The 144,179-nt window shown below is 43.6% G+C and overlaps 2 protein-coding genes across 4 annotated transcripts in view; one reads left to right on the top strand and one right to left on the bottom strand.

Annotated features, from left to right (window-relative positions):
• The window catches only part of ECRG4 (ECRG4 augurin precursor), a 15,830-nt gene extending 10,528 nt beyond the window's left edge, over positions 1–5,302 (top strand). The window contains exons 3-4 of the mRNA XM_056125541.1: positions 1,148–1,305; positions 4,993–5,302. Of these exons, the coding sequence (XP_055981516.1) occupies positions 1,148–1,305; positions 4,993–5,151 (317 nt within the window). The 3' untranslated portion in view covers positions 5,152–5,302. The remainder of the gene's footprint in view (positions 1–1,147; positions 1,306–4,992) is intronic.
• A 17,915-nt stretch (positions 5,303–23,217) lies between these two features.
• On the bottom strand, positions 23,218–119,535 carry UXS1 (UDP-glucuronate decarboxylase 1). 3 transcript variants are annotated; one of them, XM_056123071.1, is made up of 15 exons: positions 119,335–119,535; positions 95,538–95,565; positions 93,843–93,906; positions 92,420–92,463; positions 84,945–85,005; positions 76,464–76,644; positions 50,549–50,653; positions 47,539–47,598; positions 44,070–44,191; positions 38,363–38,482; positions 35,200–35,243; positions 30,916–30,976; positions 28,168–28,225; positions 26,990–27,093; positions 23,218–23,439 (listed from the first exon to the last, which is right to left on the bottom strand). In XM_056123071.1, the coding sequence occupies exons 1-15, from the start codon at positions 119,426–119,428 to the stop codon at positions 23,308–23,310; spliced, it is 1,278 nt and encodes a 425-aa protein (XP_055979046.1). In that variant the 5' UTR covers positions 119,429–119,535; the 3' UTR covers positions 23,218–23,307. The 3 variants fall into 3 exon arrangements, with proteins under 3 accessions (XP_055979046.1, XP_055979056.1, XP_055979064.1); XM_056123081.1 differs by having other exon boundaries at positions 93,843–93,891; XM_056123089.1 differs by lacking the exons at positions 76,464–76,644; positions 93,843–93,906; positions 95,538–95,565; positions 119,335–119,535 and having other exon boundaries at positions 92,420–92,447.
• Between the last annotated feature and the right edge of the window lie 24,644 nt (positions 119,536–144,179).

Raw genomic sequence — 144,179 nt, 5'->3', positions numbered from 1 at the left:
ACTTGGGGCAGCTACCCCCAGCACACTGCTCTGAAGAATCCCGGGTTTCTGCTGTGCTCCAGCCCTTTTGTGCTGGATCCCAGCCTTTTTTGTGGTTGTGGCCCCGGCTGTTTTTTTTTTTTCCTATTGATTTTGCAGAACGATCCCTCTTGGAGAGCCTGGCAAGCTACTGAGGGTATCCCACCGTCACGGCAGAGGCTGGCAAGCTCCCCATGGTGTATTTGATATGCCAAAAGTAGTAACAAGTCTTACAATGGAGACGTTATTGGTGCCCACTCGAGCAAATCAATAAACAACGGGATGACAGTGCTATAGTGCTACCCCAACAGGAGCACTTACTTGCCAAGGGACATGATGAGGATGATGATAAACAGCCCATGTGAGAATGAAGTCAAGGCTAAAAATTTCATTTATGCGTGGGGGTGGCTGGAGGGCAGGAGATAGAAGAGTGACTCCCCCAAAGAGGAGAGAGAACATTCCTTGTACTTCGATATTAGCACAAAGGTAGATTTATTCCTCAGCTTGAGAAATTTGTGAAAGATCTGCAGATAAAACTCAGAAGCTTAAGAAGTTAAAGTACATCATCCAGTTCAAGTAGACAGGTCTGGGTGTAGCCCCAGTTTCCAGGCCCCCTTTTGTCCCCATATACAATGTCACTCATCCTGTCCCTTGATGCCTGGTCCAGAGTATGATATTCTAAGTCCTGTCCCTGTGCCTTCTGCCTCCCTGCTGTGTAAAGGCCTGGGTCTTGCCTCTATGTCTTCTCTATCCAGTGTACTCATTCTGGAGAATGTCTGAGATCTGAACCCTATCACCTGTGACTCTGGCTTGCTTTTCTGTAACCTTTCACTGTAACCAGTTCCCTGTCCGTCCCCTAGGCTTCCCTTAGTCTCTGGGCTCAGTCGTGTGGGTGAGATCTCAGCTCTCCTGTCGTCTGTCTGTGCGTAAGTGAGGGTGCAAAAAGTGTTGCCTGGCTTAGGGCTACCTTTTATCTGCTGCTTTCAGCCCTCACCCCCCAGACATTACATGATCTCTTTTGACTGGAGACCTTTTTAGATGGGCGAGGTTTCGAGGGATCTATTACATTAACTAGTTCACCTGGTGTTTCACTGCCTCATTTTGGGGGGTGTGCAATTTATCCTTTCAGTTCCTGCACCAACTGCAGCTCAAGTGGCTGTGGAGGAGAACAAAGCCAAAGATTTCCTCGGCAGCCTGACCCGCCAGAAGCGGCAGCTGTGGGACCGGACCCGGCCCGAAGTCCAGCAGTGGTACCAGCAATTCCTGTACATGGGCTTCGATGAAGCGGTAGGTGTGCACTCCTGCCGGAGCCTGGCATAGCAGCTCCCTGGGGAAAATGGATGCAGGGCTCAGCTTCTGCGTTCACTCCTGCAGGAGGAATCACAGGATCAGATTCCTTGTCAGCCCATTTTACAGTCCCTTGTCTGTAAAATGACTCACTACCTTCCCCATGTGTTTTATATTTTATGTCCTCAAAATTTCTGAACCAAGAGCACTGCAAAGATCCCTAAGGAATATGGCAAGAGATGGGATGTGACTTTTAGACAGAGGTATTTTGTAAATGTTGGAGAAAGCAAGAGGTGGCCAGTGTGTTTTGCACAGAAAGCGGATTCAGTTCTCGTGTCTAGGTAGTTGGACTGAATTAATTAAGGGAACAGAAAGCTCATGATCACAGACACCTGAGTGGGGGCCAGGCACAGGTTGGACACAGCAAAGGGGACTGGCTTCTACAGTAGGATTCAGCATGCACATGGGCACAAGCTGTGCGTAGGGCTCCGTGAGACATGGCAGAAACATAGCCAGCCCAACCCAGGATTTGGGTAAAGGAAAACATCTCTAATTGGGGCAGCTGAGAGTGTTTTTCCAAATGGTCCTATGACTCACATTACCAAGAGTATGTATTTAAATTGCAATGAAAAAGCTTCTTTAAAAACATGTTAAAGTAGTGCTCAAGGCCTACTCCCGGTTCTGTGTTCAAGATTCACTCCTGGAGGAGCTCAGGGACCATATCTTATGCCAAGGATCACCCCCCACTCAACCTCATGCAAGGCAAATCACCTTACCCACAGTTCTACCTTAAAAATGTTTTTAATAGCCACATGAAAAGCAATCAGTTACCTGTATCATCATTTCCTTCTAGCAGTGATTAGAAATATTGGTCATCCCCTAATATATCTTTTTGGTGTTTTAAAAATAGTTAACGAAACTCTGTGCCCGGCATGATTCTTGAATTTACTTAATATGTGAATTAATTTATTTAATATTCACAACCAATGACTTTTTTTCTTTTTGGGTCACACCTGGCAGTGCTCAGGAATTACTCCTGGCTCTATACTCAGGAATTACTCCTGGTGGTGCTCAGGGGACCATATGGGATGCTGGGAATAGAACCCAGGTCAGCCACTTGCAAGGCAAATGTCCTACCAAATGTGCTATAGCTCCAGCCCCCACAAGCAATGACTTTTAATATTCACAACCAATTCATCTTTGTGTATACTTGGTTCCTTTGTATTATACTCTGTCCAAAGGATTTCCTGGGACAAAAAGCAGAATCATATTGAACAATCTTTAAATGTTGTCAAATTCCATAATCCTTGAGTCATGTATGAGAGAACCATTTTTTCAAATGTTCATATCAGCAGCACCTACCATTCCCATTGATACTTAAAATAAAAGATGAAAATGTTCTCTTATCCTTTAGTAATCTGCATTTATTTTATTGCCAGTAATTAGAGTTCATGAAAATGGGTATAAAGTATTAATTATGAAAAATGGCTGCAATGATGCCTGGTGTTAAAAATAGAATAATGGAATAATGCATCCAATAAGACTGTAAAAAATATTCATCGAAAATCCTAGAAGGAAGTACATCAAAACATAAGTAGTATTTCTCTTTGGCATAGAATAATGACCTACTTTTCTTTGTACCTGTCACACATTTGTTTTTTTAAGTTAAGAATCTGCATTATTTCCCTCTCTCTCTCTCTTTCTTTCTCTCTTTCTTTCTTTCTTTCTTTCTTTCTTTCTTTCTTTCTTTCTTTCTTTCTTTCCTTCTTTCTTTCTTGGTTTTTGGTCCACACCCAGTGACACTCAGTTCTGCACTTAGGGATCATTCCAGGCAGGCTTGGGGGACCATATGGAGTGCTGGGTGTTGAACCCCAGTCAGCCGCATGCAAGACAAGCTCCCTACTAGCTATCCCATCTCTCCAACCTTAATCTGCATTATTTCTGCTGTCATAAATCTTTAAAATTTAAATAAACATATATTTTAGGCCCAAATTTCAAACAAGATTATAGACAATATTATAAAATGAGGAAACTAAGGAAGAAAATTATTGCACTCTGGAAAAAAATGCAGTAATTTGAGAAAATTCAAGACAGAGACCTTAGGAGGACACAGAAAATGACCAATCCCCAGGATAAGCAAACTGGGTCAGTAAGCGAAGCTCCTCTTCTCTGCAGCAGGGCCAGACCTATCCTTTGTCCACCCAAAGTGACAGAAACATTACTGGGTGAGACTAGCTTTGTAGTTCTCAGATATTAGCGTGCACTGGCATCCTTCTGACAATAAAAAATACAGTTACTGAGACTCAGGACATTTCTCTAGGAGGTGTGGAGTAGTGCCCAGAATCTGCTTTTCAGAGCCTCTAGTGATTTCTGTGGCAGGGCTTGGTAGGGGCTGGCGAGGTATTCTGGCCATATTTTGAGAAAACCAATTCTGAAACTCAAGCTTTGGGACATGCTCCAAGCTTTGCAGGCATCTTTCTCTGCTCCCTGCCCCCTTTTCATTCTTACATTAAATCACACACCGAATGATTGACCTGCATGCATTGACCAGCATGAGTCCTGATCCAACTATTCCTGTACCTTCACCCAACGAGAAAAAATGAGGTTCTCCATTACAAGTAGTTTCTGTCACATGTGGCAAAGCAGAGGCACAGAGACAGAGGCAGTCCCTTCAGAAAGTGTAGGTTTGTACATACTGCCTCATCTAGGTGTGTGAAAATACACACTTTGATGTTCACACAATGATGAGTGTGTCACATAGTGACACATTTCTCAGCACTTTCTCCATCACTAAGTGATGCATGACTGACTGTAACAGACCAACTGCTAGAGATGTAAACCTAAATAAACTTTGGTCATTCTCTACTCATTTTTCACCTTCAGACTTTCTCCTCTTTCCCTTTAGTAGCAGTGACTATCTGATATCATCGTGTCTTTTGGAAACTCTAGGCTTCTCAAGGCAAGGGATTTGATGTGTTTGCTGAGTGCCCCCAGTGCCCAGTAGCGGGCCTGGCTCTGCTGAGTGCAACTGAGTGTTTGTGGAATGGCTGATTCCCTTTTGCACGTTCTAACCAACAACACAAAAGTCTCCACAGCCTCAATAAGCCCTTTCAATGGTTGATTTAATTTGTGTGATCTTTATTTAGCATCTACTCTTATGTATGCACTGGAGTGGACCCCATACAGAACAAGACAAGAAGTTTAAGCTGAGGCTCTATTTAGAAATCATGTGAAAGAACTTTTCCAGTCATAGAGTGTATTGTACTCCTTCTGGAGAATATAGCTTTGATTTTTATTGTTTAACTGGCCCGGCTGATTTCTGAGTACAGCAATGCTGTAGTAAGAAGTTATTCTCACCCTGTTATTCGTCGATTGCCTCGAGCAGGCCCCAGTAACGTCTCTTTCATCCTAGCCCTGAGATTATATTCAAGGCTATTTAGGAGAATGAGACCCATCATTGTTACTGGTATTTGGCATATTTGGTACGCCACGGGGAGTTTGCCAGACTCTGCCCTGTGGGCAGGCTACATTCGATAGCCTGCAAGTTTGTAAGTTTTTCTCACCCTAGATTGCTAATTTTTGAAGACAATTCACAGAAACAAGTAATAGGTAAGGTGTGAGGTAGGGGAGTGGGGAGAGTGTATTGTGTCCATCAAAGACAAATTCTCTGTCATGTTTCTCCGGTAGAGATTTGAAGAAGACGTTGCCTATTGGCAGCACCGTGGCCATAATGGACGTGACTATTATGATCACTACCAGCGTCACTATGATGAGGATGCTGCCATTGGCCCCCGGAACCCCCACAGCTTTAGGCATGGAGCCAGCGTCAACTATGATGACTACTAGCCATCAACTACCACAGTGTCTATGAGAACCATGGAAATCCTCTGCTTTAAGCCTTGTACCAAGTGGTTTCTATTCTGTTTCATTCCAGCAACTCTTTTCTACCTACTTTCTGTGACCAGAAAGGGAGAGTTAAAAATATAAGTACCTTTGGATATCCTACACAGGAACCCAACAATGCATGCCATTTAAAAATAGCAATAAAAGCATTTTGTTAAAAAGAAAGGTCTCAAAATTTATTTGGATGCATTTAAACTGCTGTACTTTTGCTCCCTGGACACTTCTGAAATTGGAGCATCATCTGAGAAACCTCTTCCCACTGTCACCCAAATAGCTTGACCATCTAGTCCAGGAAAGTGCTAGAACTGAATGGGACGTTTTGGGATGTGAAAAGTCAGTCCACACTAAATGCAAAAATAGAAAACCCATAAGGAAAGTGAGTCTTGCTATCTCTTATTTATGTTTCTCTGTTTCATAAATTTTTATTCATTTCTTTCTATGACTGAGGGCCATTGATTTGTATTAGATCTTAGCTATATTTTGAACCTTATTTTTAATTTTTTATGGGGGATCACACCCTCAACACTCAGGGGTTACACCTGGTTCTGCATTTAGAAATTACTCCTGGAAGTGCTCAGGGACCATATAGGATGCTGAGGATAGAACTTGGGTTGACTGCATGCAAAATTAAAATCTCACAATATGAAGCATAGAAAATGAAAATGGTTACAGAATATTAGCACTCTCTGGGTAATGCATGCCAGGCAGGAAACTTCCCTTGCACCCTCTAACTGCACCTGGATGGGTGTGAAGGCAGACTCCTGAACCCTCACCTGTGTCAGGCAGAGGGTAGGAAAACAGCAGTTCTTGTCCATACATGTGGTAGGAGAATAAAAGTGAGTCAAAGGGATGAAAAACAAACAACTGACAACAGGCCTGGACAGGCAGTTCTGAGTTCCCAGTGGCAGATTACAAGACCTTAGACCTCACACCAGTACATCAAAGGACAATGCACCCAGATGCTAGGGGACAGACCGAATGAGAGAAAAGTGACATAAGAACCAGTGAGGGGTTAGTGTAGGCCAAGGATGGTCACCTGAGACCCAGTAAGACACCAGTGTGAGGCCTGGAGGACATCAGGGGACTTAGAACTACCTTATGTAGCTGTTACATAAATAGCTAAAACTTCATAAACACATGAGTTTTGTACGCTAATTTTATAAATAATAACTCAAGGACCCATTCAGGAGTTAACTAGTTTCAAGGCAACAATAGTAAGATATTGACAACAGTAATAATAGGTAGCATATTGATTGTGACAATATACAGCATTGAAGTTATATGAACCTGGTCTTTATTTCAAAATATATTACTGTATAGTATGCTTTCAGATCATTGTCTGTAGGTAACTGAAACCACAGAAAGCAAAACACAGATAAAAGGTGACTTCTACTTGGTATAAATATTCATATCATGATGGGAGAACTTAGTTCAGTGACATTTACTGGGATTAGTAATCTGGTTTTCGTTCTGACATCACATTTTGAGCCTGAATTTCTCCTATTTTCCCTGTTCCCACTCTCCACCTCCTTTCTTTTCTTCGTATTTTACTAGGGTAATTTTATTTATTTAACTCATTAATTCTTTTTGCATTACTTCCCTTGAAGGTATATGTTGAGTCTATGCTATCAGTGTTTCTGTATTTAATACATAGGCAACTGTAGTTATAGATTATTAACAGCCATATTTCTCTTGTGAACAATACAAAGATCTAGCAATACATTAGTCTTTAATCTCCCCTCCCAATTTATGAGCTGGTATTTCAGATTTAGCCTAAAGATCTCTGTTTCATAGTCATTAGCTTGCTTAAATTGCTACCAGTATGTATTGCTACTTTTTTCTCACTCATACCAGGCATCTGAGGGCATTTTCCTTGTAGAACTGTTTAGTGCAGGACACTTGGTGACTAACTTTTAAGTTATGTCCATCCCCTTATTTTGCCTGGCATAGAATTTTGGGTTGCATTATTTAATCAACACCTTGAAAAAAATCACATACTGTCTTATGGTTCCAATTAGGAATGCTCCAATGTTAAGAATTCACTACTCATTTGTCATTCCTTTCTGAGATTCATGGCCTTTTCTAGCTGTCTGTACAATCCACTCATCTTTGTTATCTCTACACCATATTTTTTCACATAATCATCATAGGGTTTTTTTTTCTTTCTTTCTTTTTTTTTTGCCACTTTGGGAATGCAATATGTGAGGTGTAACCATTATGTAAAGTTCTATAAAACTGTGTCTATATGATGGGAAAAATGAAACACAGAGGCAATGATCATGTAGATCTATGACAGTCTATGCCAATATATATTCATACAGTTGGACTTCCTAATCTGACGGCTGGCATCTTTGACCACATGTGGAAAATTCTAAACATTATTATTATCATTATTATTATTATTTGGCTTTTTGAGTCACACCCAGCGATGCTCAGGGGTTACTCCTGGCTTTGCACTCAGGAATATCTCCTGGCAGTGCTCAGGGGACCATATGGGCTGCCAGCAATCAAACCCAGGTCAGCTGCGTGCAAGGCAAACACCCTATATGCTGTTCTATGGCTCCAGTCCTAACCATTATTCTTTGAATGAAGCTTCTTATTCATTCTATTTCTGGAATTCAAGTACATACATTTCAACTTATTTCCTCTTTCTTTTCCAAATGTGCTTAAATTGTTCCCTGCTGTTCAAATAATCAAGTTTCTCTTTAATTTCTTTATTCTTTTTAATTAAAAAAATTTATTTGTCTCCTCCAAGAAATGTGTTAAGGAGTCCTGTGAGCCATTCCAAAGGTCCTACTTAGTGATACTCAACCAACAGGGCCAGCAGTTTGAAGCTACAGCCAGCAATGCATCTTGTTAACAACGCTGGGAACCGCCAAGGCCACACCTGGCAGTGCAGGTTCTCCTACAGTCTGTGACCTAGCCCCTTCCTGAAAGAAATTACCACGTGCTGGGAACCCTGTTTAAGTAGACCCCTCCCATGATCCCATGATCTGGGCACTTTCTTATCTTTCTTCCCTGAATTCAATTCTTTTAGGTATTTTCTGAATTCAAAAGAGAGAGAGAGAGAGAGAGAGAGAGAGAGAGAGAGAGAGAGAGAGAGAAAATTATCATGTGAATGGTTATTCAATGACCACTTTCTTTTGGTCCAAGTGTACTCCCCACAATAAGGATCACAACTGTTTCCTGCACAATGAAAATCTCAGAGCCAAGCACAGGCCTTGTCAGAGGTGGAGCTTTGTCATCCATTCTGGATGAAGCCTGACCACATCAGAAAGAGAAAACTGAATTTTGTTTCATTTTTCCATGGGTAGAAAGTGGCTGGAGGAACTGGATGACATACCTTCTGGGATACAAAATGCATGAGAACGGAGTAGAAATTACAAGTCAGGTTTATTTTTAATTTTTTAATCATTTATTTATTTGGAGATGGGGTTTGGGACTAACTCAGAACTGACTCCTGGGTCTTGTCTCAGTGATCTTGTGGGTGCTTGGGGAACCAGATGTGGTGTTGAAGATAAAGCCACGTCAGGCTGCATGCAAGGCAAACATACTTGTACTTGCATACACTGTACTAACTCTCCAGTGACTGTGGGACATTATCCAGCTTCCTGGGACAAGCATGGCTCTGTCTCAGTTCCTGCATGCTCTCCATCAACCCCATAACAGAGCCCTCACCTCTCTCCAAAACCTGTTTCTTAGGCCAATGGTTTCCTCCAACTGTGCTTAGCCTGGACACAGTACAGCCAGATTTTCTCCCAGAGACAATAGTTGGTGCTAGCTGCCTTTTAAGCAGTAATCCATCTCGACCCAGGGTGGGAATTCCAGGACAGGCCCACATGGGAATCTATGCCAAGCTTGGTTAGTGACCTGTGGAAAAGCACTTTCCAAACTAGACCACCTAATCTACTGCTCTGTGTGTTCCCTTTTTTCCCCACCAAGAAACACTGCAAACCACTGTGAATAAGAATTACTCTCCATGGCTTTCATGCACTGCCACTGTAACACTGTTGTCCCATTGTTAATCGATTTGCTCAAGTGGGCACCAGTAATGTTTCCATTGTGAGACTTGTTACTGTTTTTTGGCATATCGAATACGCCACGGGGAGCTTGCCAGGCTCCGCCATGCAGGCAAGATACTCTCGGTAGATTGCTGGGCTCTCCGAGAGGGACGGAGGAATTGAACCCAGGTCAGCTGCATGCAAGGCAAACACCCTACCCGCTGAGCTATTGCTCCAGCCCATGGCTTTCATAAACCACCATTTTCCTATAAAGCTGATTCTTTAACAAAGGACAAAAAGTCCTACTGTGAAAAGAGACTTTCCAAGAGCTGAAAGTGGGAACTGGGAAGTAGCCTGCACCCAGGCATTGCTATCCCACCCACAAGCCCAATCTCTTAGAAGATCAATGGATGCCATCTGGGGGAGACCAGTCAGGTCACCGGGTGAGCTGATGCTGGGGATGTTAGTGCTGAGTGATCCACGTGCTCCTTTTCAAACACTGAAAGGTCTGTGGGGAGAAAGAAGTCTTCATTTGGTTCTTGGAGAATCTACACGGGATCACATGGCACCCAATGGTGTTGCTCACAACACAGCCCACTCTCCAACCCTGATGAGCTTCTGTGAAGACACCAAGCACAATGAATTTTGTGAAGTCCTCTGAAACTCTAAACTTTCTCTCCAACAAAATGTGTAGAGTGCATAAGGAGGGCAGGTAAGACTAGACACTAGAAGCATTTGGAATATATGAGGGATTTGCTGTCCCACCTTGGGCTACAGTCCAGCAAATGAAAGATCAAACAGTCTGGCTTACAATCTTAATATGTTGGCTGAATGATTGAACCGGTGTCTGTTCTACAGCAATGAGAAAAAGACATTAAGTTTTCCTGGGAACTGGATTTAAAGTCTCTGTCTCTTGTGAATATTGAACATGCCTAATACAAGATAGTTTCTGAAGAGGGCAGAGCAGACATCATGTGATGCTGCTGTCACCACCAGGATTAAATTAAGAGCAAGTAGCAGCCTGCGTCAGACAGGCAGGCATTATAACAAAGTGTGAAACAGATTGTGGCAGATGCATAGTTTGCATCTAATTCAGGGGATCAGTGGCGTTTTGGGGTGAAGGATTTGGGCCACATTTGGTGATGCTCAGGGGTCACTTCTGGATTCAGGGATTACTTCTGGTGATGCTAGGAGGACCGAATGGGGTACCATGGATTGAACCCAGGTTGGCCAGTGCAAGACAAGTACCCTAAACATTGTATTATTGCTCTGGCCCTGGGGACCAGGGGGGCTTTTTAATTGAACTCCATTCTCTTATTTCATTCTTTCTCATTGTCTTTTTAAAAAGCTCCATTCTCTTATTTCATTCTTTCTCATTGTCTTTTAAAAAGCTCCTTGTCTTTTTACTTCACTGTGAAACACATTTCATGAAAATAATCCTCACAATGTGAAGGGAACGTGGTAAGAATTTGATTCACTGTTTGTCCATGACATTTCCAGTAGACCAACTGAACCTGACAGTCTGTTCTGAAAAGTAATAACACATTATCATCAATTTTTCATCATTTGTATATTAAAATAACTGTAATCTCCAAAGTGGAAATATTAGATGTTATCACCTTTGCCCAACCTTTATTATATTTTCAGTCACAATATTCATTAATATTTAATAAAATTCATTTTTAGTTATTATTCCTACAAAGTCTTGAAATGCCTGTTAATTTTTTCTCAATTTAGAAACAATCTTTCAGAGGTTAAAGAGATTAAGATTTAATCTCTTAAACTTAATCTTAAGGATTAAGATTAAGTTCAGGAGTTAAGACACTTGCTTGTTTGCTTGAACACAACTGGTATTCTATTCCCAGTGCCACACATGACTCCCTGATCACTGCCAGGAGAGATCATCAATACAGAGTCAGGTGGAAGTCCTGAGCACCTCCAGGTATGGCTCCACATTCCCTGCCCACCCTCCCCCTCCAAAAAATAATATTTCAGGACTGGAGAGATAGTATAGTCTTTGCTTGCACAAGGCACCCTGGTTGATCCCTTTCACCACATGTAGTCCCCTAAGCACCATCAGAAATGATTCATGAGGGGCTGGATTGATAGAACAGCAGGTGGGGTGTTTGCCTTGCACGCGGCCAACCTGGGTTCAATTCCTAGCATCCCATATGGTCCCTTGAGCACCTCCGGGAATAATTCCTGAGTGCAGATCCAGGAGTAACCCCTGAGCATCACCAGGTGTGACCCCAAAAAACAGCAAGAAAGAAAGAAAGAAAGAAAGAAAGAAAGAAAGAAAGAATTCATGAGCACTAAAAGTAATCCTTGAGCATTGTTTTGGACCTCCCCCCTCAAAAAGAGAGAGAATAGAAAAAGAAAATGTCTTTTAAATTAAAGGTTTCTGGAGGGCCAGAATGATAGTACAGCAAGTAAAGTGCTTGCATGCAGCCAAACCAAGTTTGACCCCCAACACTCTATATGGTCCCCCAAGCCTACCAAGAGTAATCCTCAGCACAGAACCAGGGATAATCCCTGAGCATCACTGCGTATAACCTCCCTCCCCACAAAAACAAACAAAAAAAAATCAAATTCAAGTTTTGTGAGAAAGATATAGAGGGCATAAAGTATAGTTAATATGCTTTAGCTAGAAAATTTAGATTGATTTAATTTTTTAAAATTTAATATTTATTCTCCTCCTGGCTCATACCCAGTTATTGATCAAGATTTTAAAATATTGAATCAGCCTTGTAACTCTGGGATGAACTCTTCTTGGTCGGGATACAGTTTTTTTCATACATTATTGAATTCCATTTGGTACAATTTCATTTGAAATGTTTATACCTATTTCATAAGGTCTATATTTCCTTTTTGTACCATCTTTGGTTTGGATGAGATATACAATTTTCATAAATTGGAAAATATTCCTCTTAGTTTCTCTAAGAGATTTGTAGAATTTACCTGAATTTTTCTGCTGGTGGAATTCTCTAGTAACATTTAAACTTTGAGATTCTTTTGTTTGTTTGTTTGTTTGTTTAAAAGCCACATTTGGTGGTGGTCAGGGTTTACTTCTGGATTTTACCTCAAAGAGCACTCTTGATGGGCTCTGGGGATCATCTGGAGTGTTAAGAATGGAACCCAGGTTGGCTACATGCAAGGCAGCACTCTACCTGTCATCGCCACGTGTGACCCCAAAAGGCAAAACCCCCCCCAAAAAAACAAAATAAAAACAACCAAACAAACAAAAAAGCCCAAAAAACCCCCAAAAGCTCTGCCAAAATTCTAGTTGGTTTCGCCAAATCATTTACACTTAATTATTTTTATGTTAAAACTTAAAACTGTCATTTTCACTTTTGTTTTATATTTGCTTTGCCTTTTTTATACCTTCTAGTGAGCTGTTACACTTTTTTACATTTGTGTATTTGAGTCTATTACATACAGTTTTTCAAATGATTGTTCTTGGAATTACATGATATCAACACATTACATCAAAATCTACTGGTGGTCAACCTTACTAGTTTGAGTCAATTATAGAAATTTTGCTTTTTTACATATATATAGAAAACCTAGATTTATTTGTTAGACTCTTACAAAGACTAAATAGGTATTGCCTGAAGCACCTGGAGAACTTCACCCACCTTCACTGTCTTCTTCTATATACTCAGCTGAGGAAAACTCAATCTCTTTTAATTATAACATTTACACTGCCTTATTTCTGTACAGACATTGAAAAACAATGTCATAATTTTTGCTTTAACTATCACATATAATTTAGAAAGCACGAGAGAAAAAGCTTAAATCTATCCCTACTTTTGCTCTTTCTATGTTCTTTCTTTCTTCCCACTATCCCACGGCACCATCTTTTGTCAGTTCCGGGGTTTTAAAAAATTTAGCCCATAAGGATATCTCTACTGTTGGAAACTTGAGTTTCCCTTTCTATGAGGAAAAGTTGGTTTTTGCTGCACTTCTGAAAGATATTTTCACTGAATACATAAATTCTGGGTTTTCTTTCAGCACTTGGAAAGTGTGCTACTTATTTCTGGTTTCTAATAGGAAATTTGCTACTACTATTCCTTTCTTCTTTCTGAGAGAGGGGGTGCTGCCCAAGTAGAGCTCAGGAGGTGTGGGAACATTCCAGAGATACTTAGCCTCACTGTGTGGGCTGGTAAGTTGAACACTGGGGCCCAGTGGAACATTCATACTAGTGCCCATCAAGGAACCATGCAATGCTGGGGAGTTAACCTGGGGCCCCACATGCCTGGATTGTGCTCCAGCCCTTTCAGTTCTCTCCCTGGCGCTAGTTGCTATTATTCTAATCATATTGCCCCGAGAGGCAATTTGTCATTTACCTCTGATTGCTTTTCATAGTATTCCCTCTGATTTTAGTTTCCAATCTTGTATGCATCTTGGCATGGATTTCTTTGGGCTTATCTTCTAGGGGATTCACTCAGTATTTTTAATCTGAATCGAGTTTGAGTCTGAATCGACTAGTTTATGATGTTTTGTCAAATTTTGGAAAGTGTTCATCCTTTTTCTTGGAATAATTTTTTCTAATTCTATCCACTTTCTGTCCTAGAGCTCCAATAACATGATTTTTAAGGTTTCTCTCCCCTTCCCTTAATAGGGTCATTCTCAGAAATGTTGAATTTATCCAAAGAGCTTTTCAACCTTAAACATTTCGCTTAGTATTTTGTATCTTATTTTTGCTGGGATTTTCTAGTTTTTTTTTTTCCTGTTTTCATGCATGTTTGCATTTGCTCACTGAAGCATTTTACTGTTTGTGTCACACCTGGCAGTGCTCAGGGATTACTCCTGGCAGAGGTCCAGGAACCAGATGTGGTGTCCAGGATTCAAGCTGGGTCAGCCATGAACAAATCAAATATTTTATCCCTATCTCTCAGACTCCTCGCTGAAGCATTTTTATGGTTTTAAAGTAATTATTAAGTAATTCTAATATCTATGCCACTCAGCATCAACATAGTGGCCTTTCTCATCTGAGGGTTTTTTAAAATTTTTTAAAAATTGAATCACTGTGAGATAGCTCATTACAAAGCTGTTCATGATTAGGTTTCAATCACAGTGTTCCAACACCTATCCCTCCACCAGTGTACATTTCCCAGCACCCATTTCCCCTCTATCACCCCCACCCCCCACTTCTCTCACACCGTCCTTTTTGACATTGTGGTTAGCAATACAGATACTGAAAGTTTCTTGTCCAGCGTGATCATTTCCAACTATTAGTGTCACACTGGTCCCTTCTCTATTGTACCTACCAACATTTGAGTTTTTCTTGGAGCTTGGTTTTGGAAATCAGTGAGTGAGGTTTTGGAAATCTGTTACTTTGAGCATTCTGGTAAACACTGGTATTAGTTTATTTTGAGTTACTGCAGGTCTTTCCTGATACCATTCCAAGGAGTTAGAGTCGAAGACTCTCCTCAGATGACCAGTGCCCGCATGGCTTCCAGTGAGGTGGCTGACTCATGCTACCAGGAAGAGCCAAAAGATCTACCCTCCTGTAGGCCTACTCTCATCTGCCCCATGGGGGCAAAACCCTCACCTACAGTATTGCCGGTGGGAATGGCAATCCGGCTCCCCCAGGTAGAATTCCTTGAATCCTGGAGTTGGAGGTGGAATCCTGTGTCAACTTGTGGCCCATGTTGGTGCAAAGGGAGCAGCTTTTTTTTCCCTTATGTGTAAGAAGCTGGAGTAGAACCATTATTGTTCTACACTGGTCTCCCCACCTGCCTTTTCCCTGGTAAGTGGGTTAGAATGAACAGGCTTTTTTCTCTTTTTTTAAAGAGGGTCAAAACATGGAATCCTTTATTTATAAAACAGATGACATGAATGCTTTGATCAGAAATCATGTCATTTCGCCATGAAAAATTATGACCATTCATGTATTGAGGTCACACTAGTTGACAACATGTCAATATTCAGGTGGTGAACAGTATTTTACTGGGGTTCCTTCAGGCAATGCCCATTGGCATTTCTGAATTGCAACGTCTCTAGCTACAAGTCTGGGGTATGAAAAGGAAATGCAAGGAACTTAGTTTCTATCTTTGTTTGTTGGACTGCCCTAACCAAAAAAAAAAAAAATGGGTACCTGTGTGGCTGAAGCACAGAAATCTCCTCTTTCCCATTCAGAAAGTCCAAACCTGTTGCCATGGCAACCTCCTTGGGACTCAATGCTTGGTACACGTAGGGCTGGTTTCTCCTGATGGTGTCTGCGCTTCCCACTATGCTCTCTCCTCTGCACTAGTGTACATATGCTGCCCAAACTTTCTCCCTACAAGATACGGACGGATTGAGTCAGGGCTAATGCCAGAGACCTCATTTTGAACAGAGTCAGCCTTTTCCTAACCACTTTCAAACTGTTTACACATAATGTTGAAGATTTTTAATTTTATTTACCTGGGAATAGGAAAAGTATGTCTATTCCATCTTCTTCAAAATGAAAGTAACTTACTTTTTTTCTGCCACATCCTGAGATGATCAAGGGCTTACAGAGCCTTACCAGAATTTTGTACACAAGTATCACCTTGGTGGGGTTCAGGAGAACATACAGTTTAGTGGTGTATAAGGCAAGCACCTTACCTATCATCCTATGTCTCCAGTTCAAAAGTAGTAACTTTCTTATCTTTCTTTCAAAATGAGCCTCCCATAGCTGGTAAATAGTGGAGCCACATGTTTAACTCCTGCATGCTGGGTCTGTATTCTACAGTTCTTTAGTTTTACTTTAAATAAAATGAGCACATTTAAAAACAAAACAACATGTAAGGACTTAAGTCTTCCCTCCATTGCAATTGCAAAAAAATAGAACAAACTTAGAAATTAAAATTCTTAGATCCATTTGAGAAGTGAGTGCATGGTTCCTGATTCAGGAAAAACAAACCTGTCACCATGGCAACCTCCTTAGGACCCAATACTTGGAAATCAAAACTGTGAGTGGTGAATTGTTGTAGGTGTGGTGGGAATGAGTCTGAATGAAAGAAATCCAGGGCCAGTGAGTCACTGTGAGACCTCACAATTTTAAACTGTCTCAGAAACTCAAGCTGCATGCATCCCACACTTGAGACCAGAGAACCTCTCCGGATGCTGCAGGCACTGAAGCAGGAACAGGAAGCACGGCAAATCCCTCAGAGCACTGTTCTTCTGAACCAGGTGCAGTTAGTTAACGTGGACTGAACTGACTTGCAGGAAGCGGTAACAAAGAATTTCACATCTTGTCCCTGCTGAGGGGAGAAGTGAACAATTTATTCTAATCCTAAAATCCAACTTTCCTCTTTTCCATAGCACAGCTGTACTTGAGAACAAACCTTATTTATTTATTTATTTAAATTTTTAGAAGGTGGGCTGGAGTGATAGCACAGTGGGTAGGGCATTTGCCTTGCATGCAGCTAACCCAGGTTCAATTCCTCCATCCCTCTCAGAGAGCCCAGCAAGCTACTGAGAGTATCCCGCCCGCATGGCAGAGCCTGGCAAGCTCCCTGTGGCGTGTTCGATATGCCAAAAAACAGTAACGAGTCTCACAATGGAGACATTACTGGTGCCCACTCGAGCAAATCGATGAACAATGGGAGGACAGTGCTGCTGTGCTACCATATTTTTATAAGATAGTTCAAGATATTTAATTACATTTAATATTCAAACACCAATCTCACCACTGTAGACCTTCCCACCACCCTATTTCAGGTGTTTCCATCCTGTATCCCGATCCCTGCCCCAAAGCAGAACCGAAATAATATTATATTATTAAAATAATATAATAATAACTCTAAGGTTGACTGCCTTGTACTATGAATCCCATCAAATGTGGTGTGATACTCTTGAAATATGGGTAGGGTGTGTCCCATGAAGTGAAGCAAATGCGGCTGTGCGGTCCAGGAAAATGTTCACTCATGGGTAAGTCTCAATATGAGCATGTGAAGAGTGGCTATGAGCATGGTGGTGGTTGAGTTCTGGAGGTTTTCAGCTGCCAGGTCTGAAAGGAAAAAAACCTTTCAGCTGAGGTTTTCCCTTGGGGAGGGGATGGTTCTCACCCACCTCCCTCTGGAGCGCCCCGAGTGAAACAGCCTGGCACGGGGTTTGGTGACATGGTTATGGTGAGCCTCCTGTTATGCTCCCTTCTGGGAAAGAAAGACTTTCGATCTGGATGGTGGCCGATGATGAGATTATCTGGCGCCAGCCAGACGTGGCTTATGGGCGTGACTGCTGAGTCACTGGAGATGGGGGTGGGGGGGTGCTGTGTATGGGCGGAGGATCTCCATTCCTAGTCCCATTGAACCCAGAGTTCTCAGTCACAAAGTTCTGCATACCTGGGTTTTCTAGGGCTTCACTCATGGGTAAGGCTCAGCCTGAGCATGTGGAGAGCGGCCATGAGCATGGTGTGGTTGATTTCTGGAGGGTTTCAGCTGCCAGCACTGGGTTCCTTAGGGTGGGGAGGGGGTCTCACCTGCCCCCTGTGAAGAATGACCCTCATTTAGACAGGGCAAAATCAAAAATTCTTAATGCATAGGAAACAAGGGTGTTCATCTTCAGAGGACCACACAGCTCTTATCACTGATACCCTAATGCCATGTGCCCTCCCCACCTCTGAATACAGTGGTGGCGAATTGGCAGTGCAATATTTTCCATTTCTGTTCTGTAGGAAGATGTGTTGGGGCCAGGGATACACGCAACAATTCTCAAGGGCCTATATGGTGCCAGGGATCAAACCCAGGAATGAAGTTTTACCACTTGAGCCTCATCTCTGATGCTTAGCGACTTTTTTTTTTGTTTGTTTTTCAATTCTGTATTTAAGAGGAAGAATTACTCAGGTATATACAGAATACAAGTAACTAACTAGCAAGCATTAAGACTCAGGAGACTATGAATGATTCCCAGCTTCCCCTGTCTCAGGAGAACCTAGTGTACCTGTCACAGTGAGATCAGTATTCACGGAAAATACTCAGGGTTGAGAAGGTCTGGCTCACACATAAACAGCAACCACTAATTAAAACTGCTGCTCATGTAACAGCAGGTGAAGACTCTAGCAGGGCCCAGAGTGGGTTAGGCTGAAAAATGCATGCACTTGGGAAGGGTGTGTGAAATTCAATTTCACTGTGCCTGAGACAACTGTGCTTGGTCTTTTCATTCATTGCATGCAACAGACACAAGCCCTGGATCAGAAGCCAATACAAACGCAAGGACACCAGCGTCTGCTCACTACCCCATCCCTCTCTAGGCTCTTTCCCCAAGAGCTTCAATCAAAAGGGTTTTTTTTTTTCCCCAGGATGCATCACCCCTTTCTTGTTTGAGGAATGGAAGGCTAAGGGGATACTTGACCAGCCAGCTGAATGGGTCAATGCTAGGGCTGGAGGATGTGGTGATCAGGGCTCCCCAGGGACACCCCACCAGCGCACAGGATTGCATGTGGAACCAGGGTAAGTGGAAATACCTGTGCCACCTCCCCAGATCCGGATTACTTTTTCATTTCATTTCATCATCCTGCTATTTGTCGATTGCCTCGAGCAGGCCCCAGTAACGTCTCTTTCATCCTAGCCCTGAGATTATATTCAAGGCTCTTTAGGAGAATGAGACCCATCATTGTTACTGGTATTTGGCATATTTGGTACGCCACGGGGAGTTTGCCAGACTCTGCCCTGTGGGCAGGCTACATTTGATAAGCCGGATTACCTTATTCAGAATAAATTAGATACTCGATCGTCTATTGTTTCCTGAAAATATTTTATGAATATTCTGGGTCTTGAGGCTTTTGGGTGTTCTGGAACTGCACTGTTTCACTAAACTTCCTGTGTCAAGTTTCTTTCCTTGGAATCAGAGATTGCCTTTTACAGTTCCCAACAACATCTCACATCAGTTCCTCCCCTCTTAGTAAACTGCTAGTCACTTAGTTCTGGCCAAAAGAATGGCAATAAAAGAGAAGAATCCATCTTTGAGAACTATGTACCACAGTTGGCCTGACTACTCACATTAGCTAAAATTTGGAATCAGCCTAAATGCTGACCAGCAAATGACTGTATTAAGAAGGTGTGGTTTGCCAAAAGGAGAGAACAGAGGGGAATGCCCTCCCACAGAGGCACGGTGGGATGGGGGGCCTAGGGGGGATGGGTGGTGGGAGGGATACTGGGATCCGTGGTGGTGAGAAATGGGCACTGGTGAGGGATGGGTATTCAAAATAAATAAATAAAGAGTTGAAAAAAAAAGGAAGGTGTGGTTTGCATAGTCAATGGAGCTTTCCTCAGGTACTTAAAATAATAAAATGCATGACATTCATGACAATATGGATGGAATGTGAGGTGATTAAATATATTAAGTGAAGTAAGTCAGGAAGCAGATGGTTGCAATCTGAGGTAGAATATTTGTGGTTTTTGCCAATGAACTGCAAAACAAAAACAAAAGAAAATCTTAGGCTGAACAAAATGGTGGGTGGGAAGAATGGAGACAGAAGGCACTTTGATAGCTCATCAGCACTGGATCTTGGTGGGGGGTACCCAGAGTGAAGCTAATCACCTGAAATTTCATAGCATTATAAACAAAATGTTAATCAATAAAATGTAACTTCAAAAGCAGAACTCACATTCCTTCTCTTTTGGTGGAGGTGAAATGATTTGACATAGCAATTAAAGAGCTGCATGGTCCTTAGGGGGAAAACATATATATATATATATATATGTATATATATATGTATACATATATATATATATATATATATATATAGTGCTGGGAACCAGGGTCAGCATCATGCAACACAAATGCCTTGCACTCTATACTATCTCTCTGGCCTTCTTCACATTTCTTTTTAAAAATCCCTTAGTATTCTCTCTCATGTATTGTGTCCAATCTAGCACTACCAACCCATAGGCACTGTTGCCCTGATTTTAGAGTCTTTTGGGTAATTCAGCATAAAAAACAAAACAAACAAAAACTACAAAAAAAAAAAGAAAGAAAAACCAAAAACAAAGCCATGGCATTCTTCTTGGTTCAGAGATTCAGACTGGAAAAAATGTCCAGTTGGGGAAAAACACCCAAACAAGACCATAGTGAATTTGAAAGACAGACAAATATACCTGACCTTGATTGCTGAAACAAATATTGTCCAATGGATGCTTTAACCCTTGATGTTTCTTCAAGGTCATATAAAACCAGTTTCCTTGGAAAATGTGTTGCTTTAGCTATGTTGTTCTTTCATTTGTCATGAAGGAGGGGGAAACAAAATCTTCACACTAAATCATTCTTATTTTATTTTTTTGCCTTTTGGGTCACATCCAGTGATAGTCAGGGGTTACTCCTGGCTCTGCACTCAGGAATTACTACTGGCAGTGCTTGAGAGACCATATGGGATGCTGGGACTTGAACCCAGGTCAGCCACGTGCAAGGCAAATGACCTACCCGCTGTGCTATGGCTCCAGCCCAACACTAAATCATTCTTAAAAGAATTGTGATGGAAAAAATAAAGCTCTCAGAGAACAGCAACATAGAATGACAAGCTGCATTGATGCCTCCAAATCTGGCACCAGGCTGTCTCATCTGGGGCAACCTAAAGTGGGTGGGTGAGTTCCGCTCCTGCCCCTAACAGAGCCCTGGCAGCCCCAAATCCCCAGAATCCAATCGCTGCCATGCTCACGGTCACTCTCTACAGACTCAGAAGAGCCTCACCCATCAGTGAATCTGTGGAAAAGGCCAGGTATACAGGACTTGTGACTGAAATCTCCAGGCTCTCATGGATTTGGGAATGGGCGACTTCCCCATATCTCCCTCTGTTTCTGGTAGCCTGGCAGTCATGCCCACAAACTGCCTCTGATGCCATATAATCTCAATACCAGCCATAATCCAGAGACTCAGAAATAAAGCTTTCAGGAGACAGCAATACGGAATGATGCACTGCAGAGATGCCTCCAGACCCTGCTCCGGGCTACCTCATTCAGGGCACTCCAGAGGGGATGGGTGAGTTACCCTCCCCACCCCAACAGAGCCCTGGCAGCCCAAATTCTCCAGAACTCAATCACCACCATGCTCACAGCCATTCTCCACAGGCTTGGATGAGCCGCACCCATGAGTGAATATGCTGTATGACTGTATTTTAAATTTTGGAATTTCTAGAGCACGTGCTTGCAAATGAGTCCTACTTTACACCAGTAATGTACCAAGAGAAGCACACCACATTTGGTGGAGTTTAAAGTAAAAGACATCCAATCTCAGGGGAAATACATATACATATGTACATATCATGGTCACGGTCATGGTTCTCCCGATGTTCATCGATTTGCTCGAGCGGGCCCAGTAACGTCTCCATCATGAGACTTGTTGTTACTGTGTTTGGCGTATCGAATACGTCACGGGCAGCTTGCCAGGCATATGCACACACATATGTGTGTATACATATCTGTATAAAATATATGCACCTTTAAGAACATATTACTAATCTCTTATCTCTGATAGCTTAATGGCTCCAAGGGGAAATACAATAATCTTCATATACTTTAGGAAACTTTTTTGCATCATTTTTAGCAGATTTTTTATAACAAACAATACAAAATACGGTGGTAGGAAGGTGCAATGGTGGTGGGATTGGTGTTCAAATATTAAATGTAATAAATTATGAAAAACTCTATAAAAATAAAATTAAAAAAAAGTGTGATGAAGGAGAAAGTTTTCCAAGTTGACACTACATGCACCATTGCAATTCCAGATCATCTAGACCCTCTCTTTATCCAGCCTGTGTGGCCAGGAAGGCCACATGATCATCCCACTCCTGTGTCAAATCTCCCCTTTGCAGCCGACATACAGACCATGTAGATCTTGGGCAGATGCTTTTGCATAATGACTCAAATTACAGACAACAGAATTCTGTATGCCTAAGTCTTCTTTCTATTAAGTTCTTTAATATTTCCTTTAGCAGTCCAAGAATGGCCCAAGCAAAACCAAACCAACCTTTAGAACTGAAAGTGAATTTCTTGGAAATGAATACTCTGGACAGGAACTGAGTGTTGAAAGAAGGCAAAGGGATATTCATGATAACCTTCCACCATCTCTATTTCAAACCATAATGCCTAAAAATGAGAGAGAGAGAGAGAGAGAGAGAAAGAGAGAGAGAGAGAGAGAGAGAGAGAGAGAGAGAGAGAGAGAGAGAGAGAGAGAGATGCCTAGCATAGAGGCTGGTGTGTGTATGTGTGTGGGGTTCTTGGATGGGTGAAAGGGAAACTGGGGACACTAGTACTGGGAAATTACACTGGTGGAGGGATGGGTGTCAGAACATTGTATGAATGAAACCCAATCATACAATGATTGGGTTATAATGAACAGTTTTGTAGAAAAAGAAAAACCAAACAAAAAGAAACTGAAAGTGAATTTCAATATTTTATTAAAATAATTAAAATAGCATATTTAACCAGTTAACCAAGAATATGTTAACTTTGCTCCCCCCACCCCCCGCATATGCAGCACAACACAGTAGTGATTTAAAATATCCTTGATTGTGACAACAGAAGTATTTCAAAGTCAAGTTGGCAACTAAAAACTAGACCTGGAAAAATTCTGAATTAAAGAAACATAAAGCTCTCCCACACAACTCTTTCAGCAACCCACGGAATAAATGTTGGTGACGCTACCCACTTGACAATACTGCTAAGTTTATGATGTGTGTGTGTGTGTGTGTGTGTGTTGTCCTTTATACATGGAATAATGTCTCATTTAGAAGTACCCACTTTTATAAATAAAATCAGCATTTTTCATTCCATTTAATGTTCCTTTTCAGCTTCACAAAGAAACCAGTAAATAAAACTGTCAATGACAGTCACATCAGCTTTCACAGCAAGATAAAAAATTGGAAGGATGCAGAGATGCATCTACACTATTTTACATAAAAACACAGATTTAAAAAGTGCAAGGCAAAATTTGCAGTTTTTCAAGGGGGTGGTTTTAGGCACATCCATTTCTTTAAAGCAAGCTTCAGAATGAAATTCCAGTTTGTTCTTCATAACACCTTTTGAAGTCTTTTTTTTTCTTTAAAAAACAAACAAACACAAAAAACCTGAAAAGAATAAAAAATATATCTCATCAAGTGTGAACCAGGGCATCTCCTATCCTGGGAGTGAGCTTCTCAGCTATGGCGTGTCCGTCCTTTCTTTATTCTTGCGGGCTTTGGTTTGGGGATGTACTGATTATTTGCCTGGTACTCGAGTTCCTTACGGAAGTAGTGAATGGCTTTGTTTAAACCTTCTTCCAGGGGGACCTGTGAAAAGAGAAAGTGTGGTTGAGTGACATGTCAGCACTTAAGGTAGCTGGAGGGAGATAGCACCAAGCCAACCAGCCAGGGGTGGTCAGAGCTCTGTCTTCCAAAAGTGCTTGTGAAATTCAGTGCAATTTGATGAATTCCATTAAAATAATAACACTGAGAAGAAAAAAAGCTCCATACCACCCCCAGGAACCCACACTACCTCTTGATGATTGGTGTCTATACCAGTTTGACTCAAACATAAAAAAAAGAATCACTTTTTTTTTAAAAGAATGAGCATGCATATGTTTTAAAGTCTACCATAGGTGGAGGGCAGGTGTGTGGAGAAGGCAGTCTGTATTTCACTGCTTCATTCTCTGACATGACATGTGCCCTGTGCATCTCCATCCCATTGACCTGAGTTCAGGAAGCTGAATCCAAGACGGACCCCATACACTACCACAGAGTGCAATCTTAAGTCTGGGGTTGAGAGTTGTCCTGCAGCCAACAGGAAATATAAATCAAATTAGCTGCTGCCAATTCAAGGCAAAATTCTCTGGTGAAGCACAGCCTAAGGTGCAACAGACTAGGAAAATGGTCTGTGTCATGGCCGGGGTGATGATTTCATGTGTCTAAACTTAAAAGTATATCAACCTAAACTGTACATTTAAGTGATGCAGAGCATTTTTTCATATGCCCATTGGCCCTCTATAAGGCATTTTGGAGGAAGTTGCTTCTTCCTATTTTTGATGTTTTTTTGTTGTTTTGAGTTTTACAAGTGACTAATGTATTAGACATTAACCCTTTGCCAGGAGAGCAAACATTTTCTCCCAATCTGTAGAGATCTTTTTGTTCTGATCATCATATCATTATTTCTTTTGTGATGCAGATGCACCTTCCTTTGGTGAAGTACCATTTTGTTTATCTGTTCTTCTGTATGCAAATGAAAACAACAATGCTTCTGTATCCAAATCAAAACCATCTCAAACCTGTGAGACTGGAGCACATAAAAAAGGTACAAAAATAACCAGGGTGGGTCTGGATGTGGGGGGAAAAAGGAACCTTCAACCACGGCTAGTGGAATGCTGGTGGGAATGCTTACTGGTTCAACTCTGAAAGCCAGTATGGACCCTCCTCAAAAAAAAACGCAAGAGTTGACCTTGCGTATGACTCAGCAATTCCACTTCTTGGCATCTACCCTAGGGATACAAAAACAGTATTTTGAAAAGAAATTTATGCTCCTATTGTCTTTCATATTGGAGAGCCCGGCAAGCTACCAAGAGTATCCTGCCTGCAGAGCAGAGCATGGCAAGCTCCCCGTGGCGTATTCAATATGCCAAAAACGGTAACAGTAAGTCTAACAGAGGAGACATTACTGGTGCCCGCTCGAGAAAATCGCTGAGCAAAGGGAGGACAGTGCTACAGTGCTACAGTCTTTCATTGCTGCACTTCTCACAATAGCCAAGATCTGAAAACAAGCCAGATTTTCAAGGACAGATGACTAGCTAAAGAAGTAGTTGGTACACATATACAATGAAATACTATTTGGCTGCAAGAAAAGATGAAGTCAGACAATCTGCTGCTATGTGCAGGGAACTAGAGGATATCATGTGGAGTGAAGTCGGCCTGAAGGTGAGGGACATTCAGAACGATCTCTCTCCTATGCAGGATGCAAAGAAGCATAGTTGGGGGTAACAGATGGCAAAAGGCAAGAGAACCTGAGAACAGGTTCTAGAGAACTGAACTTACCAAGACTGAGGGGGGCAGACAATGTTTGGGGATGGGAGGGGACCGTGAGATTATGGTGTAGGGAAGCGGACAGTGGTGGAAGGTGTGATCTTTAGCAATATTGTAATTCAAGGTGCATCAAATGAAAGTTAAAAAACCTTTTTTTGAAAATTAAACTATTAATCTTAATAGAGAAACAGTATAAAAATAGTAATAAGAGAGAAACCAGGAAGAGAATGGTAGTCTATTGTAACTTAAAATCTGGTCAAATTAAAAAGACTCACTGTATACATACCTCACATAATGCAGAAGCAATTGTTAACACGCAGTGAATGTGCTCATGAAATTTCATTTAAAACAAAGACAGATTCCTTCTCAAAACTAAGACTGGTGCATGCTGTGACTTGCTTTGGATTGCAGGGATTTTTATATACAGGTTTTGCTCAATCTGACCACGACCAATCTGACCATCTCTGCTGCATTCCACACATTTCTGGAGCTGTCACAAGATCACTTAACTTGCTGATGGCAGGTCAGGGAACAGGCTTGAAGGCTACTCACAGCTCAGCAAGCTTAGCTCTGGAGGTCTCTGAACTGCTGAGCTCCTGAAATGGAATATGCCACCCTGATACATGACACAGGGATTCAGGATACGACACCCCTATCTGCTGCTCTGGTATATTGGTTATTTTGAACTGAAGGCACCTGAAAAAAATCATTACGTGTAGAAGCTTTTTCTGAATTCCCCCTTATCTACCTCTAGATGGAAAATCTCCAGAAGAAACACCATGACCAAAAATTCTAAGCTAGGGGAGAGAATTCCTGATGGTCAGTCAGGAAGACAGATGGTTAGTCCCAGACAAGAGGAGACAATAGGCATCTCTGGTCACAAAACAACTGGGTCACCATCTGCTTTCTAAGAGCCTATTCAACTTCTCATTCTTCTTATCATGTTTGTGCCCTAAAGGAGGCTTAGGACTCCCTCCACTGCCCACAGAGAGCCAAACTCTCTTAGTCTTTGTGCCCACCCCCCTCCCTTCATGTTAATAAACTCTCTGTTTCCCTTTGTCTTATTACTCTGTCACTTTGTCTTCTTACAGGGCTCTGAGGGAACTTTTTTTGGCTATGCTTACTGCTATGGGCATTTTTATTTGATTTTAAATTAATTTTTTTCTTCTTAGTTTCTTCTTTTTTCTTCTTCTGCTGGTGCTTAGGACTTACTCCTAGCTCTGTTAGAGGACTCTAGGTGGTGCCAGGATCTAACCCAGTATTATGGACTTTTTTTTTCTTTTTGGGTCACACCCGGTGATGCACAGGGGTTCCTCCTGGCTCTGCACTCAGGAATTACTCCTGGCGGTGCTCAGGGGACCATATGGGATGCTGGGAATAGAACCCGGGTTGGCCACGTGCAAGGCAAATGCCCTACCTGCTGTGCTATCGCTCCAGCCCCATTATGGACATTTTTAAAAGTGAACTGTCCTTGGGTCTGGCGGACTGCTCTCCATGTGTGACCTGGCCAGGTGTTAGTCGAACCTAAAGGGCTGCCCCCTAAGGTGGTATGGACCTGAGTTGCCCAGATCCCTGCTAGGTGTCAGCATTGGGCTCCTCAGAAGTTGCAGGACACACAGGCCCCTGACCTTTCAACACGTGCTGGGAGCAGGAGGCAAGGGGCAGCAAAGGGTGAAGACAGGACAGAAGGTGAGATCCATGGAAAGAGGATCGCGTGTTGGCCTGGAGAAGAGCTGCTGTCAGGCTTGTCTGGATGGACGCCATGAGGACACGTGTGGCAGTAGGGGCCGCCCTTCCCCAACAGGCTGCGTGCCTGGCACCCGCTACTTACCACAGGCTCCCAGCCCAGCATCAGCTTCGCCTTTTTAATGTCCGGCTTCCTCTTCTGGGGGTCATCCTGGGCTTCTGAGAGAAACTGGATCTCACTTCCACTCCCTGAGATGTTCAAGAAGAGCAGAGAGAAAATCATGCACTGTGAGGGGTGTGGCATTCTACTGCAAACAGAGTCCATGCACTGGGGCCCTGGCTGACAACCTTACGGACACCATGTGGGGACTTCTGGTCCCCTAGCAGGCTGGGGAAGGGACAGGTGGGCCCCCTGCACATTCAAGTAGGTCTCCAAAGTCAACGAGGTCATGTCGAGGTCTGATCACTGTGACTTGGAAGCCCCAATCAGGCCACTCAGGTTTCAATCTATCAGGAACCCATTGGCAGAAATGCACCAACCTTCACCGGGTCTTACAAGAAGATGCCAGGGCACACAGGACTAGCTCCAGAGGAGTGTGTGGCAGACAAAAGGGTTCCCATGGAGTCAGTCCTGAGCCAGCAGGAAGGGACCTCACAGCCCTGCTGGGCCCCTTTCCACCCCCAACCCCACACACACACACACACACACACACACACACACACACACATACACACACCAGAATAAGAGCAAGCCCTGTGGGTCCAGAGCTGCTGGAAGTAGAATTATGGGCACTGGCTGCCACAAGTCCAGGCTGTGTCTTAGTTCCAATTCCAGCAACCCTGGAAAGTTGCCTGAGAGCCGGAAGGCCTGTTGGTTGAACCAAGGGCTCACTGAACATGCATTTGCAACTCAAAGGTGGGCTGAGAACATACCATCTTCTGGATTAAGAACGTGGCCTAAACTGGGGTCCCTGGGCCAACACTCTTTCCACATTTCACAACAAGGGTACCCAGAACCACCTTTGACATGAACTCGCCAACAGACGCTGCTTTTCTCCCTGACTACCCATGCCTGAAAATCCAACAATGGATGCCTCTGTGCCTGAGCTGTGGGGAACATATCCGCTCTTCCCACACCCCACGGACCCATATCACAACTGTGAACACCAATGGTGACAACACCCAATCTCTTCCTGTGACCTGACCAAGGGATCAGGAAAAAAGTACTTGATAAAGAACTGCCTTGTATCCAATTTAACTGGCTCATGTTAACGATGCACTTCCAAGTCAAGGCTTTACTGGAAAGGTGCTTGTTGCACTTACCAACGAGGCCTTTGATTAACTGAGCAAACTCTAGGATCGTGTGCTCTTCCGGGTTCCCCTGAGGAAAAAATGGTTTCAGGTTATGAGTGTGGCCAGCACAGATCTACTCAGTCCCACCCAGACCCTAAGCAAGCCTTCAGAGAAGTTCATGAGTTAGCCTGACATTCCCAGATCCTATTCATCTCATCTCAGGGGACACTGATTGAGGGGCTGATAACTCAACATGGCAAAGCACGAAGCTGGACCAGTTTTCCCTGTTATGCAAAGGTACAGAATGTTCTGAACACTAATCTAAATGGAAGGGCTTTTCAGCATTCCCAGACCCAAAAATGTACCAAAGAGGGATGTCCTACTTTTGGTAGGAAGGAAACCTGTGTTGATTTATCTTTCCCATCTATTCACAAGGATGGTCTCAGGGTAGACCAAGACCATCTAAAAGGGGCACATTCGCTGGCAAAAGGTGTCAGGGCAATTTCTGCATCTGATACTGCTGAAATAAATCATTCTGCACAAAAGTTTGGTCCTATTTCAAAGTCCAGAGCATATGCTTCATATATGTGAGTCCCTGGGATTGCTCCCTTGCACTGCTGGCACCCTCCCCAATGTTTCCACCCACGTAAAGAAAAAAAAAAAACCAATCAAGTTCAATTGTGCAAAGTTAGCTTGCCTGGACAACATATTTCCCTCTGAGTGTCTGCAATGACAACTCACATGGCAAAGGACTGCAAAACCACACCAGAGAGGTGTGCCAGGGATAAAAAAAAAAAAACCAAAAAACCCACAACTGAGTTCTGAGGAAGTTGGGATGATAGCCCAGTGCAGTCTGTATGAGAGCTAACTTTCTGGGAGGCTTTAAGGAAAATCATTTCCCCCTTCCTTCCTTCCCAGAGCACGTCACAATAATCACTGTCCCTTTGCCTCCTCTCATTTTGCTATGCTCCCTCCAACCATTGTGAGAGACACCATAGAACATGGAGGCTGAGTGGCTTCCAATCCCTTTTTCATTCCTGTGCTCTGAGGGTGAAGATAGAAGCTAAAAGGCAGGAAGGGATGGGTGTGATGATGATCAGCCTGAAGATGAGGTCAAACTGAGTGGCGCTGTTGATGGGATTGGGGAGAAAATGGCTCCACCTGAAGGGGACCTGGGAGACAGAGTTATCAGATCCAAGGAAGATGGGTTTCTGTGAGAAATGCTCCTCCCCACCCCGCTGCGTCCCCCCACTGCCACATAAATAAAAAACAGAAAAAAGAAGTATAGGTACCTAAGAAAAAGAGAAGGGTTGTCTGGGAGAGATCAATGACAACATTTTAGTTGTTTTTTTTCTTTTATTTGGGGCCACACCTGGCTTAGGGCTTGCTCTTGGCATGGCTCAGTGTTCCACGGGGTGTTAGGGTTGGCTGTATGCAATGCAAGTGTCTCTGCTCACCGTAGTATCTCTCCAGGATCAACATGCACATTTTAAAGAGCATGCAGCAAAAATACAAGTTACTGGTCTTCCTAAATATTTCAGAGGAGAAAATGCTTAAAATACATCAAGGTTCACAGGATGCAAGTTATTCTGCTTTAAAGGGATTTATTTTTCTCCAAAGCGCATGAGAACAGCTCTGGATGAGTGCTAAAAGCTACGTGTCCCCAGGGATGTGTCAACTGTCCTGGGGGAGTGATGGCTCCAGGGACTTAACTTTCCTGCCTGCTAGAAACTCTCTTCCAGTTCTGTGGAAACAGATTCTGTGAAACAAGCCTCAGGTCACAAACACAGAGATGTAAGGAGAGGTCAGAGCCAGGTGCTGGCTAGACACAGGGCAGGCAAGGCAGGGCCTGTGAACCTGATCACACAGCAGAAAATGGGTCTGGGAGAAGCTCCGATCTTAAGAGGCTGCAAGATCTGACAGGGGGAGATGGCATAGTGTTGGTGCTCAGCGGACAAAGGCTGTCTTCTGGACAGGGAAGCAGAGTGCCTGAATACTAACGTCGACCCCAGCTGCCCACAATTTCATGGTGGTGGAATGAAACTCCTTAGGAGTCATGGCCAAAGGGGAAAAAGAGCAGGAATCCTAGGGCAGGCCAGCAACTTCTCTGGCCACAGTGGCTCTTGAGGGGCCAGAAGTAGCCCCAGGAGGACAAGACAGGCTAGTGGGGAGTTGCACAGAGATTTTAGCTCCTTGTGCAAGGAAAATCTTTGTGTGAGTAGGAATTAGAGAGACAGAGAACAAAATATGGGGAGAAGCAAGTTCCCCCAGCATGAAGTGTTAAGAGCTGGGTGAGCACCTCCACCAAACACATCCTGACCATCTCCCCACCCCATCAGGAGGTTTCAGGATGGCAGGAAGCTATGAAGGAAGAAGCAGTCCGAGAGGCTGTGCAGTGGAATCACAGATGTTGGACAAGAAATAACTGCCCAACTGTCTCCATGACCCCTGATGACGACAGGTTACTTACAACTAAGCTAGGCCACAGGTACACTATACGGAAGAAGGAAATGAACCCTGAACAAAAGTCTATCTACTCCCAGATCAAAACTACAGATTTCCAGGGCCAGGCCTTTGGATGCACAGGAATAGTTCGGTGTTCCTCAGATCCTTCGTCCTTCTCTTACAGATGCCTCACTTGGGGTCTAAATGTTCTTCTGTAGTAGGCAGCAGGAAGCAATTATGCATATTCTGGGTGGGCTAGTGGCAAGCAGATCATGCTGGTGCTCTGGGGAACTTGACCTGTGAGGGGCTGGAGTTCGGGGGGTGGGCACTCACCAGGTTGACAGGGCTGCTGACGTTGCTGTTCATGAGCATCACCAGGCCATTGACGAGGTCACTAGGAAAGAAGGACGGCCAGGTGAGTGATGCTACGGAAGGACACCGTGCTGAACATCAGAGACGGGCCACCTCCCAGAGAAAGACCAAATCCCAGATGGAACATAGGATGTCAAAATAAAATCCTGCAAATCAGAGGGCTTGCGGATGCCAACATGCGTGGGGATGAGATGGCAGAATGGCTGGGATTTGTACTCAGTGGTGGCAGAGATGATCAAACAGGATGGAAGCTGCTCTACTTTTTTCCTTTTTTTTTCCTTGATGTATCTAAAATCTCTTAACAATTAAAGAAAAGAAAAATAAGCACATCCCCACCCCTCCCGAATGATGGGGAGTGTTCACAAGTTTCTGATGAAAAGTCTGTGTTCACTGTGAACCCAGGGAACTGGCCTATACATATGAGTTAAAATAAAAGAGCCACGAAAATGGAAGCGCTCCAGTATGTAGTCCTCATACTGGCAAATCACAGGTGAATTTAAACAATACTGAGTGTTGCAACCTACCAGAACAAAGCTCCCTGTTCCCTCCACCGTCAGCTCACCACCCCACCCGTCCCCAATACACCTCGCATGAAACGTTCAGGGGTGTCTGGATGCTTCAAATGGTTCGTGATCGACTCGGCCATGAAGGTGAAGAGAAGTAAGCAAACTTTCGCTTACCAAGGTTTGGTTCTTAGTTTCAGAAGCTTTAAAGTGTGGCTCTGTTAAAAAAAAGTTACTTCGTAAAAATGACACCTCACTGCTAGACACAAGTAATTTTTCTAAGCTTATTTTCACTGGCTCGATGTCTGAGAAGACTTTCAAAGTTCTGTTCTGGTGATCCAAATGAATCTATTTTGAAACCTCTCCCTCCTCCTCTTCTTCCATCATTTACCATAAGGAGCAGGTCAAACTGGTTAACTTACAAAAGAAAAGCTAGTTTTGTTTTCCTTTTCATTAGAAAAAATTTTTTTGGGGGGCGGGGTATTTTAAACAAATGATTTCCTGAGTTTGGCCTAAATGAGGGCTGTATATGCACATGGCTAAAGTCCATTATGCTCTCACAAATCAAACACTGAGGCAAATTACTGATGACTTTGGATGGTTTCTCCTTTCTAGAAACTGGCATAAAGTCACTTCATCACTATGGCAGTAATGATCACATCACAACACGCTTTCTTATGGCATAAGCCTCTGCATATTCATAAAAGACATTAAAAGCTGCCATTCAAGTAGCATCCACAATTGTTTTAAATACTCAAGTGTATGTGTAGGTCAGGGGTCCATGTTAAGCTGGAGGACAATTCTTAGACAGGTGCCCCAAGTGGCAGGACAGGGCAGAGAATGCATCTTTTATGAAACAATCTGGCAACTTTTAAGGTCAAAATTGCATAGGTCACGCTTACTTTAACCTGAAGCTCTTCAAAAGTGTCATTTTGACAAAGTGACTTTGAAAGAAAAATAGAGCATGCCTTTGTTATGTGGATGAGGACAGAACCTGACCATGGAAAGGTATACCAGACAGTCATGCCAAGATGCCAATGTATGATCACCAAGACCAGAAGTCCTGAGACGCAGGCTGCCTCTGGGCGGTCAAGGTCTGGGAACCCTTTTGATTGAGCACAGGGACTAGAGATTCAGACTGTGCGACTGTGTGTGTTTTAATGATGAAATAAAGTTCCTAAAGCAAGCTTACATGAAAGAGTAAAACCCTGGTAGGTTAACCACTTCTGCTGAGCTCAAGAATCAAAAGGTAGAGAAGTTCTTTCCCCAAATCACAGCAGCCCCAGGTCCTAATTCCACTGACTCAAGGGAAGCCCCTCAAGGCTGGGGAGTAAATGATGAATGCAACAGCCAACACTTCCAGTGAAGCCACTGATGTCACCTCTGTCAGACACTCGCCAGCATCTGACAGGACCCCCTACCCCTGCACCTTGGCACTGAGCTTCAGAGCAGCCAGGCAGCTGGGAGGACACATGTGACAGCGGCACCAGCTGACTTCTTAAAATGCCAAACAATATTACTTGCAGATTTTTATTTATTTTTTTTCTTTTTGGGTCACATCTGGCGATGCTCAGGGGTTACTCCTAGCTTTGCACTCAGGAATTACTCCTGGTGTTGCTCGGGGGACCATATGGGATGCTGAGAATTGAACCCGGATACGCTGCATGCAAGGCAAATGCCCTACCTGCTGTACTATCGCTCCAGTCCCTACCTGCAGATTTTTTTTTTTTTAGCTTTTTTTGGGTCACACAAGGCAATGCACAGGGGTTTCTCCTGGCTCTGCACTCAGGAATTACTCCTGGCAGTGCTCAGGGGATCATATGGGATGCTGGGAATCGAACCCAGGTTGGCTGCGTGTCAGGCAAACGCCCTACCCGCTGCGCTATTGTTCCAGCCCCACTACCTGCAGATTTTTAAAAGAAGATTTTTAGAACATTTTTACTTTTACTTTTGGGCCTACATGTGATTGTGCTTAGGATCACTCCTGGCTTTCTGCTCAGGGATAACTCCTGACTCCATGCTCCGGGAACACATGGGGTGTGCTTGGGGGACCATTTGAGGTGCTGGGGACTGAACCTGGGTCAGCCACATGTAAGGCAAGTGTCCTATCTCCTATACTATTGATCTGGAACCATAAGGTGATTTAAAAAAAATCTGATGACACTGAAATAAGGAGAACAGTAGAAAGGATGGGTCAAAGCAATTTCCTTCTTACTGCAGTCTCACTAATGGCTCACATGGGTTCTGCACTGGAGAAGTGTGGGGTTCACGAACCATGAACTTGATGCAAGGGGAGATTCTAGGGTTTCCTTGAGAACGTGCACGGGGCGCAGGCAGATGGCTGAGGGAGAGTGTGATGAGAACACATCTTCCTGAGAAGACAGTACTCAATACACGGGAGTCAATGAATACAGTCCCCACACAGAAATGTGACAAGAGTTTTCTCTGAGTACTATGTGCCTGGATGAATGTTCAGGAAGAGGGTAGCTACAAATTCCTGGTTAACACCTTCCTTAGAAAACTCGGGCCACAAAAGGACCCAGGCTTTGGGGTCTGCTAGGCGAGATGAGTGGGGAGGAAAACAGAGAGGAGAACGCTGACCATCACGGAGGTTTATTCACAGTTTTTACATTAAATTCACAAAACCTTTCAGGAAAACCTACAGTTGTTTTTTATTTTTCTCTTTCCTTCACCCTCCCCTTACCCTTGCTACAAGTTTTGCTTTCTTTTTGATTGGGGCCACATACAGTGGTGCTCAGGGCTTAAGTCTGGCCCTGTACTCAGGGATCACTCCTGTTGTGGGATGCCAGAGATTGAACCCTGGATGGCCACATGCAAGGCGAGCACCCCATCAGCTGTACTATTGGTCCAGTCCCATCCATCCTTAGAAGTCTTATTGCTCAAAAAAAACTTCTACCTGCAACCTCACATAATCAGGTAAGCCTAGTTACTTGCTCTGGCTGAGAAGGGGCGAGGGGGCTACTCAGACCTGTATTCCAATTGCCGCGTCACCCCTACAAGTGCTCCAGTGATGACCTCACGACTATAGGAAGAGCAAGGCCACTTCAGGGCATCTGCATCAAAAGGAGGGTACTTTTATGGTACTTTTATGGTACCAAGTCTTAGAAGTGGATTTCACAAAGACTCAAGGCAGTGGAAAAGCACAAGGAATTCTCTGGAACTTTCCTGAGCTGAGCCTATTTTAGTGTACATAACTGGTTTCATGGTAAGTCATCCCTCAGGACCCAGACTGCATTTTCACCTATATCACCAACCCAACTGACTGGCCACGAAAACAACAATCATTACCATGGGAGTTGATCCAACCAAGTTATCTGACTTATCAGCATTTAGTTTCAATACAACATTCAGTGTTAGGATACTTCTGTCTTATTTTTACCCTTAAATGACGACAAATTTTGCCACCTTGGCAAGTCCCACTTAGTGTGGGGCTGGATTTTGGTTTGGGGAATGGGGAAGGCTGACACTGGCCTGGTGTGAAAGAACCAGGCAGGTCTGGCCAGGAAACACTAGGTGGCAGCAAGAACCTAACACCTGGGGATCACGGAGGCACTGCCAAGCTTGGAGAACTTCAAAGAGACCTAACCAACGGGGAGACAACCCAGGCTGCTAAGTTGTGGGGTGAGTGGCATGTTGTACAGGTTCTGAGGGTTTGCTGCTGCCTCCCCACCAGCCTGGCACTGCAGCCCAGGCCTGCTCCGGGGATGGGCGACACCCTTACCTGACGTACTGGAACGCCCTTGTCTGGGACCCGGATCCATATACCTAGGAGGAAACAGGTAATTAGACCTGGCGGGGAAAAAAAAAATCAACCACCCTGTGACTTGGAAACGGTTCCCTCCTTACAGGGATCATCTTCTGGGCTGATACCACTGGGCAGGGACAATATAAGTCACACCAGGCACTTCTGAAACACTCCCTGATGAGAGGGATGAGATGCAGGCGTGCGTGTTTGGGTCACATTCTTTCACAGAGGAGACTCAAAGGACTCAACCTAGATGGAGTCTGGACACGTGAGGGTCTGAGTCTGGCTCTCGAAGGGCATAGAGGTGACAGTCCCCCATAACGCTCAGTGCCCCTTTCCAGTGACACTTACAATCCGGACAATCGATGCTCCAGGCCACGCTCATGTGAAGTTCAAGGCTGGAGAAGCCCCAGGGTGCTAGGGCTGGAGCTGAGCGGGGCAGTGAAGGTCTACAGCTCCATCTGGACCTGCTGCAGGCCCTGAGGCCTACCTGTGCTTACAGTCCTCCCCACCCTGACCCACCAGCAGCTGGGACTGGCTCAAGACCTGTACTTCCCACCCTTCCTCTGGGACTGGGAAGCACTGCCTGGGCACTGTGTCATGTGGCCTCCTTGCGGAGGGCAGCATCCAGCTTGTCTGCTCCTCCTATAGCCGAGTGCCCAGCAGGGCCCGGGAGCAACACAGAGCAGCCTGTGAGGACGCGCTTCCCACCAACCCCACAGGACCAGGCTGCTCCAAGAGCCCCCATCAGTTCACAGCCACGAGTGAAGGAGCCCCAGCTTCCCCCCCTTCCCCCTCACTCGCTGCCCTGCTGGAGGAGGCTTCTGTCTCCGGGAGAGCCTGGTTCCCAGGACCCACTATGACGATGGTGGCATGATGGCAAGTCAAGGGACATCAGCCTACTCTGGCTCCCAGGGCTCATCCCTCCAGGTCCAGAAAGGAGGACAGGAAGGAGAGGTACCGAGAAAAGGCAGAGCTTGGTGGGTTTGGTCTTCAGTCCGGTGAGGATGACCCTGGCAACCTCACCCTCTCTGAGTGGGGCCAACACAGAATGCCGAGAGGGAGGCAGCTTTTGGTGTCTTGAGAATGGGCCGGTAGGAACTCAATCCAGGACCCAGGTGAGTTAGACACTGGGAAGCCTGAGGCACTTCCACCTGGAGGAGCGAAGTAAGGAGGGTGGAGACACTCCACAGTTCTGTTAGGGAAGGCGTGGCCCAGAAGAGAGGTCAGAGACAAACGGAGGCCCTGTGCTCAGTACCCGGCTCAACGGGATCCCAGCAGGGCTGGGAACAGAATCTTCAGAGGCAGGACAAGCACTGCTGGGCTTGCTGTCAGGACCCCTGAGCACAGCCTGGGAAGTCCCCCCAACCTCAAAAAAAAAAAAATTCAGAGTTCTAGACTAAGTCCAGAAAAGGTGCTGCAGATTGAGAAGCTGAACCTGCCTCAGGGATCCAGCTGGGAAGGGCCAACAGATACGGTGACATGGGAACTGTCATAGCCAGGTAGCATGTGGGTGTGGGGACTGTGACCACCACTCCCCGACTCCCCCATGAGTGATGCTGGGAGCCTCAGTCTTCTAGCAAAGGAATCTTCTAGCACTCTATAATGGTGGACTAAAGAACAAATAAAATGCGGGCTTCAGCCAAGAGATGGAGTATGATTTCCTCCAACATTTCCTTTCGGATAGAGAGCCCGGATTTTAAAATCAGAAGGCTTCCGGCCTCATTTGGGCCACCCCCGGGCTGCTTGGGGCAAATGCACTCCACGAAACTGTGCCCTTGTGGGCAAACCGCGCTGCTCAGAGGGAAGTGGCAAAGCAGCATTAGCGCCTGCCCTCAGTGTACTTCACACGAGCCTGTGCACGCACCACACTGAACTGTCGAGCAGTTTCTGGGTTCAAATACGGACCACTGCTGTGTGGCCTCGCCAAAACCCCAAGCTTTGGCCCCTGAGCATCGGGAGGAGTAACTCCTGAGCACAGAATCAATCTGGAAAATGGGGCTAATGAGTGCCCCATAGACAGGTTGCGAGTGCTACATTAGGTACAAGATGCAATGGTCACAGAAAAGAAATCAGTGAAACCTCTCTATTGGTAGATGCCTAGAGAGTGAGTTGTGGACAACAAAGAGAAGCAGACAAAAGAGGGAAAAAATATGATATGTGGGCCAGAGTAGCACTTGCCTCCACGTGATCAACCTGAGTTCAATCCTCAGGACCCGAATTGTCCCAGGTGTGATCCCTGAGCACAGAGCCAGGAATAAACCCTGAGCATCACTGGGTGTGGTACAAAACACTGAAAACAAACAACAACAGAAGAGTGTACGCACCTACAGCTCTACGGTTCCCTCCCCGCCCCCAGCATATTCAGGTGATAAGCAAACCATCCTGCAGAATTGTCAAAGTGGGCGCTGACCTGCTCTGCCCACACAAATACTGAATCCAGCATGCTGACGTGGGCACCGACCACTGGCAGCATCCACTTGAACGTGGCTGAATTAAAGAGCCAAGACTCAGTGTGTTCAAGGACCATAGGAGAAAACAGGCTGACAAGAAGCAGAGGTAAGAAGTGGAAAGAAGCAGGGAGAGAAGAAAGATGGAGAGCACGGACTAAAAACCAAGGAAATCCCAGGGCACTGCCCACTCCCCCACCTCAAAGAGAAGAGAGAGGAGTGAGATTGGCAGTAGGCGTGAACAATCTGCACAGGCCCCCACAGGGAAGCCAAGGACCCTGCGTGTGACCGGGCCCTGGCCCACTACTGAGCGACAAAGACATTCTCAGCCAAGACTACATGGCAGGAGAAGGAGCATCTCCACCTGCAAGGAAGGCTGCTGAGACCCACCCCAGACACACCTTTACCTCGGGGCTGCCCAAGAGGTGCATGCCAGGCCCCACCATAACTGGGTGTGGAAGAGACCAGCAAGGGGGCAGCAAACACAAAGGCACAGCCCAGGGTACTGAGGTCACCGCAGACTTAAGGAACAGCAGGGCCCGGGAACTGCACACTCCTTCCTTTCCCCAGTGAGTGCCCACACTGGACCTGGTCCTCGGATGTGCAGTGACACCGGTGGCGGCTCCGGACCCGCATCTGCGGGTCAGGCTGTGTGTTCTGCTAGTCCCTAGACAGCAGGTGATACCCACCGTGAGTGGCTCCCCCTGTAGCGCCTGCAGAATGAAGTTGCTGACGACGCGTCCGTCGTTCATGTGCATGCGAGGCCCAAAGGTGTTGAAGATCCGTGCCACTCTCACCTCCACGCCTTCCTGCAGTGGGGAAGAGGAGGGGAGAGGGATTTCACTTGGTGGCTCCTGCTAATGTCTGGCCAGGGTCCACGCTCTGCTGCTTTGTGCGGAACAAGAGTGACAGTGTGGTTCCGACTAACCCAGGTGTTCACTGTAGAGAAATCTGGGACAGTTGTACCACGTGAAATAAATCCGCTGTGTCCCAGATTTCACAAAGCCTCCAGAATCCTGGGATTGGGTTAAAGAGGGATGGATGGGGTGTGTGCGTGACTGTCTCTATAATCCACCCCACATCCCACAAACAAATATCCAACTCACAACGAGACCACAGTATGGTTACTCTTTTCTATCTTTATCACATAATATTGTGGGCAAATTTATCCCTCAATAGGGATTTAAATACCAATGAATGTTAAGTAGGAGATACAGAAAAAAAAAGATTGTAGCGTGAGAGCGTTTTGTTTTGGGAAAGGGGAAGCACAGGAGCACATTCTTAGGAACTACATCATGCCTGATGCTCTGATCCACTGCACCATGACAGTGGATAGTATTGGGCCTGAGGTGTTTGTGCTTTGCTTGACCCAGGAGACTGCGGGAAGGGGGGGTGGGGGTGGGAGGGACAGAGTGATGTCCTGGGTGGAAGGTGGGAGTCACCTTCCATCTCCACCCTGACAACTTCTTTGTCATGGTAAAAGCAGAGGGGATCAGCCTAAGTACAGAAAGATAAACACCCGTTCTAGACCTAGACCTAGCTAAACCATAAAGAAAATCACCTGTTCTTGACCTAGCTGAACAGTAACAGAGAATGGTTGTTTTTTTTTCTTTGAAGTAACAGATTTTATTTGGAGGCTTTTGGAGAGGAAGAGAAAGGGATAAGCGGATAAGCGGGGAATGGAGAGAGAGAGAGAGAGAGAGAGAGAGAGAGAGAGAGAGAGAGAGAGAGAGAGAGTGTGTAACGCGTCCAGAGAGAATGCAGGCTTCTCCAAGGGTGGAGAGAGCCAAATGTTTGTTTTTTAAAAGGAGGTGTGGGAGAGAAAAGTTTTGAGTGGGGACAGTGGAGGATGAACACCCTGAGATCACAGGACATTGGTAGGCTCGGCCTGGCTGTCTTGCCAACAGCCCTGTGTATTCCAGCCAGGTCGCCCGACTTCACCCGTGATGCGAAATCTCACACAGCCCGCACCAGACTTGGTTCAGCTGCAGGCTGATTCGTAAACTGAGTCAGAACACACAAGCCAGCTAAGCTAATTTTCCACAAGCATTTCTGATGCCCGAAGAGGACCCAAACAATCACCCTCAAACCCACAGGACTAGATAAGTTCTGAGTTTTCTTTTCTGCTCAGCTAGTCCATGGCTTTATGAATGGCAGTCTGTTCCACAGACCAGAGGGTACACCAATCATGGATCACAGCACACCAGACAAGCTCCTACATTCATAAAACCATCGAGAGCACTAAGAGGTGGTAACTCGATCCCCCCTTAAGGAGTTCAAAGTCTTCATGAGAGATGGCTGAGCCCTTTGATGACAACTTTTAACCACATTCCACTCCTAACAAGAATGCTCTAGGAAAATCTTCAGAGAAGGGGATGTGCCCCCAAAGGTGCATGTGCCGAAGATTTTCCTGAAGAAACAAATTCTGCTTAAAAAAGCATCAGAAAATTCCATTCATTAGCAAGAACTCGGGGGGGGGGGGCAGAGTGTGGCTCATGGCACAGAATCTGCCAAGCGTGTGTGAGACAATCATAGTACTGCCTGTCCCCTATCAGGCATGAGAGTGACCCGCACAGATAACAAAAGAGAAAAAAGAAGAGAAGAAAAAGGGGAAACCACCTGAGAAAATCTCTGGCACGCACACACACACACACACACACACACACACACACACACACATATTTTAGGGCATAAAAAGAAAATTCATAGCTCCATCTTGTTTATATTCTCAATCATTATATGTTAGGAATATTCAGAGTAAGAAATAGTAACGTACGATATTGTGCTTTTAAAAATGCAATTTATACTTAAGGCAGATGTGCCCGTTTATTTAAATAAAAACAAAATCATTACCTTGTTAAAATAATAGACTTTATTCCAAAGTAGGCTTTCTGTTTTGGGTATTTTTTGCAGGGGAAGGGGACATGCACATCTGGCTTATTCCTGACTCTGCGCTCAGAGAAACATACAGGGATCTGAGGCTCAAACCTGGGTGGGTTGCATACAAGGTAAGCACCTGGCCTGCTGTCCTGTGTCTCTGGCCAAAGGCATACTGCTCGCCTAGCTCACCCTTCTTTCTGATTGCTCCTTTTACATGTTCCCACATGGCACACTTGTAAAACCTGAAGCTCCAAGCCTTAGCCAACAAGCTGCTATCCCCAAAGGGGGACACTCAGCACTGGTGATCTGGTGATGTCATCAAAGAGGCTCCTTGATCCAGCTCCTTGATCCAGCCCTGGGGCACAGGGGGTTCCCAGGCAATGGGAACAGGGAGGATAGGACCACCTGGCTAATTTAGAAGCTGGGCCATATCTCACTCAACTACCCTTCCTTGCCTGCACAGACCCCCACATGATGCCCAAAGATGGGCAGTGCATCTGACTAATGGCAGGTCCTGGGTTCGAGCCCCACAGTGAGCTGGAAGCCAGCGTTGGTGGGGAAGGGGGGCACTTCCATCTGAAAAGGAGGTGCTCCCACATCTGTGCCAAAAGAAGGGAACAAGGTGAGAATGAACAGACCACCCTGACCCTGGGCCAGGTGGCCATAGACAGAGGGTCCACAGAGATGGGCAGGAAGTGCCCAGCCTCCCCCTGCTGGGAGGTGAGTGCAAGTGCAGAGTGAAAGAAGCATCCATCTCTCTAGGACCCCTCCTTGTCTGTACGTGATGCTTTCACTGACCTCCCCCTACACTCACTCCTGGGGGGAAGCCTAGGTACTGCTGGGTACATCCTGCCCAGCTCCTGCTGTGCGTCCCACCATAGCAGCAACTCCTGGAGGGGTCAGCAGCAGCGCTGCTCTCCTGACAGCCAAGTCCTCCCGGCCTGACTCTGGTTCCTGGGAGGTTCAGTTCAATCCCACATCCAGTATGGCCCTGTCACGGAGCCAAGAGTCCCCCCCACTCAGGGACAGACCAGAGAGCAGGATGGGAGGCACAGACCCACCTTCTTCCTACTCTCCACAGAACCCTAGGCAGTGCCACATGGCCTCCTCCCAGGCCCCCACACCTGGCCACATTGCCCTTGCCTCTGGAGGTCATGGCTTGTCCTGTGTGCCCACATCTCTGTTGATTCTGCCGCCTTGCCATCACAAAGGGTCAGAGATAGCCTCATGTTTTGATCCAGTATGAGGCAGCATAAACAGGTGAGAGCCAGACTCCAGGGTGACGACAGTACCCCATGGGCACTTCCAGTGCAGTGAGCCTGCGTAGAGCCTGAGTACCAACAGAGAGTGCAGGGCCTCCCACAGGGCAAGTTGCAGGACAATGGCCAGTGACGTGTGCACAGTCTCACACAGAGATCCATGGTGCCTGTCTCACCCAGGGCATCATTACACGCATCGTTAACTTCAACGGGTCCCTCTGCCTGATGAATGACCCTGGGAGGGGCCCTCTACAGGTAAACCACACACTGACCATCCCACAGAATAAGCATTACCCACATGAGGAACAACGCTATACATGGCACACTGGGCTTGGTGCACACCATTTGTCTGTACGAGGGGCAGAGGGCACCTCAGAGCTCTCCTGTACAGTTGACACCACCCTGGCATCACTCTCCAGAAACTTTTGGGTCCACAGGACTGTAGGTCCGAGGTGCTACTTTGCTGAGTGCCCAAAGTCACATGGCATGTGTGGACAACCAGTGTGAGAATGTGAGGAATTCTCAGCCCAGTGCCCCACACACGGAACAGTTCCTGGCATACAGTCCATGCTCTGTCATATGTGCTGGTCATACCTAAATACAACACTTATAAGAATCTTATACCTTCACACATATACTTGTACTCAATAAAACCGGAAAGCTCAATTAAAAATATCCCATCTGCCCTTTACCTATGTGCATCACAGTAAGAAATAACAGTACAAGGCTGAATGCAAAAGAAAACAGGTAATAACTTATCAAATTTACTAAATGATAAAGTTTCCTTAAGTACCACAAATTGCACACATTACTTTTATGGGCTCGAATGAGAGAAACAGATCCTGCAAACCAACTGCCCAAAGTAACTCGAATGGCAATGAGCTGTTTCTAAATGAGAAAGACACACAACCTCTGTCAATACAAGGTTATTTTGTGGGCGCTTAATGCTGTTATTTCATTAGGAATCTAATAAGGAGCAAAGTTTCTGATAACTTCTTTCCCGAAAAAAAATTTTTTTAAAATCATGCTCAGCTGACTGCCCACTGTAGACTCAGTATAAGCCCCTGACCACATCCTTGCAGCCCCTAGAGCTTCCAGCCCACCTGAAGGCTGTTCTAGGGATGGGGACCCGTGAGTCTCTGAGTCCTAGACACGGTCACCAGACTGTCAGCTTGTTCCCAGAAACTCCTATCCCTACTCCATGCCCCACTCCAACAAAGCCATGTCCATAAGGACCTCTGGGAGCATAATAAGAGTCACTGAAGAACAGGTGAATGAGCCTGGAGTCTGTGAACTAGTCTGTGGAGTCTGGTCGGGCCCTCTGGGATTCTACATAAGCACTCCATGTCTTCCAGGAAGGCCAGGACAGAGCACTGGGACAGGCCTCATGCAATTAGGGGGGCTGTACACTCCGCACATCAGCACGTGAGTGAGCAACTGGAATATTAACCATCAACTAATCAACAGGCTCTTGCACTTCCACACAGGCCTCTTCATTCTCTAGTATCCAACCTACCTGGGAAAGAGCACTCAGCACAGCATGAAGAATCAAGGACTACTTAATAAAGTAACAATTCCTGGGGGCTTGCCTGGCATGTGGCATCCCATATGATCCCGACTCTCCCATATGATCCCGACTCCTGCCAGGAATGATTCCTTAGAAGAGCCAGAGAAGATCTGAGCACAGCCAGGCGTGGGCCTCAAAGCAAAACCAAAACCCAAAACCACAAAACAGTAAAATAACAATTCTTAAGGGGGGGTTCAAATTGGAGCAATAATCATTTTTACCCCTACACAGTAGCTACAGCCCAAAGCCCTAGAGACCACTGCTCAGAGCTCCACTGCAGAGACTTGAACACCCATGTCATCTCTTATTTTTATTTATTTATTTTTTTGCTTTTTGGGTCATACCCGGCGATGCACAGGGGTTCCTCCTGGCTCTGCACTCAGGAATTATTCCTGGCAGTGCTCAGGGGACCATATGGGATTCTGGGAATCGAACCCGGGTCGGCCATGGACAAGGCAAATGCCCTACCCGCTGTGCTATCGCTTCAGTCCCGCATATCATGTTTTAAACATGGGCTGGGGGGAAAACTGTTGAGAGCACAATCATCTATAGTAACAGAAAACAGCATTCACTCTCCTCCCCGCCTCCCGAGGGCCAATGCATTCCTTGGGTGTTCTGTGCCACTGCTGGAAGAGGTTTTCTGCAGATGTATCTCCCAATCTCCCAGATCCCCAGAACCAGGCTCCATACCTGCTTCATGTAAGCATAGCACATGGTCTCTGCAACACGTTTGCCTTCGTCATAGCAGGCACGGGGTCCGATGGGATTTACGTGGCCCCAGTAATCCTCACTTTGTGGGTGGACTTCAGGATCTGGCAGGAATTGGGGGGCAGAGAGGGGGAGTTAGACCATGATTAGATTTTTCCTTTATTTGAGCTCATGCACTATGAACAATGACAATCTATGAGGCAAAAGGAAACTTCAGACAGACCACGGAGGACACTCACAGGAGAGGTTAACTATGAAATATAAAACTCCAATGTGCCAAAGCTGATTTTAGTTTTATGGGTCAGAGTATTCTTACTGCCCATATTAAATAAACAGTAAGATCTTACAAGGGGGAAAAACAGTGAATTTAAAGCTTACAGTCTCTCAATTTTAAATATCGCCTTTTCCCCAGAAACTTCCCTTGTAAATTATTATACATGCTATATTCCATGAATAAATGGCTAAGTTAAACATCTGTAAAATGTAACAACAATAAAGCATGCATTTACGTCATGCAGATGGAAGTGATATCTAGGGAACAAGTCTGAGACTCTGCAGGAGAATGGGAACTGTGTGGGCTATAAGGGTGTGGCCATGCCCACAGCTGTTTGTTCCTTCAGGTATCTTGTATTTCTTGATTCCTGTTACTCTCTGTATAAACCAATGCACAAGAATGTACCATGAGAGCAGAGCTTTTTAAGAAATCCAGTAACAAATTCTTAACACAAGTATACTTCTGGCCTGTGAGTGAATATTTATCTGGTACATCCAGAATTTTATATAACCATGTATATAATTTACAGAACCTTGTCAAGAAATTCAGGACAAAGCACAGAAATTCTGTTACAAATTAATTTGGGGACAAGGTGGGGTTTGGGAAGGATTTTTATTTTTTAATTTTTTTGCTAGTGTTCAAGATGGAATCCAGTTCCTCACACCTGCAAGGCAACTGCTCTACTATCGGGCTATATATAAACACTATCTGGGATCATATATCATTGTGCTCTATCTGAAAGGTGACAAGTTATTTCTGTTCCTGAGTAAACGGGGATCTGCCAGGGACTAAGAAGGAGACAAGGGTAGTCAAAGGATGCAGATTCTGGCCTCTCAATCTGCTGCTGGGTTTTAAAATACCCATAAGGAAAAACTACTGGGAGGCCAGAGACAGTACAGAAACTCCTGAGTTCAAAACCATCATCACCATGAAAAAAACACAGAAAGGAGCAGAAGAGCCCTTAAAGATAATCAACATGTGAACCTTTATACTTCAGACATCTGACAAGCTTCTATCTGCTAGACTTTTACAGAAGCCTGTTTCTGGGCTGTCCACACATACTGTAGCACTGTCCTCTCATTGTTCATCGATTTGCTCAAGCGGGCAGTAACGTCTCCATTGTGAGACTTGTGACTTTTTGGCATATGGAATACGCCATGGGGAGCTTGTCAGGCTCTGCCATGCAGGCGGGATACTCTCGGTAGCTTGCCGGACTCTCTGAGAGGGACAGAGGAATCGAACCCGGGTTACCCATGTGCAAGGCAAACGCCTTACCCACTGTGCTACCATTCCGCCCGCCCACACATACAAGCAGAAAAAAACCTAAAACTATGTTTGGCTTTTCTCAATTAATGTTTAGGTAGTGTACTTCAAAGTGATGCTATGTGAGTATGTTCGGTGTGGGTCTTTTATACCACGTCACCAAGAACACACCGGGGAAATGTGCTTTTTTTGTTTTATTTTTGGAAAACTCAAGGTGCCAGATCTCTAATTCAAAGAGGAACATTTCTCATGTCTATTCATTCTAGTTTATTTTCATTTAAAATTTTTTAGGTTAAATTTAAGCTTTTTTATTTAAAAACATAGTTTTGAAAATGAAGACACAATACTAATGCTATAGGTAACTGGTGAGGCCTAGACTTAAGACTTCCTTTGTACTCTGATCTCACTTATGGTATATTTTGCTAAGTGAAACTTGTTAAAAAAAACTCGTTAAAAAACTTTTGTTAACTAATTATTTTTAGTTAACTAATTTTTTTCCGTAAAGAGTTTCTCACCAAAAAAAAAAAAAAGGAGGAAGGGGTGCGGAGTGCTGACCTGTATTGGGCCAAAGAATGGAGAAGGCGACAGAGTTCCCTAGAGAGCAAATGGTCAACAGGAAGGAAGGAGGTTGCATCTGCCCAGGTGTCAAAGAAAGGGACCCTGTCACATGCGACAGAACTGCATCTCACCAAATTTCTCTTTAATTTTGATTTTTTATGGGCATTTATTTCCATTTTCCCTGAGACACCCTTATTTCTTCTGTCCAAACAGTAATTGGAAATAAACAAATGCCATCAAATTGGAGCCTGGTTTCTGCTTCATCAACCAGCAAGTTCTTCAAATTCCTGTACCAGTTGGTTTGGCTAGGAAGGTGGAGTGTCACTGAACAGAGACCCTCAGGAACTGAAAGGCAGCCACTGTCACCTCTGCTAATTCACATCTTTCACAAGTTGAGTATTGAGGGTGATGAGAGGTTCCTGAGTTTTGTGGCACTACCTAGTTAAAAATCTTTCCGGAAACTGTCATTTACCAGGGAAGGTCTTGGTACAGCTCTTTGCCAAGCAAGCTTTAAAGGCTGACCCAGAGTGCCTGGTGGCTGCATGCAAGACCTGTGGCACTCCAGCTTAACTGGTGGAAGCCCTTTACAGTGTCTCATTTCTGATAAACTTTTGGAGCTGAATTCACCAGTAGGTGTCCCCTTCCTGGCAAGGGGACCTGTTAAGAATGCCCTGAGCTGAGCCTTAGCTGGAAAAACACAGGCTCACCCCACCCTCGGAGGGCACATGGAGGCAGGTGGTTGGGAGAAGTCTCCGGCTTTCAAGCACTGGGCTCCTGAGCACATTTAAAATTTTTTTAAATTTTAACTTAAGACAATGGATATTTATCATAAAAGAATAACTTATTTCTAGCATAACACATTCTTCTTGAAGGAAAATACTAGCTCCCTACAGGTTAAACCCAGCATTTTATGAGATAATGATTAATTGCTAAATAACATGAAAGATAATTTTAACTATTAATTTTACGATACTAATTTTATGTATACTTGTGACTATACATATTTTGACATATATTTTTTTTAAAAAATTAGTGAATTTTAGTATTGATACAGAATCTACAAAGACAGGATGATGACAGTTTTTGAACAGTTTATAAATGTATGAAATAATATGATTCAAGCAACAAATGGGAATAGAAAATGCGAATAAAATTGATACTCAAATGAAATTTTGAGCATGAAAATTAGGTTTTGATGATATGTAACTGAAGCCTATAATTACAAAGAAATGTGATACTGACTTTTATAAAAGTTCAGGCAGAGGCTTCTGAGGATTCATGGGCACCTTTCTGCTACACTTCTAACCTGCCACGGGGGTCACACTGCCCACTGCATGGCTGGACCTCACTACTCACCTCCATACACTTCCGAAGTAGAAGCCAGGAGAAGACGGGCTCCAACACGTTTGGCTAGTCCTAGAGGAAGCACAGATATGATTAAAAACATATACTTCAGGGGAGCCTGCAAAGTACACACACACACACACACACACACACACACACACACACACACACACACACACACTTACAGTCATATATCCAGTGTCAGAAACAAGGGAATTAAGTCAGTCCTGTATTTTCCAAGAGTAATTCTACTGCAGCTGCTTTGGAAACAGAAGGGAAGGCAGAAGCAGTAGAAACACAAGAGAAGACTCAGAAGCACAGGATTCAGTCAGAGAATTCAATAATGTAGAACCTGTTGGTTTGATAACGCTGTAGTCTGAAATGCTTCCTAAAAAGTACTTTATCCCAACATGTCACTCAGTATCTTATCAGGTAACTCCATCTGGTAGGCGGAAGACAAGGATCTTCACACACCCTAATTTCCACTGTTCCTCTAGCCCACCTGCCTGCCACCTCTTCCACATGCTTGCTGGCAACATCCGGCTATGTGGGGCTGAAGAGTGTATGGGAACCACCTTGCCTCCTCCTTCCATGTTCAACAGGAACTGAAATTTCCCCCGAGAACCACGCTTCAATGCACCATCCCGCTCTCAACTCCTGATCTCATTTCTCATCACATACACAATGAACTAGGACACAGGCAGCTGATGGATTCAGACACTGTCCCAGAGATTCACAGTACAAACGCTTAACAGAGGCTTTGAGAAGCTCCACAAAAGGTCAACGATGGCCCAAGAAACAGCAGGCAGGGGGGATCCTAAGAGGGTGGGGACCCAGGCTTTGAGAGTCAGGAGCTGGTGATGAGGGAGGATGGAGGCTGGAGTGCACAGTGGCAGCCACTCAGCAAAGGACCTGGAGAAAACCTGTGCCAAAGCCACCAACTTCCTGGGTGGATAATGGAGGGGGGACACAGTGCAATATGGGGTCTGCAGGACACCAGCTCCTCCTCTCAAGCCACCCCCAGCACAGGCAAGGCAGGTGGGTGCCCATCATACCAAATGCCACACAGACGCAATGCTGCAGTGGCTCCTGGGAAGGGACCCTTGAGACGCCTTAGAGGAAAGTCTTAACTTTGAGGCCGTGATTTGTTTGCAGGAAGACTTAAGAACACAGAGAACCTACATTCGCACCACCCAGCTTCCCAGGAAAAAAGCTGCAGCATGTTATCACCACACGGGAGTGGTGCGTGCAAAGGGCAGAGACAGGAAGTGGCTGTCACTGCTAGAATCCCTTCCACAATGAAGCTAGGGTCTCTTCTGGATAGCTGAATGTAGCAGAGGTTTGGAGAAGACAGATGCAGGACTCACGGGCTGTGGCATGGGAAAGCCAGACGACACTGCCACAGATGGTTCCACCTGTCTCCAAAGGCCACTTTCAATGTAGGTCTGGCAAGTGTCCCCTCCAGTGCTTGCCCACTGTCATCACCCAAAGGCCCTTTCCCTTTCCATCACAATCCACAGTGCAAGGCACTTTCTCCTTCCATTGTAATCTACAGGTGCAATCTCACTCACGGTTCAAACTAAGCCCAAGCCACCTCTGCCAACTATGAATCATTGCATCGCTGCCACCTCTCTCAGGCCCTTCCCTTCCCTCTTGGACTCCCCAGTGTTGGTGCCCGGACAACGTCTCCCTTAAGGGACACTAAGTTCTCTGGTTACAGCATGTCAGAGCAGTCCTCATCGAAGGCCCTTCCTCAATGGCTGCAAAAACATCAGGAGCAAGCATGTTCTTTCCAACAGTCCGAGCTCAGGTTTTTTCCTCGCCAAGTTAGGGTGCAGGTACAAAGGGTAATGTGAGGGGATGAAGGTCCGAGTCTAGATGGGAAGGTGCCTCTATCGCATATAGCCCCCTAGAAGCACAGCTCTAGACGGGGACGAGGACAAAGGCGCTATGTGCATCAAATGAATCATATTTTTTCCTGCAGAACTTGAGGCCCCCAAAATGTTTAGTCTGAGAGACTTGAAACGTCCAACCTCCAACTGCCCTTTCCATTCAAATTTAGTGCAAGATTTCCCAAATCCATCTGGAAAATCTAATTTTGTGTTCTGATGATTAAACCCAGCTTCACAAGACAATTTCAAAGCTGGTTCCTTTCTTCCACCGTGCAGCTCATCAACACCCTTGCTCCTTAAGCCCGGGCCAGACTTCAGCAGGGATCTCATTTTCAAGCACTGATCTGTGTGCACTATCCCCGGCATCACACTGAAGGTACGTTTGCAAAAAGACATGAGTTGGCATATTCCTGTTGCATATCCCTGCTGCTCCTCCTTCATCTTTCACTTCTAAGAGGAACAGTGTAGTAGGAACAGCTAGACCCCAGGACTGACAACCCAACAGCCCCACCAAGAAGAGTTCCTCCCACATTGATTCCAGGAGATGCTTCCAGGAGCAACACTGAAACTCCCTGGGTGATCCACACCAACCCACTGCTGCATCTGACATAGAACCTCTTTCCAGCATGGGGACACGCTGGCCCAGTAGCAGAGGGGAGGTGGAGAAAGTCCAGACAGTCTCCTGGAAAAAATGGTTGTCAGTCACTCCACACAACTTAACTAAGATCATACCAGCTCCAATGGTTATTTGCTCCAGGACACTCTTGAAGGCCAATCAAATCATACTGAACAGTAAGAGTGAGGCAGAAAAGAGGGGGATAAAGACCAAGATCAAATAAGTGAAACGGGCTGGAGCAATAGCACAGCAGGAAGGGTGTTTGCCTTGTACGTGGTCAATCCAGGTTCGATTCCCAGCATCCCACATGGTTCCCTGAGCACAGCCAGGAGTAACTCCTGAGTGCATGAGCCAGGAGTAATCCCTGTGCATTGCTGAGTGTAACCCAAAAAGCAAAAAACAAAAACAAAACAAAACAAAAAAACAAAAGCAAATAAAACAAGTTGTAACAGACAGTTTTGCCTATGCATGGAGTGGCCTAGAATCTCCCCACCAGGAGGAAAGGACAACTTACCCAGCATGTTTAATGTCCCAATTGTATTGGTCTTCAGCGTCTTGATAGGGTTGTACATATAGTTCGGAGGAGAGGCGGGAGAGGCCAGATGGTAGATCTGGTCAACTGAGGGAGGCAAAAAGCAACAATGTCATTTCCAAGAAATACTAAACTCCTAAGAAGGAGATAAAATAATAATAAAAAAAAGATGTTCCTGTATCTTTTATTGATACTATAGTTGTTATTGTATTATTCTTCATAAAAATTAACTTACATTTAAAACTAGGAGAACTTTAAACAAAAAATACAAAGTCTAATTAGCTGGAACAAAAAACATATACTGGGCTGGTTATCAAGGACTGCTCACCTCTAATTGGAGTGAGGCTGATTACTAAGCTGAGGTAAAGGTAAAGGTAAAGGTAAAGGCCCTCCCGTTGATCATCGATTTGCTTGAGCGGGCCCAGTAATGTCTCCATTGGAGACTTTGTTGTTACTGTGTTTGGCATATCGAATACTCTCGGTAGCTTGCCGGGCTCTCCTAGAGGGGCGGAGGAATCGAACTCGGGTCGGCCATGTTGGCCGCTTGTAAGGCGAACGCCCTACCGCTGTGCTATCACTCCAGCCCTAAGCTGAGTGTTTTCTGAAATGATCCATCCCAGATAAAGCAATCAAACCAGAAGGAAGACTGATTTTTTTCAGACAGAATTAAGCATGACTGGCTAAAGTAAACAAGGGTATTCATTTGTAAAACAAATCTGACATAAAAGCAAAGTTACAAAAGTCTGAGAAAAAAACAAGTCTCTATTTTTTTTTAAATTCCATACACACAAAATGATCACTGACTTTAAAGTCATGGATGGCAAAGGACAGTCCACACAGCACTTTGGGGCACAGGATAACTTGAACACCACTCACCACTCACACCCCAATTCCCCAGGCCCAGGTATCACCTGCCCCACATAACAGAGGAGTTCGTTGGGTCACAGCTCCTGTGAAGGGACAGTGGTGGGTACACATGTATGGGAGGAGCTATTTCTCCAGTTACATCTATGCCAGCTACCTCACCTGACCCCAAGGGAAAAAGGATGTGAGGACTGCTGACAACACATCGACGGAAGGGAACCAGACACATGGCTGAAGACACAAACCTTCTCCAGGCAGGAACCTTCCTGGCACGCCGGACCTGGCTTTCCTATCCAGGAACTGCCACTGTCTGGAGCATTAGGAGCTAGATTCCAGAGATGAAAAACCCAAGAGGTGGACCCGAAGATAGTCCTGCTGGTGAATTTTCCACACTGACTTCAGAAAACACTGGACCACCCACATCTACTTGCTGGCCTTGCTCCTGGAAACCTTCTGTCACCTCTAGGGTGGCCTGTCTGTCACCACGGTGTGTCACGGGCCCTGGTCTGTCTCCTGACAGGCTCCCAGCAGTGAGAGTGAGGGGACAGAGATGGTGACTCCACAGGAGAGCACAGTGCAGGGGCTGCAGGAGAGGTTTCACCTGCTTTCCCCTAGAGTATGTGACATAGGAGCACACATACACGTCTAAGATCAGGAAGGCAAAGACGGATGGTACTAGGGAGATGGAGAGCAGAGAAGAGAATCTAGAAATAGTATCCGTGGGAAGCAATTCTAGATCTAAAACAAGTTCATGGCACTGAGGCTAAAGGCGTCTTCAAAGATGAACCACCACTGACCAAGCAAGTGGAAACAAAGATAAACAAATGGGACTATATTAAATTAAGAATTTAATTTTGCGCCTCAAAGGAAATGATGACCAGGATACAGAGACAGTAAATCATTTCTCCCCCTGGAATGGGGAGAAAGGATTTACGCAATGCTCATCTGATAAGGAGTTAATATCAAAGATATATAAGGCACTAGCAGAACTTCACAAAAACAAAACATCCAAGCCCATCAAAAAATGGGGAGAAAGAGATAAACAGAAACTTCCTCAGAGAAGAAATACAAATGGCCAAAAAGCACATGAAAAATGCTCGGCATCACTAATCATCAGGAAGATGCAAATCAAAACAATGAGGTATCATCTCACACCGGAAATTGGCACACATCAAAACAAGAACCAGTGCTATCATGAATGCTGGGAGAAAGATACTCTCATCCACTGTTGGGGGAATATCGACCAGTCCAGCCTTTCTGGAAAACAATATGGACATTCCTAAAAAAAAATCTAAGGAATTGAGCTTCCACTTGACCCAGCAACTCCACTTTTTGGAATGTACCCAAAGGGCCATAAAACAAAATGGAGGAAAGACATTAGCTCCCGTATGTTCCTTGCAGCACTATCCACAATAGCCCAAATCTGGGGGAAAAAAAACAACAACCCAAGTGTCTAAGAACAGATGGTTAGATAAAGAAACTACAGTACATATACACAACGGACTATTATTCAACCATAAGAAAGGATAAAGTCATCAAATCTGCTGCTACATGGAGGGATCCAGAGAAAATCATGTGGAGTGAAGTTAGACAGAAGGAGAGAAACCAACACAGAATGATGTCTCTCATATTCAGGATTTAAAGAAACATAATAGTGGAATAACAAATACCCCAAGGCAATGGAAATGAAGAACACAGAAACTGGTATTCAGTAGGAAATATGCCATATTTGAGGGGGTTAGGAGATAGGACAAGGAAAGGGGCAAGGCCAATGGTGGAGGAAAGCATTCAACTGGGAGGAGGAGGTGGTGTTGAAATGTAGTAAAGTGTTATGTAACAAAATTCTGTAAGTAACAGTACTGTAAACCATGGTGCAAACACACACATACACACACATACACACACACACACACACACACACACACACAGCCTCTCATAGGACTGGTGGAAAGGCAAATGGGGTGGGACGGAAAAGGACACCTGAAGGAACTGGGATTGGTGCTGGAACACAGAACGCCTGAAAACTCATAACTAACTTTGCAATTTCACAGTGACTGAAAAAAAAGGTAAATTGGGCCTGAAGCGGTAGCAGCGCTTGCCTTGCACATGGCTGACCTGGGTTCAAACCCTGGCATCCCATATGGTCCTCCAAGTACCACCAGTTGTAATTCCTGAGTGCAGAGTCAAGAGTGACCTCTGAGCACTGCTGGGTGTGACCCCAAAACAAAGAGCAACAAAAAATATAAATTTATTTTAAAAAAGGAAAATTTATACAATTAGAAAAATGAAACAGGTTCGTGGAGGTTAGTCTTTCCTACAACAGAATCAAGGTACAGGAACAAGAGTACAAAAAATAATGTGTGAAAAACAGTCTGATCTTCTAGATACCTTTTGGGGAGTCACTCGTCATGCCGTTTTCAGATTTGTGGCCATACCCAACAGTGCCCAGGGGTCATTCCTTAGTTAGGGGTCATGGCTTAGTTCAGTGTGTGTGTGTGTGTGTGTGTGTGTGTGTGTGTGTCCCCTCCTCCGTCTGCCTGGATTAGTTGTGTGTGTGTGTCTGTGTTCCCATCGTCTGTCTGTATTAGGGGTATGTGAGTGGGGTGTTGGAAGGATCACGAGGTGCTGGGAATTGAACCCAGGCAAAGCATTGCCTCCATGATCTCTCTGGCTCGAGGCATTTTGGTTTGCCAAGATTATTTCAATAAATTTCCTGTGAGAAAATTTTTGGAAGTCATACTATTTTCAATATAATGCCAAAGCAATACATGCCCTACCAGAATCAACAACTTTTTTTTCCACAACAACAAAATAATTTTGTTTTTCTTGTAATTTCCTTTTTATAAGAAACAATAAAAAAAATCCTAAATTCGTATAGAATCTCAAGGGACCCCGAAAAGGCAGAACAATTCTGAAAAAGAAAAACAAAATTGGAAGGTTCACATCTACTGATTTTAAAAAATGTCACAAAGCTCCAGCAATCAAAAGTCTAGTACTGGCACAAAGATAAAATCTACTGATGAAGTGTTAAAACAACACAAAGATTTCAGAAATAAGTTGTGGTATATGAGCCAATCATCTTCAGAAAAGGTACCAAATCACACAGCAGAGAAAGCAAAGTTTCTTTAACAAATGGTGTGGTGGAAATTGACTAACTACATGAAATAGAATGGGATTGGAACTCATCTAACATCATACCAAAACTGTATCAAATAGATTAAATACCTAAACGTGGGATGTAAAATGATATACACTAGAAGAAAACAAAAGGTAAAGATCGTGTGACATTGGACCTGGCAAAGATTTCTTGATTATGACAGCAAGTAGCAAAAGTTAAAATTAACAAATGGGACTACATTAAACACTATTAAAGAAAAAAATGCAAAAAGGAAACAAAGAATGAGAAAAAAAAACTGTAAATCATGTATGTGATAAGCGGGTAAGATCCTGTAAAGAACACCTACAAATCAATAACCAAAAAATCAAATAGTCTGATTTAAAAAAATGTCAAACTCTCTTTAAGAAACATTCTCCCAATATGAAATACAGATGGCCAATAAGACATCACTAAAAATCAGAGAAATTTAAATTAAAACCACAATAAGGTATTGTCTTATACCAAGTGAAGGGATCTATAAAACAAAACAAAACAAAAATACATTTTGGGGAGAATATGGGGAAAATGGAATCCTTATACATGTTTCAAAATAAAATTGCTTACAGGATTAGGAATCTCAGTTCCACGTAGACTCAAAAGAAAGCTGAGTTTTTATTGTTGCGTTTGGTTGGTTGGTTTTGGGGCCACACCCAGTGATGTTCAGTGCTCACTCCTGGATCTGGGCTCCGGGGGACCATGTGGGATGTTGGGGATTGAAAGCTGGTTAGCTTTGTGCCAGGCAAATGCCCTGTACTCTATACTATCCCTCAAGCCCCAGAAAGCAGAATCTTGAAGAGACAAGTTCAGATTCCAATTAGGACTGTCTGCAATCACCATAAGATGAAAGAACTCCAAGTGCCCATTAATGGATGAACAAACACACATGATGGAACAGGCTAAAAAGGAAGAAAACTCTGTCAAGTGCTAAATATGGATAAATGTTGAGGACATGAGGTAGAACAAACCATTCACAAAAAGAAAGGTACTAGGACTGCACTTAAAGGAAGTACCTAGAATAGTCAAAGTGATAGAAATAGATGAGTGCTCCTTTATAGAATATTTTAAACTGCATGACTGAGGGCCTTTTTTTTTTCTGTACTGAGGGTGAACTCTGTTGCCCTGTTCTACTTTTCCTTATTTCAGATCAGGTTAGTTAGCTGACTTTGGTGTTCCACCCTTACTGGGATAGGAACCAAGAGTTACCATCATTAATATTGAAAGAAGCACACACTTACAGAGGCAAAGAGGCTGTTGTTCAGAGTATTGACTTTCCAAGGATTCTCAGGTTCTTCTTAAGTAGGGTGCACCAACATCACTACTTAAATAAACCTCACAAAGTAGTTTGTAAAACCTGCCTTTGCCTTTCCAGGTCAGATAAATGGGGAGAGCAGTTGGGCTAAGCGCTTAGTAGTTTGATGGACAGACGTCTAGCAGATTTTTTTTTTTTTTGCTTTTTGGGTCACACCTGGCAATGCACAGGGGTTACTCCTGGCTCTGCACTCAGGAGTTACTCCTGGCAGTACTCAGGGGACCATATGGGATGCTGGGAATCGAACCCGGGTTGGCCACGTGCAAGGCAAATGCCCTGCTGGCTGTGCTATCTCTCTAGCCCCTAGAAGATTTGTTTTTAATCTCAAATTTCCTGGCCTGCCTACACATTTGAATGCATGGGACCCACCCAGGATCTGCCTTAGTAGGTACCTCCTTGGCTGTGGGGTCTGCCTCTCTTGCAGAGATTCAAGCTGTGTGTCTGTCAGAAGGAAGAAAGGGCTTAGTGCTTGTGCTCCACCCAGGAGCTAATCAGAAGAGCTCAGTGACAAACATATGTATGGAGCGAGAGACAAGGCCAAGTTAAGTTGCTGTGAACTCACTGGACAGTCGCTGGTTAGCAGTAAGAGTGATTCTTTCTGACCAGCCACAGCAGAAAGTCTTCTCACACTGACTGAACGGAGAAAGCCCATATGTCAATGGGTGAGGAGATGGGTTAGAGTTCATGTCTCTATGTGATGCCAGGAACACACACAGGCTTTGCAAAACAGCTCCACCTGTATGTGCAGAAGTTCTGGGACTTAGAAATCAGGTGGGGAGCAAGAAAGGAGCTGGTTCTGGTGTCCTGTTCAGTAGGGTTTTCCATGCTGAAGATCTGACCAGGTTGAATTTTGAAGCTTGCACAGTCCTGCTATGAGCAGCACATTGGGAGTGGGGTGAGGTAGAGGATGTTGTGGGGGGGCAGGGTGAGGTATGGAAGCAGGAAGGGTGGCAGCTGATGTCTTAGGTCCCATGTGCAAAAATTAATGCAGGCTCAGCCTTGAACAGAGAGCAGTGCCACAGGATGGTGGGACTGAGGGAGAGCCTTCCTGCAGTTTGCCCAAGAGTGGTTTTCTTTGCTTTTTTAATTTTAGCTGTCTGTCAATCAAACATTTTTAGAGGCTGGACAGCAGCCACAGAATTTTCTTCATTTTTAATCAATTCTGTCAATGCATTTGCATATGGACAGGCTATAACAGTCTTTTAAAGAATTTTTTTTCCCTTCAAGAATGATTCTCAAAAACAAAAACAAAAAACCAAGTAAAATTCAAAAGAAATAAAATTAAAAAATGATTCAGTAGCCAAAGCCTAAATGCTTTAATTTTCTTTTTGCTTTTATTATTTTTTGTCCACACTTGGTGGTACTCAGGATTTATTTCTGGCTCTGAGCTCAGGGATCACTCCTGTGGGCTTGGGGAACCACATGGGATGCTAGGATCAAACTTGGGTTGACCAGGTGCAAGGCAAAGGCCCTACCCATTGTACTATCACTCTGTCTTTGCCTTACTCTTAATGGTGAGTTTTCAAATGTGTCATGTATGGTATCTGTGAGTTTCAGCTGAAGCTTCTACATCAAGATATTAGGGTCTGGCCATGAGCCATTCAGAGACAAGTAGCTTGATTTGAAGTCTTAAGTGGGATCTGGAGGGAGCTGCATGGGCTGGAGAACATGCAGGCCACCTCAAGGCCTCTCTAGCTCCACCGGATTTATCTCAGCTAGTCCCTAATGGTGCTGGGGAACACTCTCTCACCTCACCTCAACCACCCCAAAAGAGAATTTTGAATGTTGTGCACATTTAGGAGCCTTATATCTCTCTATGATCCCAGCATTGGGGAAAAAAAAAATTATTCATGTCGGCTTTCAGCCTTGAAGTTAAGGAAATAGGTTTCACTTCTTTCCACTAATGCCCATATGCTTGTATTCTTCTTGTTTTGTTTGTTTAATCATTTTAACAATATTTAAGTTCAATATTTAAGTTCAGTGGTGATATGTATATTTACAAAGTTGCAGGTCTCCACCACTATGTAATCTTGCAAAACAAAGGCTCTTTACTCAAAGAACAATCCCACATAAAAAAATAAAAATAAAAAAATCTAAGGGGCCCAAGTGATAATACAGTGGGGAAGGGTGCTTGTTTTGCATACGGCCAACCTGGGATTGATTCTTGGGACCCCATATGGTCCCTGAGCCCACTGAAACTGATTCCTGAGCATAGAGCCAGGAATAAGCCCTCAACACTGCCAGGTGTACACTCCACTCCCCCAACCTCACAAAAAATCTGAGTCCCGAACTCAGAGAGGCACAACAAGAAGATAGAAAGGCGGGTTTGTGAGCTTGCTGGATGCAGAAAAATCTGCAGCACAAAATCATGTCTCATTTTCAAGGGCCATGAGCTTCAGTAACAGCTGGGAAACGAAGTAAAAAAAAAAAAAACCCTAACTAATGATGAAGGAAGAGAAAGACATATAGTAGATCAAGTTATTTCCTTTACATTCCTATGATTTCCCTCAGACTCAGAAGAGCACCCTTGAGGCAGGCACATTATTTTCTGTATTCTTTTAAATTATTTTTTATTGAATTACATATTCGATATGCCAAACTCAGTAACAAGTCTCACAATGGAGATGTTACTGGGCCCGCTTGAGTAAATGGATGAACAGCGGGAGGACAGTTCTACAGTGCTACTATGAGATAGAGTTTCAAAGCTTTCATGATTGAGTTTCAGTCATACAACTATCGACTCCCATCCCTCCACCAGTGTACATTCTCCACCACCAAAGTCACCAATGTTCCCAGTATCCCTACAGCCACCTCCACCTCACCCCACCCCTGCCTTTACTGCAGGCAATTTTCTTTTAACTCTCACTCTCTCTCTAATATTTTGGGCATACAGGCACATTATTTTCATGTTAGGAAAAGATCGGGCATGAAACTGGGTAGCTTAGGCCTGCTGTGCTCTCCTGTGAATTTTGAAACGCCAACAAACCTAACCACAGAGAAATTTCCCGTAAGTTTCTACAATGAATTTCAATGCATTTAAAATTTACATTAGTGATTTATGTATAAGTAAACGTCTATACATAAATGAGTGAAAGATTGAAAGATGACCAAATGCTAGGATAATACAAAATTGTTGTCTAGAATCCAGCCGAACAAAATCAACAATTATCTCCTACCAAAGGGGAAATTCAGACTACACACACACACACACACACACACAAAACAAACACACACACACCCCTCAAAACAGGTTTCTACCTTCCAACTGATTTTTATTGTGTGTGTGTATGTGTGTGTGTGTTTATGGGGAGGAGGGATGTGATTTCAAGCAGTGCTGAGAAGGTCCACAAGTCCCAATGGTGATTCTTAGGTAACCAGCACCAAAGTTCAATGAAAAGGCCTTAGGATGCAGTGTTGCTTGGGTCCTGTGATGCTAGGGATATCAGGAGCCAACCCAGCAGTGCACAGGGGCCTCCAGTGCTGTACTTGGAGATACTCAGAAGACCATCTGAAGTCAACCCCACAATGGGTACATGCTAAGGTGCATCCTAAATGGCTCTGCTCTCACCTGGTCCTGATTTTTGTTTAGTGACAGTCCTAGCTTAGCATGTGGCAAAGCACCGAGCTGCACGGCTATCTTCCTCTGAACTACAGTGTGCACCTTCAAACTGAATGAAGCCTTTGGAAAAATGAAGTTAACAAATGAAGGTTTGGGTCTTTCAGGGAACCTGCAAGGTTATTCTGCACAAAGAGTAACACGCTATCACTGGTCACATAGCTCTCTCTTCCCACAGGCCAAGGTCTCAATACTGCAGGAGACATCACTACCTTGTAGCGTGGACTAACCTCTGTTGACCAATAGCAGCACTCAGGGTAAAAAGTAAGATTTAAATAGTGACAGAACTTTATCAACTGCAAGCACCAAAATTATACCTGGAACTAAGGATTTCACATGAAACAACACAGACTTGATGCAAATAGAAGACCACCTCAGCCAGATGTCTGGCCTGGGTTGAGAGCCAAAGCTGTCGATCACTGTCACTGCTATTGCTTGTCAAGTCCCTGCCCCTCAAATCAGCTCCAAGCACCAATGGGGCTCATGTGATGCCAGCACTTGACGAAGCATCAACAGATCCCAGACATCATTGCAGGAATCCTCTCGGTACCTGAGCAAAACTGAGAAGGCACAGATATCATACTCCCTAGGCTTTTACAAATGTAGCACACACTGAGAGTGAGAAAGAAATCTCTACAGTCAACAAAAACAGTCGGATAAGACACACTTCTCAAATGCCTATGCAAATGGGTCCAGTGAGCCTGGCAAATACTGCTTATCACCTTCCTAAGGCCTTGTCTGGGAGTGAAGGCGATCTCTCCCCATGCCTTCCTCTCTCAGTCTCTAGGTACCTGTCCCATGACCGGGCCTGGCTGGCAAAAGATTCTGTATTTGGATATGAGGCAGAAGGAAGAAAGATTTCCCCCACATACAAAAGCAAATGGGTGATCTCACCCAGTGTTGAAAAAACTGAATAGTCAAGGATCAGAATAGTGTTGAGGAGAGTCTTGTTCACTAGTTGTTGGTTTTTGCAGTGTCTGCTTGTGTTTCCTGGACAGGGAAGCCCAGGGCCTTGGTGACAGTTTTCTGCCCTTTTCTACTCCTTACATAAATGTTGGTCTAAAGATTCCTGTTTATAAAATCTTGGAAGCGTATAAAATGACATGCCATAGCCATGCCAATGGACCCTGCGCCAGGCTGTTTTATTCTGGGCAACTGGAGGGGGGAGGGCAGGTGAGGCCCCTCCTTGCCCCAAAAGACCCCAGTCCCGGCAGCCATACACTACCAGAACACAACCTCCGTCATGCTCATGGCTGCTCTTCACATGCTCGGGCCAAGCCTCACCCACACGCAAACCTCCAGAAAACCCAAGTACGCAGGACTTTGTGACTGAGAATTCTGGGTTCAACGGGACTGGGAACAGAGATCTTCTCCCCATATCCCCATCTCTGGCAACTCAGTGGTCACGTTCATAAGTCACCTCTGGCTGGCGCCAGATAATCTCATCATCAGCCACCATCCAGATCGAATGTCCTATCCTGGAAGGGAGCATAACAAGACACTCGCCATAACCATGTTACCAGACCCCGTGCCAAGCTGTTTCTCTCAGGGCGCCCCAAAGAGGGGTGGGTGAGACCCATCCCCACCCCAAGGGACCCAGAGCTGGAAGTCAAAAACCTCCAGAACTCAACCACCACCATGCCTATGGCCACTCTCCACATGCTTGGGCAGAGTCTCACCCATGAGTAAACCTATTTTTGGACCACGCGGCCGCATGACACTTCTTACAACACATCCTACCCATACTCCAAGAGTACCGCACAATATTTGATATGGTTTTCAAAGTGGGTGGCAACCAATCTTAGAGGGAAATATATAAAAGCACACAAGGCTCAAACTTTAATAACATGTTACTAATCTCTTATAGACGGGCTTAATGCCTCATAGGTGAAATTCAACAATCTTCACACACTTTCCTTGTGTAAAGACGTCTAGGACTTTACACCACCAATATACCAAGAGTATCACACCACATTTGATTGGGATTAAAGTAGAAGCAACAAATCTTAGGGGAAAAATATTTATACAGATACAGATATAAGCACATAAGGCTCAACCTTTAGCAACATGTTACTAATCTCCTATAGAAGGGCTTAATGCCTCCTGGGTGAAATTCAACAATCTTCACACACTTTCCTCTAAGAAATCTTTTTTTGTCTCATTTTTAGTGGATTATTTATAATAAGCAATACAAAATAAATTATTTTGGTTCTGCTTTGGCGGCAGATTTTGGGGGTTAGAATGGAAACATGGTTGTAGAAAGGTGTAATGGTGGTAGAATTGGTGTTCGAATATTAAATGTAATCAAATACTGTGAACACTTTATAAAAATAAGATTCCTCTTTATGCAAGATAGGGGACAAGTAAACTGGAACAGCTTTCAGGTGAGGACACATGCATCAGGAGAGTAGACTTGTAAAACAATTAGTTGCTTAACTGTAAATACTCCCTGTCACATTTAAGCAAGTTAATGATGACCCAGATCATTAGCTTGCTTGAGAGTGACAGGAGTAGTTATAGATCCCAAAACACAGGAATAACGAAACTCTATTACATATGGAGAAGAAATGTGAATATAATAATGTGAAGAAAAAGGTCTTTGCAAAGAAATCTGGCATAACCAGATAACAAAAACAGGTAGTGCATGATTAAAAAAACAAAAAAACACCTGGATAAAAAGCAGGAAAAATATAAGATGAAAAGCATTATCACTTAATCACTTAACTTCCCGTTAGTCGTCGATTTGCTCGAGCGGGCGCCAGTAACATCTCCATTTGTCCCTGTCGCGTGCTAGTGTAGCCCAATGGCATCTGTTCGTTCTGGGAACATGAAGAGCCTCAAACCGATCGTTCATGATCTTGATGAAGAAGTCTGACCATCTGGTAGGTGGGCGGCCACGCGGTTTTTTGACATCCCGTGGAATCCAGTCGGTAACAGCTCTAGTCCAGCGGTCATCTTTAAATCTCATTACGTGACCAGCCCATCTGATTTTTGACACCTTGGCAAATGAGACAGCGTCCCTGATTCTTGATCATCGACGGATGTCAGAACTCCGGATTCTTTCTCTCATTTGAGTGAAACGTGATATTCCAAGCATAGCTCTTTCTATTCTTTGGGAGACCTGAATAGCGTTCTCATCCTGTTTCCATAGGGCCCAGGTCTCTGAGGCATATGTTAATGCAGGAAGAACAGTGGAATCAAAGAGATGTGCCCGGAGCCGGAGGTTCTTCATCCTCTTAGCTATTTCTTCGACGTTCTTGAAGGCATTCCAAGCCACTCTCTTCCTCCTGTGCAGCTCGGGCGCCAGGTCATTTGTCATGTTGACCTCTTGTCCTAGGTACACATAGCTGTTGCATTCGGAGATGGTCGTTCTCTTGAGAGCAAATGGGGCATCAGGAATGAGGCTGTTTCTCATAAACATTGTCTTCGTAAGATTCAGCTGTAGTCCTACCTTTCCACACTCACGGTCAAAGTCGGCCAGCATTTGTGCCGCTTGGCTGATGTTTGGTGTTATTAAAACAATGTCATCAGCAAAGCGGAGGTGGTGTAGTTGCCGACCATCTATCTTCACTCCCATTCCTTCCCATTCCAGTCGTCGCATGATGTTCTCGAGGGTGGCACTGAAGAGTTTCGGTGAAATGGTATCACCCTGCCGAACTCCTCTCTTGACATCAACGATCACTTCTTTGTAGAATGGTGAGATCCTGGTAGTGAATCCGCAATACAGCTCACAGAGGATCTTGATATATTGGGCTTGAATGCCCTGATTGGCTAGGGCTTCAATGACCGCTTCTGTCTCAACAGAATCAAAGGCCTTCTTTAAATCAATGAATGTTAAACAGAGCGGCATCTTGAACTCCCGAGAAACCTCAATGAGTTTGGTTATTGTGTGGATATGGTCGATGGTGCTGAATCCTTTGCGGAACCCGGCTTGCTCGCATGGTTGTCCTTCATCTAGTGTTCTGCCAATCCTATTTAGGATGACTCGAGTGAACAACGTGTAGATGACAGACAATGGGCAGATCGGGCGATAGTTGCCAATGTCATGGATGTCTCCCTTCTTGAACAGTAGTATGGTCCTGCTGGTTTTCCATTGGGATGGAACCTTGCATTCAGACAGGTAGCGTGTGAAGAGCCGAGCCAGTGTATTGATGAGTACTGACGGCAGGTTCTTCAGGTGTTCAGGTCTGACCTTGTCTGGGCCAGATGCTGTTCATTTCTTTACTGACCAAATGGCGTGTCGGATTTCGGAAGGGAGAACATTGGGAACGACATATCCATCCTGTGGGATTTGGTATGTCGGCAAGTGGACATGGCTATCGAAGAGATTGAGTAGAAGTCATGGATAATCTTCTCCATTGCCGTTCTGGAGGATGTGATGGATCCATCAGGACGTCGGAGGGCAGTCATCTTGGTCTTGCAGTTGGCAAAGGACAGGCGGGCGTTACGAATACTTTTCCCAGTTTCTGCTGCATCTACCAGCACTTCTGCTCTTCTCTCTTTGAGGATCTTGATCACATCTCTGCACTGCTTTGCGAGCTCGGACGTTAGCTTGCGGTTGCCTGAGGCATGCGCCAAACCAAGATGGCGAATTAGCTCAAGAGTTTTCAAAGACAGGCTTTTTTTGTGGCTATCTCTCTCTTGGCGTTCCTCGCACATTCATGGAGGTGCTGAACCAGTCGATCTCTCTACAAAAAAATACGCTAATCTCTCTACAAAAAAAGTAAAGCTAAGAGCATTTTTTTTACATTAATAGATCACACATTGAAACTTCATATGAATATACAAAAAAAAAAAAATTCTTCTTTTGTTTCTTGTTTTGGGCCCTGAGCAGCGCTCAAGGGTTACTCCTGGCTTTACACTAAGAAACTACTCCAGTCAATACTCAGGGTAGTCATATGGATGCGAGGAACAGAACTTGCAAATGCCCTCCCTGCTTCCTCTGGTCCCAAAACTTCTCTTTGAATTATAAAAGTTTTCCATCTCCATTGCCTTTTAAACATTTTTTTTTAAATTGAAAAAAGTCTCATCAGTGGAAATAAGCAGAGGTTAACATAAAGGAACTTGGATTGATGGATTACAGACAATTTTTTACTTTATTTTTGCTATTTCCAAAATTTCTTTTACATACATATTTTATAGTCATCAAGAAAGACTTCCATTGAAAAGGGGAAAATTTCATTCTCCTAAATCTTTATCAAATTCATAAACAAAGAAACACTATCTCAATTGGGAAATTCCACAAAATATTTCTGAGCATACAAATTCTTGATGAACACTTGCTATTTAGAAGCATATTGATTAATCCCCAGATCTTGCAATTTTTTATTGATATATTTCTATTTACCTTAATTTTTATCTTTGATAATCACCCATATTAGATTTTAGTGCTTTAGCATTAAATCTCTGTATGTATAATTGCTACCAGAGTACAAACAAAAAAGGCCCTTCCCCAACTCCTCACAGCTCTCCTTTCCCTTGGAAGTCACCAGGCTTTGCACTGGGTCTCTAAGTTAGTTGTTTCTTGCCAGTTCCACTAGTATTCAAAAAAGTACAAACATAGACCAGAACTGCTTTATCCAGTCATCTCTTCATGTCTATTTGATCTAATTCCACATGTTGGTTACTGTGAATAATGCTTCCATGAACAAGGAATGTAAATATCCTTTTGTATTAAATGCACTGAGTCATACAAAGTTTTCACCTTTAATTTGGGTTTGGGGACTATACCTGGCGTTGATCAGGACTTACACCTAGCTCTGTGCTCAGCAATCACTACTGGAGGGGCTCCAGAGAAGACTACCCCTGGGTCAGTTGCATGCATGGCAAATGCCCACCACACTGTACCATCTCTCTCCAGTCCTGGGACTTCTATTTTTACACGTGAAGGATATTGTTTTCCCCTATCAGTTATACTAATTTACATTCCTCATCACTATAGCAGGGTACCTTTTTCTCCACCCTTTACCAATAGTTATTAATAATCCTTTTGATATCAGCCAGAGTGAGGTGCTATTTCACTGTGGTATTAATTTGCATTTCTGTAATGTGACAATGAACAGTTTTCATTTGTCTGTGGCCCATTGCATGCATTCTTTGGAGAAGAGTGTCTATTCAGGTTCTTTGCCTATACCTGTCTTATTTTTCCTTTACTTACTTTTCCTTTTTTATTTTTTTACTGTAGAGTTGTGTGAGGTCCCTATCTATTTTGAATACTGTCAAATATGGTTTATAAATATCATCTCCCAATTGCTAGGTTACGTGTAGGTATGTATGTATCTCCGAATGTGTAAAATGTCTAAACAGATTTTAATTTAATGTAGTCCTATTTGCTCCTTATTTTTATTTCCATTGCAAATAGAATTAAGACTTGGGGATACAGCTCATGTGAGGTTCCAACCACTGTTGGAACTGTTTTCTTGTTCTTTTTTTTTGGTTTTGAGTGACTGAACTTTCATCATCTGCAAGTGATGGTTCTTCACTACCTTCTCATCCCATCCCCCCACCTCCCAATTGATTGAAAGGCTTTCTTTTCTTTATTTCATAGACTTTGCTCCTTTAATGTAGATTAGATGTCCAAATCAGTGTGGGTTTATTTCTAGGCTCTTTATCCTATTGCACTAATCTATGTCTGCTCTTGTCCAAGTGCCACAGTTCTCACAGCTCTGCTTTGCAAAAACCCTTGGAGGCACGATGTCTCCATTTTTCTTTACTTTCAGAACTACCTTTGCTATATAAGGTCCTTCCCAATTTCATACAAATGTCAGTTATTTTCTTGAAAGAAAAATGTCACTGCATTTTGATAAGAATTTCACTGAATCTGAGGATGACTTCTGTTGCATTTCCATATATACATTCCTGCTGATGAAAAGCAAGCAATGCTTTTCAAAATCGTGTCTTCTAGTTTTCAGTGCAAAAATCTTATACCGCTTCAGTTCACTCCCACATTTTAATTTTTATTTGGTTTTCTGGCTATAACTGTAAGTGGGACTGCCTTCTTGGATTCCCTTTCCTCCAACTCATTGTTTGCATATCACAAGGCAAAAAACAGAGCATGTATACTGTTGATTCATTGATTTAATATACAACCACTGTTCTGAACTCATTTCTAGTACCATCTATGGAGTGTTTAGGGTTTTCTATGTATATTATCACATTATCTGTAAATATCAAGAGCTTTTTCCAGCTGGAATTTCTTCTACATCTCTCTCTTGTCTAACTGTTCTGCATAGGGCTTCCAACCCAATTCCGTAGAGTTGTGGTAAGAACAGATATCCCTGGGACTGGACGGTACAACAGGCAGGGCTTCTGCCTTGCATATTACCAATATAGTTTGTTAGTCCTGGTATGACACCAAAAATAAACAAATATAAATGACTGGATATATCTGCTAAGCTCCTGATCTTAAGGAAAAAACATTTGGTTATTTACCACTCAATATAATATTAACTATGGGTTCCTTTATTCTGAGATATGTTCCTTCCATTCTCAACATACTAAGCATATTTTTTTATCATAAACATATTTTGAATTTTCTTTTTTAGCATCTACAGATAACTGGGACCAGAGCAATAGTATCGTGGGTAGGGCGTTTGCCTTGCATGTGGCTAACCTGGATTCCATTCCCAGCATCCCATATGGTCCCCCAAGGACTGCCAGGAGTAATTCCTGAGTGCAGAATCAAGAGTCAGCCCTAGCATCCCCAGGTGAGACCTAAAAAGCCAAAATAAATAAAACATCTACTGATGATAGTTTCATTCTTATCTTCCTTTTCATTGATGCATTATACTAATTTATCTGTATATATCCACTATTCTTATATCCTACTAGGCCACTATGAATAACTCTAGATATATTATTGGATTAGATATACCAAGATTTCGTTGAAAATTTCTGCATCTATTTTCATCAGACATTGCCTCTGTACAGTGTGTCTATGTATGTGCACGCACGTGTGTGCATGTGAGGATGCACTATTGTCCCATAAAATGTGTTTGGAACATAGAGTAGTTCACCACTTCACTTTTTCAAAGAATCTGGGCAGCACAGACTCTCATTTCTTCTTTGAAAGTTGTTTAGAATGCACCGATGAAGTCTTATGGTCCTGGGCTTTTATTCCTTGGAAGACCTCTGATTACTGTTTACAGAGCTACACTTGCAATTGGTCTGTTCAAACTTTCTCTCTTTCTTTGGTTCCCTCTTAGAAGGAATTTGAACATCATCTTGACTGTTCAATTCATCTGCATAGAGATGTTCATAGTTACCTTTCACACTCCTCTGTCTTGCTTCTTAGTTAGAATTTCCTCTCTTTAATTTTTTATTCTCTGTATATAGATTCCTTTCTTTTGGACAGTCTAGCAAGGGGTACACAATTCTATTGATCTTTTTCAGATAACCAGCTCTTACCTTCATTGATCATCAGGTTTCAGGTTTCTATAAACTGTCCTCTCAATGGTGTTTGGGCTATGTCCCATACAGCCTGATAATTCGTCTCTTCATTTTTTCAACAGGCTATTTATTTTTCCTTTGAATTCATTGATCCAAGAGTCAGAGTATGTTATTTAAACTAAATATGTATGGGGTTTTTCCTATTCTGTTTGCCTGTTGTTGGCAATTCAGTGTTCTATCATTGTAGCTGGCAAAGATGGCTGAAATGATTTCAATCTGAAAAATTTTGAAACACTTTGTGTCCTAACATATGACATGTCCTTGAAAATATTCCATATGCACTTAAGGATGTTTATTCATTTCTCTTGAGAAAGGGGCTTCTGTATATATCTATTCAGAGCATCTCTTCAATTTATTTAGAGTCTTTATTTCCTTGTTAATTATTTTTTGTGGATGATCTTTGTTGAAACGGGAGGAAAGTGCTACAGTGCTACAGATCTGTTCGTTGCTGTAAATAAATGGTGTGTTGAGATACATATGGCTTCTGTGTTACTACCAATACACCTCTGTTTGTTATTTACTATTTCACATATTGGAATGATCCCGTTGTCTGGCCAATCTAACAATACCACACTCATTCTGGACTGCCCTTTGGCCAATAAATAGTTTGCTTTGTCTTTTTTGTCTTTTAAAACTGAAAGTGTATTCCCTCAGAGCTGAGAAAAGCAATCCCTGTCCTTCCTCTGCCTCACTGACCTGGACTTACTACCTTATTCCAGCCTTTCACTCGGAGTTTGTTTTCTTTACTATCTAAAGTGACTGATACTCTTGTTTGAATAGTAAGGATGGGTCCTGTTTTCCCATTCATTTAGCACTCTGTGTCTTTTGATTACTCAGTTCAGAACATTTCCATTTAGAGTGAATACAAATAAAGAGATTTACTGTCATTTTATCTTTTATATTCATTCTGGCTGTTTTATATTTCTGTTTTTCTCCCCTTTGTTTCTATCACGGTCACGGTCCTCCCGTTGTTCATCGATTTGCTCGAGCAGGCCCAGTAACGTCTCCATTGGAGACTTTGTTGTTACTGTGTTTGGCATATCAAATACATCACGGGTAGCTTACCAGGCCCTTCCGTGCGGGCGAGATACTCTCGGTAGCTTGCCAGGCTCTCCGAGAGGGGCGGAGGAGTCGAACTCCGGTCGGCCATGTTGGCTGTGTGCAAGGCAAACGCCCTACCGCTGTGCTATCGTCTTTTCATATTGTGGTTTACAAGATGTGGACTGTGATTCTCTCTAGGTTTTCAGTTTTTTTCTCTTAATGTCTCTGCTCTAGGACTAGGAAGATAGTACAGAGGGTCCTGGTTATCTCCCCAGCACCACATGGCCCCTGAAGCACTGCTCTGTATAGCCCTGGAGGCTCCTGAGCACTGCAGGGTGTAGCCTTAGGAAGTGGCACTGCATCCCCAGGCTCTCTCACAGAAACAGCCCAGGTAACAGAACACCTGGGAGTGTCCCCTGAGTGCTGCTTACCAGCCTAGAAAAGAATCAAATGCTTCTGTTCCAGATTTTTGTTTAGTGACTACCACAGCGATTGCATCATATTTTCTGTATCTAAAGATTTTTTTGTGTGCTGGCACTGGCTTCTTACCATTTGACTGGGCCAATTATACCTTTTTCTTCTTCCTTTTTTTGTTTTTGTTGTTGTCATCTCATATCACTACTTTTTCTGTTTGTTATGATTTAGTCCCTTGCTCAAGATTTTATCTCTGGTCTCATCTTTTTTTTGTCTAGAAGAAATCCTTTCAACATTTCTTGTAGAGCAGGTCTGGCAAATTTTGTTCTTGGTCAGAAAAAGTCTTTATTTCTCCATCCTACCTGAATGATAAATCCATCAGTGAATTATTCTCGGCTGGCATTTTTTTTTTTCATTTTTCAGTGGTGATGATGTGTCACTCCACTCTCTTCCAGACTTGTGGGGTTTCTGCTGAGCAGACCAATGAAAGCCTTACACAACTGTCTGCTATTTTTCCCCCTGGCCTCTGACTGTCTTATCTTTCTTTACCATGGACTCTGGGTAACAATGACACATAGGTCTTCCTGAAGTTTTAGCCTCAACAACCTGGGTGTTCTCTGGGTTTCCTGCATCTCTATGTTAGTTCTTTCCTTGGACTATGACAGCTATTATTTCCATGAATATGGCCTCTGCTCCCTTCTCTCCTATCATCCAGCACTCCATAACTCAGTTGTTTATCTTTTTAATGGAACCTGTTCTTTCTCAGAGACTTTCTTCATTTTTCCCCCTAAGTCATTTCTTTCTCCTCTTTCATCTGAGTCATTGCTGTGATTTTTATCTTCAATATCTTGGATGGGGAGCATCACACTACCCCTGGCTTTTGTGGACACTCCAGTCCCTAATCCTGCCCACAGTTCACCTTACTTTCTGCCTCGGGCTGCAAGAGATTGATAAGCTACTCCACTCCCAGACCTCAAGGAAAGGGGGATCTGCCTGCCACTAAGTGATAACACCAACGTCTGATTTTGCTTTCTGCCTCAGAGCTTGAGTGCCAGCAGCACTCTCTGGATCACTGACTGAAAGGCAAAACATTATTTACACGGCCTTAGCTATGGCACGGCAGGTTTGCACCAGCAATAGTTGCTAATAAACTCCCCACCATGTAGGAGCTCTTCACAGGCTGATCTAGCCTCTCCAAGTCTTTTCTACACGCACCTTCAAATAGTCTCAGTCTGTGGACATCTGGGACTTTTTTGATAATATACAGTTGATTTTTGATTGTACTTTGATGGTGGTTTTGCTTGCCACTTTCTATTCTGCCACGTGCAAGAAATCTTCAAAGAGTCTGTGGGCAGTGATCTTGAGAAGAATGTGATGTTGCTATTCCTGGATGAAGTACTCAATTAATGTTCACTTAGTTGGCTATTAGTACTTCCATTCAACTATATTCTTACTGATTTTTTATCTGTCTGCTAAATCAGTCCATTTCTAAAGTAGAGATCCTGAAGTCTCCAACTAATGAAGACTCCATTTCTCTATTAGTTGTATCAGTACTCCTTTCTGGTATTTTGTCACATTTGTTTGAAAACATACCCATAAAAGACTGTCACATCTTCATGAAAAGCTGTTTCTCAGTACTCAATGTCACACTTTATTTTTACAAACTCTCCTTGTTCTGAAGTCTAGATTACACTGGACTACTGGCTATTCCTGCTTTCTTTTAATTAGTATCACACGGATACCTCCCTCTACCCCTTTACTTTTAATCTGTGTCTTTCTATATAAAGTGAAGGATTTTTTTATAGAAAAGAAAGAGTTGGGTCTTGTTATTCTTTACAACCACTGTAAAGTCAACAAACTATTATCTGTTAGATTCGAAATAAGAAAAATGGGTCCAGGGAGACAGTACAGCAGGTAGAGATTTTGCCTCGCACACGGCCAAACAGGTTTGACCCCCAGCACTTAATATGATCCCCTGAGCAATGCTGGAAGTAAGTCTGGGTACGGTCCAAAACACAAATAAGCAAGAAAAAAAAATTTTAAATTTTATTGTCACGTATTCCTTCTCTAATATTCTTCTGTATTGTGAATGTGAAACCAGTATCATTTTTAAACCCTTTAAAGAGCTTCCTTAAAAGATGTTTGTGGATGAGTTACACATTTCAAGTTCCTTTAACAGTTCACAAACTTAACTTCCTTCTTCCCCCTTAAAGTCCTTTGTTCTTTATACTCTTCTTACTGCATAGGAACTTCTGCCTCCCTTTAGTGGCATTTTGTCATTTCTAAAAAGCCCTAGACAGTTATGCCAGGTGACCACCTCCAAGCACATATGTGGTCTCTCTGATATCTACTCTAATCTACAGAGCTAATCTACTTCCATGGTTCAAACCTCACGCTACCCAGCCCTCCAGGCAGGTGCAAGGAGCTACTCCAACATGGTTGTTTTTATGGTATGTTCTCATAAGACTCAACTGCATCCTGCTATGTCTGACCCTTGAAGTCTCAGGAACTTCTAGTACCTTGAAAAAAAATACTGAATTGAAAGAAAATTAACTTGATTCCATCAAAAGGCAAAAAAAAAATTACAAATTCAAATCTGCAACTTATATCCTTGGCTGGGAAAATCCAGTTTTAAGGCAACATAAAATCAATTTCAGTTATTTCAACATTTAGGTATATTTCCTTGCACTGTAATATATTACAACTTCATCAGATAATGAAGAGATGTCTCAGATAACCCCTCTGACACTAATACCCCCTGTCTCAGTCCTTTTCATGTCACTACACATGTCCCTGAATTCTATAGAATACCTGCTTCTCAAACCTAATTCTCAGTATACTGCAAGTCAGTCTCCTGTTCTAATTCAACCACTACAAAGACAACGGCTATCCTTCCCTAGTGAATGTACACTGGAAAACACAGCTGGTATCTTTGTTCCAAAACAGTTAAACTGTTTAGTGGCAATCCTATAAAACTTTCAATAATAATGATAGCATAATAAAAGAAAATAATCTGGGCTGAGGAAAATTACCAGAGCACTGCTATGATACTGCCAAATTAAGTGCCACCACTATAGCACATTAATCCAAACAGTCCCAGAAAAACAGATCAACCAAAATAAATTCCACAAATTACCTTTTAACGCCAACAAACCAATTTTAATATGTTCCTCATACCAACTAAAATGTCTTTTTTTTTCCTTTAGGACACAACCCTTTGTAACTAAAGGAGAGAGTTATGCACTAAACACTGGGTGTACATAGTTTCTTGTTTCTTGTGACAAAATGTTAGGCAAAGGAGGAAAATAATTTGTCACATCAACAGGTCAGGTTTGTGTGCTCACTTCTGTCAAATGATTGGACTGCATACAACACTCAGTGGGTATCCCACTGAGGATAAGCACAGGCTGTAATACTTCATCAGAGTGACATCCCCATGAAGTATTAAAAGTGGACAGGCACCCTAATGGCACCAGTCAAGGAGGGTCTATGTCATGTCATTGGTGGTATGACAAAGGAAAACAGCAAGGAGAAGGAAGTCCATCATACTAAGTGCATCTGGCTAATTCATGAAGAGTTTGATTTGAAAAGTACAACTGTATCCACCTAGGGGATCAAATGATGCCCGGCTTCACATATGGAGCACAGAGTCCAGTGGGCACCACCAGGGAAGAACAAATGAAGAGAAGGGGGAAGGGAAGGGGCAGAGAAATAAAATTCAAAAGGCAGTGAACATCCTGAAAGAGAAAGTGGAATATAGACTCTAGACTACAGAAGTGGAGAACTGTTTTATGCTCTCTCAATGTAAGAGTCATTTGAGGAAAAGTACTAGTCAGAGCCAAGGACAAAGTCTTAGTCATCTATAGGACTCCATGGGGGGTGGGGGGGAGAGAAAGGGAGGAAGAGGGTGGGGAGAGAGGGAGGGAGGGGAGGGAGAGAGGGAGGGAGAGAGAGGAAGAGGGTGGGGAGAGAGGGAGGGAGGGAGAGAGAGAGAGAGAGAGAAAGTCTTGATACTCTACTGCTAGAAGCAATAAGTTTTTTCAGCAAGCTCAGAATTAAAGCAGACAATTTACTTAACAATATGCCATTTCTTGAAAGTCTGGGGTTCTTGGTAATGCTAAAATTATGCAATCGGTAGTTTGATTTTGCAATGTCTACTGACATGTGCAATTGGGGTTACTATGGGCTGGTCACGGTGTTAGGCCCAGGAGTTTTCTATGGCTGCCCATAACCACATTTAAAGGGCTTAAAAGCACCCATTTGGAATCTCTCAGGCCTGACAGGCTCTACTGGCTCACTCTAAGGAGCTGTTGCTCTCATGTCACCATAGGCTACTGAAGACACTGTGCCATAAGCCTACATTGCCAAGGTCTCCTTGCTGGTGCCAGGCTGCACTTTCAGAATCTGCCTGCATGCCCTGGCTCACAGCTCCTTCCAAGACCAGAGCCCCAGGTCGAGTCCCCCTTACACCTGGAATGTCTAAAGTTCCCACTGTTGGTTGCTCCAAGGTCTCTTCTCCTGCATCTGGAGGCTCTTCTATCATCTTATGCATCTCTTAAGGGATCCTGTGATGGTGTGGGCCACCCTGATCACCCAGGGTCAGCTCCATGTCTCAGGGTCAGCTAACTGATAAACTTGACTAACTCTGACTGATAATGAGGAAGGAATGTTTGGAGATGGAGGCAGAGAGAGTTGAGATCTGAGTCTTGAGAACCCCAGCACAAGCCATATTGTTCTCTCAATTAACACTCCCAGCAATTTCAATTTTAATTCTAGTGGAATGCAAGCCAATTTATCTGTTGTCCAGATCATCTGTTTTACGTCACAAAAAAAAACACAGTAAAGAAATACTTTTGAATGAAGCAATAAACCATGGTTAACTATTTAATCTTCTGATGGGTATAGCACAAAAGAAACTGAAAAACAAAACCTCACAGCAAAGAGGAAATGAAAAAAATGAGAATGAAATTAAAAGATTAAAAACCAATCTGATGGATGATAACATATACCAAATGATTAACATAACTATTGTGAAGGCTCATACTAAGAGCCAAATTATTTTCAAGAAATAACCTAGACTTCCTTCTTTTGCTTTGCATATGGAAATCCTAGGTTAGATTCTTGGTGTCATACGGTTCCCCACATACCTCTAGCCTGGTCACTGCTAAATGTGGCCACAGAACAAAATAACCTCTACCCCATGCATATTACACAGAGTAACTTTTCCACAAATCACAGGAATAGGCATTGAACCATGGGGTTTTCTATAAAGTCAGCAAAATACTTGTTAGTCATTTTTAAAGGAAGTGTTTAATACAGAAGTGAAGTAGACAACAAATAAGACATATGTAATGGAAAAGGCAGAATTCAGGAGCAGAGTTTTTGTTTGATTTTGGACCACACCCAGCGGTGCTCAGCAGAGTTAACTCGTGGAGCTCCTCGATGGACAATATGTACCAGTGACTGAGTTGAGGTCAGCTGCATGCTAGGCAGTACCTTAATCCTTCTACTGTCTCTCTGGCCCAGAAGGCAAGAGTAGGTGCAGCTGACTGTGTACACTTTGGAGTCAACAACCCGACTGAATTCTGGTGTGGTTGCTTGAAAGCCTTAGAACTCTGGTCTGGTACCACCTCGATTGTAGTTTCTCTTAGATGTAAGTGCGAAGGCCAAGACTACCTCTCAGGATGACTAATGGATGTGATACTAAGACTATTAATCAAGAACTGGAAGAAGTTTTCATCAGAATACCTCAGACAAGTTCCAACATCTATGAAAGGTCCCTTAGTCTTCCGTGGCTGTGAGAATCAAGATAGCACAGAGTGAGATGGGTTAAAACCAGAGAAATGAAAGCTCCCACATCCGCAGAAGTCAAATCAGAAAACAAGGTGCTGGCGAGGGAGCAGGTGCTTCCTCCAAGGCTCTTGGGGACCATGTCCCCAGGTCTCTCCCAGACCTCCTGAGACTTCTCATACCTGTCTCTACCTCCATGTTCACAGGGCTGTCTTTTCTTTTCCCCACGTGTCCATGCTATCTCTTAAAGACAACTGTCAATGGAATGACAGTCAACCTCAAAATCTAGGATTCCCCATCTCCCAGGGATCCCTGTCCTAGTTCCATCTGCAAAGATTCTATTTGCAAAGAGGGCCATAGTCCCCCACATCACAATTCCTTTAAAGCTACTGGGGGGCTTTACACTCTTCTATGACGAATTTCATTACAAATTCAGCATTCCTTGTCAACTAACTTCCCATAGGAGCTAGACATACAGTGAGGGGCAGGGAAGACCGAAGGGACCTAAGACAGTGGCAGAGGGTCATAGGTGGTAGGGTGGTGGTGGGGTACAGTGACTCCATACCTCAATACTCCAAACTTGACCAAAATGATAACTATATTATCTAATTATAATTAAAAAACTCTTTTTTTTGAAAGACAAGTAACTAGAAGTAATTTCATGCATGCAAGGCAGGAAGCAGGTTTACTGGGTAAAAAAAAAAATGGACATACATGACATGAATCCTTCTTTAGTAGACCAGAGTTCAAAACCAGGCACACCATGCAATAGTGAAGACAGAGACACACCTTTCAGAATTTGGTGTCGGGGAGGCAGGGGAGAGGGTGTGTATGGCATGGGTTGGGCCACACCTGAAAGTGTTCCTGATTCTGCACTCAGGAATTACTCCTGGTGGTGCTCAAGGAACCATATGGGATGCTAGGGATAAAACCTGGGTCAACTGTATGCAAGGCAAGCACCCTTCCCATTGTACTATCTCTCTCAATGCCCTACCAAGCACTTATTAACAGTAAATAGAACACTGCCTTATACATGGCAAGAATATTTCAACAGTTCGACAATTTGAAGACAGGGATATGACTCAGGAGCAGAGTTCAGGCCTTGCATGTGTGAGGCCTGGGTTTGAACCCTAGCCCCACAATCAACAAAAAGACTTCTTAAATCCCATGTGGTTGGATCATACTGCTTACTTTTAGGGATGCCAGTGAGACCACTCACCAGGCTCAAGAGACAATCAGGCCCAACAGTCTCACTCACCTTCAATATAGAGGGGCTCTACCACATCGTGGTTAATTAATTCAAAGTTTTCATGGCCAATCCAGTGCTCCACATTTCTCTTCCTGCCTGTGAAGAAGTTGTCCACCACAGTCACCTCGTGGCCATCCATCATGAGTTTGTCCGTGAGATGGGAACCCACAAATCCTGCTCCACCGGTTATCTGCATCAGGACAGTGCATAAAGCATCCACAGAAAAGGCAAAAGAGAACATGATGACGACCAACTTCAAGGAAGCATGCTGCTGGTGCTGTCACACATTAAAACTTGGGTTTTAGAGTGACTTCTTTACTTCTACCCTAGAGCAAGGAACTATTACTTTACATGAACTTCTACAGAGTCTAAAGTGCTAAACTATCACCCAATAAAATACAGAAAGATAGTAGTCATAAGTTTCAAAATATCTTGACAGAAAGTTTATGTTACTGAAAGGTTCTTGGACAAGCATATTCTTGAAAGTCGGAACAACTTTTAAGTTATAAAGGGATTAGCAAAATACAGACATCTGTTAAGTGGCAAAGAAAGCCAGCACTGATCCTTAAATATCACTACAGTTCCTCACATACAACTAGTATCTTTCCACTTATTTCATAAGAACCCATCAATTAGTAATGGATGCTGATGGCAGACCAAAACCCTAAGTGGGTAACTTCCACTGCTGTGGTGAACACTGGGCAGGAATGTGAAAATGATGCTCTACCATGAGGACTGTAATGGGGAAGAGACCCACAACAAGGAGTTCCTGACACTGAAGCCACAACAAAAGTGAAAAGTCAAGTACATTTTTTTTTTAAAAGCATTTTAAACACTGACAAAGACTATTCAAACTAAATAGTGCAAGTGTGTGTGGGAGGAACCTAAATGAAGGCAGATCTAACAACTGGAAGGGAGGAGCCAAAAACAATGAACTCAGAAAACCGACAAGCAATGTAAATGTAGTCTCTGTCCCATTCTACCTGATTTTCTTCTCAGCCTTTTCTTTCCTCACAATTCTCATTCTACCTCTTGTTCTAGACCTAATGAAATAACCGAAGGAAAATAGCAATTCATTTCATCAAAAATAAAATACCCATAAACTTCTGGGGGGGGTCTTAAAGCAGCTGCTCATCTGTCATCAAGCCCTCTGTTCAAATATAATCTGACACCGAATTCTAGTGTTAAGCACAGGTAAGAACTTGTGGTCCCAGGTGAGAAGTTAGGCTTCTAACTTCTCACCTGGGGGGGTTGGGGGGAACGGTAAGAGAACCCTAATAAGAGAAGAACATCTGTCAATCACTGCCAGACGACAGAGCAAGCACCTTGGTTCAGAAGGCGAATGGGAGAAAAGTCCTGATGTTTAACAGCTTTCAGTTGTCCACATACATTCATTGGTAAGGACAGCATTCTCAAAACACCCTCTATTAGGAACACGAAAATCAACACCTGGGCTGGCCTTCTTTAAGTCAAAATCCCTAGTGATGAGCACTGAAGCCCCAGTCCTCTGGCTTATACATTCTCCTCACTTGTCTGTCCATTTGTTTGCTCTATGCTTTATCTTATCTTCATGCTTTATCATGTTTATCCTACATTGTACCTGCACACCTGAACAGTATTTAAAAAAAAGAATCTTCTAATAAAATTAACTGAATTCCAAAACTGGTTGCCATTAGTGCTTAAATTAAACAAGTGATAATATTTTTTATTTTTTTGCTTTTTGGGTCACACCCAGCTATGCTCAGGGGTTACTCCTGGCTCATGCACTCAGGAATTGCTCCTGGCGGTGCTTGGGGGACCATATGGGATGCTGGGAATCGAACCTGTGTCGGCCATGTTGGCTGCATGCAAGGCAAATGCCCTACCCGCCGTGCTATTGCTCCAGCCCCAAGATTTTAAATTTTTATTTTCATTTTTCTGCATTTTCCCAAGTTCTGCACAGTTCTTAAATGATAGTACTAAAATAACCTAAGTAATAAAATAACTTAAAAATAACCTTTCAAAGTGAGTATATATGCAAAGTAAAAACTACAGCATACAAAGTTTCTTTTCAAAAGAAGATATTCTGCAGCATGCTAACTTTAACTCTGTATCAAAATGAAAATGGAAGTACAAGTAGCAGAAAGGCAATGTGTTAAATTGGACACAATCCCCTCCAACATTTCACTCATCATAGCAGTTCATTAAATGATTGGAACACCACTAAATCCAAAGCTTCAGTCTTGAAAAATCCTTCAAGTTTTAGATCACATAGCTGGGTGATTCATAAAATGCTTCTCCTGCTCAACTGCCAGTCTGTATGGCAAGCATCTCAAATAGCTGCAAAAGGGAGGACCCCTTGACCCCAGAGAAGCTTCCATGGAAAAACTAGTCATCAAACTAAGATACTTTCTGAATAACAAAGAGGAAGCAGGAGGAAACAGGCCTGTGTCCTCTTTAACTGAAAACCGGTGAAACCTTATAGGGCTCTGCTCTGGCTGGCTCTGCAGCTCCTACGTGCCCCTCTTTGTGCTTGTATCTTTGTTTCCATGGGACTGATAGGCAATGATGGGAGGTCATGCAAGGTCAGCATCCACAATCATACTGAGATGCAACACGGCAACAAGGTTCTCTTTTGACAAGCCTCTTCCTTCAATGGTTCCTGGGAGGGCCTGAAGTTTCAGCTACACTGTGCCAGATGGGGCTCTCTCTAAATGACTGACATGTGGCTTACCTTATGAGATGGCAGATGAGTGAAATACTAAAAGTTCACTGGTTGTGACTATGTATACAGTGAAATAAATTCCCTAATACTCAGCATCAACAGGAACTGAGTATCGCACATAATAATAATTATGTCCTTTATTTTTTTTTAAATAAGATTTCTAGGTTTTGCAAGATTTTTTTCTCAGATACCCATGCATGCCTGAGACATCTGAGGCACCCTGGAGGGGGGTGGGTTCTGGATTGACCTGCCCAAACAGAGCCCCAGCAGCCCTTGCTCCCACTTCAAGATTGCTGCCATGCCCAGGGCTGGACTCCACTGTCTTCGGCACCAAGCCTCACCCAGAAATTAATCTGCTGAAAAATTCAAGTTTGCAGGCTCTTTCACAGTCGGGATGGGCTACCTCCCACCAGCTCCCTGTAATTCCAGACACCCTGGCAGTCACTCACACATCCCAAAGCTGCCACTCAGTTAACAATTTAACTCCAGCTTTACCACCCTGTAAAAATTCTGGACTTCCTGGAGCAATATTTCAAACTTTACAACACTGATAAACTAGCAGTAGCATACTGGATTGGATGGGATATAATTGTAGAAGGAACCCAATCTCAATGAACAAAACATAAACACAGAAGGCTTAAACAGCAACAACATTTTAGTAATCTCTTATACAAAGACAGTATCTCCATGTTGAGATGCAATTTATACTAAGTTTCTTCTAAGGAAACATTTTTTGATCATTCGGTTAGCAAATGAATTCACTGATAACAGTACAGAATAAAGTATTGAGGGTCTGCTATGGGGACAGGCTTAAGGGGCTTGGGTAAATTTGAGTCAATGGTGGCAGGAAAATTTAATGGTTGTGAGATTTATGTTAGAATATTGGACGCCTGTAACAAATCATCATGAACAACTTTGTAAACCACAGTGGATATATAAAGTGGAGAGGGAAAATTTACATATGTAGGCCTTACCTATCCCAGGTAGACTCCAAAATATATTAACACAGAATTGCTTTAAAATTTTTATTAATGACAGGTGAGACATGATTATTTATAATGAGATCCAAGTATAAAATAAGTTAATGTAATATAATTTAGATTCCAGAGTTAAAAACATATGCATGTAAATGAGAACAGGTATTTTATTATTATATTGTATTAAATGGTTTTAATTTTCTTATTTATATAGGTCAAGGGCTGGAGCGATAGCACAGCGGTAGGGTGTTTGCTTTGCACGCAGCCAACATGGCCGACCCGAGTTTAATTCCTCCGCCCTTCTCGGAAAGCCTGGCAAGCTACCGAGAGTATCTCGCCCGCACGGCAGAGCCTGGCGAGCTATCTGTGATGTATTCGATATGTCAAACACAGTAACAACAAGTCTCATGATGGAGATGTTACTGGGCCCGCAGGAGCAAATCGATGAACAACAGGAGGACTGTGACCGTGACATAGGTCAAAATCATACAGTAATCACAGACTGACTTTTACTGATTTATTTTCAGATCATTCAATTTGCCAGTTCTTAAAAGTTTTGTTGGAATAAACAATATAAATTTGTTATGTGCCTAAGGGGAAAGGTTTGGATTTGGAGGGAAACTGGCAATATGGATGAAGAGGTCATACTGGTGGTGTTGGAACACTAATTGTTTGAAACAACTGTATAATGAACAACTTTGTGAATCACTGTTTTTTCTTTTTGCTTTTTGGGTCACACCTGGCGATGCTCAGGGGTTACTCCTGGTTTATGCACTCAAGAATGACTCCTGGCTGTACTAGGGGGACCATATGGGATGCTGGGAATCGAACCTGTGTTGGCCATGTTGGCTGCATGCAAGGCAAACGCCCTCCCTGCTGTGCTATCGCTCCAGCCCCAAATCAATGTTTTTAATAAAAACAAATTTTTTTAGGAAGACTCATAGGCTTCAAACCTAGAACACCAGATCTGCTGAAAACATTTATTTACCCCTTAATTCATGCTTAAATGCAGGCATGGTTCTATTGATGAAAATAATCCCCAAAGATGGATGGCAGAGTCTGCTCAGGGTAAGATTTATGTATATTATCCCAAAAGGCAGGAGCTCTCCATAACATGTAGACAATAAAGAAAATTATGGGAAAACAACTTTAAAGTTGATTCAAGAGCATTACTTGAGTGCTTGGGATACATAATCCTAACAGCCAATATGATAATAGAACAAAAGACAATCTATGTATAAAGCAATAATGTGTCAAGGTCACAGATTTAAAGGAGCGAAAATCATTCTTGAGGCCCAGAGAAAGAGCACAGAAGGTGAGGCTCTTGCCTGGTCATGGTTATGATCTTTCTTGAGCACATATAAGGGAATAGTCCCCGAGCACTGTCAGATGTGATTCCAAAACAAAAAATAAAATTCCCACAGAGTTTCAAACTTCTTGAGGAAAAAGAGGTGTAAAATGCCCCTCAGACCTGTTTCCCAGCAAAAACATTAAGTGGTAAAAATCACTGAGAACCTCCCCTTCCACCTCAGTTCAGAATGAGTGCGGAAAGAGGTGTGGTCCAAAGCAAGGCATCTCCCAGGAAAGGGCAATTCTTGTCACCCTGAGACAGAGGTTCACTCTTGGGAATCTTATCAAGGAGTTCAGAGCTGCCTTCCTCCACCCGGTTCCCAAATATAAGGACAGCATAAATGGGTCAATCTGGACCCAGCTTGCTCCAAGGGTACAAATTCTACACTGAGAGGTAAGGTCAGATGAAGAGTTAGAATGATGCCCCCAGCTCTAAAGAAATGCCTTAAAGATTTCCTCAAGGACAGAGCTCTCCGGCTCTCCCCAAAGGAGAAAGTGAGAGAACTGAAGATCGGGGCAACGCTTCCTCAAAGCCATGGAGATCTTAGGTGGCAAAGAAGAAAAAGAAGGTAGGTAGCTCTGTGGAAACAACCACAGAGCAGTTAACTGAGCAGAGACCAAGGAGTCTCCCAATGGTCAGGACAAACCCTTAAAAGGGTGGCCTACAGAGCTACCTCTGCAAAGGGGTAGGAATTTAATGGCTCAGATTGGAGAACAAGTCATGACCTAGTCTTGTGCAGACAACACACCTGCAGATAATAGACCACTCAAGCTACAAGCTCTGAAGTCCCACAGCTGGTGTGAGAACAAGGCAAGGGAACTGAGCAGAAAGTCAGAGAGAGCAGGCTGAATACTGCTCAGTAAAATAATGTCCTTCTCAGTACCTCAGCCAGCAGCCTTATTCAGAAAGCAGGCTATTGCTAGTAAAGTTAAAGGTCAGATTAGCACTGGCTAGACACTGAATCCAGCCAGAGAGACTCACAGGGAGAATTCCAGAGTGCGGTGGAGGCAAAGACTGGAGTGATACGTCCACAAGCCAGAAGATTCAAAGATGAGTCCCTGCACAGAAGCTAAGACATAGAACATATTTTCCCTTAGAGCCTTTAGTGCAGGGGTGGGGAACCTTTTCTATGCCAAGGGTCAGTCATCTGGATATTTATTACATCATTCACAAGCCCTAGAATACAGAGAGGGGCCCCAGGCAGCCAGCCAGCTGGCGTGTCTGTCACACCACAAACTCCAAGACTTTTGAGGCCTGATGCCGGTTCTGGGACCGGCATTCCCCAATGGACAGACATTCTCCTAATCATGGCAACACATTGACCTTCTACTTCCAGCCCCCAGAAGTTGAAGGGATAACACACACATGTGGTAACTGTCAGAACAGATCTATAGAAAAATCCTCTGAAGATACTATCACAGCTGATTGTTTCAACAAATCATGAAGAAAGCTGACTGAGAACATTCAGTGTCCTCCCCCCGCCCCCCCAAAATCAGAAGACTAAACATTTCTCTTATGCTATAAAGCAATTACTTATTACCATGATGACAAAGCCCCACATGATCCATCAAGCCCCACCAGGAGAGATCCCTGAGTGCAAAGCCAAGAATAAGTCCTGAGCATGACAGGTATACCCGCCCACCAAACAAACAAAAGATCAGTATCAGTTTCACAACTCTAAATATACTAAAAAGAAGTGAACTGTACATTTTTAACAGTTATGGATATAGTTTACAAATTATATCGAGAAAGTTCTTATTTAGAAAAAATAAAAAGCTGCCACTGTCTTTAGACACAAAAATTTAAAAGGGATTTCAATGAAGACTGATTGGTTGGTGACATGAAGACTACTAGTCAATGAAGTTCCCATTAAATCACTGCTTTCTGAAATGCCACATGCTATGTTCATTCCAGCACTATTCACAATAGGCAAAATCTGGAAACAACCCAAGTTCCCAAGAAAAGATGACTGGATGAAGAAACTAGGGTACATCTACACAATGGAATACTTTGCAGCCACCAGGAAAAAAATGAAGTCATGAAATTTGCTTATAAATGGATGGGAATTGAGAGTATCATGCTAAGTGAAATGAATCAGAAGGATGAATGACAGCACTCATAGAAAGCATAGTTGAGACTATAACCCAAGGACAGCAGAAACAAGGGACAGGAAGTCTGGTCTAGGGTTGGAAACTTACCACAATTGGGGGGTGAAATGGCAGTTAGAATAGAGAAGGGGCCACTATGACAATGATAGTTGGAAATGATTGCTCTGGACAAGAACTGAGAGCTAAAAGTTGGTAAAGGAATATATGATCACCTTTCAGTACCCATAATGCAAACCTTAATGCCCTAAAGGGAGGGTGCAAGAGAGAGAGGAGGAGAAGGAGGAGGAGGAGGAGAAGAGGTGAAGAGAAGAGGAGAAGAAGAGGGAGGAGGAGGAGGCAGAGGAGAAGAGGAGAAGAAGAAGAGGGAGGAGGAGGAGGAGATGGAAGAGGAGGAGGCTGAGGAGTAGGAAGAAGAGGAGGAGGAGAAGAAGAAGCAGCAGCAGCAGCAGACTGGGTGACATTTGTGGTGGAAAATGTACATTAATGAAGGGTTAGTTGTTGGAATACTACTAATTGAAACCTAATCATGAACAACTTTATAACTATGTATCTCATGGTGGTTTAATTAAAAAAATCACTGCTCTGGAGGGGCCAGAATGATAGTACAGTGAGTAGGGTCTTTGCCCTTCATGCAGCTGACCTGGGTTCAATCTCCAGTACCTATATGGTCCCACTAGCACCACAAGTAGTGGTTCCTGAGCACAGACACAGGAATAATCACTGAGTGCTACCAGGTGTGACCCACAAACAAAAACCCAAAAACCAAAAGCTGCCCTGAAAAAGTCTTTTATTTCCTCAAGAAGTTACATAGAGGGTCACCACATAACCCAGTAACTATTCCACGGCAGCCTAATTTTTAATAGCCTCAAAATAGAACCGTCCCCAAATGCCCAACTGAGAAATAAGCACACCATACGTGGTTCTTTGTACAACAGAACTGTTCTTCCCCATAAAGATGAATGATGTGGTGATTCTTGCTACAGCATGAATAGACCTTGGAAACATTCTAGTTTGAGAAATTAGGTAAGAAGGAACTCAAGAGATAACACTTGGTGCATATGCATGAAAGGTCTGAAACACTAAAATCCACAGAAACAGGAAGTTTCATGGTTGTCAGAATCTGGGGCTAACGGGAATGAGAAATAACTGCTAATGGGTTTGTTTATAGGTGACAAAAACTCTGGGAATTAGAGGTGACACTGATGCCATTTGTGATATGTCATAAACCAGTACACCACACTACATACTTTATTAGGTTTATTTTCATAGAACATGAATTATACCTTGACTTAAAAAATACCCCCCTTATATTTACTTTTAAAAATATTAACCAGACCTGTGCCAACTTACCAAAATTCTTTTCCGATCCTTTTCTGATAAAAATTTGACAGGCGGGTATTTCTGGGTGAAACTAGATACACAGAGAAATTGAAAAAACAAAAGTCAAACATCTAAGGTGAATTATTTCTTCACCTGCCATCCAAAAAATAAGTACCTGATTTTGCAATTGTTACTGTGAGTTGTGAGAGCCAAGCAATCACTGACCAATTAGAATTTGAGAAATGTCTAATCAGTTCCTTGTCCAGAAGCACACTAAGGACCTGACGTGAGATTATGGCCCTAAGAAGGGAAAGGTTAAGGACACACACAAAGTGTCACAAAGGAAATGAGGGCGAACAGTCTGTACCATAGCATTGTCTATGACGCCATTTCCTAATGATGTCCTGTTGGAACTCAGAAGGAAGAATTCAGCCACAAGAACTCATTACCCAGAACAATGCAGGAGTCCATGTCTTACAAGGTTCAGAAAAAACATAAACTAACCCCACTCCCCTGTGCCTTGGGTACCCAACTGCTGGCACTCCTCCCAGACCAATGACTTGAACAAAACTGCACTTTCTCTCAAGGACCACTCTGAAACTAGGTGTGACCTGCTGTCGCCTTGACTCTTTCCCCAGAGGAAAGGTGATACAGTTCCCTCCATTCACACCGATGTTTCAGAGCGGGGCAATGTTAACTATACACACCAGGTGAAGAGTCAGTAAGAACATATTTGAAGTGGCCATCCTGAAAACAGCTCCATAAGGAATAAAGACAGATTCGGGGGTGGAGGGAAGTCAGCTTTACAATATAATCTTAACCCAACAAACAGCTGGCTGGCCGGGGGCACTACTGCATCCCTGCTATACACAGCCCCCAGCCTGCTCCTACGCCAGGTCTGGAAGAGAGAAGGCATTTTCTGGAGGGCTGCTCATGGAAGACCATGAGGGAGATGCTTCTAGGCCCCAGAAAGACAACGTGGAGGTAGACAAGCATAGTTCTCTTTGGAAATGAAGATTAGTTCTCTGAGTCTCAAAAGATCAAGTTATCCCTGTCCAAAACAAAAGCAGGACATTAATGGCAGAGCATGAGAGCAGATAAGCACCTCACTGCAAGCACAAGCTCTGTGACCTTGCAATAAAGCCCCCAAGAGCGTGGTGTCCTCAGAGTCAAGGGGAGCAACTGCTCTGTAAGATGTGTACTCAGTGAATAGGATGGAATCAAGAGGGAGTTCTAAACTGAGGCAGATGCCCTGTTCACAAACCAATCTTTGTGTCCTGCAGAACAGATCCTCAATGGCTCGGCTGGGGCACACAGTGCAACCCTTAGCGCTGTTGTGCTCCTCTCCCAAATGTCAGCTCTCTTTTCCAATTCCCCATTTGGGGGATCACTCCAGCATCCACATCGGTTCCAGGTGCAATTCAGAAGTCTTTTAGTTTCCTTTCAATCCTACACCCAAAACTTTCCACTGCTGCCCCAGTTAAGTTCTGCGGGCTGACACAGAATTTGCTGTCTCTATCTCTGATCACAGCATGGTGGTCCACCCCTCCACCACCAGCATGATCTTAAGAGCATGACATGGCAGAAGGGTGACTGATGAACAATGGTAAACAGAGGAAGACAGGGATCAGAGACTCAGAACTGAGAGGAGAGCACCCTAGGAATAAGAATATGCAGCTAAGGTTTTCACCCAGAGCAGTATCTGCCTAAAAGCTCAGCATTAAATCTGACGTGTTACTTACACCAGGAAAAGAACAAATTCTCCTTACCAAAAACATACTTCAAAAAAAGAAATCTCGTGCAAAATCATAACTGCCTGACAATTACATGTTTCGGTGGGTATAAAATATACTTCAGATATGCTTCTTCTGAAAAACCAGAAAGGGCATGGTCCTCCTGTTGCTCATCGATTTGCTTGAGCGGGCACCAGTAACATCTCCATTGTAAGACTTGTTGTTACTGTTTTTGGCATATCAAATACGCCATGAGGAGCTTGCCAGGCTCTGCTCTGCTGGTGGGATACTCTCAGTAGCTTGTTGGGTTCTCTGAGACGAGGGATCGAACCCAGGTTGGCCGCATGCAAGGCAAAAGCCCTACTACCTGCTTTGCTATCACTCCAGCCCCATCAGAAAGGGAGGACAGAGAAATAGTATTAGGACTGGGTGCATATTTTGCATGTGGCCAGCTTGGGCTCAATCTCCAGCACCACATAGGGTCCCCTGAGTACCACAAGGAGTAATCCCTGAGTACAGAGTCAGGAAGTAAACCCTGAGTGGCATTTTTGTTTTATTAATCCCTACAAATTTTGGATTTGAAATGTGGGAACAAGTTAGACTTCAAATAAGACTTGAGACCAAGAAATATAAAAGCAGAAGAACTACCTGGGACCCTTTGTTCCTCTGAGAAGTCAGGCCTATAGAGCCATGAGTGGGAGCAGGGCTCAGACCTGAGCCGGCACTTCCCATTGTCTGCTGCCTGTAGAGTGGACAACAGAGCCCAGTCGCTGTGTGGTTATGAAGGGAGGGACAAGTGAAAGACTCAGCAACTCTCAGCACCCTCCAAGGCCCCCCTGCATTTCCCAAGCACAGAAGATAGGGGAGAGAATCAAGCTTCTAAGGTTGAAGAAAGGTTAAAATCCTACCCAGCATACTATCATTCCTAGCATACAATCCTACTCAGCATGGGCAGTCACTGGACCGTATGCCAAGGCCTTGGCAATAGCATCAAAGCAGGAGGAGGTAAGGTCTTACCCACCTGGAACAATCCATGCTCTGCATTTTTGAGAAGCAGGCAATGGGGCAGAAAAGGGTGGAACGACTAAGGGATATATATATATATATTTTTACCTTCGCTGATTTTTTTTTTTAAGTCATCCTAGACTCTAGTCTAGGGAACCATCTACTAAGGTAACTAAGTATCTATAGATACTGAGAAATTGAAGAACACTGACTAGATAGCAAGTGATGGAATAAGCATAAAATTACATGTATCATATAAGCAATGTATTAAGAACCCTCTACAGAACTGAGCTTAGCATCTAAGGGGATGTTCCAGGAGAAATGGGTGCACCAGTGGAGGGAAGTGAGTGGACACTGAGAGAGGGTCTGGTGTCAGGACACTGGGTGTATGAAACCGAACCATTATCACAATGTAAACCACAGTTCCTAAAATAGAAGAAGAGAGCAAAAAATACAGTACTTAAATTTTTTTTTTTTACAAAGAAATGGGGGTGTGAAAAGAGAAAAAGCCCATGTAATCCTAAAGCTTCTTAAATGACACTTTACTCAATTCATTCCGGGTATAAATCCACCTTTCAAAATCATCCTTTCTGGAAGCCTCTATGCTCACAAGCACATCAAGGCACTGTGTTTCTAATCTGGCACTGATCTGGCCAGTGCCAATGGGGCGGTGTGATAATTTCTAACATGTACTCATTCGGGGAAATGAGCCCAGGCAGAGAGCCATGCATTTCCACTGCAAAGTCATGTCCTCACTTAAATGTTCTGAGACAGTGACTGAGCTCATCTATACTCCAACCCACTCCCCCACATGAAGAACAGAACCACTTTAGAACGAGAGCCTCATTCCATGCACTTGCTTGCCACTCAGCACAGATTGGCCAGAATGAGCTCCTAGTAAATGCTTGAAAACCAGAACCACACACCATTCTCTCTCCCGTTTAGCAAGCACAAAGCGCACTGATCATGAGGAAAATGCAAATCAAAACAACACTGAGATATCACCAAATACTATAGAGACTGGCACTCATCAAAAACAAACAAACAAACAAACCAAAACCAATCTTGGCTTCAATTTGGAAAAAAGGGACCCTCATAACTGCTGGTGTGAATGTCCACTAGTCTAGCCTTTTGGGAAGGAATTAGAGACATGCCTCAGAAAAACTAGAAATTGAATTTTCATATGAATAGATCGTTACACTCCTGAGAATAAATCTCAAGGGCCCAAAACCACAACACAGAAAAGACATCTGCACTCCTATGCTCGTTGTAGACTATTCACAACAGTCAACATCAGGAAATAATCCAGGTGCCCAAGAATGAATAAGGAAGTTACCGTATAAATACACAATGGAAAACTACACAGCTGTTAGAAAAGGCGAAGTCAAGCCATCTGTTGATACGTGGATAGATCTGGAGAGTATCATGCTGAGTGAAATGAGTCAGAGGAGGACAGACACAGAATGGTTGCACATATTTGTGGACTATAAAGAAACACAGTAGGAGAAAAATGCTCATAAACAATAAAAAGGACAGAAGAGCCAGACCCTAGTAGGAAATTTGCTACAGTGTGGGAAGGAGAATATAGAATAGGGAAGGGCCCACTATGACAATGACAGAAGGATATGAACACTCTAGAAGAGAACTGGGTCCTGAAAGGAGGTAAACATGAGACCCCTTCAGTAATAGTGGGAAAAAGAAAGAGTACCTGCCACAGAGGCAGCCTGGGGGTGGGAGGGAAACCGGGGACACTGGTGAAGGGACTGCTGCTCAAACACTGTACCCCTGAAACTCAATCATAGCTGACTTTGTAAGTCTGAGGCCAAGGCCTTGTGTCTAAGTCATTTGTCTTATGGGAAAGTCATCTGATTCACTTTTCATAAATTTTATTCTCTAAAGAATAGAATCTATGCCGTAACACCCTGAATGTGCCCAATCAGATCCAGAAGCTAAGCAGGGTTGGGCCTGGTTAGTACTTGGATGGGAGACTGCCTCGGAATACCGGGTGCTGTAGGATTTTTGGAGAGGGGGTAACAAAAAGAAGAAGAAAAGAATGACCAGAGGGCAGATTTTTTTTTCTAAAATTCTTATAAAATTTATTTTTAAAAACCTGTAGGGGCCAGGTGGTACAGTGGTTAGAGTGAATCCGAGGCACACAATCCCCAATAACATTGGGGTCCCAATGACACCGGTATGGCCACACCATCCTCAGGTTCTTGCACTTAACTACCTGCCTGGCTGGCCGAGAATCACCACTGGGACCCACAGACCTCCTGAGCACTACTTGGAAAGCAAAAGACAAGTGGTGGTTTATTTCTTACCTTAAACAAGCTAGCTTTTAAGAAGCTTTGATTAAAACCTCTCAAAAGTGTCTAGGCCTCCTGCAATGAAATGTCAAATTTGAACTCCACAGCACAGTCCTCCCCCCAAAAAACTTTAAGCACAAATGACTTTTGTGACTAAGGGACTGTTAAAGATACCAGCTTTACTCTAGTATGAGTCTTTTAAAGCAAACTGCTTGAGTATGTGACTTTTTCTTTATCATTTAATAAAAATATCCAAAGCAAAGTAAAAGAACTGTTCTGAACTGTTCTTTTAATTCTAGAATGAAAGGCACAAAGTTGACACATAGTTTTGAAACTTATCCCAAGAAAATTAGCAGGACACAAACTTTATTTATTTTTCCCCAATTTTATTTTCATAAAGTTGTTCACAGTAATTGATTACATTCAATACTTCAACACTGATCCACCACCATTACACCTTTCCTCCACCATTATTTCGAATTTCCACACACCACTAAAGCCCGCCCCACAGGCAGATACTAAATAACTTATTTTGTATTGCTTCTTGTGGATAGTACAGGATGCCCTAATATCCATGACACTTGATGGCTGGGAGATGGGGAGGGATGTACCGTACCAGTCTCCATGACAGGACATAAAACTTTATTACATGATTACACAAAAGTGTAAAAAGAAAACTTTTTAAAAGAAAACTATTACATCAGACACGTGGTTTCTTCTTTCCTTTTTTTGTTTTTTGTTTTGCTTTTTGGCCACAGATGGCTGCTGCTCAAAGCTTACTCCTGGCTCTGCATGCAGAAATCACTCTTGGCAGGGCTCAGGGTATGAAGACACAAAAAGTTTTCTGAACACACTAAAGGAGAATGGTCTAGTGCCTGAGGTTAAAGTGTTCCATGAAGAGAGAGAATGTATAACCAGGAGCCAGGGGTGGGGGTGGAGAGGGAATTCCCAAAACAAAGGGTGAGAGGTGATTTGGAATCTGATTCAACTTAAAGTTTTCACAGAGTACTGCATGTCACCTTGGACAAAGCCAATGTGGGTTCAACCCCCAGCTTTGCAAATGCCCCCAGAGTATTGTCTAGGAGAGAACCCTGAGCACAGAGTCAGAAGAAAGCACTGAGCACCACTTGGTGTGGCCCAAAGTACACAAAATAAAACAAAAAGTTTCTACTCTATTATGAATTCTTATCAACCACCTGGATTCAGTTCTGGAAACTTCCTGATTTAGTCTGGTGAACAAAATAAAAAAAAAAAAAAAAAACTAAACCCGGACATCTTACAGGCCTGCCCGTAGTTTGTATGTTATTTTTACAAGTGTGACTAGGTTTTACATGCTCCAAATGGTATTTTTTATTTTAGAGATAACTCTCTTAGGTTAACCAGTAAAAGCTAAAAAAAAAAAATCTGACCAAAAGTTAAAATGATATGGCTACAACTAATATGTTCCGAATTTGCAGGAACTGAGAAATTCACAGGCTTTACCACAGGAAGATTTTAACACACCTAGATCCTCTTTTCTTGTCCTGACTAAATATCCACACTAAATAATGTGTGTGCTACTCATATAGGTGAGGGTGGGAGGCAAAACATTTATGTGGACACCTATTTAGATCCCACAGTTTAACCTGAGTTCTCTGGCTGGACTTTTAGACTCTGAAACAATTTTATTTAAATCAATTAATCTATATTTTATTGCTGTTCCTAAAGAGAACTCAAAGCTTTCAATCAAAATAGGAACTGGGGATGGGCTGAGTGTGTGCTCTGCAGATAGGGGCTCTGTCCTTGGTACTGCAGAACCCCACAGATGCCATGAGGTGATACCCCAGAGCACTGAGCTGGAAATAGCCCCCAAGCACTGCCACACATAGGCTCCCAAACCAAACCAAAGTGAAACGAACCGAAAGGTTTAAAAATACTGCATACAGGGGCTGGAATGATACTACAGTGGGTAGGGTGCTTGCCTAGCCCGTGGCAGACCCAGGCTCAATTTCTGACATCCCTGTATGGTTCCCTGAGCCCACCAAGAGTGATCCTGAGAGGCTAGAGTGATAGCACAGCAGGTAGGGCATTTGCCTTGCATGCAGCCAAACCTGGTTCGATTCCTAGCATCCCATATGGTTCCCTGAGCACCTCCAGAAATAATTCCTGAGTGCAGAGCCAGGAGTAACCCCTGTGCATCACCAGGTGTGAGCCAAAAAGTCAAAAAAAAAAAAAAAAGAGTGATCCTGAGTGCAGAGGTAGAAGCAAGCCCAGAGAGCAGCTGAGTATGGCACAAAAACAAAACCCAAACATAAATACTGCATTCAAATTTCTACCTTCTCTCATGGAAAATTTCTTGTCTTAAAAGCATTTATATTACAGAATTATTCATTTAAGAGGAATTTATGCTGATTATTTACTTCTAAGATCAATAGTTAAGAAAGATACATTTTCCTAACTGCAAAACAAAAAATATACATACCTTTTTTCCAAATCTCTGATTTTCTCTCTTAGAGGTTCAACTATCTAAAAAAAAAAAATAACAAAAATCAGTTTTAAACAAGAATACAATCTGCTACCATCAATGTTTCCAATAGGCGTGGCAAAATACAAAGCAGTAATTTTTTTTTTCTACAACTCACTTCTGGTTTGAAATTAACATATATCCACTCAAAGCACAATCCTAGAAATTTTAAATTGCCTGCTGGAACTCTTATCCAAACATCTTACAAGATTTATCTTTGTGCTTACCTTGATAGGAGCAATGCTTTTATTTACTTTGAGATTTTGGGGCCAAATCTGGCTATACTGAGGGGCTAGTTGCAGTTTACCAGTCAGGAGCTCACTCCTGGTTGTGCTCAGTGGGCCTGGGGACTAGGTGGTACTGGGTATCAAATCCAGGGCCTCACACATGCAAGACACATGCTCTAAAATACAGCTATACCCACAGCCCACAATGAGCAACACTAAAGTTGGTTTAGGCTCACAAAACCCAGAAGCCCCAAACACTCATTCATTTTGCAGGAATTGAAGAATTCCCAGAGTGTTGCCCACACACACACAGAGTGTGTTGGCAGGGTGGGGGGAGGGAGATCATCTTGTTGGAACTATATCCACATCAGTTGACTCTAGAACATCAACTGCACACTCCGAGCACGGTCCATATCCATGGGGTGGGGGTGGGGGGGGGGGGGAGAGGCAATTCAAGGGATTCTCCAGGTTTCTGGCATTACCTCCACACCACAAATGAATAATTTCTCCTCCCCATCCACAGCCCAGGTTTCAACAGTCTGTATCTATTTTCTTCGTTTTGGGGGAGTCACACCCAGAGATGGCCAGGGGTTAGTGCTGTTCTGCACTCAGAAATCTTTCCTGATAGTGCTCGGGGACCAAATGGGATGCTTGGACTCAAACCCACATATAGGCAAATGCCCTACCCGCTGTACTACCTCTCTGATCCCTGTATCTACTTTCATCTGCTGAAACATATGCGATTATTTGTATGCAGAAGGTATGAAATCAAGCTTTCAAGAGAGATGCATGCATCTGGCCTAGTGGGGCAGGTGAGGCTGTTTTTCCTTTTCACATCTGCTCAAGAGAGTCAATGTTGGTGCTTGTCTCTGTGTGGGTTATGACGATCATCTCCTCTAAGAGATTCTAGAAAGGCACACCTGAAAATTTACATAAAGGTTTACAATCCAAGCTGCTTTAATGTCGAATTGCTTCACTACATTGTACCTTTACAAAATGCACAAACGTTGACAGAGACCTATAAAGTCTCCTCTTAAACAAGGCAACACTTTGGAGAGCTGACTTCAACCACATAGAGCAGCAGCAGTCCGGCACAATGAACACAGAAGTACACACAATAGTAAGTTGACAAAGAATACAATAGAGAAACTAACCTCTTCAATCTTGCTTTCAAGCTTTATTTCACCATTTTCTTGGAGAGACCTGTTGAGCAGAAAGCTACAAGACTGAGATCAATTGAAGTTCTTTTTGAAAATTAATTTCATTGATTTACTGAACTTATTTATTAAAAATCTATTTCTAAACAAAGTACTTTAACACAAACCAAAGGCGGCATATTATTTCTCTCTCCTTCCTAAGCATCGACCAATGTACCAATTCACTCCAGAAGAAGCAGCATCAGAGGAAACAAGGCAAGTGGAGTATGGGAATCTTTTAAAATACATCCCAGAACATGCTCAGCACCACTCAAGAGCTGTTTCTAGTGCATTTAAGATAATCTCGCTTTCACATTATCCTCAGCATGGGGATACATTAGAAGCAGGAAGACTGTTTGCAGAAGAACAAGTCTGTTGTGCTTTCCTGGGGATTTAGTGAAAGCGGGGGGTGAGGGGGCGGGGGGGGGGGCGTACTCTTTCAAAGTAAAATAGCAGAGCTTCTCTAAGCCATAGTAGGTGTGTGATCAACCTTGCAGAATCAAGTCCCGATGAAAAGCCTGCAGAACGACGCCTGTGACAGCACTGCAATTCCTAACCAGCTGAATGGTCACAAAATCATCGCTCACGGTTGCTAGTCTTATATGTTCATTGCCAAGAAATGCAAAATGGAGCAGATTTTTCTTTAAGGGTGACATAGCACTAAGGATGTTCTGTTCTTCAAAAACTGTGAAGACAGAATCTAACTTTTTGCTTTAGCTTTTAGAACAATAACACAAAGATTGTACTTCAGCAACATTTTTCTTCTATCCGGACAAAAAGTACCAAGTCAGAAGTCTCCTCAGCCCCAATTCTAAGGTAGGCAGCTGGTTTTGGCCACCTCTGCTCTGCTCCTGGGGTCTAGACAGCCAGGGCAGGGGACAGTTCCCTTCTCAAAAGTCATCCAAAAAAGCTCCCCCTGGCTTTTTTTTTTTTGCTTTTCAGGTCACACCTGGAGATGCTCAGGGGTTACTCCTGGCAGTGCTCAGGAGACCATATAGGATGCTGGGAATCGAAGCCGGGTTGGCCCCATGCAAGGCAAACGCCCTACTGACTGTGCTATCACTCCAGCCCCCCAAAAGCTCCCCTTTTGTTCTAATTCAAGTCAGGAAAAATATGTGATGGACATTTTAGTGGAGTGACAGGTAAAGACAACTCCCTCACAGGAAGGGAGATAGGTGCCTGCACGGGCTATGCCAGGATTCTGACATGTCCGGGTTAGCGTCACATCTGGGTTTACCTGGGTAAACCTTCCAGTCTATCTACTGCATTTCTATAGAAGAGCTAAATGTGTCAACCAAAAAAAAAAAAAAAGAAAATCATCTCACTAGAAACATGTTCTTGGGTTAGAGAGACAGCACAAGGGTTAAAGCACTTGCCTTGTAGTCAGCCAGTCCCCATTCTATTCCCCAGCACCACATCCTTCCTGATGCACTGCTAGGAGCTAGGAGTGATGCCTGAGCATATGGCTAGGAGTAGGCTCTAAGTACTGCCATATGTAGCCCCCAAATCCCCCCAAATTTTTAAAATGTCTATGTACATACACACATATACATATTCCTCAATTAATTTTCATCCTCAGTGGTGTACATGTGACCAATGAAATGTGTCTATGAAAACCCAGCCACAATTTCCAAGTTATAGAAAACCATTTACCTCATGTTCACGAAGTTGCCCCAAACAGCTGTAAGAGAAAAGAGAAAATTAAATGACTAAGTTTGCAACAGTAAGGATTCCAAACAATCCCATTTTACTTTTCAACTAATATTATCACGAAGAACATTTAAATTATAGTCCATGCAGACAACAGGAAACATGCATCACTTTTAAAAGCATTAAATCCCATAAAAAAAAAAAAGAAAAAAAAGAAAAGAAAAGAAAGAAAGAAAACATAATCCTACGTTCCTCTTGTATTCTAAAGATTCTCAAAAGAGGTCTGGAGTTCAGCTGTGTGTTTTCACAAGCCATGTGTACCCTTCTCTGAGGCAGAATCAAAGATCAAAGCCCCAAGAGAAACCCCAGAGGCCAGTGCAACCTCTTTCTCTCGCTATCAGCAAAACAAAGCCAGTGAGGTTCAATCAGGTCCTAATGTGACTTCATTCCCATAGGAAATCCATCTCTTCTTGGCACTTGCTACTGAGACTCCCAGTGTGTCCCCCTGCCAACAGGAAGCAAGATGGGTTCTTGGGAGCCATCAGTGTGGCTGTACCAAGGTGACCTGACCACAGATCAGCCCTGAGCTCACGTGCACAGGACCAGAGGCCACTAGTGGTTGCACTAGTCTCTGACCAAAGGAATATTTCATACTGACACAGCACCATAAGGGAGAGGGACAAATGTCCTGAACTTGACTCTGAGCAAGCCACTTGTGCCCAACTGCCTGAGCCACCATGGAGCCAGGTGCTCTCAAAGGTTTGGGATGCTAGGCAAGAACAGACGCATAGCAGAGCCCACCTCCCTAACCTGGTGCTGGCAAATCTCAGAGCCTCTGAAGTAGGATCTGCTCCTGGCCATCTGCTCTTTGCCATTCTCTGACACAGTGCCCTGGGTTAAGGGACATAATGGAAAAACTTAGTGTCCACTAACAGGTTCCCTGACATGTCAAATTCCCACTCTCACAGGAGGGAGGGAGAAAAACAGAGACAGAGAAGATGGTGATCAACGGCTAGAACACAGTTCTGCGGGAAAGCTCAGGCCATGCAGTGTGAGGGCTCTGAACTCGAACCAAGAGAGGAGGAGGAAAGAAAAAGGAGAACAAAAGAAAGAAAAGGGTTAGCAAAAGGGAATGCCCTGCCACAGAGGGGGGGTAGGGTGGGAGGATAGGGTGTGGGGGTGGGAGGGCTACTAGGATCATTGGTGGTGGAGAATGGGTACTGGTGGAGGGATGGGTACTCGATCATTGTATAACTGAGAACCCAAGCACGAAAGTTTGTAAGTCTACAACTGTACTTTATGGTGTTTCACTAATAAAAATAATTAAATAAAAATGTAAAAAATTTAAAAAAAAAAGAAAAGCCAGCAACAAAAAAACTGAGCATGGCAAGAAAGGCAGCTGGAAAAAAGTAAAGAGGCTAAAGTACATGCCTTATATTCAGGTAACCCAGGTTGGATCCCCAGCACCCTAAGCATGAATGAGTACAGTCCTGCAATCCCTAACACCACAGGTTGAAGGGGGCTGAAGCAATAAATACAGTAGTAATCTCTCAATCTCTCTCAATCTCTCTCTCTCTCTCTCACTCTCTCTCTCTCTACCCTTTCTTCCTCCCTCTACTTTTGGGCATTCTAGTTTGCAATACTGATACCGAAAAGGTTATAAAAAAAATCCCTTCACCTACTTTTAACCGTCAGATCTTGTCTGGTATGATCATTCCCAACTATTATGGTCATATTCGTCTCTTCCCTAGCTTACCTATCTAAGCCCCACACATACCTGTGATTAGTTCCTAACCCCTGTTTTCCATTGATGTTAGTCTTCTAATATATATTTTTCATATGCTACAAATAAATGAAGTCATTCTATATCTGTGCCTCTCCTTCTGACTCACTTCACTCAGCATGATACTCTCCATGGTCCATCCAGTTATAGGCAAACTTCATGATTTCATTTTTCCTAAGAGCTGCATAGTATTCCATTGTATAGAGGTGCCAGTCATCTGTTCTTGGGCACCAAGTTTGTTTCCAGATTCTGGCTTATTATGAATAGTGCTGCAGTGAACACAGAAATGCAGATGGTGTTTTGGGCCCCCAGGGTATATTCCCAGAAGTTGTACTGCTCGATCAAATGTGAGCTCAATTTCTAGTTTTTTCAGGAATGTCCATATTGTTTTCCAAAAAGGCTGGACCAATCAGTATTCTCACCAACAATTAATTAGAGTCCCTTTCTCCCCACATCCATGCTAACACTGGTTGCTTTTGTTCTTTTGGATGTGTTCCAGTCTCTGTGGTGTGAGATGATATCTCATTGTTTTGATCTGCATCTCCCTGATTAGTGATGAAGAGCATTTTTTCACGTACGTTTTTACCATTCCAATTTCTTCTTTGAGAAAGTTTCTGTTAATTTCATAGCCCCATTTTCTAGTGGGACTGGATGTGTATTTTTACAGAATTCAGCCAGTGCTTGGTATATTATTGATTATTCAAAAGGGTTTGAGGTGAATATCCTTTCCCATTCTATAGACTGTCTTTAAATCCTGGTCATTATTTCTTTTCAGGTGCAAAAGCTTCTTAGTTTAAGAGAGTCCCATTTGTTCATCTTTGCTTTCACTTGCCTGGTCATTGGCATTTCAGCTTTAAAAATACCTTTAGCATCAATATTGTGGAAGGGTCTGACGACCTTTTTCTTCAATGCATTATGGATTCTGTTCCGACAGTGAGGTTTTTAACTCATTTTAATCTGACTTTTGTGCATGGCGTTAGGTAGAGATCTTGAGTCCTTTCTTTTTCTTTGCATGTACCTGTCCAGTTTTACGAGCACCACTTGTTAAAGAGGCTTTCCTTGCTCCACTTCATATTTCTTCCTCCCTTATCAAACATTCACAGTCACTGTCCTCCCGTTGTTCATTGATTTGCTTGAGCAGGCCCAGTAATGTCTCCATTGTGACAACTGTTACTGTGTTTGGCATATCGAATATGTCACAGGTAGCTTGCCAGGCTTTTCCGTACGGGCAAAATACTCTCAGTAGCTTGCCAGGCTCTCCGTGGGGGCGGAGGAATCGAACTCGGGTCAGCCATGTTGGCCGCTTGCAATGCAAACGCCCTACCCAATGCGCTACTGCTCCAGTCCATCAAACATTAAGTGATCGTATTTGATATTAAGTGATCATATTTGAGAGTGTGTGTAAGGATATTCAACTCTACATCATTGGTCTGCAGATCTATCTTTATTGCAATACCACGCTGTTTTAATTACTACTGCTTTGTAGTACAGTTTGTAGCTGGGGAAGGTGATGCCTCCCATTTTTTCCCCCAAGAATTGCTTTAGCTATTCATGAGGGCTTATTGTTTATATGAATTTCAGTAGTGTTTGATCAATTTCTTTGAAGAATATCATGGATATCCTTATAGGGATTGCACTGAATCTGTATAATGCTTTGAGGAGTATTGCCATTCTGACAATGTTGAGCAGGGGATGTGTTTCCATTTCCTTGTGTCCTCTTTTATTTCGTCAACTAGTGTTTTGTAGTTTTCTCTGTACAGGTTCTTTACCTCCATAGTTAAGCTGATTCCAAGGTATTTGATTTTCTGAGGCATGATTGTGAATGGGAGTTTTTTCATATTACTTTCTTCTCTCTCATTATTTGCACATAGGAAAGCCATGAACTTTTGGGTATTGATTTTATAGCCTGTGACTTTAATATACAAATCTATTGTTTCTAGGGGGTTTGTGATAGAGGCTTTAGGGTTCTCTATATTATCATGTCATCTGAAAATAATGAGACCTTGATTTCTTCCTTTCCTATCTGGATGTCCTTAATATCTTCTCCTTCCCTAACCACTATGGTGAGTACTTCCAGTACTATATTGAATAGAAGTGGTGAGAGTGGGCATCCTTGTCTTGTCTCCGATCTTAGAGGGAAGTTTTTTAGTTTTCCCCCATCAAGAATAATGCTTGCTGTAGGCTTGCGGTAGATCATTTTGACTATATCGAGGAAAGTTCCTTCAATTCCCATTTTGCTGAGTTTGCACCATAAACAGGTGCTAGATCTTGTCAAATGCTTTCTCTGCATCTATTGATATGAACATAAGGTTTTCATATTTACTTTTATTGATATGATGGATTACTTGCAAATGTTATTGATTGACTTGCAAATGTTAAACCATCCTCGCATCTCAGGATGATGATACCACTTGGTTATGGTGTATGATCTCTTTGATGAGTCGTTGGATTCTATTTACTAATTTTTTGTTGAGGATTTTTGCATCTGTGCTCATCAGGGATATCACCCTTTTCTCTTTCTTTCTTTCTTTCTTTCTTTCTTTCTTTCTTTCTTTCTTTTTCTCTTCTCTCCTTCCTTCCTTCCTTCCTTCCTTCCTTCCTTCCTTCCTTCCTTCCTTCCTTCCTTCATGTCTATCTCCTTTTGGTGTTAACAGTGGAATGTTCCTCATAAAAACTGTTTGGTAGTGTTTCTGCTTCTTCAATTTTCTGGAAAAACTTGAAAAGGACTGGCAATAAGTACTCTTTAAATGTCTGAAAGAATTCATTATGAATCCATCTGGACCTGGGCTTTTGTTTTTGGAATGACGTTTGGATTACTGTTTCAATTTCCTTGATAGTGATAGGTCTATTCAGGTATTCCAAATCTTCTTGGTTCAGCCTTGGGAGGTAATAGGAATCCAGGAATTTATCCATTTCCTCTAGGTTCTCTTATTACGTGGCATACAGACTTTCAAAGTAATCTGTTATCTTTTGAATTTCTTATATTTCTGCTAGATTTCCCCCTTTTCATTTCTGATTCAGTTTATTATGGTTCTCTTTCTTTGTGAATCTTGCTATCAATCTTGTTTATTTTTTCAAAGAACCAGCTCTTGGTTTCATTGATCTTTTGGATTGTTCTCTGGGAATCCAGCTTGTTGATTTCTGCTCCAACTTCTATTATTTCCTTTCTCCTGCCTGGTTTGAGCTCTTTTGGTTGGTCATTTTCTAAGCTCTGAAGCAGTGAAGTCAAATTATTTTATGTGGGTCCTTTCTTCCTTCCTGATAAATGCTTGCAAAGCTATAATTTCCCCCTTTATATCACTGCTTGTATCGGGGGTATGGTGCCGCCAGCAGGTCAGTCTATACCTGTGAGGTGAGTGCATCAGCAACCTGGTGGCACCTTCAGACTTCCAGATACCCCCATATTGCTGCTGTACCTTTCGCCAGACACCAAAAACTTGGGGCGAAGTTTACCAAGAAAGTAAACAGCCAAAAGTTAGGTGTGTGGGAGACACACTCACAAACCACCTCCGACTCAGCTATATAATTGGAGGCATGGCCTCTTTGGTTCCTGATAAAACTGCTTAACAGTCATGATGCCAGAGTCTCAGAAACAAATCTCGAAACCCAACGGCTTTTGGCAGAAATGTGTTCGGTCCCTGCAGCAGGTTACTGGCACCAGGCCACCCCAGGTGGGAATAGGCTTTGTGCCTTGGCCTGTTCTCCTTTGTGGCCTTATGGCCGCCATCCTCCAGAGGCCACTGGACAGTCAGGTTTGGGCCTGCAGTGACAAGACAAATGGGGCCTCACGGAATGGGGGTAAAGCCAGTTCTTTCCTCCCCATCCCAACGAGACCCCGAGTCGCCACCCACTAACAGCCTCTCTGGCTCCTGATCAAGCTGCTTAATGGTCATGATCCCAGAGACTCAGAAACAAATCTCAAAACCCAGCGGCTTTTGGCAAAAATGTGTGCGGACCCCACAGCAGGTTACTGTCACTGGGCCACCCCAGGGGGGAAAGGGTGCTGTCCCTCCACCTGCTCCCACTTGGCGGCTCAGTGGACGCCATCCTCTAGAGACCATTGGACAGTCAGGTTTGGGCCCGCAGTGACATACAAACGGGGCCTCATGGGATGGGGGTGGAGCCGGTCCTTTCCTCTCTGCCCCAATGAGACCCCAACTCATTACCCAGGAATGGCCTCTCTGGCTCCTAATCAAGCTGCTTAATGGCCATGATCTCAAAGACTCAGAAATAAATCTTGAAACCCAGAGGCTTTTGGCAAAAATTCATCCAGGTCCCACAGTAGGTTACTGTTGCTGGGCTACCCCAGGGGGGAAAGAGTGCTGTCCCGTCTGCTTCCCCTTGGCTCAGAGGCCGCCATCCTCCAGAGGCCATTGGACAGTCAGGTTTGGGCCCACAGTGACGAGACATGCAGGGCCTCATGGGATGCGAGTGGAGCCAGCCCTTTCCTCCTCACCCCCACGAGAGCCCGAGTTGCCGCCCACAAATGGCCTCTCTGGCTCCTGATCAAGCTGCTTAACGGCCATGATCCAGAGACTCAGGAACAAATCTCAGAACCTAGCAGGTTGTGGCAGAACTCCCTCCAGATTTAATTGTTAAAATTTCAGAATTTCAAAATCACACGGCCACTACTGCAGCTGCGTGACATCGTATGTTTTTCATGACCAGCAATAGAAAACAAATTTTCCATTGTTACCTTTTCAGCAGATCTGAGTGTTGGGGTAAAACCACAAATAATAATGGTGGGTCTGGTGTCAAAATATTGAGTATAATCAATGTAGAGAAAAAGAGTAATGTGGAAATCATCTACCCCACAGATAGGGGGAGGGTGTGGGATGAGGGTATACTGGGGTTTTTGGTGTTGGACAATGGGCACTGGTGAAGGTACGGGTGTTTCATTGTATGACCAAGACTTAAACCCAAAAGCTTTGTAACTGCTCTCATGGTGATTCAATAAATAAAATTATAAAAAATGAAAAAAAAAATCCTGCTTGTGTTCCATAAGTTCTGGTAGCCTGTGTCTTCTTTATTCTCATTTGTTTCCAGGAATCTTTTGATTTCTTCCTTGATTTTCTCTCTAACTCAATGGCTGTTGAACATTGAGCTGTTCAATTTTCAGGTGTTTGATTTAATTCCCCGTTAGTGTGTATGATTAACTTCTAACTCCAATGCATCATGGTCTGAAAAAATAGCTTGATACAATTTCTATCTTACTGATTCTCTTGAGGTATGTTTTATAGCCCAGTACATGGTCTATCTTAAAAAATGTTCCATGTGCACTGGAAAAGAATGTATATTCGGTTTGGGAGGATGAAAAGCCCTGTATACAACTATTAGCCTTCTTTCTTCCATTTCTTTGTACAGAGCTAGTACTACCTTACTGAGTTTTCAGTCTTGTTATTCTAGCAAGGCCCTCCCGTTGTTCGTCGATTTGCTCTAGCGGGCCCAGTAACGTCTCCATTGGAGACTTTGTTGTTACTGTGTTTGGCATATCGAATATGTCACGGGTAGCTTGCCTGGCTCTAGCAAGAGGTGGTAAGGTGGTGTTGGAGTCTCTACTACCAGCAATGTCTTCCTTCATGTCTATTAGCAGTTGTTTTAAGTATTTTGCTGGTCCCTTATTGGGTGTGCATATGTTTAAGACTGATTTCTTCCTGATGCACACATTTCTTGATTACTAAAAAAAAATGGCCTTGTTGTCACATCTCATCTTTTTCAGCCTGAAATCTATGTTGTCAGATACTAATATAGCCACCCTGGCTTTTTTAAGGGAGTTGTTTGCTTGAAGGATTGTTTTCCATCCTTTGAGTCTGTATTTGCTTGGACTGCTCAGATGTGTTTCTTGTAGGCAGCAGATGTTGGATTCAGTTTTTTAATCCATTTTGACACTCTGTGTCTCTTAATTGGTGCATTTAGGACACCGACTTTGAGAGAGATTATTGTCATGGGGTTTTGTGCTATCTTTCTGTAGAGGTTTGTTGTGCTTGTATGGGTTTGTTTTGTCTTACAGTAACCCCTTAATTCCTTCTTTTAAGGTTGGTTTTAGTCTATGAAGTGTCTGAGCTGTTCTTTATCCATTATTAAAATAATGTATGGTTTGTTCAAGTCTGAGTGAGAGTCTAGCCAGATAAAGTATTCTTGGTGAGTCATTTGTTTCACTGAGTTTAATCGCTATATCCCACCATTGTCTTCAGGCTCAAATGGTTTCCTTTGATAAGTCTGCTGTAAATCTAAGGGATGTTCCTTTGTATATGACTTCCTTCTTTGACCTTATTGCTTGCAGTACTGTGTCTCTGTGGCATTCACCGTTCTGATTATGATATGTCTTGGGAGTCTTTTTATTAGGGTCTCCTTTAGCTAGTATCCTTCAGGGTTCTTAGATCGGGATGCCTGCATTCTCCAGTTCTGGGAACTTCTCAATTGGGATTGCTTCCCTGTTCTTGTGGTACTCTGATAATTCTTTTGTTGTTCCTTTTGAATTCATCCCCTAGTCTCTTATTCACCCTTGATCTATTCTGAGGTCTTTTTTCCACTGTTTGTTGTCGCCTTTATGCTTTCTGTAGCTCATTTTCAAGCTCACTGTCTTTGGCTGTTGTCATTCTAATGTTGAAGGCACCCACTGAGTTTTTAATTTCATCTACTGAATTCTTTTATTAGTGAAACTTCTGTTTGTAGCTTTCTTAGTTCTGCTCTCATTTCTTTCTGCATTTTATTGACTGTCCATTTCACTGTTTCTTTCATAGGCCTTCCCGTTGTTCGTCGATTTGCTCGAGCGGGCCCAGTAACGTCTCCATTGGAGGCTTTGTTGTTACTGTGTTTGGCATATCGAATACATCACGGGGAGCTTGCCAGGCTCTGCTGTGCGGGCGAGATACTCTTGGCAGCTTGCCGGGCTCTCCAAGAGGGGCGGAGGAATCGAACTTGGGTCGGCCATGTTGGCTGCATGCAAGGCAAATGCCCTACCGCTGTGCTATTGCTCCAACCCCTGCTATCGCTTTACCGGATGTCCATTCCACCATTTCTTTGAGCTCAATGAACATCCTCAACATTTCATCTCTGAATTCTTATCAGAGAGATTTTATGTGGGTATTCCCTGTTGAGGTTTCTGGAATCTTTTCTTCATCCACTCCTCATGGTGCGGTTCTATGCTGTTTCTTCATGTTGCTGAGTAGGAGTAAAGGTGAATCCCTCTGGTTCGCTACCAGTGTCCTTCTCTCACTGCAAGGGAGGATTCTAGATTAGCTCGGTCAATGGTGGGCTTCTTTTTCCCCTTCAGGAATACCAACTTCCTCTTTGGTGCTCCTGTGTCACTCATGTGGGGCTTCTAGTGTAGCTTCAGGGGGTGTGTTCTTTTACATTTGGCTTGTTCAGATTCTTGTGTTCAGAGTTATTTTGGTGAGTTTTAGGAGTATTTTGATTGGAGTAGGCTAGTGTACTAGTGGCTTAATGTGTTTGGGATAGCCAGGCTGTGGGGGAGGGGGCCATGTTGGCTCAGATCCTGGGTTAGAGTTCTACTTCTGGTGCACTTCTAAAACCGCAGGAGTACCCTCTGGCCTAGGTGCTCATGTGTGCTTCTTAACAAAGAAGGGGTCTTCAGTTCACTGCACCTGCTTGCTCAGCACACCACCTGTGCAAGGCAGAACTTTTTATCTTCACAAGTAGTCTGTCCAATTTATATGTAAAACGTAAATATTTTACATCACAGGCCTTTCAGCCTCCTTTTACACCTTTCACTGGGCTATCACCTTTGCAAGAGAAAAGCATCAGAGACAAGTGCCAGCACCCAACTTAACACTCCAAGGAGGCAACCTGAGCCAAAGGGAGGGGAGTAGCCCTCCAAGGAAGCTGGCCTCACCAGCTGGAAGTACAAGGCCTGGCTGGCACCACTCCTACAGGAAAGATGGTAGACAGTGAGTTCTAGGTTTGCAAGTTCACATGGATGAACATGGCCTGTGTGCAAACAGAAGCAGGGAGGCGAGGAGCCCCTGCAGACATGCAGGCCTCTTCCTAGAGAGGCGAGCACTCCTTTAGTGAAGCCTGAAAGCAGGCAGGCAACTGAGAGGTCTTTAAGGAGAGGTAACTAACTAACCCAAGGCAGATTGCAGACTGAAATGTCAACATGGGGTGTGGGCTACACCGAAGCCATGGGGTCACCATTCTCTAGTCTCCAGTAATGACACCACCCTGGGGCATGTGGGTGGATAGCCATGGAATCTGAGTGTTGAAGAGACGCCCCAATATCAGGATCTGTGAATGGCATATCCGACATCCTGCCAAGCACTAGACGAGGACACTTGGACATGCTAAAGAATTTCAAAGAGAAATTCCAGGTAAGGTCAGGGCACCCTATGCTCCAGCAAAATGAGTTCTGTTTGCAGAGAAGTTCCGGCAATGCCAAGGGCATGAAGCATGGCATGTGTTCCACTACAACTGTTCATGGCTTCTTTCCTGGCTCACTGAGTCTGGGGACTCCAGCAAAGCCAGTGTCTGAGCTCCAGCTCCTTCTCACAGCACTGGCTTGAGTTTTCTTACAATAGGTAACTTCCCCAGGGGTGCTTCTGGAAGCTGCCTGAAAAGGCTCCAGCAAGAGGGAAGTTTCTGTTCCCAGGCCTAACCAAATCTTCCCCTGCGGGGAATGACACTTCCGTGTGAGCACACCAAGCAATGGCACCGCATTTGCGTTTCCAGGGACACCGGCATGCAGAATGGTAGGCGGATGCTGGTGAGGATGGACCACCCCAAAGCTAGGCAGGTCACCTGTAGACACCCCCACTGCTGTCTGGGTGGAGCATTTCCTGGGGGCTGCCCTTGCCAAAAAAAAAAAAGCTGCCAGGACTCAGTGCTCCAGCCCAGTCTCTGAGCCACTGCCTGAAATAAAGTCCCCAGCGTCCTGAGACAACAGCAAACCTGTTTCCATGGTGACCCACAGGACCTCTGAGTGTGAGAAAAATGATCCCTGCTGGCTCTACACTCGGCCTTGAAAGAGCTTGTGTAAGTGTCAGCAGCAAAGCACTGCCGGGTCAGCCCCACCTCTTCCCCCATCTATCCCTGCCCCCAGAGCAGGCCTTGATCCACCCAGGGGACTGCACTCAATCCTCCCCCCACTGCACACCTCCCAGCTCACACCAAAGGCCTGGGTCAAGAGCTCAGGGTTATTTAACAACATGTTGTGATATCTTAAAGAAGGTTTAATGGCCCCTACCAAAATAGAACAATCTTCATGCTCTTTCCTCTATGGATACTTTTTTGTAGCATTTTCAGCAGCTTTTCATAACAAACAATACAAAATATATTATTTCAGTTCTGCTTTGGGACAAGGATTGGGGCTTGGGATGGAAACATCCCAAACATGGTGGTGGGATTGGTATTTGAATATCAAATGTAATCAAATATTGTGAACTACCTCCTCCTACCCACAGGCCACTAGCAGACATCTCCGAAGCCACCTCGATACAGGAAAAATGAAAACCGTAGTTTTGATCTTCGTGAACTCTCTAAATGATGGTACTTTTTGCTCAGGAAATGTCTTACCCTGATGAGCTGCTAATCTAAATCCCCACCCTGTGAGAGCAGTGGGAAGGGTAGAGGCATAAACAGATTGTAGGTAACTAGGGTGCAGGACCTCTAAGTGACCCATCTGGGAACTGGGTCTAGATGAATGAACCATAAATCATAAGGTATGATTTAAAACAAAACTGAAGGAGCCAGACCAACCTGTTACCTAAGCAGGAAGAGGAGAGGGTGATTGAGATAACTGACAAGACCGACTACAGGAAACCTAAACAGAATGCTAAACAAAAAGATTCCTAGCAACTGGGGCTCACTGCTTGTCCCCTCTGTGGACCCCTCTTGCAGGATGTATTGTGGTGACTGAGGCTGTGCAAGAATAGGAGTCGCCCAAATGAAGCTGGATGCTGCTGAGGGTCCACTTTGCACTAGCTCTCGTGTGCTGAACAGGGTACACCCAGAACAGGGGCTATCCCCCAGGCTTACAGTAAAACCCTCACAGAGCCACTGAGTCGGATGCCCTCTCCGTAGAGGGCACCCATGGTGCCCATCTCCATTGCCTGGGATTCACACAAGCTGAGAGGAAAATGGGACCAGCCTCACATCACACTCTGTGCTGGCATCATACCTGGAAACATGACCAGATAAGACGGGGGAAGGGGGGATTAAGGTGCCAAATATCTGACATGGAATAATTAAGGTGCACCAAGAGTGAGGGAACCTGGGAGTCAGAATTAAACCCAACACATCCCTTGAAGAAACTCAGAAAAAGAGAGAAGCAGGGCCCTGAGTTTGCCTTCTTGTCCTGCTGAGAATACCCACAGGGTCGTCTTGTGACTCTCAGCGAAAGCTGTCCCTGGCCCTTCAACGGGGAGATCAATGTGATCCCAACTTCACCCTCACAACCCCATCTCCTCTCACTGACACAGTTCAGCTCTTCAAGAATAAATCAATGAAAACTACATGCCCAATGTGCTAGGTGTTGATTGAACTCTACCAGCACACTATTTTGCATCTCTCGAAATACTATAAATATATATATATACATATATATATACATATGCTTAAAGACACACACACACACACACACACACACACACACACACAAATAGAGTCCTCACCTGATCAGAACTGTTTTCATTTTCTAGGACATTCAAACAACTTCTACAAATGTCAACTACAAAGTCTTTCCAAAGGTTTCTCCGGCTTCACTTTATATATTATTTGATTTGGAACGATCTGAAGAGGCTTAGCCAGAAAGAGAGTAAGTAAATAGAAATGGTGGTTTAACTAGAAAAGCATGCCTCATCATTTTGATGGAAAGTACAAGGAGTCTCTGGGTCCCCATCCAACCTGCTCCAGTTCCTGTGCCTCCCACCCTAGGAGAGTTCCCCCTCCCCCCATCCAGAGTTATCTTGGGATGCTCACACCACGGTATAGCTTTCTGTTGCCTACTCTGAGGTCCAGTCTCAACATCCCCAAAGCTTTTCCCCTTCCATTTCCTATAGTGACTTCTTAGAAATATAGCACTTCAGCCTGCAAGGTGGGAGAGAATCCAGGGCTTCCAGTGTTTGAGTGAGACAATAGGACAAAGTCACTTATTTGATGAGTTGAACCAGGGCAAGTGAAGCCAGTGTTTTGTGAGATGCCTCGGATGCCAACCACTGGTAAGACAAATGCAAGGGGGGAAAGGACTGAATACTCCACGTGGGTTCCACTCATGTGGAGCATCTGACAACTGCCCTTCTCTCGGAAGCGCTGCTCAGGAAAGCTCCTCACAGCAGGCCCGCTCTGCTGTTGGAGGCCCATACCGGGACACCACAGACCAACCTGTGAGAGAGGGATGGAGCATCGGGTAGATTCACCCAGCAGAGATACAGAAGTGACTGCACTGGCTCCAGCTCTGAAGCCCAGTGGTTAGAGCAAGATGAAGGCACCTCCTCAGGCTACAGGAATTCTCCTGCAGGCACTGGTTACCCAAATGACTGGATAAAACCTAGGTCAGATGCTAAGTGCCAAGTTCTACCCTTATGGCTGGAAAGGGTCCCTAGACCCTGCCCCCTTCATGCCCATGTTCCAGCTAAGTAAAGCACCTTTGCCCAAACTTCTGTGTCAAATTGCAACCAGCCCCAAGGCACAGATGCCCAGGCTTGAGACCACCACCATTTCCTCAGGAACTTAACATTTCTCCCTTCTCAGGAACTAGGCTGGCAAACAGTAAACCATTTCTGGAGAAAAGAAAAAAAAAGACAATTTGAGCTCCTAAGATCTATTTCTGCCTTCAGAACACTGCAGAGGCTAAGGGGATCTGTTCTGTTCAAACCAGTCATCACTGGTCAGGACACCTCAGGGCATCCCACAATGCAATTCACTGTTAGTCCAGCAGCTAATGGGTAGTCCCTCCCACACTGCTCCCACTCATGCTGAAGATGGACATTGGGGGTTCTTACAAGCGTCCTCTGGGGTCACTGACTGACCAGAATGATGGAAAGAAATACAAATGCAGAGAGACAAAATAAAGTCCACAACTGGACCATCCCAGGGTGTTCTTCTCAGAACACTCCCCTGCTCTCAACCCCCCCTACCCCGGGGCAGGGTCTTTCTAGCTTTCTAGCTCCAGTCCCACCCTGAACTACGACTCTGACATAAACTCAAGTGAACAAAAGTTAGGGAACACCAAATAAAGGGTATTGGGAGGATCCTCCCAGGATGGGAGATGTATGGTGAAAGTAGACTATAGACTGAAAATGATTGCCACTCAATGCCTCTTTTGCAAACCACAGCACCCAAAAGGAGAGAGAGAACAAAATGGGAATGCCCTGCCACAGAGGCAGGGTGGGATGAGGGGGATGGGGGGTGGGAGGGATACTGGGATCTGTGGTAGTGGAAAATGGGCACTGGTGGAGGGATGGGTACTTAATCACTGTATAATTGAAACCCAAGCACAAAAATTTGTAAGTCTACAACTGTACCTCTTGGTTTGTCACCAATAAAAATTAAAAAAAAAAAAAGTTAGGCTCTCCTCTCAGGGCTGGGGATGCCTGGCAGGCACAGGGCCCTAAGTTTGATCCCTGGCACCAAGGGCCACTGAGCACCTCTGGGTGTGACTCTGGCAGCATGGAACCATCAGAACCACATTGCTGGTCAAGTATCACCCTGGCAGACACCCAGCCAAAATCAAAAAGAACAAATAAATACATGAAAGGGATCCTTCCATATCACTGTACACCTCCAGTCACTGCTGTTGGTGAAGTCTGTTGTCTTAACCAGGCACGCCTCGATAGGGAATTCCATGAGTTTTAAGAACTGGCTACCAAGACCACATATACTTCAGTGTGAGACCACATCAAGCCTGAGCAAAGGCAACTTATCTCACAAAAGAGTTTATAACCCCAACCACTAGTAAGCTATTCTGAAAGGAAGGAAAAGATCAAAATCCCAACCGAAAATAAGGTAAAAAACAGAAAAATGGGCAGCAGCAGAAAATACGCTGTTGACCCTGTCTGAAGAGATGATTTACTATCACTCGTGATCACTGGGGTGCAAATTCAAACAAAGAGAAAACCCCTCTTTCCACTGGTGACAGTTACGAAGCACCCCAGGAAGGGGGTAGGGTTGTCACAAGAGAGAAACAGCCAAGTGAGAGTGAATCTCAGCAGGCACCAGGATTTATAACAGCCAGCATCTGAAATCAGCTCAGAAATGGAGAAATGAAGGAAACTGCTTGCAAAGCTGCAAAGCCCCAGGCAGCAGCAGCACGACACAGCGGGTGTGTGAGCACTCTCAGACACTCAGGAAAGAAAAGCAAGAACAAGTTATCAGTCAGCTGAACATTAAGGCTGTGTGTCTGCACAGACGCCCCGAACTGGCTGTGCCTGCAAATCCAAGGCACACTGCCCCAACCCTGGAAGTTTTCAAGCGGCTTCCCCCACAGTCTGCATTCACTGAGCCTCTGGGAGCCAGGCCTGGGTCAGTCTCCCAATCTCTCACACTGTATTTGCTAATCTGTGAGTTATGGCCACCTGTGAGCCAGAATATGAGGGGGCTGCCACAAGCCAAGCCTGGATAAGGCAACAAACTTCACCAAGAACAGTTGAGTATGTTGGATCCGGGATTTGTTTACAGACCAGCGACCCCACACCCCGTTCTTCTCCTCACACTTCCTTGTTGTCATAACCTAAGAGCACTCAAACAAGGCCACACAAGGACCCTATGTTGTTTAAATGAAAGCAGGAGCCTGCTAATGCCACAAATACCACTGATCTCTCGGTGTGAGAAATCATTGTGGCTACACCCAACATTCAGTGAGGACTCCTTGACCCAGATGAGCTACACCCAGCACAGCTCACCATGGGCAAAGAACTCAAACTTCCTCAAGACTCAGATGATGATCAACCTTTTTTGTCCAAAGAGTTGTTTATGTTTGGGGGAGGAGCCACACCCAGTGTTAACTGGCCAACCACATCTGATGATATGGTACTGCTTGGTCTGGTCAGGTGCTAGAGACCACCAGAGCCACAGGAAGACATACTGGGAGGGGTGGGTTGGAGCACTGCCCTGGCGCTCAGTTATTACCTATGGAAGAGCTGACGATACTTTTGATGTTACATCGCCTAAAATGTAAAGTAACTTTTTATGTACCTAGGGACATAAAAAAAGTTCATGTGATTATTTTGTTACAAATACAAACACTACTTTGTATTTGACTTATTGGTCTGGAAAAGAAACCTACTTTATCTCCAGCATGTGCCTGTACCCACAGTTAAATGCCTTTATTTGGAAAAAAAAGATAAAACATAAAAGGAGTAAAATGAATTAAAACTTTGAGAAGACAGTGGAAATGCTGGAAAATGCAGCAAGAGGCATCTGACACAGTTTCAATTTTGAACCATGGAAATGGTTTTACAAGTTTCAAACAAAGACTGAAACAAATCTTCCAACTGACAGAGAAAAATCATGAACCCAAGAGTATCAGGCTTGGTAAAAAAATTGCTTTGAGTAAGTTCTGAAAATAACAGCCTCCATTATTATGAACAGCCTCTCCCCAAATTATGAATTTAAAAATTTTTTGTTAATAATATGTTGATGCAGCCATTCTAGTATTATTTTTGCTTTTAAAATAGGACGGTGCAAATTAAAATTAATAAATGCATGAATGATGAAATAATTCCAATGTTGGGGGGAAGCTATATGAAGTGGAGGAAGCCTGTTATCATTTAAATTGGTATTGGCATAGACTTATGACTGAAAAGTAACTATATATACATTGCACACACATACTCTCTCTTCCCCCCTCTTTCTCTGTCTCAGTTTCCACTCAAAGGGCTGGAAGCAATCACGCCTCCATAGCAACAGACATAAGTGGTGCTCAGACCATGATTTCCGGGCTCCTTGGAGAAGCAGCTCCAAGTTGGGAGTGGGGATAGGGAAAGAAGAGCCTGCGTGTTATCTCCCCAAGAGGTCTAGCCCTGTTTAACCCACTTTAATCAAAAGGAAACAATCCAAAAAAAATCCAGAAGGTAGAATACTTTATAAGACAATTGGCCTTCATTTTTAAAAGAACTGCTAATTCCTACGAAGCCAAAATATCATAAGACATTCACCCAAACACTAGAGAGCTAACAGTCCACTGCAATATGTAAACCTTGATAGGATTCTGGACAAGACACACACATACACACACAACAACAACAACAACAAAAAACAATAATCCATAAAGGCAAGGCAACAGTTCAGCAGTACAGCATTTGCCTTATAAGTGTGAGGCCCTGCATTAAATCCCTGGTACCAAAAAGAAGAAAAACAATAAAATACAAAATTGGAGTGACAGGCCAAAGGGCAGAACATAAGCTTTGCATGCTAGGGCACCAGGCTCATTCCCCCGCACCACAGAATCCCTTGAGCGTCACCCCCAGCCCACCCCACTCCCCTAACACACACAGACACACACACAAAAAGACCCACACAAATAGTAAGGCTATGAAGACATTTATAATACACTGAGGGAAATTCAAGTATGGACTTCAGAGTAAATGGTAAAGGCCACTGAATCTTCAGGTAACAACAGATTCTTTCTCCTTTCATGCTGCCTAAGTATGAATCTGCATGAACAGGGAAAAGGGAGAGAAAGTGTAAGTATTACCAAAAAGTAAGAAGAAACTGAAGGGGCAATGCAGGAAGGGCTAGTCACACACAGGAAAGGTTGAGAGTGGCCAGGCCTGGTGCACCAAAGAAAAGGGCCCGAACTAGGAAAACGGTCGATTCTATTGGAAGAGCAGAACCGGAGCAACAGTATAGTGAGTCAGGCATTTTACCTTGCGTGCAGGTGACCCAGTTCGATCCCCAGACATTTCATATGGTCTCCTGAGCAACGAAAGGGGTAATTACTGAGTGCAGAGCCTGATCATTGCCAGGTGTGGCCCCATCCCACACCACCTTCAAAAAAACCAAAAGCAGTGCCTCTGCTGGTTCTGCAGATGATGGGCATGTCTCTGGAAAGGGGTCCAGAGGAGGTCCCAGACTATGGATTCTCCATCTACCAGGCATGGTCCAGGCACTACTCTGACCTGTAATGCTGGGCCCACTGAGCTCCAAAGTGCAGGTGACTGTTTCTGGTACACCGGGCCCAGGAGCCTGGTCATGAGGCACAGCAAGGTTAAACACAGAATGGACGTGCAGAGCCTAGACTCTCCTGAATCTTCCAGACACCACAGCAGACAAGAAGAGGGATGACAACAGGGAAGTGAGGCTCAGATTCTCCAGGGACAATAAAGAGAAACAATTAAACCTTCAGCAGGAAAATGAAAATAAGAAATGAAACAAAGATCACATTGGGTTTTTTTTTTTTATTTTTGTTTTGTAAGTATTCAAAAAAATCATTTAAAACTTTAATCAGAAAACTGCACCCAAATGAAATTTTAAAAATATTACAAGAATTATACTGCAGAAGCTGGAGCAATAGCACGGTGGGTAGGGCAATTTGCCTTGCATGTGGCAAACCCGGGTTCGATTCCCAGCATCCCATATGGTTCCCTGAGTACCACCAGGAGTAATTCCTGAGTAGAAGCCAGGAGTAACCCCTGTGCATAGTCAGGTGCGACCCAAAAATTTTAAAAAATTATACTGCAGGGCCTGGAGAGATAGCATAGGGGGTAGGCACTTGCCTTGTATGCAGCCAACCGGGGTAAATACTCAAGTGTCCCATATGTTCTGTCCAGCACTTCCAGGACTGATCCTACTGCAGAGCCAGGAATAACCCCTGATCATCACTAGGTATGGCCCGAAAACTGAAAGAAATTTTTACAATGTAAACATTTTGCTTTAAAAAGAATTATACTACAATGATGAAGGCACTGGCAAGAACTAGAAGTCAAACTTTCAAAGCATATATACTTACTTACTATATACTTTCATATATAGTAAGGAAAAGAACCAGGCTGCAAAATGCTACATGAACATAACAGATTTCCAGAGAAGAGAAAAAGGGGAAAAGGAAGGGAAGGAAATAATCTAGAACTCATGAACGAAAATGCCCAGAGCCCAAGAGAGTGTCTGGGTTGCAGGCACTCAAGCGTCCAACAGACAAGAGGCAAATGTATCAAAGGCATGTTAGGCCCAGCTTTGCTCAGCTGCAATAACAAGCAACCCCAGTCCCTAGAAGGCATCTGGCAACAAGGATGTGTTGTGCCTTTTCTTCACTCTAAGGGAGTGTTGGGATCCTGAATGCTGAGTGTCAGCATACTGAACCCTGCCCAGTTATCAAGTCAAAGAAAAAGTAATGTAATGTGCTGAGTGCAAAAGTGATCCTCCCCATCGGTCCTAGTACAAGAAATAGTCTTGGGAGCAAGAACTGGGGTAGGCAGAGCTGGAATAGTGTGTGAATCACATATTTCCAACTGCCCAAAGGAGCCTGGGCTCTTCCAGGAAGAAAACACAAAGTCCCATACAAGAGGAGGACTGAAGCCTCCTCGTCAGTCACAGCAGGAAGATACCAGAAAGGCAGGAAACAGAGTCTGGGAAACTCTGAAGGATGTTGTTGTTTGTTTGCTTACCCCTAGAATTCTATGCTTTAAGTTAACACATAAATTAGAAGCCAGAAAGGACACATAGAAAGTCTTCAAATCTGAGTCCAAGGAGTGACACTACGAGGAAGCCTGGGAACAGGAGATTGGTGATGAACAGCTCTATTTAGCTGAGTAATGACGCACCAGTGGGAGGATGGAGCCTGCCCAGGTGGTAGTCCAAAGATTCAGAAGTATGCCCCAAGAGGTCCTGCTGCTTCTCAGCATCATGGCGAAGGAGGCAGACCAGAGTTCCCCAACCAGCTAACACTGTGTCCCAGGAAGTACTGGAATGATGGTGGGTGGTGAAAACTGGGAGGTATGCTCTGTTCCCATAAAGAAGGAACATGTTTGGGTGAAGACATAGTAAAGGCTAAGGTGTCTGCATGTGTTAGACCTAGGTTCTAATCTCCTTTTTGGTTTCCTGAGCACTGCCTCAAGTGATCCCTGAACACAGAGCCCAGAGTATAAACCCTGAGCACCTCCAAGTCCTAGAAGGTTCACTTGGGGGGAAAATAGGGGGATGAGTAGTTTCTTTTTTCTGAAAAGGAACAAATAACTTTGGGAACCGTTAATGAAGCATTTGAAGCTGACTCACTAATAGAATAGCAAAAGTAATTCAACTATTTATAAGTTCCAGCAATGCCTGCCGTGGCTCACTAAGAAATAGCACTTGGTCATACACATAAATACCAATGCTGACCTCCTCAAAAATTTACTGTATCTATGTGGAGGAAAGTGAATATGTGAAGGGAGAAGAGGAAAGAGAATGATGTACAGCAATCTTCCAAAGAAAAATGTCAGGCTAATATCAACAAGTGAAGACTCACAAAGCAGATATAATCTGCAGCACAAACCAACTGTCAAAAAAAAAAAAAGGAACAAGAAGGTAAGCACTTGCCTCTGGGTATGGGGAAAGAGAAGTAGGGGAAAATGTTCTGTTCAACAAATCCTACGGTACACTACCTGCCAATAAAAAAAATACTACAGAGAATTGGAGCTAGTTCACCTAGGGAGCTATCTAGTAGGTCGGCATGATTTTCAATCACACCTCTGAGCTCTTCCTAACTGTACTGCTTTGAGTGTTTCAAAACCTTAAGATACAATTCTTGTCCTTAAAGATGCAGAATTTTATTAAAAAGACAACATACCCACTGGAAAGAAGCCAAGCGCAAGGCAAGCTGGCATTGAGTTCCCTGAGCATGGCACAGACTTAACTGGTAAAAAGAAAGAGATACTACTCTTTGCCAGTGGGAAGTGGGTAAGAGTAATAAGAAGTAGAGACTGAAAACAGTAAGGAGGAAAAGAAAAAAAAACCATATTAAAAAAGGCAGAATGAGGAAAATAGTATGATCCAGAGCCTAGTTTTAATCCCAGCTGGAAGCAATATCCACCCACAACAATACTGAAGGCATGAAATACAGTGCTTCCTTGCCTCTCCTCGGGAGCCCCGGAGAGGGCCCAGATTCACCAGGTAGAACAAAAGAAAGAGAAAGAAAGGAAGTAAAAACTAGCAAAGCAAGAGAGAACAGGGAAATCATTTCTACAGTGAAGCCGTGTGTAATGTGGGAATACAGCTACCTTCTGAACAAAGGTGAGATTCTACTCATAGCAAGAGGGAGGTGGGCATGATTATTAAAAAGTAAAGACTAGGGCTGGAGCGATATTACAGCAGGGAGGGCATTTAACTTGCACGTGAAAAACCCAGGTTTGATTAGATGGTCCCCCGGGGCACTGCCAGGAGTAATTCCTGAGTGCATGAGCCAGGAGTAACCCGTGTGTATCGCCGGGTTTGACCCAAAAAGCAAAAAATAAATAAATAAATAAATAAAAGTAAAGACTAAAAACACAGGCTTAATTGTTGATTTACATCTCTACAGTCTCCAGAACTACCAAAGTCCTGTCATTTTCCCCCTAAAAGTATCTCATTCCTGCGCAGCAGCATCACAGCCTCCACCCCTGGTCTTAAAACCTCAGAGGGAAAGTCCCCTACTCCTCCCTGTGCCTCCTGGCCACACCACCTTCACCACTGCCAGGACAACACCTTCTCTTGAATTCCAGAAACACTCCCACTCTTGGCTATCCCAGGAATTCACCCATGCTGTCCCTGCTGGTCCACATTCCCTCCCTGTTACCTGCCACATACTGCAATGCGTTCAAGGCTCAATTTCTTAAACAAATGAAAGCCCCAGCTTGCTCTAACTCACTCATCCCCTTCCTTCACATCACTTTGTATATTAACCACATGAGGCTAACAGCCCCAAGGCATGGCCATTTGGGCTTCTAGAACAGTGGTTCTCAAAGCACAGTCCCCACAGGGGCAGCAACCCAAGAGAAGCTATTAGACAGGAAAAGCCCAGACTGGTTGAATCACAAAGAGCTACAGTGGATGGCAGCACTCTCTATTTCGAGAACCCTCCAAAAGATGCCCCAGCCTGTTACACTCTGATGAACTGCACAGGGTTAGGTCAGTATCCTGCATACCCTCCTGGGCCCTGGGGTCCAATATGGCAGCAAACAGCAGCCAGGAGTGATTTGGGGGGGGGGAATTTCCCAGTAAAACCGACAGTAGGGAATTAACCGCACTCCCAGATGACCCGAGCATTCTGTTCTGAAGCTCCTGGTATAACTTTACAAGCCCTCTAAATCCAGGCCATCCTCAACTTTCTCCACTCGCCAGCTCTTTCTGTGCAAGAAACACAATGTGGAGAACTGTCAGCGCCGCCAGACAGCCTAAGGTTCATCACACATTATGTTTTGAATTAACGCTCAGTCTTTACACATTCAGAAGCTTTACTGTGAACAACTTTATCAAGACCTCCACATTCAGTTCCAGGGCCCCCTGTTAAAGCAGCTGGACTCTTATCAACAGAGGATAAGACTGCAGCAGAGGGCTGGGTCTAGAGCTCCAACTCCTTCCTCTTATGCTGCCCAAATCTCTGCTCTTCATGGCTTATCTGTGTAATCATCCACCCATCCATAAGTGCTCCCAGTCTTTCTTTTCTACTGGGAGGTGCAGAGTGGTATGGACCAAACTGGGTAGTGCTCAGGGATCATTCCTGGGTTATATGTGGAGACCATATGCGGTGCAGGGATCAAACCCAGGTGGGCATCATACAAGGCAAGCGCCTTAACTCCGGCACTATCTCTCCCTGTACTATCTTCTGTTTTCTACTATCTCCCAATTTTCTTTAACCTTAATTGACTCAATTCCAAAATCGGAGTCATTATGTGTTTTATTTCCTAGAATTGAGACAACCGAACTGAGATAATGATAAGCACTCTGCAGGGTGCCTGTACAATTGCTATAGTCTTAAGAAAACTGCATGTTTACAAGAGTTCCCTTGGGTCCCCGCATTTTACGCAAAACTGAACCTTGGCAAACCACCCACATCTTACACCTAATTCCTGGCCTGAACCCTTGCCTAGTAACGGAAAGTCCTGCGTGAGCGTATGTGTCCACTGGGACATGACACCTGTCTTTCTAGAGCTCCACTACACTCTCATTTGCCTAGGAAAACGACCTCGGGTACTCCCACAGTTAGCAGCTGGCTACATTTCTGGCTGTCAGGAAACAACCGCTCCTCCTGGTCTAGTGGGGGCATTGGGTCGGTCAAGTATTAGCAATAGCAACTGCAACAGACGCACCCCCCCCCAATCACCCACCCCACCGCGCCCAACTGCACAGATCTCTTACAGGAGGATTTTCTCTTAAACGAGGGTATACTGGGATTCCGTTCTGCAGCTGATAAGACTCCAGCACGTGCTGGAAGCATCACCCCCGCCCCGCCTCGGGGCTGCGACCACGGCCAGGCTGGAGATGAGCGCCTGGAACACCCCGCGCGCCCACGTGCAAGCACAGAGGCACTGCCACCCTGGGACCCCGCGGAGCCAAACGCTGAGTAATCTTCCTGCGGAGCAAACACCCGGGACGGGCTCCGCCAGCCGCGACAGTATTTTTATCCTTCTGGAACCGTTGCGGCGAAGCGAGTTCCCAGACTGTCCCGGCACGGCGCAATCCCTGATCGCCTAGGGAGACGTGGGCGCAGCTCGGCGCGCCGGGCAACGGGGGCCCGGGTGGTGGCAGCAGCCCCGCCGCGCGGGGTCAACCCAGGACGGCGACTCCTCGACCTCGCGGCCAGCTCGCTCCGTCTCTGGGGCCCCTGCGCCCGCCGCCGGCTCTCCACCGCCAGGGCCTAGCTTAGCCGAGGGTCGGTGCCCACGAGGGCGGGGAGGGCGAGGGCGCACCATCCCCGGAAAGCGGCGGCCGCGCCAGGAAGCGCAGCTCCCCACCGGGCGGGGAGGGAGGCGGGCCGCAGGACTGCGGGGAAGCCGCACACCCCCCGCCGAACACCTCCCCCCAATACACACACACACACACCCCGCCCCAGTCCCGCCGCTGCGCCCGGGATGAATGGGGCTCCCCTTCCCGACCCCGGCACGCACTCACAGGCGACGTAGGCGAGCAGCACGATGCCCAGCAGCAGCTTCATCCTTCTGCGATTGACCGCGGAGACGAGGCGCAGTAGCGCCTTGCTGACCATCCCCAGGCGCCACGCGGGTCCAGGGCCTGGCAGCGCAGCGGCCCGCCTGCTGCACAATGCGCGGAGGCCGCTGCAGCCGTGCGCGGGAGCCCCGCCCCCGCCCCCGAGAGGCCCCGCCCCGCGCGCCGGTTTCCTGCTGTCGCGGCCAATGCGCACGCGCACCTCCGCCCCCCCACCCTCCAACCCCCTCCCCGCGCCCTTCGGACGCCCCGCCTTTCTGCCGGCCTGGCCGGGAGGCGCAATTGCCCCGCTCGGGCTCCGCGTTTCCCCAAGAATGCGGCGGGGAGGGCGCGGGAGGGTGCGCGCATGCGCGCCCCAAGCTTGTTGATTTTACTTTTTTAATGCACACGTACAAGCGCTAGCGTGCTGCGCTCCGCTTCCCCTAGAGGGACCTGGTTTCTGTTACCAATGACTAGTGACAGTAGCATCGGGTTCAATGAAAGTGAAAGATGTTCCACTTCCTTCAAGGGCTGGGATGTCTTTCTTTGAGAGCTTAGCTACTTGGAGTCCCGGGAGATATAGTTCACAGGGTTGGTGAGCAGGCTTTGCCCATGGGAGGCCCAGGTTCTATCCCAGCGTTTCATAGTCCCCCAACAGCAGGTTCTATCCCTCGCACCACATAGTTCCCCAGCACAACTCCCACCATCTGCAGGGAGCAGCCCCCTCCTCCAACACAGGCACCAGCATTTCCAGGGTGTGACCCAAAACACAACAAGCTTTATTTTTCTAACTTCATCTTATTTTTATGAAGTTCTTCAGAATAATTAATTGCATTTAAATTTGAACATCAATCCCACCACCATCACACCTTCCTACTGCCATATTTTGGATTTTTCCACCCCAAATCCCAAACCATAGCCCCCTCCCAAAGCAGACCCAAAACAATTTTTTATTGCTTGTTACGAATACTCTGCCAAAAATGGTCCAATGAAGTTTCCTTAGAGGGAAATAAGTAAAGATTGTTGTATTTCATCCTGGAGCCATTAAGCCCTTATCTGTGCTACTCTTGGTATATCAGTGGGTGCAGAGTATGAGAGGTGCATTCGGGGCCTCGTGCTCCAGTAATTCTGAAAGTTAGAATGATTAGAGGAAAATTTAGGCAGAACCATCCATGACATTGAAGCTAAAAGCATCTTTAAGGATGAAATACCACTGACCAAGCAACAAATATAAATGGAACGACATTAAACTAAGAAGCTTCTGCACCTCAAAAGAAACAATGACCAAAATACAGAGAAAGCCCACAAAATGGGAAAGAATATTAACCCAAAACCCATCTGATGGGCTGGAGCGATAGCACAGCAGTAGGGCATTTGCCTTACAAGCGGCCAACATGGCCAACCCGAGTTCGATTCCTCCGCCCCTCTCGGAGAGCCTGGCAAGCTACCAAGAGTATCTCGCCCGCACGGCAGAGCCTGGCAAGCTACCCGTGACGTATTTGATATGCCAAACACAGTAACAAGTCTCATGATGGAGACGTTACTGGGCCCGCTCGAGTAAATAGATGAACAACAGAAGGCCCGTGACCCGTGACCCATCTGGTAAAGGGTCAATATCTAGGATATACAAGACACTAGTAGAACTGTACAAGAAAAAACCTCCAACCCCATCAAAAAATGGGAAGAAACGAACAGAACTTTCCTTAAGAAAGAAAGACAACTGGCCAAAAGGCACATGAAAAAATGCTCTACATCACTAATCATCAGGGAGATGCAAATCAAAACAACAATGAAATATCCTCTCACACCAAGAGACGGGCACACATCAAAAAAGAACAAGAACAACCAGTACTGGCTCAGATGTGGGGAGAAAGGAACTCTCATTATTGGTGGGAATGCAGACTGGTTCAGCCTTTTTGGAAAACAATATGGGCATTTCTTATAAAACTAGAAATTGAGCATCCATATGTCCCAAAATACCACTTTGGGGAATATATCCTGAGGGTTGGAAAAAACACAGTAGAAATGACATCTGCGCCTGTATGTTTATTGCAGCACTGTTCACAATAGCCAGAATCTGGAAATAACCAGAGTTCCTGAGAACAGACTGCTGGTTAAAGAAACTTTGGTACATCTATACAATGGAATACTATGCAGCTGTTAGGAAAGATGAAGTCATGAAATTTGCTTATAAGTGGATGGACGTGGAGAGTATGATGCTAAGTGAAATGAGTCAGAAAGAGAGGGAAAAACATAAAATGACTGCACTCAATTGTGGAATACAAAATAACATAATATGAGATGGACACCCAAGGACAGTAGAGGCAAGGACCAGGAATATTGCTCCATAGTTGGAAGCCTGCCTCATGAGCTAGGGGAGAAGGCATCTGGAATAGAGAAGGAATTACTAAATCAATGATGGTTGGAGGGATTGTTCGGGATGGGCGATGTGTGCTGAAAGTAGATAAAGGACCAAAGGTGATAGCCTCTCAGTATCTGTATTGCAAACCATAATGCCCCAAAGTAGAAAGAGTATGGGGGAAATTGTCTGCCATATATACAGGGTGAGGGTTGGAATTGGGAGGGGAATACTGGGGACAATGGTGATAGAAGATGTGCACTGGTGGAAGGATAGGTGTTCAATCACTGTATGACTGAAACTCAAACATGAAAGCTTCGTAACTGTATCTCACAGTGATTCAATAAAAAATTAAAATAAATAAATAAATAAAATTTAGAATAATTGATTATACAGCAGATTCACTTATGGGTGAGGCTCATCCAAGCCTGTGGAAAACGGCCATGAGCACGGCGGGTGTTGAGTTCTGGAGGTTTGGGGCTGCTAGAGCTTTTTTGGGGTGGGGAGGGAAACTCACCTGGCCCCCTCTGAGTTTTCCAGGTGAAGACAGCCTGAAGTGGAGTCTGGATGATCTATGTTGCTCTCTTCCGGGAGACAAGATTTTTTTTTATTGAAAAGTATGCTAGAACAGTAGAACTTGAGAATGATTTAGAGAACTGGGCTTATCAAGGGAAAGGGGAGGGACCTCTGAGACAAAGGTGGAGGAAAGCAGACCCTCTGGTGGACTACGCGATGTTGGAAAGTTGTATGCACGAAACCATATCATTAACGGTGTTGTAAATCATGGAGCTTCAAATAAAAATAAAACTTAAAAGTGTGTGTTGGGTGGGGGGAACAATGCACCTGTAAGAAATTTCTAAATTTAAAAAAGCTTTTTAAAAAGTAATGCTAAGCTATAAATTCAAAATAAAGATGAAACGGAGGATGAAATCCTGCTTCAAGAAAAACAATAAACATGCCATGTTTTAAAACATTTCAGTATTATTGCTGATGTATATATTTAGTATATTTATGTATTAATGGTGTGTGTGGCTTAACCTCTTTGACAAGTGTTTACTGAAAATCCACTACGTTTGGAGTTCACAGAATACACAGATGCAAAAGTCATTATCTGATCCACAGAATGCTGTTCCTATAGAGAAGAAAAGACAGTTCCCACAAATCTGTGATGTGATGACAAGAGGAGCCTGCAAAAGTCTGGAACTACTAACTGTAAATCTTCAGTCCCAGACAAATGCATCTAAATAGAGGTGTCTCTGACCTCCAAGAAGTTTAGCTCTTTATGCTAAATTTGGAAATAACACTATCCTTTAGGTTTATGAGAAAACTACAAGAAAAAAAGGGACACTACAACTAGCAAATAGCAATAAATAAAAGTATGTTACCTCTTTCAAACTAAACAGCACACCTGCTGTGACTCAACTTTCCAGGCAACTTCTGTTAGCTCACTGAGAATCATCTAATGGGAGGAAACTTGCTGAACTGCTGTTGAAAGGAAATAGAATGCTACTTTTCTCAATTGCTGTCTCCTTTCAAGTACATCTCCCTGCCTCCTCAGAAGAGTATCACAGGGGTGTCAGAGCATTCTTCCTTTAGAAACAGAGACCTCATGGAGCTGGACAGAGTCACAGCGCAGCTGGACCTCTGGAAGGAACACAGTGGTGGGGAGGAATCTCTTTCTGTCCGACTTTATTCATCATTTAACTTTTGGGGTTGGCTAAGACTGATGATTTTATTTTGTAGAGAAGTATTGAGTATTCTAAAAGTATTTGAGCTCATAGACTCACGATTTTGACACAAAAGGTGAGGAGCAGAAAAGGGAGACCAGGTTTTGTGGATATGCCCTAGTGGCAAAAACAGAATGAAACTGTCAGCGAGATCTCCAGCACATTGGGTTGCAGTCAGGAGTTAGTTGGTCAGTACCTATCAATTCAAGTGGCCCCAAAATTGTAAAATATGTTTTATTTCTATATAAAACTGCTTGAAATTTAGAATTTCTAGTTGAACATTTTTACTGACACAGTCTTCAACTTCTTCTGCCCGTTGAATTCAGCGCATGGAAATTCCATTAGTAGGGGCAGTTCAAGTGGCTGCTACTGTCCTTACTATGACCCAGAAGCTTCTGGTGGCCTAGGAGTCTGACCTACAGCTCACTTAGCTGCTTAAGGAGTAAGACATGGGGTGTGTCCAGAGGAGGGTAGAAGACCTGAAGGAAAGAAGGGGCCAGTAAGGTCCTCCAGAGCCTGCAGGAAAACCATGAGCTTAAGTAGGTTTACAAGACTTACCAAAATATTTAGGGCCAGTGACTTGTTCCAAGGCTATGTCCATGACATATTGAATAATTCACAAATGAATTGTAACATGAATTTTCTCCTTCAGTGTTAAAAGTCCAAGAAGGGTAAGAAAAGAGCTCTTACTAAGATGATGCCACATGCAGAGGGTTGTGACATGAAGTGTCACCTCATTGCATTCTGTTACAGCATGGTGTTACAGGGTGCTGCTGTTGCCAGTGTCTTCGATAAATGAGGAAACTGCACCCCTGGTATCTCACTAATTCCCCCGCTGACACACACACACACACACACACACACACACACACACACACACCATTTCCACTCTTCTCTCATCTACTGTCCCATGGTCCCAGTCTACCGTAATATCTGAAACACAGAATTTCTGTATTTCTGTATGAGGCAGTTTATTTATTTATTTATTTATTTATTGTCTTTTGGGGTCATACCCACTAATTCTAAGGGGTTACTCCTAGCTCTGCACTCAGGAATTACTCCTAGCAGTGCTTGGGGGAACCATACTGGATGCTGGGGATCAAACTTCGTCAGCTGCCTGCAAGACGAACACCCTACCCACTAGAACTCTGGCCCTTATTTTTTCTCTTGTAGCCCATATGCTGGCTATGTCACCTTCCTCATCTCCACCTGCTTCAAAATTATCTTTCTAAGAAAATGCAGTTTCTCCCCTTAAAAGCACTCTGGTGTCACCCTGTGAATATCTTCTTAAGACTGAGCAGTGCGCGAATGCTGGTGCCTATGTCTGTCTGTTCCCACATAGTGACTCCCATTGTGCAGGTGATCTTTAAGCAGCTTGGTGTGGCTCCTGAGAGGCACCTGGTTCAGAAGCCAGCTGCAGCTTTCCAAGTGGATGACCATGGGAAGCCACTACTCCACGCTGCAGATCTGTATCCCCCGATTAAAGCTATTGTGATGGAAACTATCTACTGCCCAGTTTGGCCTATGATAGTTTTTCGTATACTAAATATTTGTAGACTCTATTTTCTTGTCAATATTCCCCCCAAAATAGAGTTCAACCACTATCCATATAATATCGATCATGCATTAGGCTTTATAGTAATTTAGAGATGATTTAATAGAGGTCCTGAGTTGCTTGACAGAGAGAAGGGATAAGGATACATTCTTAAAAATGTTTGCTGTCCTGGCAGCATCATAAACCATACTAAGAACAAGTCAGTATATCATACTCCACACCTAAGCTATATAGTGTGACCTTTTGCTTTTAGGTTACAAACCTGTATGTGTATTTAATAAAGACAGACTGTAATACAATGCCTGTATTGTGTTATGTAAACCTTTTTTAAAACAATTTCTAAATTGCTTTTTAAATTTCTAAGTTAAATTTCTAAATTCTTTTTTAAATTTCTAAATTGTTTTCTAAATCCTTTTTCTAAACGTTTAATTTTTAAAACAATTTGATTCCTTTTTTTAAAAAAAAAAACCTGTTAGCTATAAATGCTGTCCAGCTTTATAAAATACTGCTACTTCTTGATCTCCTTACATTGTCAGGCTTTATCTAACTGAAACATTTTTAGATTTTTTATGTTAAAATTCTTTTGCTAGCGTTTGCCTTGCACGCAGCCAACATGGCCAACACGGGTTCGATTCCCAGCATCCCATATGGTCCCCTGAGCACCGCCAGGGGTAATTCCTGACTGCATGAGCCAGGAGTAACCCCTGAGCATCACGGGTGTGACCCAAAAAGCAAAAAAAAAAATTCTTTTGCTAAAAGCTAAGTCACAAACACACACACATTAGTCTAGGGATGGCATCATCAATATCACTGTCTTTCATCTCAGCCCACTGACGTTTCTTCAGGCACAATAACTAGCATGCAGCTGTCACCTCCTAGTGATAGTGATACCTATAGCAATAACTCCTTCTAGAATATAGTCTAGAGAACCTTAGGCTTTTACAAAATATAATTGTCATCTTATGTCTCCTTTGTTTATTTTCACTTCTTTCTTTCTCCCTTTCTTCATCCCTCCCTCCCGCCACCCTCCCTCCTTCTTTCCTTCCTTCCTTCCTTCCTTCCTTCCTTCCTTCCTTCCTTTCTCTTCCTTTTTTTCCTTTTTTTTGTTGACTCCAAAGATTAAAAACCAGTACCTCATATATGCAAGGCAAGTGTTCAACTGCTGAGCCACATCCCCAGACCTTTAATTTTTCTTTCTTCTATCTTTTGGCTTTGGAGCCACACCTGGTGATGTTCAGGGCTTACTCCTCACTCTGTGCTCAGGGATGACTTTTGACAGTGCTTAGAGGACCATGTGGGGTGCTGGAGAGCAAACCCAAATCGACCACTTTGAAGGACACAAGGACCCTGCCTGCTGTATTATCTCTCCAGCCTCTTTCCTTACTTTTTCACCATAGACTTGCCTAGTGGCAGATAATGCACTATGACTATTCTTTTCTATTAGTAATAATCTTTTAGTGTTTTCATGTACATGTTTCTAGACTTTTAGTGTACATGTTTTCAGACTTTTCAAGGAGCATGCAGAGGTCTGCAAAGCTAACCTATTCCCTATAACTGTCCTTTGGTATTATTTTCATTTCTTTCTTTTCCTACACATTTCTCTTCTATTGACTCTTCCTCAGTTGCATGTTGTTAGTTTTATCAAGTTCTTGCCAGTCAGTTCCTTAGAAACCGCATCTAGGATCTGCTCAATGCTTTCAACCCAGTACAAGTTGCTTGCCATCTCAACCACAGCTGTGTTGACTTTCACAGACTCTACCTTGGCAAATCCTTTGAAGTCCTGGACAAACCTCTCAAACATCTTCTTTTAGGTGTCTTGCCTATTTTCTTTGGTGCCATTACCCCAAGCCCAAAGTTTGTGCTGCTGTCAAAGACATTGTAATCCTTTAGAAATGGAAGACTGCAGCAAACTCTTCAAAGTCTTGTCAGTGTCTGCAAAAACTGCCTGGGCAAAGGTCCTCCTCCTTCACTGGACTTTAGAAACTGCTCTAGTTTTTCATCCACTGATGATGTCAAAGAGATAGATGTCTGATGCATAGACACCTAGGAGACACATCATGTTACTATTTGGGTAAAAGTCACCCAAGGAGGAGTTGTAGAAACATTAACTCTGAAGAATTAGTACAATATCAGAACACATGCTATTGTCTAAACAGCGATTCCATTTCCTGTCAACAATTCAGGAGGGCATCCTGAAAGAGGACCTGGGCCACTCTTGACTTCTGATTACTCCTGCCTTATACTGATAATGGTGGCTTATATATGCTTAAGGGCCTTAGCTATCTCACTGGCCAGATCACAAAGAGTTTTGATTTATAACATATTGCATTGCTCCTAAGAAAGACTGTTTCCACATCCTTAATTGCTTGAATTCTGCCATTGACTCGGGTTTTTAAATGAAAGTTCTACATAAAATTTTCAAATGAAAGTTCTTTCAGGCATTTCACTCCTAGATTAGAGACACTACATCCATATTAAAGATTTTCTCTGTCAAGTATATTTCTTACTAATCAGCTAATTTAAAGTTTCCCATTTTTCTGTCTTTTTATGAGCACTCACAGACATATCACTTAAATATGTAATTAATAATTATTTATGAATCATTTAAAACATTCAGAGTTTACCCAAATTAATATCACTTGATCACTTGATCACTTGACTTCCTGTTACTCATAGATTTGCTAAGTGGCCACAAATAACATCTCCATTCGTCCCTGTTGCTTGCTAGTGTAGCCCAATGGCGTCTGTTTGTTCTAGGAACATGAAGAGCCTCAAACTGATCATTCAGGGTCTTGGCGAAGAAGTCTGACCATCTTGTAGGTGGGTGGCCACGTGGTCTTTTGATGTCCCGAGGAATCCAGTCAGTAACGGCTCGGTCCAGCAGTCATTTCCAAATCTCATTACATGTCCAGCCTATCTGATTTTCAACACCTTGGCAAACGAGACAGCATCCCTGATTCTTGACTGTCAGCAGAGGTCGGAACTCCGGATTCTTTCTCTCACTTGAGTGAAGTGTGATACTCCAAGCATAGAGCTCTTTTGATTCGTCTTTGGGAGACCCAAATAGCGTTCTCATCCTGTTTTCATAGGGCCCAGGTCTCTGAGGTGTATGTTAATGCAGAAAGAACAGTGGAATCAAAGAGATGTGCCCGGAGCCAGAGGTTCTTCGTCCTCTTAGCGATTTCTTCGACACTCTTGAAGGCATTACAAGCCGGTCTCGTCCTCCTGCACAACTCAGGTGCCAGGTCATTCATCATGTTGACTTCTCGACCTAGGTACACATAGCTGTTGCATTTGGAGATGTTCATTCATTTGAAAGTGAATGGAGCATCAGGAATGAGACCGTTTCTCACAAATATTGTCTTTGTGAGATTCAGCTGTAGTCTAACCTTTTGACACTCATGGTCAAAGTCAGTTAGCGTTTGTGCCACTTGGCTAATGGTTGGTGTTATTAGAACGATGTCAACAGCAAAGCAGAGGTGGTGTAGTTGCCGACCGTCTATCTTCACTCCCATTCCTTCCCCGTTGCATGACATTCTCGAGGATGGCACTGAAGAGTTTTGGTGAAATGTATCACCCTGCTGAACCCCTCTCTTGACATCGATGATCACTTCTTTATAGAATGGTGAGATCCTGAAAGTGAATACATAATACAGCTCACGCAGGATCCTGATGTATTGAGTTTGAATGCCCGGATTGGCTAGGGCTTCAATGACTGCTTCAGTCTCAACAGAATCAAAGGCCTTCTTTAAATCAATGAACATTAGATGCAGTGGCATCTAGAACTCCCGAGAAACCTCAATGAGCTTGGTTATCGTGTGGATATGGTCGGTCATGCTGAATCCTTTTTAGAACCTGGCTTGTTTGCATGGTTGTCCTTCATCTACTCTTCTGCCAATCCTATTCAGGATGACTTGAGTGAACAGCTTGTAGATGACAGACAATAGGCAGATCGGGCGATAGTTGCCAATGTCATGGATGTCTCCCTTCTTGTACAGTTGTACAGTCCTGCTGGTTTTCCATTGGAACGGAACCTTGCATTCAGACAGGTAGCATGTGAAGAGCCAAGCCAGTGTATTGATAAGTACTAATGGCAGGCTCTTCAGGTGTTCAGGTCAGACCTTGTCTGGGCCAGGTGCTGTTCGTTTGTTCATCAACGAAATGGTGTATTGGATTTCGGAAGGGAGAACGTTGGGAACAACATATCCATCCTGCGGAATTTGCCATGTGGGCAGGTGGACATGGCCATCAAAGAGGTCTGAGTAGAAGTCATGGATAAGCTTCTCCATTGCCCTTCTGGAAGATGTGATAGATTCATCAGGACGTCAGAGGGCAGTCATATTGGTCTTATAGTTGATGAAGGACAGGTTGGCAATCCGAATGCTTTTCCTGGCTTCTGCCACATCTAACAGCACTGTTGCTCTTCTCTTTTTGAGGTCTTCCTTTATCGTATCTCTGCACTGCTTTGTGAGCTCGGACATTTCCTTGTGGTTGCCTGAGGCTTGCGCCAATCCACGTTGGCAAATAAGCTCAAGAGTTTTCCAAGACAGGCTTTTTTTTTTGTGGCATTTTAGAGCTCCCAGTTGGTGGTCGTTCTGGGAGTTCTCTTCTTGAACTTTGCAGTCCTTTCTCCCCACTCTGTGAAGTAGAATTTTGCACGAAGGAGACAGTGGTCAGATCCCATTTGGAATTTTGGGACAACAGCGACATCCGTCAGGCAAAACTGTCGACTAAATATGAAGTGGTCAATTTCGTTGTGGAACTGTCCACCAAGAGACTCCCATGTCCTACGTTTAGATTCGGCCTTCTGGAACTGTGAGTTACCATGGGTGGTCTTGCTTGACATAATGAACTCAGACAGTCTCTCTGTTTGTTCCATTTTAGGCCATAGGTCCCAATGTGGTGTTCTTCGACTGATATTCCTTGTCCTATCTTGGCTTTAAAATCACTGACAATGATCTTGTAGAAGGTGTGGTCTTCTTTACAGAAATTCTCCAGCTCCATGTAGAACTTCTCAATTTCTCCATCATAATTGGATGTTGGTGCGTAGACAACAAAGATAGAAACTTATGGCAGTGAGCCACATCTATTCAAGTGTAATCGTACGATTCATGTTGTTAGGCATTCAAATGAATCAATGCTCATGAGCAAGTTCGTGTTGACAAGGACACCAACACCACCGATGCCTCTTTTGTCGCATGTTCTGAGGAACAGTTCTTTTCCAGTGTCGAAAACGGTGTGATGTGATTGATGCCTTCTCATCTCGGTCAGACCAATGATGTTGTAATTGATCCTTCGCGCTTGTACCATCAGGTCCTTGATGGAGGCATCTGATGCCAGCGTACGTGCATTGAAAATACAATCATTTTTGTCTTCCTTCGTTTTGGCAGCCTAGTTCAGCCTTGAAATTTTATCAGCCTCTCCTTCCACATCCTTCTCAACACTGACATATTGCTGACTCCTTCAGCATCAGGGGAATGAGACCCATTGTATTTACTGGTTTTGGCATATTGAATATGCCATGGATAGCTTACCAGACTGCCGTGCAGGCAGGATATTCTCGGTAGCTTGTCAGGCTCTCAGAGAGGGATAGACGCTTTTGGGGCAGCCTCTAATCGCTCTTGTAGGTGTTCCCATGGTTCAAACTATATTTGAACCCTATCAAATATGGTGTGGCAGTCCTGAAAGCTGAGTATTGAGTGTCTTATTATGTGTCCGGAAGGCATCCTGGAGCATGGCAGTGGCTGGGTAGTGGAGGTAGTGGAGGTCTGCTGGTGAGGTATTTAACTGGTACCCTTAGGGTGGGTCTTCTGTGCGTAATCCAATCCCTGGGTCGCAGGAGGTTGGTGGAAGCAGACAGGGCAGGGTAGGGTGGGACTCCTGGTTTTAATCCCTTTGTCACCTGTGGTTGGTGAGAGCAGGCAGAGGATCTCTGTCCCTGGGGTCCGTTGAGCCTGGAGTCCAAGGTCTCAGAGTTCCACTTATCTTGTTCTGTGGGGCTTCACTCATGCGTGAGCCTCGGCCTGAGCATCTGGAAAGCGTCCTGGAGTGTGGCAGTGGCTGGGTAGTGGAGGTAGTGGTAATATCGTAGTTCAGTTCAGTTCAGCCTTTTCTCTCAGTTCACATTTCTTTTGACTTGCTGATCATAGTGAAGAGATATTAATCCTCTGTTTCTGGCCTTCTATCACATAAAAAAAACTTAGAATACAGCAAGAAAAAGAGTATGTGAGAGGCTAGAGATGTAGTACAACGGGTGGGGCATTTGCTTTTCACTTGGCCAACCCAGGTTAGATCTCTGGTACCCACTATGGTCCATCAAGTACTACCAGGAGTAATTCCTGAGTGGAGTGCTAGGAGTAACCCTAAGCATTGCAGGTGTGCCCTTAAAACCACACACACACACACACACACACACACACACACACTGACACACACAAACACACGAAGATGCCACTAAACTATTAGGTTGGTAAAATAATTATGACATCACTAAACAATTCGATGTTTAGAATAACCATCACTATATATTCTGTTAATGTAGTCAGTCATTAACAAACATTGGTGTGGGATACATGACAAACATTGGTGTGGGATACATGACTGCATGTGGTCGGATGGTTAAGCATTCCGGGGTAATTTTTTAAAAGGATTTGAGGATTCACAGATTTTTTTCATCTTTTCATTTTTAAGTGGTAGCAAACTATTGTAGAAAGGGCACTGCACTGTAGCACTGTCCTCCCATTGTTCATTGATTTGTTCGAGCAGGCCCAGTCATGTCTCCATTGTGAGACTTATCGTTACTGTGTTTGGCATATCGGATACGTCCCGGGGAGCTTGCCAGGCTTTGCTGTGAAGTCAAGATACTCTCGGTTGCTTGCCCGGCTCTCTGAGAGGGACATAGGAATTGAACCAGGGCCGCGTGCAAGGCAAACGCCCTACCTGCTGTGCTATTATAGAAAGGGCATATATATAAATTTGAAGATGCAGTCAAGTAGAACCACAGAAGTTCTTGTCGAAGTTCTTGTTGACTGCCGAGATCACAGGGGAGAGAGATTGGATAAGCAGAACTCTCCTGTGCCATACCACGGGGACTGCCCTTTCTGAGCTGTGAGTCAGTCTTTCTTCAAGTGTTTCCATTTTACTGAAACATCTGAACTAAAATTCAAGTTGGCAAAGTAATATTAAAAGCAAATCTACTCAAGTAGAAATGTGGAAGTGGCCTGAAAGTCCAACTTCGGGGAAAAAAACAGAAACAAAAACAAAAAACTCCTGCATACAGATGCATCAGGAAGCACATTCTAATGATGTTAATACCTGCATAATTGGGCAAGGTAGGACAGGGGCTGAGACTTGTAATTTTTTGGTATCATCATTCTGTGAGTTGCCTTCCAGCTCAGGAATTTAAGTGCTTGCTAAAAATTACCATTAGAGGAGATCATCGAGGAGCCAAGCCTCACCTCCACTGCACACCACTTAGACAAATAAGGCTGTGTTCTTTTTTGTCTATTCTAAGATCAACGCTGCACTCCAGAGTGAACTAATAGGGGGACTGGAAAGGAGCCTGGAAATCATGGCTGACTTTGTTCTGCAAATTGTTTGTTATGGCAATAGGACATAGGTTAGTGGTGTAGGCATTAACTACTACTAAGTTGTTTTACAGTTATAATGTAGACAAAAACCTTAAAATCATATATTTTGGGGACAAAGATTGGTTAAGAGAAAAAAATTGTGTGTGTGCACACATGTCATAAGTTCTCACATGCATGGGATCTTCAGAAGTGCTCCTGGGCCATATGACCTTTTGGCAAGAATCACAAAGTCTACCCTACTTCTATGCATGTATTTTATCCATTTTCTTTGATAATGTGCCTTTCATCAGTGTACATCCTACATGAAACCTAGTATGTATAACTACGAATGACAATGAAACGTCAAGGTGTAGGAAAGTATAAGGGGAAAGACAGCAAGAAGAACTATAAAATTTACACTTGTTATAGTTGCATACTTTCTGGTGTGTGCAATTATCACGTACCAAAGCACTTGAAACAGGCAAGAAGTTGATACATGAAAATACTTTCATAAAATTAGTTGCATTCCAATGTTTTTGACTTTCACTTTGCTCTCCCAAGCCATAACCAAGAACTGTGGCGGAGGACATTAGGATGCAATCAAATTAAGTCAGACAAGAAAAGAGGTAATCAACAATGAAAGTCTCCTATTACTGAAAAGAATAAAATGGATTAGATAACTCTGAAGACAGTTCAACAAATATTTTGTGAAGCTGATTATTTTAATGGCAATACATTTAGACATGTGAAAAATCTTCAGTCATACTTTATATGCAGTATTAAGTCTGCTTTTATGTTACAAAATACAGGAAAACAGATCTTATGGTGGTGGCAAATCTTCATCATAAAGCAGGGATGATTTGGCGGGGAGGACTCAGAGTGCTCAAGTATTATTCCCAGCTCAGTGCTGGAGGCTGCTCACTGTAGTGCTCAGGATAACACAAGGTATCTCCCTCATGCAAAACATACTCCTGCCCTTTCAGTTATCTCTCCACTGTAAGGGATTTTTTTTTAAATGTTAATGGGACAACAGGGGGTAGAAAGAAATAAAAGGACATAAGATTCCTGCAAAGTGATGTCAGTTTAAAAATTAAAGATAAATTTTGTGGGGCTGGAGCAATAGCACAGCTGGTAGGGCTTGCTCACGGCCAACCCAGGTTTGATTCCCAGCATCCCATATGGTCCCCTGAGCACTTTCAGGAGTAATTCCTGAGTGCAGAGTCAGGAGTAACCTCTGTGCATTGCTTGGTGTGACTCAAAAAGGGAAAAAAGGAGATAAATTTTGGTTGATAAATAGATTCAAGGCAATACATAGATAAAATAGCATCCCAAGAAAGTCCAAAGCCTTTCTCCATTCACATACCAGAAAAAGCTAGTCCTGAATGCTGGATTTGCTTAAAACGTATTTTTATTGGAAAAGAGCATTTCAAAAGTGAAATTCCTTAAGAAATTTCTAAATAAAACTAAAAGAGATTAGCACCACCCAATAACCAATCACATGTGAAAGGGCGGAAAAAAATGTGGTTCTTCTGTATAATGAGTTTTTACTCCATCTTAAAAAGAAAGTCTCACAAGTGCTATAAGATGAATAAACTGTAAGGTCACAGTTAAGTGAAATAATATAATTTCACTGATGAGAGTTTCCTGGTGCAGTTCTTTTTTCTAGAGCCAGAAATGGGATGGGAATTGCCATCCCATTTGATATGCCATCTCAAATCTCATCTCAGATATGAGAAGCTGAGGAGGCCGCAATGAATGAGAAACAGTGAGCAGGGTTGTGGTGCCTTCAGGGAAGATGGGACAGTCTGGAGCAGGCTACACAGCAACATGAAGATACTCATGCTGCTGAATGTACACTGAAAAAATCGTGAAACTTTTAGGTTGGCCAGAGTAGTGCAGTAATAAAGTGCTTGCCTTGCTCATGGCTAAACCCTCAACCATCTCTGGCACTAGGGATGGTTCCCCAGCACTGCCAGGAGTTATCCTTGAGCACAGACAGAAGCAAGTTCTGAGCACTGAAAGGTGAGGTCCCAACCACCTCCTAATAAAATTTTATGTTATGTATATTTTACTATAATAAAAACGATCATTTCTACTTTTTATTATACCTGTTCTAAAGCAACAAATTATATGAAAGTATGTATATATACTTAATATTTATCCGCTTTTTTTGAGAGATTCAACATTAGACCTATTTGTCATCTAATTTAAAAAAGGAGGAAATAGGACAGGTAACTGAGATTTATGCTTTTATCCTGCCCCCAATTTAGTCTTTGTGACAGTCTGTAACACTCCAGTTTTTTTCTGATGCCCAACTCTTTCGTAGTCTTCTGTTGAAAAGAGAGACATGTTTATGCATACTAGGATGAAAAAAATGTTAATCCTTCTTAAGAAACGTATTTGTGAGGGGGGGCGGGGGATGTCAGAGAGATATGAGAGAAAGAATGACATTTCCCTAGCATGTGACTGCAGCACTTGTGACCCTGTTTTGAATCTCTGGCACCACATTGGTCTCCTGAGTACCACCAGATGTCCCTCTTGAGCACAGAGCCAGGAATAGTCCCTAGCAACATGGCCCAATCTTCTTTTCTCCACCACCCAGGAATAAATTTATTTATTTATTTATTTATTTTTTTAAATTTATTTATTTATTGAATCACTGTGGGAAAAATTACAAAGCTTTCAGGTTTAAGTCTCGGTCATGCAAATATCAAACACATTTTTCTTTACTAATACTTATTTTTCACCACGAAGAACCCCAATAACCCCCCTCCCCCAATCCTCCCAATGCATGTGAGGGAGATGAATTCTAGTTAACACTCTATCTACTTTGACTAGATTCATTGTTTCAACAAAAGATGCACCATTATTGTTTAGAGTTTACACCCCCAAATCAGACCTGCTGGAAAGGCATTGTGAAATAATTTGTTTTCTACAGCTGGTCACAAGAATCAAACAATCGTGGCCGCGTGATTTTGGATTTCTGGTATTTTACTTATTAACCCTGGAAGTATTTCTGCTGAGAGTCAGATAGTTATGAGATTGGTTTCTGTGCTCTGGAGCCATGGCCGTGCCGGAGAGCCGCCCATTGGGGGGCAACTCGTAAACTGAGTAGGGTGTGAAGGATGAGCCAGGAACGCCCCCCTTCCCATGAGGTTTCAGTCGCCCCATCATGACCGGCTCATACCTGGCTTTCCACAAAGCTCCCAAGTGGCTGCCATCTTTCTTTCCAGAGGGAAAAAGGCGGAAAGGACCAACACCCTTTCCCCTCTGGGCAGGCATGGTGGGGTGGATTAAGGCATAGTCCATTCACTTTTCTGCTGCAAGCTGCTGGGCTCTGCAGTAAGTCCTTGTGCTTCTGGAGCCATGGGCGTGCCAGAGAGCCGCTCGTGGGGGGCAACTCGTAACCTCGGTAGGGCATGAAGGACATGAAGGACGAGCCGGGAACGCCCCCCTTCCTATGAGGTTTCAGTCTCCCCATCACGACCGGCTCATACCTGGCTTTCCACAAAGCTCCCAAGTCCCAGGAATAAATTTAAACTCTGTTTCATCTAACAAAGATGGAGACCTCTGCTTCCCTGACAATTAACAGTCAATGACACATTTGGGAGAAAAGGAAAAAGAATCCTGTGTATTAAATGACTATGGAATCCAACTTTGGGCCTACTGTAGATATAGCTTCTTTTTGTGGGAGGTAAGGGGGAGATGGGTTGTTTGACCAACACCTGGCAATGCTCACAGAATTCTTCTGACCCTGCACTCAGGAATTACTCCTGGTGGTGTCCTGGGACTATATGAGGTGCCGTGATTGAACCTGAGTCAGCTGTGTGCAGGGCAAGCGCACTACTCACTGTACTATCTTTCCTGCCACTGTAGATGTCACTTTGGACATGTGACCTCTTTCTGCATCCATCCTAAAATGGACCCAATACTACTATCAGGGCTGGTGTGAGGATTAGAGATAATGTGTAAAACAATACACTGAATGTCACAAAATGGGCACTCAAAAAAAGAGCTAGTCTTAACAGTGTCAGCGTCATTATCATTATTATTATTTTGCTCAGAATATCTGGTTCTTTTTGAGGGTGAGGGCCAAGTCTGTTAGTACTCAGGGGCAATTCCTGGCTCTGAATTACACTATTGGTACTTGAATGCAGTGCCAGGGATCAGACCTGGGTCTCTTGCATGCTGCAGAGTATGAGCTCAACCCATTAAGATATGTCTCCAGTCCTAATTCTTAAAATTAAAAATAGTCAAAGTGCTTTTTCAATACAATTCAATGCTTGATTGAACCAACAACTAGCAAAAAGCAGTTTTGGTTAAATCAGTAAGATCACTCATATGTTAATTTATCAACTCACTAAAACTATTGAATATTTTTCTCCATGGTTTTTTAATTTTCAGAAACAGGAATTGTCACATTAAAGCATGCAGAGAATTGTCTTTATTAGTGAAGAAATTAGATGGAGAAATGAAGAAAAAATTCTTTGCAAAACGCATCTGACCCCAAAAATTCTTTGCAAAATGCATCTGAAAGGTTGGAATAACATATAAAATTAAAGGACAAAACACCAGATTGGGAATTAAGGGACTAGAACTACTGCAATTACTTCTGCCCCTTAACTACTACTGTCACACAAAACTCTCCCCCCTAGAGGTCTGGAACATGGTCCCAAGTACAAAGTGAAGGAGATAACGGTCAGATTACTTCTTGCATTTGTTTGGTCTACAGGGACATTTGAAATAGTTTTAACATAAATTTTTTAAATGCTATTTTGTGGCACATGATAGTTATTCACAGGAGTCTTACTGGAACACAAACGCATCCATTCATTTGTTGCTATGGAGACAGAGTTGAACAGTTGCAAATGAGATCATTTGATGCTTTTATCACTTCCCATTGTTCCCCACCAGTGACATGGCTCAAATCACTAGGTCATGACATTTGACTTTTTTGTTATGTTATATATTATATATTTTAATGGCATATAAAATATTATAATTTTAAAAGGCAGAGTCTCCTACCCTGTGCCTGACTGTCTCCACCAGGGCCCAACAGCTGAAGACCACCGGGGCCCAGCCAAGGTCATGCTGGGACCACTCTCCACACACCTGGATGAGCCTCACGCATAAAAGAACTGGCAGAGGAACCCAGGTGTGTGGGACCCGGGGCTGAGATCTCCAAGCCTGCACGGTTTGGGACTGGACCTGCCAGTAACTAGACAGTTACACCCACCAACTGCCGTGTAACTCCAACAACGGCCAGGATCCAGAGATTATCACACTCAGCTCCTGGAAGCGCGCGGCCGCATTTGCGGCCGCATTTGCGACCGCGCGACATCTTATCATCTCATTCCTACTTTGGACAAACTTGCAGGCTACCAAATGTAACCTGCCCACACGGCAGAGTCTGGCAAACTCCCCGTGGTATACCCAATATGCCAAATACCAGTAACAGTGATGGGTCTCATTCTCCTAACCCTGAAAAAGCCTTGAATATGGCACTTTAAAAAAAAAAATCTCAGGGCTAGGACGAAGAAGACGTTACTGGCACCTGCTCGAGGCAATCGACGAACAACAGGGAGGTCATGATCGTGATCGTGATTATATATTATATTATATATTTATATTATATAATTTTTGTTGTTATATATTATATGTTATGTTATATATTCACTGTATCAAAATAAGAAAAAAAACATGAAAAAGAGTGGATTTTTAAGTATTGCACCAATAGAGTACATATTATTTTATTGGATAAAAGAGACACAATTCAGAGACTGGAGCAATAGCACAGAGGGTAGGGCGTTTGCTTTGCTTGTGGCCGACCCAGGTTTGATTCCCAGCATCCCATATGGTCCCCCGAGGACCGCCAGGAGTAATTCCTGAGTGCATGGGCCAGGAGTAACCCCTGTGCATCGCTGGGTGTGACCCACGAAGGTAAAAAAAAAAAAAAGAAGCACAATTCAAGTTTTGTATTCATATGCAATGGCACCATCTACCAGACCAAGCACTCACAGTAGTGTTTCTATTTCAAAGAACTACTTCATACATTTCTCATGTTGTTAAAAGTTAAAATATGCTGGCCCGTCCTTCACGCCTGACCGAGGTCACCAGTTGCCCCCCACGAGCGGCTCTCCGGCACGGCTACGGCCTCAGAAGCACAAGGACTTAATACAGAAATCCAGCAGCTTAGAGCAGAAAACCAAACGGGCTATGCATTAATCCGCGCCATCTTGCCTGCCCGGAGGGGAAAGGGTATTGCTCCCTTCCACCCTCTCCTCTCTGGAAAGAAAGATGGCGGCTGCATGGGAGCCTGGTGGAGAGCAGATCTGAGCCGGGGGTGGGGGCGTGATGGATACCTCATGGGACGGGGGGCGCTCCGGCCCGTCCTTCACACCCGACCGAGGTCACCAGTTGCCCCCCACGAGCGGCTCTCCAGCACGGCCATGGCCCCAGAAGCACAAGGACTTAATACAGAAATCCAGCAGCTTGGAGCAGAAAAGCGAACGGAAGCACAGAGACCAATCTCTTAATTATCTGACTCTCAGTAGAAATACTTGCAGGGTTAATAAATAAAATAGCAGAAATCCAAAACCGTGCGGCCGCAATAGCGGCCGCGCGACATCATTTAATTCTTGAACCCAGCTGTAGAAAGCAGATCATTTCACAATGCTTTTTCAGCATGGCTGAGTTTTGGGGAGAGGGTAAAGCCTAAATAATAATGGCGCAACTTTTATCAAAATGATGAAGCTAGTCAAAGTAGACAGTGTTAACTAGAATTCATCTACCCCACAGACATTGGGGGGGGGGTTGGGGGGGTTATTGGGGTTCTTCGTGGTGAAAAATAAGTATTGGTAAAGGGAATTGTGATTGATATTTGCATGACTGAGACCTAAACTTGAAAACTCTGTAATTTTTCCCACAGCGATTCAATAAATAAATAAATAAATAATTTTTTAAAAAAAAGTTAAAATATGAAATATCTCTAGTACTCACATATTTGCAGAAGATAGTTCCCAGTTCATGCTACAGGCCTAGTAGAGTTTTAAAAATCTTAGAAAGTGAGAGAGAGAAAGAGAGAGATATTGTTAGGCATTGCACTGAGTGTCTTGCACTTGGCTGTCCTATGTTTGATCCCTCATATGGTCCCCTGATCCCTGCAAGGAGTAATGCTTGACTGAATGCAGAGCCAGGAGTAAATCATGAGCACAAATAGGTGTGCTCACCAAACAAAAACTGAAAAAAAAAATAAGTGAAGAAAAATTATTCACCCTGAGCTTGGACACAGGAAAACTCAGAATAAAGAACACTGCTATGTAATTTTTTTTTAATGGAGGTTTTTTTTTCCTTTATTGAGAAACTTAAGACTTGGTTACATCAAATAAAACCAATTTCTGGGGAAGAAATCAAAACCCACAATAGAAAAAAAAAATCAAAACGAACACTATCTGGGTCAGAACGGAACCCAGAAAATATATTCTTTAATTGAAAAATTCTAGGAGCTTCATATTTGACCTTTTGATACAAAATGACCTATAAAATTGCTAATTGTGGTTCTCGGCCTTGAGGTCCATAGGACGAGCTTAGGAAGTCTTCAAAACTTGAGCTGAATTACATGAGGGGTTATTTGGCTTTTGAATCAGTGTTTCCTGGCCTAGGAGGTAGCAGCAGCCACTACAAAAAAATTAATAAATAAAAGCTAAAATTAAATTTTAAAATTAAAAAAATTTGCCAAGTCCTGTTCAAGAATAATAGAAACAACCTGTGACTTCTCTTAGAAAAGCCAAGAATTGACCAAGCTTTCATCATGAATCTGTCTCTGAACAAATTATTGTGGCCAATAGGATTAAGAATTATGATTGGATTGTCTTGGGATACATGCCAATTCCTATAAACCAAGGACAATGATATTGAATGTCCCCTCCTGCACTTCCCAAATCCCCTTCCCCCCGCCAGTTGCATGATTGGGATGAGAAAGGGGAAATTTCCCTGAAAGAATTACAAAAAATTGTTACTAAGAAGTCTAGGCAGAAATGGAATATGTAAATTAAAATTAAACAGAGAATAAGATTAGAATTTTTTCAACAAATGGTGTTGATTGATCCCTTTCCCAGCATAAATATTTTAGAAATAAAAAACAACTTGAAGATATAAATTTTAATTTTTGGGGGTTTTTTTTTGGTCACACCCAGAAATGCTCAGGGATTACTCCTGACTCTGCACTCAGGAATTACTTCTGGTGGTACTTGGGGGACCATATGCAATTCCGGGGATTGAACTGGGGTCAGTTGCTTACAAGGAAAACCCACTGTACTTTTGCTCTGGTCTGATATAATTTTTAAAAGCTCACTGATTTTAGTTCAATGAGATCTAGAGATGAGAATATAAAAATACAATACAAGAGTATAGCAAATATGAATTAGAATATATATAACATATAATAAACAATATATAACATGTAATAACATGTAATAACAAATAATAACAAGTAATAAACAATATATAACATGTAATAACATGTAATAAACAATATATATAACATGTAATAAAAATCAGAAGATCTGGCCTATGACTATGAGAGTTAGAGAATAGAGAGAAATGGGCAAGAGCAGTGTATGAAGAATTAGTGTTTCACCATTTTTCAAAATGGAAAAAAGTAATGTTTTTTTGTGTAAAAATAAGAGCCCCTAAAGTTAAAGTTTGTGCAAAGGCAGTCCTACCAGAGAAACAGCACGACATCATATTAAAAAAGAAACTATAGAATTACATAAACTTTATTTTATTCTACTTTATTTTATTGTATTCTATTTTATTTATGAGAAAAAAATGTGTTCCTTCTCTCATATTGGCAGCCTCTACTTTTATCTATAATTTCCCTAAGACACTAACTCTGAAAAATAAAAGTTGATAAAAACAACTCAACTACAAAAAAAAATAATAAATAAAAGCTAAACACAGTTGGGCTGGAGCGATAGCACAGCGGGTAGGGTGTTTGCCTTACAAGCAGCCAACATGGCCAACCCGAGTTCGATTCCTCCGCCCTTCTCGGAGAGCCCGGCAAGCCACGGAGAGTATTCGATATGCCAGACACAGTAACAACAAAGTCTCCAATGGAGACGTTACTGGGCCCGCTCGAGCAAATCGACGATCAACGGGAGGACCTTTACCTTTACCTTTTAAACACAGTTGAACAGGGGTGGGGAGAACAAAGGAGTTGTAATGTTACTTTTCTTTTTTCTTTTTGGGTCACACTGGGCGATGCACAGGGGTTACTTCTGCCTCTGCACTCAGGAATTACTTGTGGCGGTGCTCGGGAACCATATGGGATGTGGGGAATTGAACCCCAGTCGGCTGCGAGCCAGGCAAATGCCCTACCTGCTATGTTATTGCACCACCCCTTGTACTGTTACTTTGATACAGGAGACCTACAGTCAATCTCCAGCACAAGACCGTCCACTGAGCACAGCTGGAAGATACCTCTAAGCACCAAGGAGCTAGGTATAGTATCTGAGCACTGCTTGGTATAACCCTCCTCCATTCCCCCAAATAAAAATAGTAGATGTTAGCATTGTACGAATAGTGATTTTGTGACCCATGGACTTATACATTATATCTGAAGCTTGTGGGGCTGGAGCAATAGCACAGCAGATAGGGTACCTGTTTTGCAAGTGGCCAACCAAGTTTCAATTGCCAGCATTCCATGTGGTTCCCTGAGGGCCATCGGGAATAGTTCCTGAGTTCAGAGCCCCAAATAACCCTCGTGTATCACTGGATGCCCATAAAACAAAACAACAACAACAAAAAGCAGAACAAAAAAAAATTAACGCATGAATCTACGTGAAAATTTCAGAAGACTTATACAAATTTGAAATGAAGATATAATGAACATTTGAAGGTGGAAACTTATTGATACACATCTAAATGTAATTATGTCAAAATTATGCATGTAAAATGTAAATTAGCCTAGGGAAACAGACTAGAATGTAAATGAGGTAGCTTTCATTCTTTGTGTCAAGACTTCCTCCTATTTTAAATATAACTGATCATAGTTCTTGCCAAACATAATTGTTTTATAGATTAGAAAAATTACCTCAAGGGCCAGAGAGATAGTACAGTGGGTAGGGAGCTTGCCTTGCATGCTGGCCACACCCAGCAGCGCTCATGACTTACTCCTAACTCCGCACTGAAGGATCACTGTAGGGCTCAGGGGACCATATAGGGTGCTGGGAATCAAATATGAGTCAGGTACATTCAAGGCAAGCATCCTACCTGCTGTACTATCACTCTGCCCCTCCCAAATTATTTTAACTTTTTAACTTTTCACTGTGCTATTGTAACGTTCAAAGGAGAGAGCATATCATATAGTTTCTAACTTTAAGGCAAAGGATTTTTTTCCTACCTCTAAAAGTTGTTATGCCTCAGAAAAGAATACATTGAAGTCATTACAGAGATTCATGACATGACACGAATTACCTTATATTTATTTGTAGCATCATTTAATTTAAACTTGAAAAGGGCCTTAAAGAATATCAGTTTGGGGTACAAATAGAGGTCATGTAAGGAATTTGTAAAAAATGTTAAAGTATTTGGCATCAATTATCACATGAAAACAGCATAAAACTGAGGAAATAAGAGTAAAACATTTGATGGGTATACCCAGTGCAATGCTCAAGTTTACTTCCACAGTGCTTGGAGACAATGTGGCCTTTGAAACACAAAGCATGCACTTCTGCCCTTCAAGCTTTCTCTCTATTCCCTAAATATTTTCAAACTGATGCATTCTTACATGTGTCTTCTAACATATATTACAGCTAAACTAATATGTTAATCTATTTCATTATGACCCTTGAGCAAATCTATTCAATCTTAAATATTTCTAGTCTCAAGTCATCTACAATAATAATAATAATAATAATAATAAACACTTGCTCCTGAATATTGAAAGCTATGCATGCAGAATTTTTTTCTTAATAGAGAGAATGTTTCCTTGATTTTTAATAGGAATCCTGCTTCCTTGGACTCACAGATTTAGTCTATATTGTTTTTTTTTTTTAAATTTTTTTTTATTAGTGAAACACCATGAGGTACAGTTACAGACTTACAAAATTTGTGCTTGGATTTCAGTTATACAATGATCAAGTACCCATCCCTCCACCAGCGCCCTTTTTTTTTTTTTTTTTTTAGATTTTCTTTTTCCATTTTTTTCCCTTTATTTTATTTTATTTTTTTTAAAGTTGTAGATTTACAATTTTTTGTGCTTTGGTTTCAATTATACAATGATCAGATACCCATCCCTCCACCAGTGCCCATTTTCCACCACCATGGATAATATCCCTCCCACCCCCATCCCCCCATCACCCCTGTCTCTGTGGCAGGGAAATCCCCTGTGTTCTCTCTCTCCTTTTGGGTGTTGTGGTCTGCAAAAGAAGCATTGAGTGGCAAACATGTTCAGTCCATAGTCTACTTTCGACATGCATCTCCCCTCCTGGGAGGATCCTCCAAACATCCTTTATTTGGTGCTCCCTTCTCTATCTGAACAGCCCTTTCCTCTAGGATACACGGCTGGCCTCTAAGTTATGGAGTAATCCTCCTGGTGCTGA

The sequence above is a fragment of the Sorex fumeus genome, unplaced genomic scaffold (assembly GCF_029834395.1).
Source record: "Sorex fumeus unplaced genomic scaffold, SorFum_2.1 ptg000006l, whole genome shotgun sequence".
Taxonomy (NCBI): domain Eukaryota; kingdom Metazoa; phylum Chordata; class Mammalia; order Eulipotyphla; family Soricidae; genus Sorex; species Sorex fumeus.
Note: the sequence above shows the minus strand (reverse complement) of the source record. Positions and strands in the feature narration are given on the sequence as shown.

Coding starts and splice junctions, on each gene's coding strand:
- UXS1 (XM_056123071.1), bottom strand. CDS start 119,428: ATGGTCAGCAAGGCGCTACTGCGCCTCGTCTCCGCGGTCAATCGCAGA. Junction 93,907..95,537: donor GGCAACTTCGTGAACATGAG/GTAAATGGTTTT, acceptor TCAGTCTTGTAG/CTTTCTGCTCAACAGGTCTC. Junction 47,599..50,548: donor TGGGACATTAAACATGCTGG/GTAAGTTGTCCT, acceptor TGCTTCCTCTAG/GACTAGCCAAACGTGTTGGA.